The following is a 138,360-nucleotide window of genomic DNA, read 5'->3' on the forward strand; positions in this document are numbered from 1 at the left end:
ATGAAGCCTTTTGGCTTAAATTGGGCTTTGAATACTAATGGGTTTGAATGCCCTTTGAATGAATTGGGCTTAGTGGGTTTGTTAACAATAAAATGAACTGAGCTTGGGCTCAGTTATCTTTGAAGTGTAAATGGGCTTTGGCCTTACAGGGAACTGAACTTGGGCTCAGTTGGATGGGATCTTTACTTGGCTTCACTGAGTTGAACTTGGCTTGGCAGGAGAAGAAGTGGCAGCAGAACAAGTGAGCAGCAACAGCAGGGGAAAGCAATGTAGCAGTGCAGCAGTGGAGAAAATGCACAGCAGGAGAAAAGCAATGCAGCAACAGCACAAGTGCTGCACAGCAGCTGCAGGGCACAAGCAACAGCAACAGCAACAACAACAGCAGCAGCAGTGCAGCAGAGAAAGCAGCAGCAACAGAATGTACAAGATGACTGCACAAGCAATAGAATACAGCAAGAATAACAAGGCAGAGGCAAATGGTAGCAAAAAAAAAAGGCAACAGGAGAGTTGCAGGGCAGATGGGTTGCAGCAGCAGCTGCACTGCAGGGCAAAAGAAACAGCAACAGCAACTGCAGCAGAACAAGCCAAAGGAAAACAACACAGTGCAAAAACAAGAAACAAAGCAAATTGAACCAAGGCCTAAGGCCAAGGGCAGGGGTGATAAAGAAACTGAAAAGAAGCAATACTAAGGCAAGAATACAGGAGGTATACTAAAAGAATGGGAAGAGAACTAGCTTGCTTTGAGCACTAGTTTCTCCCAATACTCAATCACAGTGCAACCTAAGCATACACAAGGAATGGCAAGAAAATCAGCTTGCTATGAGCACTGATTTCTTCCATTGCACAATCAGCACATTGCTTCACAGATATCTAGCCTAACAATCCATCAAACTAACAGCAAGTTAAACACAACAATGAACATGTAACTGACAGTGAGCAACAACACATGTTAACAGGACAAATGTAACAGGAATGAATTGGGAATCAAAACATGAAATTAAACCTGCACATTAACAGGATACATTTAACAGGATATGAAAGTCTAACATGAACTTTAACAAAATTGAACTAACAGGAGACTAACACAACTGTGAACTGAAATTAAGCAGAAACTCAAAATTGTAATAGGAGACTAAGCAGGAGACTAACACAACTGAAATTAAACTGAAATTAAGCAGGAGACTAACACAACTGTGAACTGAATTAACAAGATATTATAACACTCAAAATTGAACTGTGGACTAAAGTTGAACTGAAATTAACAGGACATGAAAGTCCTGGATGTTGGCTACTCCAAGCATACTCTCTCACACACACCCATAGTCCCAATTTATACCCAATTACATCATTAGGGTTTTCCCCAATTTTCCCCCAAAATCAGTGAAATTAGGTTTTGCAAATTACCTAATTTTATGGCACAATTTCTCCCCCATGCGTCGACCCATTCTTCCTCTGACTCTCCTGCTCCATTCCCATGCTCTAATTGCAACTCTAGGTTACCTAATTTATCAGATTTTCACGCCTAGGGTTTCAGGCAGAGAAGCGTGAAAAAATGAGAAAATAGGGAACTAGAGGGCTAGGGGGGAGATGGGTTTTGGTTGTTGGGTGATAGGGTGATGATGGTGGAGGTGTGGTGGTGGCAGTGAGTTGGTGGCAGAGGTGGAGAAGATGGTGGTGTACGGTGGTTCTCTGCTGTGGAGATGATGGAGGAGAGGTCGACTGAGTTTGGGGTAGGGGGCGTGTTTGGTTAGCTGGTATAGGTTCGGTCGCTAGGGTGTGAGGCGGGTCCATCAAGAGATGATGTTTCGTGAGATGGGCCGTGGGATGTGGAGCTGGTAGGTAGATCGGACGGTGATGTGAAGTGAGGCTTGTAGCGACCGCTAGATTATATAATACAACAAAATCAACGATGCCAGATGGAGTTAGGTGTTATAGTGTAAGGCGGAGATATCAAACGTTGATGAACAGCAAGGGAGCGACCGTTGGATTCAACTACCATCTAATCTGAAGGCTTGGAATTTCAGCGCTGTGGTGCTTGGCAGAGACTTCAGATTTTGATGCTCTATGAAGGAGCGACCGTCGGATGCTTCTGAGAACTGATCTGATGGCTGAGAACGGAGGCGCTTTTGTGTGTAGAAAATGAGGTTGTGCGCACCATTCTTCGCGGCTTCCTTGCGTGATTTCTCCCGGCTTTTCACTACTTTTCTGCTCTTTTCGCTCCGCGACTCATCCGAACTTTATTTATTACCTAAAAATATAAAATTAAGTAAGAAAAATATTTATTCTTGAAAACAATGAAAATACAGAATATGGGATAAAATGTAGAATTATTGCACAAAAGATGAGTTAAATTGCCAACAAAAAGGGATAAATATATACAATATTTGGCACTCATCACATGGGATATTACCGCGCAATGGAGGAGCTGCGCGATGAGATGATGGCTGAGATCAGGAAGTTAAAAGCCGGACAAGGCGGAGGAAGGCTTGAAGAAGTGATGAAAGAAGCTAACTCCACGCCCCTAACTCATCGCCTGGAAAATACCCCCATTCCGTTAAAGTTCCATGTCCCAACTTTCTAATGTTATGACGGATCCAGCGATCCCGCGGCACACATCCGGTATTATAATCATATCTTAGCCCGATGGAGTCAAAACGACGCTGTCCTCTGTAGATATTTCCCATCAAGTCTGAAGGGATCGGCTTTGTCTTGGTTTGACAACCTGCCACCTGATTCCATCAACTCCTACGATCAACTCGCAGAGAAATTCTTGAGAACCTACATGTACAACAAAGTTGTCATAAACTTTTTTCTCTGGCAATTGGTTACAAGGAGAACACGAGGGAATACACCAACAGATGGAACAAGATCTGCCAAGCCATAGGGAGTGTGGATCCCGTAGTAAGCATCAACTGCTACAAGTGGGAATTAGATCGAATGAGTCCACTATTTGTTGAGATCCACGGAAGCGTACCTAAGACAGAAGGAGTTCTTCGAATAATCATTGAGAAGTATGCTCGTCTTGAAGAAATTCGGCGTGAGAACCCGAGGGCACAAACGCAGAGGTCTCACCGTACCAATTCCGCAGAACAAACCAGCGGGGCCAAAAGAAATAGCTCAGTGGAACGACCTCACGAAGATAGGAAGGAACGAAAGGATGAACGATGAAAAGACGATCAAAAATTCGAAGATCAGGTTTACACGAAGATCAATACTAGCTACGCTCGGATCTTGCGAGAGATCAAAGGAAGGGAAAATTTGGAGTGGTCGTGGTCTAAGGGAAAACATCCCCCAAGAACCGAGAAGTCTAAAGATTATTGTGAGTATCATTGCTTCAATGGACACCAGACCGAGAAATGCAAAAACCTCAAAATAATGATCCAAAAATTGATTGATGCTGGCGAACTCAAGCAATACATACGAAAGGAGATCACCGAGGACAGGTCCAAACGAACCAAGCAAGTCCAACTTCCAGAGGGAAACCGCACAATCAACACCATCTCGTGTTCCGAAGCCGCGGGGCCCTCACTTACAGCGCAGATAGGAAAGAGGCTACGGAAGCAATTCGAAGACCACTGCGAATTATATAAGATTGATGGCGTAGAGGTGGACGAGCACGAAGAGTGGATGGACGCACCTATCATCTTCGATACTGAAGATATCGAAGAAGATATGGAAGACCATAACGATCCCTTGGTCCTCACACTACCAGTGGCCGGATGTAACCTCAAAAAGATCCTCATCGACGGGGGAAGCTCAGTGAACGTTCTATTCTACGACGCCTTCAAACGGATGAAGCTCCATGATGAACAGTGATGACCTCTTATTACACCATCTACGGGTTCAACGGAGCGCCCACAAAGCCATTGGGAGACATCGTGTTGCAGGTGAACGCCGGGCCCATGAAAGTAGAAACACGATTCAGCGTGGTGACGCCCCATCCCCCTATAACGCCATTATTGGACGAAAGTGGGTACATAAACTCAAGGGAGTGGCAGCAACTTACTACCAATATCTCAGGTTCCCTACACCCGAGGGAGTGATGGAAATCAAGGGAGATCGGGTCTCTGCAAAAGAGTGCCAGCCACTCAGGATCGTATCAACAACGAACAGGAAGAGCAGCGAAAAACCCGAAGGATCAAAAATAAAGAAGCTGCGAAAGAAAAGGCCATAGACCTGTTCCTCAAGGAAACCACAGGAAGGGCTTGACAAAGATGATAATGTCCTTAACACAGAGGCAAGTACTTCAGCAGCCAACGAAGGACAGAAACATACCAAATAGCAATTAAAGAACGTCCCAGTCCTTGGGGACCCGAAGCCGGTGTTCACACCAGTGGAGCCCGTAAAAGAAATCAACATAGGAACGGAAGAAAACCCGAAGATGATCAAAGTAGGGACCATAATGGACGAAAAAGAGAAGATTCCTTAACCAAATTACTTAAAGAATACGCGGATGTATTCCTGGAAGTTAGGAGACATGCCGGGGATTGATCCGAAAATAATCCAACACGAGCTGCGCATCAAACCAGGCACGCCACCTTTCAGGCAGAAAATAAGAAAAGTTGCACCAGAGTATCATAAGGCAGTAGAAAAAGAACTTCGGAAACTACTAGAAGCAGGCTTCATCAAGGAAGTCAAATACCCTACATGGATCTCCAACATGGTCGTCGTTCCTAAGAAAAATGGAGGGGTTAGGATATGCATCGACTTTACTAACCTCAACAAGGCATGTCCAAAGGACAGCTATCCCCTGCCGAGCATAGATCAACTGGTTGAAGCAGTGGAAGGTACGAAGAGCTGTCATTCATGGACGGATATTCTGGTTACAACCAAGTAGCCCTGGCAGAAGAAGATCAACTACACACACATTCTACACCCCGCATGGCCTTTATTGCTACACTAGAATGCCCTTTGGACTTCGAAACGCAGGGGCAACGTACCAAAGAATGGTCGATGCTATCTTCAGGCCATGGATTGGTAGTACCCTAGAAGTCTACGTTGATGACATGCTCGTCAAAAGTAGGCTGCGCAAAGATCACCACCAGGACCTGAGAGATATTTTCGAAGCAATGAGGAAACATCACATGAAAGTAAATCCAGAAAAATGCACTTTCGGTGTCACCTCAGGGAAATTCCTCGGATATCTGGTAACAAAAAGGGGTATTGAGGTAGACCCCGCGAAGATTCAGGCCATAGTGGAAATGCCATCTCCGAAGAATTTAAAAGAAGTGCAAAAGCTCAATGGGTCCTTAGCAGCCTTGGGCAGATTTATTGCCCGATCCTCGGACAAATGCAAACATTTTTTCAATATTCTCAAAAAAGGGAGTAAGTTTGAATGGACCGCAGAATGCGAAGAAGCCTTCCAAAGAATCAAGGAACCTGGCTTCAATTCCAATCCTGCAGAAGCCTGATCCTGATGAGGTTTTGGCATTGTACATAGCAGCGACAGAAGACGCAGTTAGCGCAGTGTTGGTCAAAACCAATACGAAGATAGAACACCTATCTATTATGTCAGTAAGACCCTCAATTCTGCGGAAAGGAATTACACGAAGATCGAACAACTCATCCTGGCATTGGTATGGGCTACTCAAAAGCTGAGAACCTATTTCCTAACTCACTTCATCCGCGTCCCATGCAAAGCACCACTGGAAGCAGTCCTCAAAAGCGCGGGAAAAGTAGGTAGAATAGCCAAGTGGAACACCCACCTGGACCAATTCAACATCATTCATGAAATTCAACATTCCCAAAAATCCCAAGTTTTGGCGGATTTCTTAGCAGACCTCCCCCTGGACAACGATGAAGAGATTAGGGGAATACCAGAAGCCGACGAGGAAAGCAAGGATCCAGTTGATGTCCTCGAACCCGCGAGTCAAAGACAATGGGAAGTCTTCGTTGATGGTTCCAAAAATAAGGAAGGGGCAGGAATAGGCATTGTCATCACCACCCCAACTGGAGAAAGGATCGTACAGGCACTCAGGTTAGAATTCAAAGAGCATACTAACAACATCGTCGAATACGAGGCAGTCGTACATGCCCTCCGCTTAATAATAGAGATGGGGGTAACTGATGTAAGACTGACAAGTGATTCGCAGCTTGTCATACGGCAAATAGGGCTCGAATACAATGTGTACGACGACACCCTCTCAGCTTACATGGCCTTGGTCCAAACATTGGCATCACAAATTCCGAACATCAAGTTCCGGCACTTATGCAGAAGGGATCTCAGGCACGCGGATGCCCTAGCATATATCATCCATGCTGAAGGACAAGAGTATCGAAGCTATCAAAATAACAAGGGTATACGAGCCTTCGATTGCATCACAATTTTCCTTTGCTACAAATCAAGATACAGTGGAAGAAAATATCGAAGATCAGGTGGGAGAAGACATCCGTGACGATTTTGACGAAGAAGATATCCTGTCAAGAGCAAATCAAGACGAAGATTTCAACAACGAAGATGATTGGAGAATGATGATCCATGTGTTTCTCAAGGAGGGAACCTTACCCGCGTATCACAAACAAACCAGGAAAATACTCTCCAAAGTAGGAAGATATGATCTTCGGGATAGGATCATATACAAGAAATCTTTCCTCGGACTGTTACTACGTTGCTTATCCAGGAAAGAGGGGCATCGAATTCTAAACGACATCAATTATGGTGACGCATGGAATCATAGCGGCATGAGATCACTAGACGACAAATAAAAAATGCAAGGATATTACTGGCCCACAATGATACAAGATGCTGCAAGAATGTCCCGACGATGTGAAGAATGCCAGCGTTTCGCCAAAAAGATACACGCACCAGCAACAACGTTGAATTCCGTGGATAGTCCGTGGCCATTTGCAAAATGGGGCATAGATATCATTGGGCCTTTCATCGAAGGATCAGGGAAAAGACGATTTTTGATAGTATCCACGGACTACTTCAGTAAATGGGTGGAAGCCAAAGCCTTAGCCAGGATCAGAGACGTGGACGTGTTTACTTTCATATTCCAAAACATTATTTGCAGGTTCGGCATACCAGCGGAAATCGTGTCCGATAATGGTAAACAATTACAGGGAAAAACATATACATGCTCTTCGACACTTTCAAAATAAGGAAAAACAAGTCCACCCCCATATACCCTCAAAGCAAATGACAAGCGGAAGCTACTAACAAGACCCTCTCCCTTATCCTCAAAAAGCAATTAGACGAACACAAGGGGCGATGGTGTGAACAGCTACACAATGTATTATGGTCATACAGGACAACACGAAGATCTGCCACTGGAGAGTCCCCATTTCTCCTCACTTATGGAGCTGAAGCAGTCATCCCAACAGAGATCCTCATGCCAACCACAAAGACCGAAGCATGGGAGAAAAATCTCACAACAGACATGATGTTAGAAACACTGGACGACCTGGAAGGAAGGAGGGAAGCAGCATTGAAAAAGATGGAAAATTATCAACGGAGACTAGCGAGAGAGTACAACAAAAAGGTTAAGCTTCGAAATTTTGTAGAAGGGCAGTATGTGCTAAGAACAATCCTGCAGGTACAACGAGAGAAGAAATGGGGAAAGTTAGCACCTACATGGGGAGGACCTTTTATAATACACGACATTGCGGGAAACGGTTCCTACTATCTTCTCCATCTGAAAGGCGAGGTCCTCCGGCACCCTTGGAATGCTAAATGGCTCAAACCATACTACCCATAGGAACAACGCAGCTTTGCATATGCGTGAAGAATACTAGAAGAAGAAGGCAGCGTATCCGCTTTACATGTTTTTATCTCTGGACGAGGAGTAGCAGGCCTCAACCTATCAATCAAACAACCTTTTTTGGGAAATCTTCAAGCAAACGAAATGGTCAAAAGGCCCGCTGGATGAACGCATGTACATTACATAATAAATTAACAATATTGGGGAAAGTAGTTAATCTACAATCTCTCAGGGATCCCCTATCAGTTTCTATGAGTGTGAGACCAGGGGGAAAGCACCCAGCAAAAAGAGATACCCAACCAATTTTAAGACAACGGGTCGACGGAATGGGTGCATGTAAATATTGTCAAATAAGCATTCCATATCCTAGAACGCTGCCTCGGCCCCACCGTTTGGGAATCCTCTGGCCCAGGATTCGCCAGCGGGGTGACAGGTCTCAAGACGATCACGAAGGTATTTACCTTCGGTGTCGCACCCAAACACTCTCAGCTTTTTACAAAAAAAGTTATTTCTAGTTTAACACTTCACAATACTTAAAATAAAAAGATGAATTGATAAAACAGGTATGCCAAAAGGATGATCCATTTCATAAAGAGTTGATTACAAGATTCAGCAAATAAGATAAAGCAGGAAACACATCAAAAAATGATCCGAAATTATATAGGATCAACTTTCTATGACTAGTAAAAGAAATCTACTTGGACGATACAGCTCCATCAACAGGGTTGTCTCTGCGAGATGAAGGTACGCTACCACCTGAAGAGGGCCCAGAAGAACCAGGCAAGGGCGCGGGAAGGGGACGACGCGGATAATTCTTGACAAGACCATGTTAGACTTTAAGACCAAGTTCAATCTTATCTAGGACTTTGTTGGTCTCTTCAGCCAACTGACATCGAGCTTTATAAGTGATAACAGCGGTCCGCTGGTTGGCCTGAGACAACAATGCAGATAGGCGTTCCTCCTCTTTGGAGGCAATCTCCGCTGCTTCCTCACGAGATGCGGCCAACCCTTTGAAATAGTTGGTTTGTCCTTCCTGCTGCACTAAGGCAGATTGGTTTTTTTTAAGCTCATCATTTGCTGCGTGAAGCTGTCCCTCGAGTGCTGAAGACAAGAAATACCAAGGGGTAAAAACGAAAAAAATAACAGAATCACACTCGATAAAACGAGGTTATACCTTCGACATTAGCCGAAGCCTCTTCATACTCATTAACAACTGCGTCCCGAGCCTCATCAAGAAAGCCATATTCGTTGGATAGTTTCTTATAATCCGTTTGAAGGTTCGTAAGAGCAAATTGACTCGCGTCTAAGTCTACCTGCTTCATTGAATCCAAGTGACGAAGATGGTTGACTTCGTCATTCATCTCCCCCATCCTTTAATGGAGTCGATACACATTCACTTCAAGATCTATTTCAGACTCCACATGGCGAGCAACATCAGCTCGAGACGCTGCTAGGGGTTTACTAAGACCACCAACCTCGGCCCTAGCATTATCTCTTTCCTCGGAAAGACGCAGCATACTATCCCTAACCCCGGGGCCTAAGAAAGAACGATCCTGTTGTAACTCTCCTTCCAAAAAGCGCACTCTAGCCTCTAAATCCGAAGCATGTTCTCGAGCATCACGCAGGTTGTCACGCGTCCATAGCAACGTACCATTAAATAGACGACGGTCATGATTGTACTTATTTTGCATATCAACCATCAGTGTTCGCTCTTCACGCCACTCAGCTGTTAAGGCGTTGTGCTCATCAACACGAGCATTCCACTTTAAGGCTTCGCTTTTCAACTTACCCACCAACTCTGCAATGCGGGATTTCTGTCGTTCCCTTTCTTTCTGAAGCCATATCAGCTCGGGGACTCCACCCACTGAAGATAGGGTGGGGAGACTCAGACAGAACACCAAAATACAGATAGGGAATCACGAGGAGTGAAAGATCCGTAAAATACGAACCTGTGAAGGACGAGACATTTCTACGAGTCTGCTCCAATTCGTTGCGGACAATAGCAAATTCTTAACGAAGACTCTCCTCAGCGTTACCCAGTTGTTCCTTTTCTTTCAGACAACCCCTGAGTTCATTTATTTCCACTTCAGCCGCAGACAGTTCCTCTTCTCTATGACGAAGCTTGGCCTCCAACTTTAAAGACTTTGCTTTGAAGAATTGGTATTAAACATGGTTACAATGTTCGCTCCTCATCTTCTATGTCACAAACAACAAACATTATTATACCAAAAGGATCAGATATCACGAAGAATACAAGGTTCGGATATCATGAAGAAAAAAGTACAAGGATTTACCTCTAAGACACGCTGCTGGGGAAAACCGTATTGGTACCCATCAGCTATGGCCATCATATCAGCAACAGAGGATGGAGGGTCAACCACTAGGTTAGCTTCCGAAGCTCTCAGATTCTTCTCCCACATCTCAGCAACGCGGGCTTCAGAAGACAATTGCATCATCCGACGAGTATAAGCGTTGGAATTCTTCTCACCAGTGACCACTGGGGAAGGGTTAGGAACGAACATCAGGTTCTTGATGAGTGCCAAATATTGTATATATTTATCCCTTTTTGTTGGCATTTTAACTCATCTTTTATGCATTAATTCTAAATTTTATCCCATATCCTGTATTTTCATTGTTTTCAAGAATAAATATTTTTATTAATTAATTTTGCATTTTTAGGTAATAAATAAAGTTCGGATGAGTCGCGGAGCGAAAAGAGCAGAAAAGTAGTGAAAAGCCGGGAGAAATTACGCAAGGAAACCGCGAAGAATGGTGCGCACAACCTCATTTTCTACACACAAAAGCGCCTCCGTTCTCAGCCATCAGATCAGTTCTCAGAAGCATCCGACGGTCGCTCCTTCATAGAGCATCAAAATCTGATGTCTCTGCCGAGCACCACAGCGCTAAAATTCCAAGCCTTCAGATTAGATGGTAGTTGAATCCAACGGTCGCTCCCTTGCTGTTCATCAACGTTTGATATCTCCGCCTTACACTACAACACCTAACCCCATCTAGAGCCGTTAACTTCGTTGTATCAAAAAATCTGACGGTCGCTACAAGCTTCACTTCACATCACCGTCCGATCTACCTACCAGCTTCGCATCTCGCAGCTCAGAGTCAGAGAACATCAAGACTCGATGCATTCGCCTCACATCCTAGCACCCGAGCCCTACCACCTAACCAAACACGCCCCCTACCCCAAACTCAGTCGAGCCTCTCCTCCATCACCTCCACAGCAGAGAACCACCTTCTTCCCCTGCAACCGTACCACCACCTTCTTCACCTTCACTGCCACCACCACACCTCCACCAAAGCTCCTTACAAACGCAACCCACCTTCACCACCAACTATCATGATGATTTTCAATCCCTTCATCAACATCACACGACCTCAGTGACGTGTGGGATTGATGAGAGTGATTGTATGTCATCAATCAAGGACAACAAGGCTATGGAGAGGTAGAGAAAGAGAATTGGCATCATGGGTTGCGACTATCACGATGAATTAGGTAATTGAGACAACCTAATTTCTATTTTTTGTAATTTGGGGAAGAACAAACCCTAATTTTGGGGGAATTAGGTATTTAGGGAAATTGTGTCTGAGAACTATAAATATGTGGTGTGGGTGTGTTGTAGAAAGCATGTTTGGACTAGCCTACATCCAGGACTCTCATGTCCTGTTAAATTTCAGTTTACAACTCAATTTCAATTTCATGTTCAGTTCAATTTCCATGTTCTGTTAATGTTGATTTTTTAGTTCAATTTGTTGCTTTGTTTGATGTTCATTGCTCCATGTTTTAAATCATTGCCTGTTATATGTGTTCTGTTCACAGTTGTGTTGTTCTTGTTTATATGATAGACTCACTGTTTTGTCACTGTTAATGTCATGTTTAGCTTAGTGTCAAGTTTGTGATAACTGTGAAATAATGGAGTGTTAGACTAAACCTTTGCTGCATAGTGTTAATTGAGTAGTGGGGAGAAACTAGTGCTCACTAGTGACAATGAGCAAGCTAGCTCTCTTCCCACTCTAATAGAGTGCCTTAGTTTAGCTCCATGTTAGCTTAACCATCTTCCCCTGCCTTAGGCTAATTGCCTTTGTGTTATTTTCACTTTTCTCCTTTGTGTTTTGTTCACTGTTTGTTGCTGTTTTCATTTGCTTTGTTCCTTATTTTTGCCTCTGCCAAGCTGCTGCTGCTGTGCAGCATTTGTGTTGTTGCTGCAACTCTGTTGCATTTCTCTTCCACTGCAGTTGTCTGCAGCTGCTGCTGCAACTTTGTTGCTGCTGCTGTTTTCTTGTTACTTCTTTTGTCTTGCTTTCCTCTGTTGTTGTGCAGCTCTTTCTCCTGCTGCTGCATTGCTTCCCTGCTGCTGTGCAGCACTTGTGCAGTCTTACTACAGCTACTGTTGCTGCTGCTGCCACTTCCATTTCTCTGCTGCTGCTGCCTTTCTGCTACAACTCTGCTGCCACTTCTGCTGCACTGCTGCTGTAGCTGCTGTTGCTTGTTCTGCTGCAGTTGCTGTTGGCCTTGCTGTGCAGCTCTTGCTCCTGCTGCTGCCCTGCCACTTCTTCTCCAACTGAGTCCAAAGTCCAACTGAGCCCAATTCACTTCAGTGAAGCCTAAGGCCCAGTCCTCAGTAACCAAGCCCAGATTTGAACCAAAAGTTGAAGCCCAAGTTTATTAAAAGTCCAATCCAAGTAACTGTGGGCTTAATCAAAAGCCTAAGTTCAAAGGCCAAAGCCCATTTATACTTCAAAGAATTACTGAGCCCAAGGCTCAGTTCAAATTCAAAGGCCCAAGACCTAAAGTATTTCATTGTTAAAAACAAACCCATTAAGCCCAATAGTTCCAAAGGGGTATTCAAAGCCCAATAGCAAACTAGGAACCAAATTAGCTAGAAACATTCTAAAACACACCCGATCTCTGTGGATCGACCCGTACTTGCACGAGCTACAACCGACGACCGTGCACTTGCGGTATTACTGTAGGCCCGTTTTCATTGCATCATTTTTAGATACCCTTTCCGGGCCTGCCAGTTCTTCTTCTTAAGCCAATCCGAAATGACATCTTCACCTTCAGGCATTAGCGAGTAAGGGAAATCCTCTGAAGGAGACTCAACCGCAGACTTCGCCTTGGCGGTTATCTCCTCACCCGCGCAAGTCTCGACATTACCACCCTCAGCATGACCACCTGCGTTCTCAGCATGCTGATCAGTGGTACCCTCTTTTCCACGATTCCCAAGCACATCCCAATCATCGTTTGGGGAAAGCAAAGAGAAGTCTTCGGCAAGACTCATGGCAGCGTTCACATCAAAGGATTCCCCCGCGGAATATATCCTACCGAAATAAAATTCAGGGGAAATAACGGGTAGAGTACCCACACCAACAATGTCATCTCCAACAGGGGGAGATCCACCCCCGCTAGTACCACCAACGGTAGTATTACCCTCAGACCCACCATCACCACCCGCGGCAACTTCTTCTTCACCATTACCACCTTCGTCATCAGGATGAGAAGTGTCGGTACGCTCTTCTCCATCGGACATTTCTTTATCCTTACCATACCCTTCGTTCACAGGACTCGTAACCTCCTCATAAACCTCAGCCTCACCGGTAACCACAGTAGAAGATTGTTTGGGTCCAAGTTTCTTCTTCTTCGACACCTACAAACCAGTACACATCCCCACAAAGGTTCATTTTTTCCCTCACTTCAAAAATGAAAATTATTTCAAGCAAGGAAAAAAATGGCAAATAGAATAGAGAATATAAGAAGAAACTATACCTTGGCAGCAACAACACTCTTCGTTGGATGGGTAGCACCAGAGCCCTCCTCCTCATCCCCATCAACGACATCAAGAGCATAAGGAAAATTCATGCCCGCGAAATTCGGAAGCCAAGGACAGAAATCTCCATAACGAGCAGGAGGAGTTTCACGAGGCTTGCTATTTTCAGAAGGACGCCAACCGCGCGGACCCGGAATCCATCCATAAGCCCAAGGACCAACTACCTCAATAACAGTAGCATGCCATTCATAATCATGGTCACGTTTAATCCTTTCACGAGCAGGAAAGAGTTTCCGCTTAGCAGATCCCTTAGTACCAAGAACATACTACAGCTTGGCATCACTCACCTCACTCAAAAGACGAATTTCACCACGGGGAGCAGCAATATTACGAAGACTAACGCTCCACGGATTACGGTTTCTACTGTTGACATAATCCCTGAAAGAACTGTTAAAATTCTGAGGAGTGTACCACTCTCTCTCAGCAGGATTTGGAACATACCAGGTCATCATAGTCTCTCTCTTGCTTCGCAGGTAACATTCCTTCAGTGAACGAAGATAATTCCCAGATAATTGTGACACGAAACAATTATGAGTGTTCGTGGAAGAGCCTTCGCGACTAGCCAACACTTCATAATAAAAGGAGTCACCCGACTTATATAGGGGCAACATGAGACCCTCCTCGAAGGCCCCAACCGTAGTCAACAGATGAAACTCGTCAAACTGATACTTAGCAAGGAGCTCGTAAGTGATATCATCGTTAGGGGCATAAAAGCGAACCTCAAAAGCTTGAAGTTCATATTTTTCCTTGAACATCTCAAGGTTAATATGCTTAAAAGTGACCTTCTTCTTACCAACTAAAATGCTGCGTATCACGGGGACAGTTTCTTCTTCGTCTGCGGAATCAGAAGTAGGACTCAACTCCAAAGCTTTCCTTTTAGAAGGAATATTTTTAGACGGATCAGCTCTCGACATAGTACCCTTGGAGTACTTCCCTTTGAAAGAAACCACGGGAGGAGTCGGCAAAGATTTCTACGGAGGCACTGAAGGAGGAGCCATCGAACGAAGGGGCGGAACATCCACTATTTCAGTACGAGGAGGAGCAGCCCGCGTTGTCCTAGAGTCATCACGAGGATGAGCCTGCGTACTCCTAGAATCTTCACGAGGAAGAGAAGGTTAACAACATACCTAGATCCAGAAGAACCCTTCGGCACATCCCCTTTCCTAGTAGGCACAACCTTCGCATCGGAGGAAGATGAAACCCTATGACCCCGAGGATCTGATTGCGAAGACTTGTAAAGACCTTCCCCAAGTGGAGATCTGTCAGAATCTCGACGCGGAGGGGATCTTGGCGGACTAGACGGCGGGGTTTGGTAAGGAGCCCGCGGACGATCAGACATATCTACAAGGAAACACAAAAACAGTTTAGAAAGGAATACGAGGAGATCACTAAAGATCAAAAAACCCATAATTGATGGTTCATCCGAATAAACATTAAAAACCCTAAGAACTAAAAAGTACTCCATCCGACTCCAGGGATAATACTCAGATACAGACTCACAGACGTTGTAACAAAGAACAGGGGAAAGCATATATGCTTCGACATGTATGATCCTCATCACAAAACAAGAATACAGCAGCAGGAGACAAACGGGTAGATACATAGATAAATCAATGATGAACAGTTAATGAAAAACTCATACATGTATAGAAGAAGACGACAAGCACCAACCACAGTCGAAGAAAGGAGGATCGGAGATATCAAAAGATACAGGGGCAACAACGATCGAGAGCGAAAGAAACAGAAAATTGAATGTTGTTATCTTCCTCACAAGAATAATGATAATAAATGACTAAAGAACAAGAATAGAAAACAAGAAGAGAATGAACACTGACAAGAAGAGGATAAAAGTTTTTTTTTTTCACATTCTCTTTCCTATTTATGAAGCTAGAGAAGATAATAACTGCTCCTCGTACCAAGGAGCAGTTACGGGGAAAGTTAATGCAAAGGAGGAAACGTGTAGGACTACCTTTCTTCTTCAAAATTGCAAAATACGCCCAAGTTAGAAGAAGAGGGGCAAATTATATGTACACCTTTCATCATCCACCACGTGTACAGAAAGAGACACATGGAAGGCATGCAAAACAAGATATCAAAACATGATAGTAAGCATCTCATCAGAAGATGCCATCGGTCAGCAGATCTAACAGTCAGGGACAGAGGATCACAGAGGTATGATGGCTCAGAGGAGCACCAGATAATACCCCTTGGGTGTTATCACACCCAATCCCGAGGAAGATCCCAGATCAACGACCGAGAGGAAGTTTGGCTGACATAGATGTGACCAGACAAAGAGACACTTTTTTGACACGAGCAGACATCCATCTACTCGCATTAAATACCAAAGAGATATAAACGTGTCAATCAGCTCGTGGAAGAGGCGAGGATAACCCTTCGTATTCAAGCTCAGGCCGCGACATATGCCGAAGACCTTTGCATAATAGGCACAAAGCACAAGAAGATAAGATTACAACGACGCCTCAGAAATGGGACCCACTCCAACCCTATAAATACCCATCTCCACTAAGAGAGAAGGGGTCGACCAATTGAGAGAAATTATAGGAGAATATAGGAGAGAGAAATAGGAAGAGTAAGTAATCCCCCTACTTCCGCAGACCTATGTATACTCTAAAGTCATTCGACTATCTTTGTAACCATTCAAATACATAGTGAAACACCAACCACCTGGATGTAGGCCTTAGTGTCGAACCACGTAAATCTGTCTTATTTACATTTCAGCACCTTACATTCAGCGTTAAACTTCATATGCTTTACATTTATACTTGATTCTCGGTTTATTCCTTTATACGAATATTATTTATGATAATATTCGACTAGACAATGACAAGCCCGAAGGCTTCGAGTCGATGAATCGATATAATCATCTCCGTTACGCATACGACGTACAATTCTAGAATTAGGATGTATGCGAATATTGTTTGTGAACACGTGGATGGCTTCGTGATTTATGTGTTCACACAAATCTTATGGGATAGCGAAATCTTGTTGTATCGGGTGTGAAATGTCATATCTCCAATGGTAATTCTACAACAGCTATTTATTCTTTTTTTCCAACAAATTATCATGAAAAATTAATTAATTAATAATACGATTTCAGGTGAATTTCCTCGCGAAGATACTGTGATATTGGAAATACAACTGCAGTCTTCTTCTTCAGGAAGGATTTTGGAGATGTAGACAAATATATATAGTATCTCAGTTCTGATCTTAGTTTATTTATCTTTGCAACAATTTACTTCACAGCGCCAGGTGTCAACCCATTTTGCATATGAGAACATTACCTTGTTTGAACGACATATTTGTATATGTGTTATTAGAACCAGACTTACTTTTAGCTATTATAGACGTACCTAACTCCACTTTCCACCTGCATTAGGTTTGTACGAACGGCATATTTTCTCATAGCAATGAGATAACAAAATGGCTCATTATTTAAAGCAAGCTCACCAAACTTGTTGACGTCATGTGCACTCATATACAGAATACAACTCTTGCATGTTAATTGACTTCTTTTTAGCAATTGAAAGCTCACCAAACTTATTGATGTCATGTGCACTCATATACAGAATACGACTCTTGCATGTTAATTGACTTCATTTTTAGTAATTGAATATTTTTATTATCTATTTTTTTTTTTATTTTTTTTCATGCTTCAACTTTGAATTCCTAAAAATTTAGCGGCAGCAAAACATACTTTCTCTGCTAATAGGATCGTGCAACGCATGGACGTAAAAACTATTTTATTCATAATAAGAAAAAGAAAACAGAAATAATGGGGGACACAGCTCCATCGAAGAAAAGAAAAAAGTAGAAAAAAAATACATCAACAAGTTCATGAAAAGTGTTTCATCTGGAAAGAAAATATCTAGAGTTTTCATGTAAATTATCTGTTTTGGTTTCTTCTTTCGCAAAACAGGTTGAAGATTATCTGATGGAGGAGAAGTAGTATCTTCAATCACCATATTCTCTAGTACTGACGGTGATGAAAATATAGGATAGTTATTATATTTTTTATCATCTATATACATGGCTAGTGTCACACCTTCAAACACCCCAGATATTTTCTGCGAAAGTGTAACCCGGCAGTACATTGGTTCTGCGAAGAAAGCTTCCCTCACCTGCACTTCAGCCTTATAAGTTTGCACCAATGCAAACAGCCAACTCTTTAGTTCACTAGCGGAAGCCTTTACTCTTCTTTCTCTTTACCTAAACTTTTCAAATGCACCCCATAATGCATTCAATTCATGCCATACTTTGCTAACAACAATCAGCCAACCAAGAACACTTAGAACATGACACAATCATCTCATTTTATTGCATCAAAGGGAAGATATACAAAACTTTCCCACTTAGGGACTTGCACATACTTGTTCACCTTGCACCAAGCCTTAACCTTACGAAAACACTCTCAATTTGAGTCTCACACTCTCATGTGATAGCCTGCCGAATTTTGCCTTCCTTATGACTATTTATACAACAACTTTTATTAGCCAAACCGTGCACAACCGTTGAACACGCAAGGGACAGCCATCTGTCCCATGGAGCAGTTGCATAACCGCCAATAACTGTGCTAACTGGCCAGTTCTTCTCTAACCCGCGCCAATCATCCAACACCTGTTATTTTGCAGTTGAAAACCTTCTACCACGATCATAAACTTACTTTATAACCGATCTCACTTTGTCTCGCGTGTTTGGCATGCTTGTGAAGCTCTCAACCAACCCATAATCACTTGAGCTGTGTTGCACTACACTTTGCGCCACACCGGACTTTGGCCTCAATCTGATGCCAGCCAACTTGGCACTGCCAAATTCTTGCTTTAAGCTCATGCAGTACCATTCTTATGTTTTCACCATTAATGCCAACTCCTTAAATTCACTCTAGTTACTCTTGGCGTCATATGCTTCACTGTGCCAACTTGCATGAAAATGGTAACGCCACTCTTGCATTACCAACTTGTTTGCACTTGTTCAAGCTTTGGCCTGGCCTTGAACTAATGCATAGACTAACTCTTAGTATATTCTCCATGCTTGCATTATCCTTGAGTTTTGGCTAACCCAATTGCACGGACATGCAAACAAGCCAACTCGCATGTTGCATTTTGCAACTTTCTCCTAGTCTTGCCTTTGCCTTAATGAAGCTCCATTATGTCGGTCAATAGCTTCATTCCTTAGCCAAATGTTTTTACAATGTAGTGTTGCTCTTGCACTTCATTGGCCCTGCGGGGTTATGCCATTCTTGGCACTTGGCATCCTACGCAGTGTCGCGCCATTCTGGCTGCACACTGACTTGTCCTGCAACTCTGTAACGCGTAATCATTATGCGTCACTTGCAGCACCGTCATATACCTCCCCCACCTAATTCGTTCAACGCCCTCGTTGAACGCGACCAAGTATAAACACTATACTTGTCTCAACCTTTGCCGCATGCACTTTCAGAACGTTTTTTGAAATTCAGCAACCTTGCTAGCGTTTGCAATAAGCCTACACCAACTTATATGCTTTAGTATCAGCACCACTTAGCTTTACTGATTTGCCATTGATCCCATCTATTTTAGCCACACATTAGCGTTGTGTACTACTCTTCAGCTTCTACCCAAATCATGCACCAATACCCAAATGCAACCTGAAATTCTTCTTTTTCCAATTCCTCCAAATTTGGCTGAATTTCGCCTCGAATCATTCACCTAAGTGTACGCACAAAATGATTCTTCTCAACCTTATCACCATGATCATTGTCATAGCCTTTCGCTGCCCAACTTTGCCTTTTGCATCTAACATGACAAGGACTTATAAACGACTTGGCTTCATTTTCAGTCAGTTTTGCTGGCAACCCGCCTTTGGACTGTTGTCCTACATGCCTCTTCGTTAAACATGTCACAAAGTGCATAGGGGTTTCTCACGCACAGAATACCCAAATCTGCCACTTCATTCCTCGCCAAATTCTGTTCATGCCAGCAACATCCAAGAACTCATTTCTATGGATTTGGCCACTAAGTATATACTCCTTATACTTATGCCATATTGCATATCCGAACTAAAATTGCAAGTTTACTTTGCTTAACCCACTAAAGCAAAACTATTGAGTTGCACATCCCATCTATGCAACTGTGACTAACTATGATTTGGACATAACTTAACTAATGGTGGGCCCAAAGATATTATATTTAAATGCAAAATGGTCCCCGGCAACGGCGCCAAAAACTTGGTGGACCCGGGAAGGCGTGAAATGAAGCGTAATAAAAACGGGCCTACAGTAATACCGCAAGTGCACGGTTGTCAGTTGTAGCTCGTGCAAGTACGGGTCGATCCACAGAGACTGGGTGTGTTTTGTAGTGTTTAGCTATTTTGGGTTCTAGTTGGCTATTGGGCTTTAGGTATCAAAGGGTTGTGGTACCAATGGGTTATGAATACCCTTTGGAACTGTTGGGCTTTGAATACCCTTTGAGTAAATTGGGCTTAATGGGTTTGTTTTTAACAATGAAATGGCTTTGGTTTTGAATTAGGGCTTGGGCTTAGTGTAGTAAATGAGCCTTTGGTGGACTGAATTGGACTGGGCTTGTGATGTGATTTGAGCCTTGGGTTGAGCTGGGCTTTCACAGTGAATTGGGCCTTAGCCTTTTGGAGTGAACTGAGCTTTGGGCTCAGTTGGCTGGGCCTTTAGATTAGATAGGCTTTAGGTCTTAACCTGAACTGTGGTCTGGGCCTAGGAGAGGAAGCAGCAGTAGCAGTGGTGACTTCTGCAGCATCAGAAGCAGTGGTGCACAACAGCTTCACAAGCAGTGGAAGGGAGGCAGCAATCCAAGGGGAAGAAAACAGTGGGGCAATAATACAGAGGCAGTTAGCCTAAGTCAAAGACAATGACGAAAATTTACAATGGAAGCAACACAGGGCAACACAGGGCAAAAGAAACACAGGGCAAAAGGATGAAAATTTACAATGGCAAAAGCAAACAACACAAAAGCATTATGAGAAGGTGACAGAACACTGCAACTACAAGCAGAGAACAATAGAAGTAAACCAAGGCCTAAGCCAAGGGCAGGGGAGATGGTGAAGGTGAAATGGTGAAGGTGAGCCTAGGCATACTACTAGAGTGGGAAGAGAACTAGTTTGCTCACAGTCACTAGTGAACACTAGTTTCTCCCCAATGCTCAATCAACACAATGCTCTAAGGCTTCTAGCCTAGCATTAACACACAACAGTAAACTAATCCTAACATTTGAGAAGCTAACATTTGACAAAACAAGAGATCCTAGGCATACATCTAGAGTGGGAAGAGAACCAGTTTGCTCACAGTCACTAGTGAGCACTAGTTTCTCCCCACTGCTCAATCAATCCAATGCTTCAAAGCTAAACTTCTACCACTAACAGTGAACAAAACATGATTAAACACAAAACTAAACCTAAACAGTTGACACTAAAAGTGATTTAAACAAGCTTAAATACATTACACCACTAAAATTAACCTAACAATGATTCATACTAAAGCACTAACAGGGATTCACAGTTAAACATTGAAATAACACTAAACATGATCAATCAAAAATTAAATTGAAATTAAAAACAAACAGAAATTGAAATTGAACTTTAACAGAACTTCACAGTCCTGGACACTGGCTAGTCCAGCATAAGTTCACATCACACCCACAGTCCCAATTTATAGTTTACAAGAGAAGTCCCCAAAAGCCCCAAAACAGTGTAATTAGGGTTTGGTGAAAAATTGGAATTAGTTTTACCTAATCACTGATGATTTCTTCTGACTTCTACCCACGCCTCTAATTGTTCTCCTGATGTTATCCACGCCTCCAATTGCAACTCTATTTCACCTAATTTGTCAATTTCACCTCTAGGGTTCCTGACATGGGAGAGGCGTGAAATTGAGTGATTAGGAGGACATAGAGTTGGTGAAAGGGGAAGTAATGATGTGGGTTAGGGTTGTTGAGTGATTTGAGAGCTCTTATTGAGCTGGTGGTGGTGGCAGATGGAGTGGGTGGTGGTGATGGCGGACATGGGTTTTCTCTGCAGACGGTGAGGGAGGAGGTGAAGGAGAAGAGGTCGATGGATTTAGGTTTAGGGATCGTTTGTTTTGGGGTATAGATATTAGGTACTAGGGTGTTGTGCGAGATCATCAATTCGATGTCCAGCGACTCTGAGCTGCGGGATGCGAAGATGGTTGTAGATCTAACGGTGAGATGAGAGATGAATCGCTGCGGCCGTTGGATTTTGAAACACAACGAAGTCAACGGTGTTAGATGATGTTAGGTACTGTAGTGTAGATCGGGAGTATCTAATTTTGATGCACAGGCATAGAAGCGATCGTTGGATTCAACTACAATCTAATCTGATGGCTTGGAATTTAGGCACTATGGTGTTTGGCAGAGACTTCAGATTTTGATGCTCTATGAATGAGCGACCGTAGGATGATGAGTTGGATCCAATCTGATGGCTGAGAATGGAGGCGGTTTTGGTTATAGAAAATGGGTTTGGGTAAGGGTTTTGGGCCTTGGGTATGCCAAGCCCACATCTTCTTTAAGAGCAATTCTTCCTTCTTGAGCCCATTTCTAGTCTTTTGGGCTTATGCGCACCATTCTTTGCGGCTTCCTTGCGTAATTCCTCCCGGCTTTTCACTACTTTTCTGCTCCGCAAATCATCCAGACTTTATTTATTACCTAAAAATGCAAAATTAAGTAAGAAAAATATTTATTCTTGAAAACAATGAAAATACAGAATATGGGATAAAATGTAGAATTACTGCACAAAAGATGAGTTAAATGCCAACAAAAAGGGATAAATATATACAATATTTGGCACTCATCAAATACCCCCAAACCTGAATTTTACTTGTCCTCAAGTAAAACAAAACTAAGGAAATCCTAACTATACCACTGTCGCTGGTCTCTCGAATGCATTTAGCGTATGCACTAAGCCTTTTAAACCACTAAGTGTCCCTAGTGGACGAGTTAAGTCTCGTGAAGGTTTGCTTAGAACGTACCTACAAAGTTCTAGGTCAAAATATAAGCTCATATTCCATCAAATATGACATGTGCAAGACAGTTTAAGCTCACAGCAAAATGGAGATGTCAATCTAGATATCAAAGGCACAATCCTAGCACTGATAACAAAAAAAGACATGTGATAAGAGTGTAAAGTGTATCTACACATGTGTAAAGAAAGATCTGAAGTTATGACTACTAATCACCAAGAGATAGTTTCTCAGGCTAAGAACCAAGGTCGAAATCTAGCTGTCCGGACTTTACGAGAATTGTGAATGAGTTGGAGGTATTTCACAATTACTCGCGTTGTACATCAATGGCATACACCCTCCTTGCTTATTACAATGAAACAACAAAATGACTATTTACATGACTCTTATTTACATTGACTACTCTCTTTTATTTTTGGAACAAGAGAGGATGGAATTGATAAATACTTGATTTTTTTTTGTATTTTTCTGATATTTTTTTCTGAATATATACATCGTTTTTTTTTTTTTTTTTTTTTGTATTATTTTTTTTTTAACTGCATAAGGTAGCTCTTTTGATACATAACAAAAAGAAACAAAAAAATACATGACACTTTGCAAGAGGTAGCCCTTTTTGATGCACCCAGTTAAATTCGATGGTTGTTTTTCTTAATGTAACCTCCACCTTCTATCCCAACCAACCAAAGAACAAGCTAGTCAAGTTTCGTTCAGTATTCTAAGAGCAACCACAGTCATGAGACGGACCAAATACCAAAAGCCAGACTAAAAACCAAAAAAATTTGGTATTTTGGGTGACCCAAGCGCAGTGGGATAACACCAAATTTGGTGAAGCGTAACTTACACTAACGCCCGATGCCAGACGTAACTTATACTCACGTCTGTTGATGAAGCGGATTTTTATTATGCGTTTGAATGAAACGGAGGTATAATGCCCGCTTGATTGAGGCGCAGGTATAACTAACGCCGGATATGGGACGGCGATGGAAAGTGCGTCTACTGGGACGGAGATGAAAAGTGCGTATCACTCGTACGGAGATATAAAGTGCGTATGTTTCGGGCGTTAATGGATTATGCGTATGTTTCGGGCGTTAATGGATTATGCGTCTGGGTGAGACGTTTATAGAAGAAGCGTCTGAGTGGAGCGTGCATTTAAGAAGCGTCTGGTTGGGGAGTTTAAAGAAGGAGTGTCTGAGTGGGACGTTTGTAATACCTGCGTCTATGTGGGACGTTTGTAATACGTGCGTGTGAGAGGGACGGTTGTAATACGTGCGTCTGAATCAAGCGTTTGTAATACGTGCGTCTGAGTGAGGCGTGCACGGAAAATCCGTCTGGATATAGACGTGATTATCTCTTCTCCTCCTCCTCCTTTTACATAAACAGTTTTTACAGAAGAAAAAAAAAAGACGAAAACAGACGAAAAATCTAGGGCAAAACCTAAATCGAATGTGACGGAAATTTGATTGGGTGCGGGGAAACGAGTTCTTGCGAAAGAAACGAGTAATCTTATTCGTTAATTGGGTGCGGGGAAATTTGATTGAAGATTAAAGGTATGATTTGTTTTTGGGTAATTTGTTTTTGGTTGGATTGAAGATTAAAGGTATGATTAATTAGGCTGTTTTTGGGTGGAATGAGTGGATTGCATGTTGATTTCATTAAGCATAACCGTGTTTGTTTGATTTCATTAACCATATAACATGAGGTTACTGTTACTGTTCTTTGTTTGATTATGTTACTGTTACTGTTCTTTGTTTGGTTACTTTGGATACTTTTTAGCCTCCATTTTCAGACTCCATTTTCATTCTGACATGATTTCTTTTCAGCCTCCGTTTCGGTACTTGTACTTTTTAGCCTCCATTTTCAATCGGACCTATTGTCAGTGTCCCTTCTTTTTAGCTTTAGTCTTAGTCTTTGCAGTGTCAATTCTTTTCACTTGCATTTTCAATCTGCAATGTCATAAGTTTCTATCCTGTGTCTATAAAACCAATACTACATATCTCGGTGAATACAAACCAACACCGCAAATATTCTTCTTCTTCAAACTATCCCAATCACTTCTCAAACTATACATTCCAATGGAATACTGTGACAATAACGCTGAATCTTCTTCTTCTTCTTCGCCGGACTCCGAATTTTCTTCTTCTACTTCTTCTTCTGCGATCTCTGATAACAGCTTTTACTCATCAGATGAAGATGCGGTTGCATTGAGCCGAAATAACCTAGCAGTTAGTTTGGGAACTGCCATTACAAGTATGACATGGTCTCAAACTCGTATAAAAATACCAAGAAATCGTGAAGCCGGAGCTATACTTCTCTGGAATGACTACTTTTCTGACATTAATGTAATGAATCGTTCTTATATTTTTCGAAAACTTATCAACGGGAAAACGCCACCGGTGAACTTTGAAGTAAACTGGCATGCATATGATATGGGATATTATCTCGGTGATGGCAGTTATCCACAGATTGCTACTATTTTGATGGCCATTAAACAACCAGATACACCGAAAAAATATAAATTTTCATCGATGCAAGAGGGAGCACGGAAAGATGTAGAGCGTGGATTTGGTGTACTGCAACAACAATTTGCCATTGTCAAACAACCTGCACGAATGTGGAACCCGGATGTGCTTGCCTATATAATGAAAACGGTTATTATTTTACATAATATGATAGTGGAGGATGAGCGTCTTCCCGGTGATTGGCCACATGAATATGACTCACATAGCAGGTCGGCACCGGTGAATATATCGAGGGTAGGTACTGAGGAACTTTCCAGAATGAGAGTTGCACATCGGCGTCATGCTATACACAATAAAGAAACACATTTTCGCTTGCGTCAAGATTTAATCGAACACATATGGTCAAATTTTGGAGATAATTATTAAGTTGGGATGGAAATATGTTGTAGCGTATTTCTTCATCGGAAAATATGTTGTAACGTTGCTTACTAATGTACTATTTATCATATAAAAATTAAAATTTCACTAAAATTGACTAAAATTCACTAATTTTTTTATTAATGATAAATATTAAGGTTCAACTAATTCGGTCATGCTTTAAGATTGGTTTCTATTGCGTTGTAGTATTTCCATCTTTCGAAGTTCGAAGTACTCGCTTGTTACAGGGTCCAATGTAGAGACATCCTTCAACATTATGGCCAAGTCATCGTCCACTTCTTTCTTTAAATCGAGTTTTTCTTGCCTAGTTTGTTTCTCTAAATCGAGTTTTTCTTGCCTAGCTTGTTTCTTTAAATCGAGTTTTTCTTGCCTAGCTTGTTTCGCCGCAAACTTTGCCGCAGACTTAGCTTGTATTGCTTCAAACTCAGCTTGTCTCTGTCCCATCTTCATTAGTGATTGTGCTTTGTAATGTTCATTGAAACTTTGCTGCTCCTTAATTATATCCTCTAGCATTTCCTCCTGGGCATTGGATTTTGCTCTCCCTGTTTTCTTTAGTTGTCTCGATGCTTTCTTCCCCAACTGACGCTTACGTGTGTTCTTTATATCTCCAATATCTAGATCATCATTGGACTCGCCTGGAATTGTTTCCTCAATATCAGCATTTTCCTCACCACTCTGAGAATCTTCCATTTCTTGGGCTGAATCAAACACAAACGTCGACCGTCCTGAATATTTGATACTATCTTTTAGAATTTCGTAACACTCTTCGTGCTTAAATTTTTTGTTACCATTACTTTCTTTGAATCGCTTTCTTATCTCTTCAACCTGTTATTGTTTTGAATACTCATCAGTTAATTTACATGTATATAATAATTAAGGGTGCAAAAATTGACGATTACTTACCCTCAAGACTTCATTCCATCCGCTATGATATTCACCATCAACTTCCAACACTTTTGCAGAATAAAGTGAAACCTGTCTACTTATTCCCTGAAATCGACTCTGGATAGAAGTCCAAGTACGTTTCGGTTTACAAGGCAGGGCTTCTTCCAAATTATCTTTGATCCGACTCCATAATACTCTTTCTGGTTGATCGGTTCCGGTTGCAGAATCTTGAGATATGGCTAAATGGATTCTACATATCATTGTATCTTCTTCTGTTGTAAAATTGGGACCTCGTGGTGCCACATTTCTATATTTCTTGAAATAGAAATTATAAATGATAAGATTATGCAGAAATAAGTTTGTCAAATGCTATATATAGGTATACGAAAGAGCCGTTGCAATCTATCAAACGGTCGGAAAATCAGAAAACCAAAATCAGAATTCCAAAATATAACCGTTGGCGCACGTAATACATGCGCCTGGTAACAGACGCTCGTAATACATGCGCTCCGAACAAACGCTCATAATACGAGCGTCCGTCCCAGACGCTCGTAAAACATGCGCCCACTCCAGACGGTCCTAATATATGCGCCCATCCCAGACGCTTCTAAAACATGCGCCCACTCCAGACGGTCGTAATATATGCGCCTCACTCATACGCCCATAAAACATGCGTCTCACTCATACGCCCATAAAACATGCGCCTCACACAGACGTTAATAATACATCCGTCTCCCGCATACGGTCATAATACATGCGCCCGGACCAGGCGCTTTTAGTAACTGCGTCCAAACCAGGCGTTTTTAATAACTGCGTCTGCTATGGGGCGTAGGTTTTATCTACGTATGGCCCGGCGGTGTTTATAATAACGCCTAACTCAAACGCTCTATATACATACGCCCCATTATCATACGTTATTTATACGTACGCCCGATGTGGAGCGTCCACTATACTTCCGTCTGAAATCATACGCCCACTATACTTTCGTCCCACTATTAATCATTTTAGTCTGGGTTGGCGACCACATTTGGTCGCAAACCCTAATTAACTGGACTAAATATGGTTTTAGTCAGTACCACTGCGGCTGAATTTGGGACCAAATTTGGGTATAGTCCCCAAATTTGGTCATGACTGTGGTTGCTCTAAAGTGATTGGCAATCGTAACTTCCTATCAAACACCTTGAAGATCGAGGCCATACATGTATTGGTAGATCGTGCGCGTGCAAATTTCTTATCACTATGTGAATTGTGCTAGAATCAGGGTGCCTAAATATCTAGACTAAGACTCCTAATAATTACATATTTGCACAAGAGTCAACATTTCAAGGTAAATGAGCTCCATTTTTATGTTTTTTTTTTTTTTATTTTTTAATTTTTCATTTTTTATTTTGATTTTTCATTTTTTTTTGGAATTTTTCAATTTTTTCAAAAAGATGGAGTTTTGTTTTCAATTATGGCAAATTATCAAAGTATCTACTTTTCACCCCCAAACCTAAACTAAACATTGTCCTCAATGTTTCAAAATATGGAAAGAATTAAAAAACAATATATGAAGAGGAACATGCTGAGTAGAGTAAAAGGAGAGAGAATACCCGATTGTACGGCGAAAGCTCGATTAAAACTCCGTTATTCAAGGAAAAAAAATCCAACATATTTCAGCCGAGATCATATTGGATTAGCAAAATATATACAAAAGGAATTTTAACTAACACATTATCTACAAGAAAATTTGGTTTTTAATGGGACTAGACTTTTTGGGAAAAATTTGGTTTTGTCGGGAGACATTTGGCTTTGATGGAAAGAAAAAATTTGGTTTTTTAGGGAAACATTTGGAAAACTTTGGTTTTTATGGGAGAAATTTTTGGTTTTTGAAATTGGGAGCAAAAGAAAATTTTGGTTTTTTTTTTTTTTTTTTTTTTTTTTTTTTTTTTTTTTTAAGAACAATAAAATGAAGAAAATAAAATTTGGTTTTTGAAATGGGAGCACGCCCACTGTTGGTTTTGTGTTTGCTGTGGCTCAGCTGGTTGAAAACTTTTGGTGGAACTGAGTCCAAAATCTCGGCCTAGAATTTGGGTACTCGGCCCACTAACGAGTTCAACTAGCGTGATCGGTTACAAGCTCAGCTGGGTTTAAAAACCCAGAATACAAAATACAAGTCCAATTTAAACAAGCCCACAAAAATTAAATACAAGCCAACAATCAATGTAAACAAACAAGCCCACAAATAAATTATTACAAACCCAACAGAAAATAAAAAGCCCAAAAATTGGCTTTAATATTACAAGCCCACAATTAAAAACTGGAAGCCCACAATTCGGGTTCTCTTAAATGGGTTACCTTTTAAGCACAGCCCAGCTACTCTGACATTGTTGCAAAAACCCAGTTGGGCTTTGGTTCTTTTCCTTGGTGGTGTCCCAGCAGAGGAAAAACAGGTTCAGAACAGCAGGTCCAACAACAAAAGAAGCGAAGCAGATGCAGATGCAAGTGCTATGCAGTGAAATGCAAAAATAGCTAATAAAACTACTAGAGAAAACACAGCACCAGTCCCCGGCAGCGGCGCCAAAAAATTGGTGGGCCCAAAGATATTATATTTAAATGCAAAATGGTCCCCGGCAACGGCGCCAAAAACTTGGTGGACCCGGGAAGGCGTGAAATGAAGCGTAATAAAAACGGGCCTACAGTAATACCGCAAGTGCACGGTTGTCAGTTGTAGCTCGTGCAAGTACGGGTCGATCCACAGAGACTGGGTGTGTTTTGTAGTGTTTAGCTATTTTGGGTTCTAGTTGGCTATTGGGCTTTAGGTATCAAAGGGTTGTGGTACCAATGGGTTATGAATACCCTTTGGAACTGTTGGGCTTTGAATACCCTTTGAGTAAATTGGGCTTAATGGGTTTGTTTTTAACAATGAAATGGCTTTGGTTTTGAATTAGGGCTTGGGCTTAGTGTAGTAAATGAGCCTTTGGTGGACTGAATTGGACTGGGCTTGTGATGTGATTTGAGCCTTGGGTTGAGCTGGGCTTTCACAGTGAATTGGGCCTTAGCCTTTTGGAGTGAACTGAGCTTTGGGCTCAGTTGGATGGGCCTTTAGATTAGCTAGGCTTTAGGTCTTAACCTGAACTGTGGTCTGGGCCTAGGAGAGGAAGCAGCAACAGCAGTGGTGACTTCTGCAGCATCAGAAGCAGTGGTGCACAGCAGCTGCACAAGCAGTGGAAGGGAGCAGCAAGCCAAGGGGAAGAAAACAGTGGGGCAATAATACAGAGGCAGTTAGCCTAAGTCAAAGACAATGACGAAAATTTACAATGGAAGCAACACAGGGCAACACAGGGCAAAAGCAACACAGGGCAAAAGGATGAAAATTTACAATGGCAAAAGCAAACAGCACAAAAGCATTATGAGAAGGTGACAGAACACTGCAACTACAAGCAGAGAACAATAGAAGTAAACCAAGGCCTAAGCCAAGGGCAGGGGAGATGGTGAAGGTGAAATGGTGAAGGTGAGCCTATGCATACTACTAGAGTGGTAAGAGAACTAGTTTGCTCACAGTCACTAGTGAACACTAGTTTCTCCCCAATGCTCAATCAACACAATGCTCTAAGGCTTCTAGCCTAGCATTAACACACAACAGTAAACTAATCCTAACATTTGAGAAGCTAACATTTGACAAAACAAGAGATCCTAGGCATACATCTAGAGTGGGAAGAGAACCAGTTTGCTCACAGTCACTAGTGAGCACTAGTTTCTCCCCACTGCTCAATCAATCCAATGCTTCAAAGCTAAACTTCTACCATTAACAGTGAACAAAACATGATTAAACACAAAACTAAACCTAAACAGTTGACACTAAAAGTGATTTAAACAAGCTTAAATACATTACACCACTAAAATTAACCTAACAATGATTCATACTAAAGCACTAACAGGGATTCACAGTTAAACATTGAAATTGCACTAAACATGATCAATCAAAAATTAAATTGAAATTAAAAACAAACAGAAATTGAAATTGAACTTTAACAGAACTTCACAGTCCTGGACACTGGCTAGTCCAGCATAAGTTCACATCACACCCACAGTCCCAATTTATAGTTTACAAGAGAAGTCCCCAAAAGCCCCAAAACAGTGTAATTAGGGTTTGGTGAAAAATTGGAATTAGTTTTACCTAATCACTGATGATTGCTTCTGACTTCGACCCACGCCTCTAATTGTTCTCCTGATGTTATCCACGCCTCCAATTGCAACTCTATTTCACCTAATTTGTCAATTTCACCTCTAGGGTTCCTGACATGGGAGAGGCGTGAAATTGAGTGATTAGGAGGACATAGAGTTGGTGAAAGGGGAAGTAATGATGTGGGTTAGGGTTGTTGAGTGATTTGAGAGCTCGTATTGAGCTGGTGGTGGTGGCAGATGGAGTGGGTGGTGGTGATGGCGGACATGGGTTTTCTCTGCAGACGGTGAGGGAGGAGGTGGAGGAGAAGAGGTCGATGGATTTAGGTTTAGGGATCGTTTGTTTTGGGGTATAGATATTAGGTACTAGGGTGTTGTGCGGGATCATCAATTCGATGTCCAGCGACTCTGAGCTGCGGGATGCGAAGATGGTTGTAGATCTAACGGTGAGATGAGAGATGAATCGCTGCGGCCGTTGGATTTTGAAACACAACGAAGTCAACGGTGTTAGATGATGTTAGGTACTGTAGTGTAGATCGGGAGTATCTAATTTTGATGCACAGGCATAGAAGCGATCGTTGGATTCAACTACAATCTAATCTGATGGCTTGGAATTTAGGCACTATGGTGTTTGGCAGAGACTTCAGATTTTGATGCTCTATGAATGAGCGACCGTAGGATGATGAGTTGGATCCAATCTGATGGCTGAGAATGGAGGCGGTTTTGGTTATAGAAAATGGGTTTGGGTAAGGGTTTTGGGCCTTGGGTATGCCAAGCCCACATCTTCTTTAAGAGCAATTCTTCCTTCTTGAGCCCATTTCTAGTCTTTTGGGCTTATGCGCACCATTCTTTGCGGCTTCCTTGCGTAATTCCTCCCGGCTTTTCACTACTTTTCTGCTCCGCAAATCATCCATACTTTATTTATTACCTAAAAATGCAAAATTAAGTAAGAAAAATATTTATTCTTGAAAACAATGAAAATACAGAATATGGGATAAAATGTAGAATTACTGCACAAAAGATGAGTTAAATGCCAACAAAAAGGGATAAATATATACAATATTTGGCACTCATCAACTAACCCTTTAGCCGTCCATATGCATCGCCTTCAAAGCCAATAGGTCTGCAACTTTTTCTTTGAACTGCATTGCATGTTTCCTGGAAAGTGTGTGAATCTTCCTCTAGGCCATGAGTTCTCCCCAACTCATGCTTGCTGATAGAATGATTTCTGTCTTGTTGCATTGCTTGCACTGTCACCGCCCATCTGCCATCGTGCTATATTGCAATTCCCAAACAGCAACATCATATTCACATAAAATAGGACCCTTGTCCTATGCTTTTCTTATAAGCTCTCAACTTGTCTTGCTATTGCATACTTTAGGCTAAGTATGCTACTTGCAGCATCTCCCCATGAACTAGCTTTATTTCGTAAATAAAGAGGCATGACTTTATAAAAGAAAACACCATCATTCATTACTTCTCTTACATAACAAGACCATGTACCATTACATGATTGATCCATCGATCACTTTTGGAAAGATAAAACTTTATTAACAAAGCAACTTGGTTCCACCAAAGCAAAGTATATACAAACTTGAAAACTCAAATAAAAGTTTGTACAACCAAACTTTACACACAGAGTTTGCAACAACCAAAAAACTAAAGATGTGCCAAACAAGATCAGAAAATGCCACATTTTCTTCACTAGGTGTTGCCAAAGGAGACATCAAGGCACCTTCTTGTTTTTACTTATTTTCTACCTTTGTCGAAGTGCGAAACAACTTTGATGTGTGGTATGTTCCTTGAACCCTCAATTCGGCCTTCACGAGTCATGCTAGAATGACTCCCATAGTCATCCCCAACTGATGCATTGAGTTGAGACTTGAGTGGACAGCTTATTGCAAAATGCAAACCTTTGCAAATGAAACATCCCCAATACTTCCGGGCTGAAGGGAATAATTCATCTTCCTTCGGTTCATGCTTGCGCTTACTGCCAACAGATTTTTCCTTACCTTTGGCCTTACCTTCACAGCTTTGCACATCTTCAATCATTGTGCAACTAGTAAGATCTCTTACTTCCTGAATAGCCATCTAGATATTCTGAAGTTTGCGCCTCTTGAGCTCAACAATAACCTGCGAACTCGCGCCACTCAGAAATTGGAACATCTGATCATCTTCACTCATTCCACGTACTTCTTGCACCAATGCAAGGAAGTTTTCAGCATATGCATGTGGTGTACCCGTCATTTTTAGCCTTCACAAACTTTCTCTTGCATACCAAGAACCATTACATGGCCAGAACTGACATCTCAGTCCATCTTTCATGTCATTCCATGACATATGGTTGGTATAACCAGCAACTTCATCTTCTTGCAGCATAGTTCTCCACCAAACCTTTGCATCACCACCAAGGTAATTTCCTGCGGGAGTTACCTTTTGTCCTTCCCCAGTTCCATTCACATCAAAGTATGCCTGAGCGTCATACAATAAATTCTCAATTTCTCTAGCATTTTGGAACCAGCGTAAACTCTTGGCTCGGAGATCAGCGCTTTCTCCATGCACCTTCTCCCCTGCAAACATGCCATCACTGATTAACTTGTGAATATCTGCCATCTCGTCTGACATTTGCATCGCATGACTTGTTAGTATGGTCTTTATGTCACTAAATTTCTCCTTCTATTCAGTCACTTCAGCATCGTATCGCAATTCAACAGGGTTGCATCGGACACCTTGTCCTCGACTGCACCTACCCTTTCGTCAAACTCTTTGAACCAATCTGACGTTCTTCCTTCAAGTAAGTCTAATCTGCCACTATATTCTTCACCAATGTCAATGGTCATATTGCCAAGATCACCATAATCCTCTAGTTGATCAAACGAACCTGCTAGTTCTTCTTCAATCACCATGCCATTAGAACCCATTTCTAATGCAAACTTTCTGAACACAATGCAACAACTTACTTGCTCACAGGAGAATATCTTAAGAGAGAAAGAAATATCAGTTTATTATCCAACAAATACACTTGAACTGCGTACCAAACACAACTCTGATACCCGAATTCTCACACCTTCAAACACCCCAGATATTTTCTGCTAAAGTGTAACCCGGAAGTACAGTGGTTCTTCGAATAAAGCTTCGCCCACCTACATTTTAGCCTTATAAGTTTGCACCAATGCAAATAGCAAACTCTTCAGTTCACTAGAGGAAGCCTTTACTCTTCTTTCTCTTTACTGAAACTTCTCAAATGCACCCCATAATGCATTCAATTCATGCAACAACAATCATCCAATCAAGAACACTTTACACATGACACAATCATCTCATTTTATTGCATCAAAGGGAAGATATACAAAACTTTCCCACTTAGGGACTTGCACAGACTTGTTCACCTTGAACCAAGCCTTAACCTTACAAAAACACTCTCAATTTGAGTCTCACACTCTCATGTGCTAGCCTGCGAAATTTTGCCTGCCTTAGGACTATTTATACAACATATTTTCTTAGCGAAACCGTGCACAACCATTCCACACGCTAGGGATTGCCATCTGTCCCATGGAGCAGTTTCATAACCGCCATTAACTGTGTTAACTGGCCAGTTCTTCTCAAACTCGCGCCAATCATCCAACACATGTTCTTTTGCAGTTGGAAACCTTCTCCCACGATCATAAACTTCCATTATAACCGTTCTCACTTTGTCTCGCGTGTTTGTCATGCTTGTAAAGCTCCCAACAAACCCATAACCGTCACTTGAGCTGTGTTGCACTACACTTTGCGCCACACCAGACTTTGGCCTTAATCTGATGCCAGCCACCTTGGCACTGCCAAATTCTTGCTCTAATATCATGCACGTACCATTATTATGTTTTCACCATCAATGCCAACTCCTTAAACTCACTCTAGTTACTCTTGGCGTCATATGCTTCACTGTGCCAACTTGCATGACAATGGTAATTCCACTCTTGCATTACCAACTTGTTTGCACTTGTTCAAGCTTTGGCATGGCCTTGAACTAATGCATAGACTAACTCTTAGTCTATTCTCCATGCTTGCATTATCCTTGAGTTTGGGCTAACCCAATTCCACGGACATGCCAATATGCCAACATGCCAACTCGCATGTTGCATGTTGAATTTTGCAACTTTGGCCTAGTCTTTCCTTTGCCTTAATGAAGCTCCATTGTGTCGATCAATAGCTTCATTCCTTAGCCAAATGTCTTTACAATGTAGTGCTGATATTGCAATTCATTGGCCCTGCGGGGTTATGCCATTCTTGGCACTTGGCATCCTATGCAGTGTCGCGCCATTCTGTCTGCACACTGACTTGGCCTGAAACTCTGTAACGCGCAATCATTATGCGTCACTTGCATCACCTTCATAGATATCATATTAAATATTTTAGTATCTGCATTATACACCATGTTTAATTTCTGAGCAAAGACTCTCACTTTGTGAATAAACCTCACCTGCATCCTCGAATAAATTTGCTCAACGAGTTCTTTTCAAAAAGCTAGAAGTTATAATATCACCAACATTACTACTAGTATTAGTTGTAAAAAGGATATATTCCGTTAATAACCTTTGTCGCTAGTTCTTCTATGGATTAACTAGATTCTTGAAGAGTGATTTGTCCAACAAATGTAAGTTGAGTACTGTTGATATTGAAAGTACCGACTCTATGCATAGTTTCACTTCTTGGTGAAGAAAGAGAGATCTCGGTGTTCACCAAACTATTAGGAAATAATGAAATCGTATCGCGAATGTTAGAAGCTACCTGAACTTCAATGTTATTCATTTGTTGGACATCAACTGTGGAAGAACTATTTATTTTGTGTGCTCAACAATATTAACACCCGGTCATTCATGCTCTTTAGAAACAAAATCGACCTTACTATTACTTGTGTTATTATTTTCCTTATCGGCATACTTCGTGTTATTTTATTTTTCCTTACTAGTATCATTCTTGTTAGCATCATTAGAGGCGTTATCATCAGGTTTTATACGACCGTTTATAAGGTTTAGAAACATATTACATAACTATTTTTTAGGAAGAATTTCGGAAGTCTTTCGCTTGCACTCCCCTAGACCATGACCAAAATTTTTGTTTTATGCGTACAAGGGAAGAATTTTTCCATACATAACATCAATAATAATGATTGCACCCTCACGTTCTACCATGATCCTCTAAGGCAGAGACTTAGAGAGATATTTTTCTATGGGAACACGAGCAAATGGTACAAATCTATGTTTAGTTTTGCATCATCAACCAACAAAGGGGTGACAATCGCACATCTGATCTCAAAGAGAGTAATTCACCAATATTTTAAACCCAAATTCATATAACCACACCCAAACTTAAGGAAGTATATTTCTTTGAATGTTATGGTTAAAATATTTTTCCACATTTGTAATTGAATTAAACCAAGTTTTAGCTGGAAAATTCCCAACATACGAACACGAAAGGCATCCTCAGTAGAGGAGAACTTGAAACTGGAAAATACATATCCTAAGGAAACAATATTCCAGCGAACATCATAAGGACAAATAATCTTCAACTTTGCGTTTATGTCTTCCAACTTTAGTGGTGTAGATACCTTCGGAAGAACAAGCCTTCCAATAAAATAGTTTTGACAATTTAATATAGGGTTTTTCCAACTTGTTGATAGGAAAAACTATTCCCCTAACAATTTCAGCTAAACTAGGTGTAGGGTGTGAAGCATTCAGATTTGGATCAGGATCAAATAGAGCCTTATGTGACACCCCGTGTTTTTAGTATGGCGCATACTGAAAGATGCACCATGGCATGAGATGAAGCTTCATCCGAAATCTTAAGTTGCGTTAAAAGGCCTAGGCCAAAATGGCACATTACGGAGGTCATTGGCTTAGTGCCAATATTGCACAATCATTGTGCATCAGGACAGACAGGGCTGGCCGAAGGAGTGTTTCGCAATCATTAAGAGCAATCATTATGCGCAATCATTGTGCGCAATCATTGCACATGAATAGTGAAGCAAGCATGTCAATCTGCTCCCTAATTATAACCCGTAGAAATTGCAAGTTAACATATATAGGGAGGGGTAGTTGGTTGAAGGTGCACTTGCGTATCATGCACCAAGTAATCTTCATAGCTTAGCCGGAACGATGTAAATGATGCTTAGGCCTCATTTATAGTTGTGTGGCTTGCGAAGAGGGTAATTGATGCTTAAGCATCATTATGCCATGATGTTGGCCCGATAATGCACAACCTTTGTGCATTTTGACGAAACGACCTATACAGACTAGGTCATTACCATTTTTTTAGGCCACAACCTTGCAAATGAGTTTGCTTAAGTTTATGTCACTTCGAGGATGAACTACGGTCTGTGCTTGATCCCTTTAGAGTAGGGAAGGGTATGTAGGCAGCCACAAAGAGTTGCAGCATTGTCGGTCTAACACGTAGGCCCCTGATATCATCTAAGATCGGTAGCTCGATGCAAGAGATGATTGTGTCCAAGATTGATGAGGCTTAGTTGCATGCCAGCAAGTGGATGCTCATACTTCTTATCAAGATACGTAGAGTTATCAAGAGAAGTAAGGTAGGGAATGACTAAGGCTTAGAGCGGCCTATGCCCAAGTCCAAGGCTTATGCCTGGACAAGGCTCGACAAGGCTTATACCTTATGCGTGGACAAGTCTCGGAGCTACGATGGTTGATAATATAGATAGGAATTAAGTGATGAATTCCTTAAGTTGAGGCAGAACCAGTAATGCATGCAAGAATGCATTGGCCATGGCCTTATGGCTTTATACCCATTAGTGGACAAGGGTAAGTTGGAACGTTGTGGAAGCTAAGTTAAATGCATCATGTTCCACGAGCATGCTTGTAAAAGAAATTGGACCTGCATTTTACAATGTTATGGACCAGACTGTATCTTCATCATGGCACATCGGGGGAGTTATGGCATGCGTGTCCACGCGCGCCAGGCGTAATTTTCCGGTCCGTCACAGTTGGTATCAGAGCAAGTTCCGAGAAAACTCTCGGGACTGTAAGTAATGGACTTGTCAATCGAGTGTTTTCCTTAATGTAAACTTTGAAGTTGGAGAGTAGGCCAACTTTTGCGCGGAAAGAGTTAGTAACTAATATGCAAGTTACTTTGCGAATCGAGTTGAGCTAGTACAGGTATTGTGAGTTTTCCTGGCCTAAGTGGCATCCCACTTATGAGTGGATACCCGTAAGACCGTCTGGGACGGTGGGTAGACAATGGGACAGATCCTCACCACACGTTGCAACTGACCAATGGTGAGCATCCCACTTATGAATGACAACCTGGATGACCGTCAAGGATGGTGGGAAACTGGATTTTGTTCCACACAGTACTGCCGCTTGGCATTTCGATGACATTCTTCAACTTGTGAACTTTAGGGACTCTTGAGTGGTGTTATGTAACACCATTCATGATACGTTTTCGAGATATCCTTTTGGCGACTAGCCAATAGAGATTCTTGGTAATGTTTTGCGCACTTTTATATTCCTGGACAGGCGGTATGGGACGTTTGCTCAGATGGTCTAAATTGTGTTCATGACAACTTGAAGAAACCTGTGATTTCTGAGCATTTGGTATGGGACTTTTGTACATGAATCCAAACCAAAGAGATTGTCCACAATAGTTTTGTTTTGAATTTCGGGGAAGAAATTTTTTAAAGGGGTGAATAATGTGACACCCCGTGTTTTTAGCATGGCGCATGCTGAAAGATGCGCCATGGCATGAGATGAAGCTTCATCCAAAAGATTCAGTTGCGTTATGAGGCCTAGGCCTAAATGACGCCAAAATGGCTCAGTACGCAGGTCATAACCTAAAAAGACACAAATGTCATTCTTTTTCCCTAGTTTATTTTATTTCCGTTCTGAGAGAAGAACAAAACATGTTGAACCAAAAGCATGGAGTTCAGAGTAAGTTGGCTTCTTATTATATAAACACTCATATGGAGATATACCTCCTATAACCACATTAGGAATACAGTTAATGGTATAGACTGCAGTGAGAACAGATTCACCCCAAAAGTTTGAAGGGACAGAGTAGGACAATAACTGTGTTCTCGCTGTTTCGATAATATGACGGTGTTTCCGTTCTGCTACACCATTTTGTTCTGGAGTTTCAGTACAAGACAACTGAAGAAGAGTTCCTTTCTGATTTTAAGAAATCTTTGAAAGGCTTGGATATGTACTCTCCACCTTGATCTGCACAAAAAATTTTGATGGTTTTTCCAGATTGGGTTTTGATCATTCTAGAAAAATCTGTGTAAACTTTTTAGGAAATCTGATCTGGTGCTGAAAGATAAATCCAAGTATATCGAGTGTGATCATCAATGAATATAACATAGTACAAATCTCCCCCTTTTATTGCAAAAGGAGCTTTACCCCAAACATCAGAATGTATAAAATCAAAAGGAGCATTAGAAGAAATGATACTTTTATTAAATGGAAGAGAAGGGTTGTTTCCTATTTTACAGGCAATGCAATGAGGTTCCTTGTCTATAGATATCTTTCCTAATAACCCTTTATTAATCATGTAAGTAAGACGGGAGAAAGAGACGTGACCTAATTTAGAATGCCAAGAGATAAATGGTGATATTGTGGAAGGTAAAGTAGATGCAGAGGAAGCAACAATTTTGTTCTTGGATTGCTGAGGAATAACTAGAGACTCCAAGATGTATAGTCGACCAACTCTACGCCTATCCCAACAAGCTTCTTTGTCCTGGGATCATGTATATAACAACCAGAAGAAGTGAAATAGATGTTAAAACCCTGATTACAGAACTGTCCAATGGATATAAGATTCATTCTGATTTGAGCCACAAGAAGCACATCTTGTATATGTATGTTGTTAGAGATTTTAATGTGGCCAATATGACTAGATGTTATTTCTGTACCATCAGTAGTATGAATCTTAGGTGTAACAATAGGATGCTTTTTCTCAAACAAAGTTGAGTTGAAAGTCATGTGTTTGATGCCCCTGAGTCAAGGAACCATTCAGTCGAGTATATACCTGTTGGAATTGAAAAGGCAGATGCTTCTATGGAATTATTACTAATGGACAAAGCTTGTTTAAGCATTTCTTGAATTTCAGCCAAGTTGGGTGTTGTATATGGTGCAACTGCATCTTGCGATTTCTCCAAACCATATGAGATATTAGCTGGAGCTGCAGACAGATGTGCTGGAACAGTTCCATTGTATCTTCTTCTTTCTCTCATGTTTCTGGATGAAGGTGAAGTGCAATTCCCAACCAGACGCCCAAATGCCTTGCAATAATTGCATTGAGATGTCAGGCCTTGAGGAGTACTTGAGGATGTGGAAAACGTACAGTTCTTTGCAATATGACCAAAATTCTTGTAATTGTGACACTGGATTTGAGAAAAAAATCAAGTGAACCTCTTTGACTGTTGGACTGAGAGTTGTAACTTGATCGTTTTAGTACTGCAAGAACGGTGTGACTATCTAGTTTAACCCTTTTACGAGTCTCTTCAGTGATAAGCTCAGATAGAGCAGTTCTACAGTTGGGAGAGGAGAACGATGAAGGAGTGAAGCTCTGACAGTTTCAAACTCCTCTCTCAATGCCATCAATAATTGAACTAGTCTAGACTCTTCTCTATATTTCTGCCAGATCTCTGTATCAACAGTCCACTTAGGTTCCATGAGCTCCAGTTGATTCCATATGAGTGAAATCTCAGAATGGAAATCTGAAATGGACTGATCACTTTGTTTCTTCAGGGAACGTATATCCTGCTCAAGTTTATAACGTTGGGAAAAATTAATTTGAGGGTACCTTTTTGCAATGAAATCCCATGTATCCTTGGCTACTTCAAAACTTATGAGCTGCATACTTATGGATGTGACAACTGTATTCCCTATCCATGTAATAACCTTGTGATTATTAACTTCCCAGATTTCATTCGGATCTTGTGATGAAGAGTCTTTTGGTTCCTTATTTGTATCTTTGATAACAATGACAGAGCTTCTTGGTTTTGTTTCGGTGCCATCCACATATTTCCACATACCTTTTCCCTTAAGGAAACTTCTCATGAGATACGAACAGTGATTGTAGTTGGTTCCATCAAACTTGACTGTGATAGGTAAAAAATATTCTCGAGACATGATGAAATGATGTAACAGGAGATATAGGAGATAACTTAGATTTCTGATCTGATACTTAGGGTTTCAAGAACTAGATAATGACTCAGGAAGAAAGGAATGATTTTCACAGACGGTTTTGGATAAAAGGTTTTCTTCCTCAATTGATTATCTTTATCAAGGTTATAGCATCAACTTATACAGGACATATGACTATATACAAGGAAAGAAGATATTACAGATATTATCGAATGAATACAGAATATGATACAAAGAGAAACAGAATATAGGCAAATATATGAGAATAAATGCCATATATTTTAACAGATGGAAGTATTCATCCAGCGGAGAGAGAACTTCTGTAAACTTGTCGTCGTATCATGAAGGTGCAATACTCTATCCACAATATCCATGAACTCTTTGGTTTCCTCTTCTTTAGGCGTATCCCGATGACGGGGGTATAAGCTTAGAAAATCAAGGGTTGGGACACTAGTCCAGATGTACTTCCATCTTTTTGATAACACGCAAGTACGAGCAACATGCTTGATTTCAAGAAACGAAAGTATATGATGAATCAGTGAATCAGGTAAGTTGGTGATCCTATCAACTCCACCATGCATGCTGTTACGCAAATCCATGATAGCTAGATACTTCTAAATACAAAAGAAAATATGGACAAAGTTACTAGGGTTTCTGTATATGCTTAGCCGCTTAGGGCTCCTTATTCTTCTGTTTTTGAAGGGTTATTTGTATATAGAAAGGATCAGTTTGGCCATTAGGCCCCTAGTCAGGTTTAGGCCGCCTTTGGAAAAAGAAAACTGATTCCTCTAAATAACTGCCCTTACAGCAATTGGAGTTAGTGCGGCAGACATACCGAATCTAAAGAACGCTGAAGTTACTATGTGATTCAAATGGAAGTAGCTGAAGATTTACTTTGGTGATCTACCAAGAATCATGTTTCCTTGCAGAAATTAGATTTGTGGTAGTGACAGTAATGACATGTCATATTCAATGTCCAGTAATATTACTGCAAGATAAATTATGAACACCACAGTTATATTGTCCAGTAATATTACTTGATAAATTATACTGTACAGTTCAAGAAACCTCCACAGTTAGGGAGAAATTTGGAAACAAAAAAAAAAAAACAAAAAAATCACATAAATTGGGAGCTTGATATTATGACTACTGGATCTGCATTTTCATATTTGCTTACTCCAGGCATATAGTCGTCAGAGATTCAAAACCTCAAACATTTGTTATCTACTTGGTATCTGGCATCTGCCTAATCCAAAAATAGAACATCATCCTCCATGCAGTCTTTAATCTCAACCCTATTTATGTATCTATCCTCTCAAGCCACGACATTCGGCTATGAGAATCAGAAGGCAGAGAGAACAAAGGCAATTAAAGTCATCAAGAAAGAAAAAATTGAGTTAAAGCATACAAGAGAAAACCCATATATAACTCCAGTCTTTGTACAGTAGTTTTCTCCCCCTCTGGAAAATAACAGAACCTCTCTGTCACCACTAAGATCATGACAAAGAACTCATATGACAAGCAACAAAATTGATTCTTGCAGACACAACTTCATTGCACTCTACATCCCATGCAGTAAATGCAGTCTTGTATATAAACATAGTTTTATTAAAGATTAATACAACTAGATCATGACATACATTTTTTGTGTTGTTCATACATAAGAGGTGAGAAAATTTTCTTTTTGGATATAACAACACAAGAATGAATAAAAAGGGGGTCGGACTATCAATACTCTTAATATGTGAATTCAATTGAACTACTTACCGGTACCCAAATATTCAACTGAGCTTTAATTACCTTCATTAGTTCAGGAACCTCTAGTACATTTTTTTTTCCAAAGTTATCCGAAAAATACTCGTCCATTAACTCATATGAACTGCAGTTAGCAAGGCGAAAGCTTATGGACTGCACATTTGTTATTTCTAACCCGTATATGCTTTAGCTACATTGAACACCCCGGCAGTTTTGCACAATATATTATCAATTCAAGCATTTGCATTTTCAGAAGTAAAAGAAACATTTACAAAGACCTTATAACAACTATCATTATGACATTGGAGGGAGAAAGCATGCTTCATGATTTAGTGCTTGCTGCAACACCGAAAATATAGGGTGAATTTTTCATGATTTTATTGATTGGTTAATACTACAGAAAACAATGCATACATAGAATATGTAACTCTACAGGTTTCACTGCTGTAATTACGCAGTGCTTCTGTTATGATGTTTATGGGGTAACTTAAATGAATGTTAGACATGTAGATTGGATCTATTATACAATCAATATTATGTTATACAGTTTTCCTCTGATTCTAGTCCTACCTAATCCAAAGTTTCCTGCCATTTCAGTAATTTATCATAAAACAAGAATTTTGTGTGTCAAAATGCCTATTCACCTTAACCAGATGAAAAATCAAATACAACCTACAGCAGATTACAAATTTAGACTCAAAGCAAAAACTAGCATCTATTTTCTTGAAGCGGGACTAATTCTCCGGCATGAAAAATACAGATACTCCTTGACTCATTATTGATGGATTAGATTTTTAGTGTTGTTTCTTTTCGAATTTCCGTTCTTGTCAACTACCTTTTAAGGGGATCCAAGCTGCTTTGATTTTATAATTTATATGGATTATCAAGTAAAAACGGGAAAGACAATGTACACTATAATTTGAGAATGTAAATACTTACCATGTATTGATCTCATCAAATCCTCCAGTTCTGAAGTAAGCTTTGCTAATTGAGCTGACCTTGGAATACCTTCATTAGTTCAGGAACTTCTTGCTCGTACATCTTCAAAAAAAAATCTCCAGAGAAGGCTTGTCTGCCATTGGTGAAAGTGAACTTAAAAGAAATCATTTCCTTGACCAGACCATTGGAGACTCTTGATTAGTTCAAGAACTTCTTGCTCGTACATCTTCAAAAAATTTCTCCAAACAAAGGCTTGTCCACCATTTTTGAAAGTGAACTTGAAAGAAACCATTTCCTTGATCAGACCATTGGAGACTCTTGATAACAGAACACCTAGGAATTATCCTCACATTCCTTTGTAAACAAAATCAATGAATTAGATCAGAACAAAAATGCCAACGAAAGGCCTACTTGAGTAACCAAGGTAGAGACTTAACCAACTAATATGCACTGGGTCCCAATTAGCGCATTAAGTGAAGTATTAAAGGTCTATCGGCTCTTAGAGTCCCCAGAATTACTGAGTATGAACTCGGCAGAACTTCAAAATTGAACTACAGGACCTTACCTTTGATGGTGCCACGCTGAACGAGATTTTGCAGAGAATCACGTAATGCGGTCAAAACACGCCTTTCTTGCTCTGCGTATAAGCTTGTTGTCTCGGGTCCATATGCCAATGGAAGAGGTATACTGACACCATTGCCCAACCTTCCATTTGGTGATGCAGCTTCCATGAACATCGTATCTTGTTCATCACACATTAGTGATAGTGTTCCAGGGGACATTGGCCTTCCCTTCTGCAATTCAGAACCATCTGATCTGGGGTCGTCCATGCATATTTTTTCAGCCAGGTTTCCACTTGATGGACCATCTGCCGAAGCTTCTTGAATGCCAGCTTCAACGGACATACTTCGTCTAGATGATGGAGAAGCAATGCTTTCTGCATGCTCTTGGCTTCCTGATTGCTTGTTAACAGTAGCTTTCTTCTTACCTGTAAATTTTCAAATAGTTAGCCAAATTGCACAAAACTAAAGTTCACAGTAGACTGACTGTAGATATGTTTGAATATATATATGTCAATACATGATTTACATCTGCAAAAACTCTTAAAACTGAATATCAGTTGGCCAAAAATGAATGCACGCATTATAGTTAATGGTAGGACATGGTGATTGTCAAATACTCCAACAATAAACAACTTCAGTGTCACTATTCTATGAAGAATGTAAAAAGAGAAGGGGCAAATCCTATGTAGACCACCCACTAGGAGGTTCACTAACAATATCGAGCGGAAACAAAGACAAAGCAAACTGAGTTACAGCTTTTTAACAGTATACCAATATAAAGACCATATCAAAGGTAGGTAATCTACCTCCTAAAAAGTAAAAATAATGAGATTTAAGCTTCGCCCACCTGGCTTTATGACTTGTTATTGTGATTGACATAAGTTAGATTTAAACTGTTCCTTGTTCTTCTCGATACAAACTTTTATGGGTCACTATATAGTTTATTCAATCACCCTCCCTTTTGTCTTTTTTAAGAACATCTAACAATAGCAAAAAGAGGAGAAATAAATTGAATCTCATAACATCGACAAGTAAAATATACCAGTAGTACGTGATTTGGAGACTGCATTTGCTACTAGAACCATTATCCTGCAAAGGTCCTTAATTTGCTGTGGTTGAAGAACATCAGCTAATAGAGACCTTCATCAAAACCATTTGTTATGGTTAATTCTCATATTGAACATAGAAATCAAATGGGAATCTCATAGCAATAGTAGAAAACGAACAGAAAAAAAAAAGCTAAAAATAATGAAATATGTTTATAGCAGAAAAAGCTTCCAATAACCTTGCAGAGCAAAGAGATCTCCAAACAAGTGAAGATCACATACCGGTATGTGGGTTTCAATGATCCCGTTGGTGCAGGATTAACAGCAGGTACACCTGGACTTGAGGACGAGGAAGAAAAGGTTGAAGAAGGCCTTAGATGATTGGCCTGACTTGCATGAAAAACAGGTCAACTTCAGTCATCGCTACCAAGGTTTCTCGTAAGATACACTGAGAAATAGTCTTACTGAAGTAAGCTGCAAAATTTTAGAGTCCACTAGTCAAAAACATCAAAGGTATACACTGAGAAAAAAATATTCACTGGCACTATTAACAATTTAGAGCAAAAAGGTGTATACCCATAGAAAACTTGCTGTGATGAAAATATGGGTTGCTGATATTACACTCCATACATTTACAGTTCTCGGAACAGAGAATCTTGGCTTGGAAGCATTCACAATATATTTAAAGACATCCTGATTTCTTGCATTGGCATCCCTTCTTGTGCTTTACGGTCATTGAGATGTCACCCTTTCCCTCCTACATTGGGTTTAGACAGTCCATGTTTTGTCAAGTATATGAATAGTAAGTTCTAGTGTGATGTTCTTCATTTTAATATTTCATTTTTCTCAAGCCGTCTCTTTCTTAAACGATGAATTGTCAAATATAAACCTAACACAATACAGCACAGACATGGAAGTATAGGTAGCTTAGGTTTATATTAACACGTATGGTTGTCAATGAAAGACCCATTTTGAAGTAACAACGTGTTAGATCATATTGCAAGAAACAGCAAGTTCGATGACGAAACAGATTTGTTAATTCATGTGCAGGGGGAGACTGAACAGTAGCAACCCCATGCTCAAAAGTATCCATGGAGTAATTACCAAAGTTCTGCTTCAGCAGATCATGATGATAGACCAAAAATAATTAGGAAACAAAATGGTCACTACAGCAAGGTTCTCATCGATTCCGAACCAGCCATTAACATCTAAACGCATAATCAAAAAGTGATAACCATAAACACATTGTTTACAAACTCAATGAGTTCGACCACGTACCTTAGTGTCATGCATCTCATGAAGACTGCTAGCAATCTTTGGCTGGAATGCATTTGGATTACGCTTTAAAGTAGCTTCCACAGCCTCTTTCCTAGAGGACTCATTCTCAACATTGTTAGAACATTTTGTGCAGCTGCAGCCATCACAGTAAACTCCTGAAGCAAAGCACTTGCAATGCATGTAGAGTAAAATCACATTTCTTATACTATTCAGATCGGCAAAAAAATTTGCAAACACAACCTAAAGAAATGAATGTAGACATGACAGGACAAGAAACACGAAAAGGAACCCAAGCTTCATTTATCCCCACCAAATGTGTGATTACCTAGACTGGGATGAAACAAAATTCATGATAAAAATAATACTTCCCAGATTCAACTATTCAAGATACAACAGAGAAAGATCCAATATCAAAAACACATAGGATATTGCAGACGGCAATTCTATAAAAGTTTTGGACGATCATCAACCCGGTAAAATATATTGAGATTAAGAGAATTTATACTTACAACACCGTGAGAGTTTGCAATTGCATCGTTTTAGTTTCTTTCGAGTACCCTCTTTTACTTCAGCATTAGCCCATGGACGACCACTTGGGAATTCTGTGTCTCTGAAGAAATAAGTGGCACCGTTAGAATTGTTAATAACTGAAACTTGAAGGCTGTGAAGGAGGTTCATCTAATGCAAAACCAGTTTGCTATTAAGCATTCCCCAGTTCAAATTATTATGAGAAATAAACTATCCTGGAAAGATATGCCTCATTGCCTCTTAATGGTTTTGATCATCCGATAAACCCATCACATGTTAGAAGTTTAACATATAGACAAAACACTGAAACAGCAATATCTCGTGCCTTAAGGGTTCTAAATGTGAATCGTATGACCAGAGAACGAACAACGAGAATTAAGATTAGATGTAATTATGGATGCAGAATACAAATGATTACTCTACTTTGTACATCATATTTCATCATAAACATTAAACATCTTACAAAAAAAAAATGAAAAGAGGAAAGTCAGTAGCACTTCACGGGAGTTCATATGGATCTAAAAAGGATTAAGGCCACTGAATACGAGATGTACTGAATGTTGGAATTTCAGCTCCTTAACCATCGTACTTCAACACTAAACATGATAGTAATCGACCATATGCTGAAAACAGAACTTAACACTATTAGCATACTCAAGAACACACTAAAACAGCACCTTACATAGCAAGAATACTACATATAGTTCATACTAAATCAGATTGTATTACAAGGAAATAGAAACACTCAAGACACTTAACCTGCGTGACTTATTATAAACTTATATTTCCTCACATTACTTTTTGATGGATGAAATCAGATTTTCTTTTAAAGAAAACATGCGAGGCTAGAAAAGAGTCCTAGTCATGCTTGCCACATGTCACTCCAACCTTTCCATCATGAGTGGGATGACACCTCATGGCTACATTGCACACCTCATATGACATGTCATGCTAAGCTTTAACCTTACCTTATCTAGCATTAACCCTAAGCTAGTCTTTAATTGATGATTAAAATCATAACCATGCCTTAATGCAGATTACTACCAATCCGGCTTAACTTAATCTAAACAAGCATTATCATTGCCACATGAAGATTTGTGGCGCAAAACACAAAAATGCCAACACCGAACACTTAACACCAATTAAAAGGGTTCATGCAATGGAAGGATCAAATATTCACAATAAACACAACATTACAACACATTTTTGAAATGTTCTGCTCATTTTTCTCATTTGAGCTGTTAATAGCTGAACCATTTTTTGAAAAGCTCTGACAGAACTAAACATCCCTGTAGCAAACCCAGCAGTTACATATTATATCTTCTTTTTACTAGTAGGCAAGCACTTAAAGTAAAGTTTGTCACATTCTTTCCTATTCTGTAAACTTAAGCATACAAAGAGCAAAACTAAGACACACGAAGCATCGACGCTATAGAACACTCCAGCATTGAATCTACAAGAAGCTACCGAGAGATCTTATTGTTCATCAGTAAACAGAAGACAGCCAGTTTACGTGCAACAAACAAACTTTCGGATTACACTCTCAAACATCAAATTTATCAAAACCAAGATGGTTAAACAATTCATAAATAAAGGGATGCAAAATACCAGCTTAACAAAAAGACACCGCAAAAATTAGTATGTCTTCCCTGAAGCCTAGTTCATCCAATACTATCAGGTACTCCTAATTGAAAGTACTTCCAACACCTATCTTCTATAAAAGACAGGGAAATCTTAACAAAATCATGTAAACTATATGATCCAACAATTTTCAAAAACATCAGATAACTCAATAATTCAAATTTTCCGTAAATTAAAATCACATATGACCTACTTCACTTTTCTCAAATTGGGGAAAAATCATACAATAATCAATTTAAACTTAAATCAACAAAACATCTAAAATCCAGAAATTAGAAGAAAACTCACACTGGTGGTGCTGGAGGAACAACAAAAGCAGGAGAAGTAGACAGTGATGACATGGCCTGCGTTACTGGTATCGGCAGACCATTTGGTTTTGGAATCTGATTCTGTTGGTGTTGTTGTTTAGGAAAAATAACAAGAGGAGTAGTAGAAGTAAAATCAAGTTGTCTAGCAAGCTTGTTTTTCAGTGCCATTCAATTTACAGTATCACCTCCTCCTTCTGTTACTTGAAACGGCATTGATTTTTCCTAAACATCAAAATTTCAAAATACGACCTAAAAATCAAAACCCTCAAAAATAGATTTTATATTCTTTCTTTCTCTTCCGGTCTCTCTATGGTTTGAATAGAAATAGTTCTCATTTGGCGAATAATCCTAAGCAAAATAAGGTCACGGAGTAACGATTTCGATAACCCCTTATCCTATGTGGTTTCTGCAATAAAGCTTCTTTTTCTGCTTTTGATGTTCTTCCCTCTACGGCTGAAGCTGAAGCTAGAGCTGCAATACGGACTGTTCTCAAGAAAATTGTGGAGCCCATTTGCTCACTCTGGTGAGCTGTTATATCAAGCTGCACAAAAAAATAAATAAAAATTGCATGTTTCTTTATACGAACACAATGCGTAAGAGCATTGAAGAATTATTTGGTCTTAATTCCTAGTAATGTTTTCTCAATCTTATTTCTAGCTACAATTCTCAAATCAAATGAAAGGAATGTAATGTCATTTTACTATTACACCGTGTTCGTTTCAAAGTTTTAAAGTCTAAGGAATTCAATCACAAGGTAATTCAATTCCATTCCTTGATCAAAAAAATATTGTTTGGTTGAGATAATCGAATTCTTAGTAATCCAAATTAATCAAATCACCTTAAATGTCCCTGTTTCTTCAATCTCATCATCTCCATAATCACAATTACAATCAAATAATACATCAGAATGTAAAGAAGAAACTACTACCACCATCACCATTACCACCAGCAGCAACCACCACCATCACAACCAGCAGAAACCACTACCGTCGTCAATACCATTACCACCCCACCACCACCAACCACCAACATCACCACCTATAAGCAACATCACCGCCACCATCACCAACCTTGTTCAACTTCATCTCTTGTTATGAGTAAAAACTGTAATACATATCCGATCATTAAGGGATAATTTTGACATTTTACGTTGATTCCCTGGAGTTCGATTCTATTCCACCCATCTACTGATGCAATTGAAAACTAGGTTTTGGGGGTAATTCAATTCTCCAGGAATTGGATTCCTGGCTCCAAAACTGTGTTCGGTTCAGAGAATTGCGGTGATTACCTTGTAATCGGATTACTGAGCTCTCAATTCTCCCAACCGAACACGCTGTAAAGTGAGTGAATAATTGACAGTTTACCTTACAAGCCCACAGGCCCAAAATATATCAAGCCCAAGAACTAAATCACTTGGCTTCAAACCTGACAAGGAAAATCTGGAAACTTTAGCCAAAGTGGCAGAAGTAGGTCTCTCTCCAATCACCATTCTCTGCCCTCTTGATTATGAACAGCCCTCTTAGCAGAATAATCAGCAGTGAAATTTACTTCACCATAAACATGTTTAAAGAGAATAGAATTCATCCCATCACACATTGTTTGCCATCTTCCCACGGGAACCAAGGCAACTTATCATTTATAAGAGCTGTGATCCAAGGTTTAGAGCCTGTTTGGAATGGTTTGTCAGAGCCGGTTTGGAATGGTTTGCCAGAGCCAATTCCAAACTGTAGATGCTAGCCATGAAATCAGTAATGTAGTTAGTGGATACTCCAAGCTACAAAGTACTTTCACAAAAGAACATTATTCGTTTTGAAACACCAATGGAGCAAGCATTCCAAGCATTTTTTTTTTGTTTCAGAACCTCTTCATACTTAACATCATAACTAACAAGGAAAAAACAAAACCTTGAGTACTTGCCATCTCCTTAGCATCTGCATGATCCAAAAATGGACCACCTGCACTAAATCTTTCATCCCAAGAAACGACCACCTGCAAACAGAACCAGCTTTCTATATGTAGTTTCCTCTCAAGACATGACATTCGATAATGTGAATCGGAAGGCAGAGAAAGCAGAGGCTATTAAAGCAGCAAGTAAAAAATGAGTTCCAGCAGCATACAAGAGAAAAGACATATAAGTTGATACAGTAGTTTTAAATACAATCTGGATAGGTTTTCTCCTACCCACTCAGGAAAATAATAGAACAACTTTGCCATTACTAACCTCCCAAGACGAATAACTCATATGATAAGCAACCCACTTCATTTTAGGGGGAATCTTGATTCTTGACAAGCACATTGATTCCAGTCCAAAAAGTTCATTATTGACTAGTGCTGTTGATATAAGCCTACGAGCTTTCTGATGAAGAACTAACTGGTGCTCATATCAGCATCTACTTTTGATTCTTTGAATGAACATGACTGCAGTCTACATAATATGACAACAAATCACACATATACTGCCTAAAAGTTATACAATTCAGTCCGCGACCAAAATTCAGACATCCTATACTTCTAAATAAACTTACAGTCATGATAAATGCATAAAGGATAAAAACTATTACATCATGATACATATTTTTAGCTTATAGAGGAGGCACAATTTTAATTTCCGAAGTATCTGAGGATCAGTCTAGCATCTCCCGCATCATTACTTAACTTAGCAGCAGTGTCACGTAGGTAAAAAGACAAATTGCAGCATGATTCTTTGGATTTTATGCCAAACACAACAATCTATTGAGAGAAGCCTAAGAGCTTTCTGCAGAAGAACTCATCAGTATTCACATAAACAACTACTTTTGATTCTTCGGATTATCATGAATGCAGTCTATACAACAGTACGCATAAACGAGTTAACAACAAAAAATGTGCATATCCTACCCAAAGGATATATCAGATAAAGTTACCGTGATGACAAAAAAATATAAAAGATAAAAGTACTACTCCATATATGACATGTTTTTCACTTTGGTTGTACATTAAGAGGTGGCAAAATTTTCAAAATTTCCAAAATAACAAAACAAGCATAGACTTTAAAGATAAGCAGAAACTAAAATGAGTTCACAGAATCTACATACCGCTACCCACATGTTCATCTCAACAACTGCTTGAGTTCTGTAGTAGCTCTTGGTAATTCAACTGACCTTCGAATACCTTCATTAGTCCAGGAACCTGTAGCTCATATTTTTTCACAAATTTGTCCAAAAAAGATTCATCTACCAAGTTAGCAAGTGTACTTAGACAAATGTTTTCTTTAATCAAACCCCTTAAGACTAAAACCCTGATAACAGAAAACCTTGGGATAATCCTCTCCTTCAAGCTATAGAGAAAAACTATTGGGTGTTGAGCAACAACTGATGAATCATACTCCATTTCATTCACAAGGAAATTCATAATCGCCATAATCTTCTTTCCAGAGGTACTCATACATATAGGACTTTGAACTTGAACATCAGACCAACCCCATCTCTTGTAAACATCCATTTTTTTCCTCCAATTGACTTGGGTCATTGACCCCAATACTTGCACAGCCATAACAAATGTGATTTGTAAATGATTAAAACCCATTTCTTTAATCTTTTCTAGATTCTCTTTAAATCCATTGACCGTATATGCTCTTGGTTTGGTGGCTAAACCCTTACGAATATTAGTTTCAGGGACACCATGATTTCTCAAAAGCTCTACATTGACCATCACTCTTTTAACTCTATCAGAGACCATAATCCAAGAATTTCGTTGAATAACATTTTCATCAGACCGAACAAGGCTCCTAAGTGTATCGAAGGAAGGAATTAATTCTTTCTCTAATCCTCGAGTCAGTAATCTTGGGAACCTTGAGATGAAGTTGGCAAGGTCAATTTCAACAAGCCCTTTAGATTTGAAGAAATCTAGTTTGGGTTTAAGGGTTCTATATGGTTTTGATAACAAGAGTAATGGATCCTTATTGATCAGTTTGGAAATGGATCCTTAGCTGGTGGTGGTGCTAATGACGAAGAATAGGATTCTCCATTGATGATGGTTGTGTTCCTTTTCAGAGTTACTCCAAATTTATAGAGCAGAGACCGGAACATTTTTTCCTCATAACAAATGTTTTAGAAGGAGATGGTCGAAATTCCGAAATCTTATAAACCCTTCAGTCAAATGAGGCAAGTTGCCTAGAGATACGTATTAGTTATTCCCACCCACCCTATTTTACTAAGGGGTCGCATCCTTGTGGTAGCATTTTGTTCTTCGACCATAAAACACCCATGACGTTTACAACATACAGGAGCATTTAAGAGTTTTTTGATCTTACTTCCTAGTAATGTTTTCTCACTGTGTATACCAGACAATGGAACAACAAATGCGATTTAAAGTTGAAAATTTCTAGCTACAATTCTTAATAAAATTGGTGGGATGAATAATTGCAGTTTAACCTTACAAGCCCGCAGGCCCAAAATATAGCAAATCCAAGAACTAAATCACTAGGCATTAAGCAAACCTGAGAAGGGAAATCTGGAAACTCTAGCCTAGCCACAGTCACAGAACAAAACTAGGTCTCTTCCCAAACACCATTCTCTGCCCCGTGTAGTTGCAAGAAATCTCATAACCACACAAATATAAGAATCTACTAGTAATTAACCAGCCTCAAAGTAAATCATCTTTTTATTTATTAAAATCACAAGAACAATTACAAGGTAATGGGAAATTCAGGTTTATTTTTTCTCACTTTACAATCTTTGTCTCTCCTAATTTCTTGACCAAAGTCCCTCTAAAGAGCCCGCTCTCTCTATAGACCAACTACTCTTTATATAGGATATTACATAATGGATGACAGCTAAGAGATCCTTTATTTTCGGAATCCTTGTGCGATAATATCGCACACGTATATTGGTTATTTTCCCAGACCTTATAAACTTCTCACTGATCTTCACACTTTATTCATGATTAGGTCGGCATCATTCAATTCGTTATCACATCTAAGTGTATGCGACGCTCTTTGCACACATCTAATTATTCCTTACTCGCATATAATAAATGTGTGATATTCTATTCCTATATTTTTCCTCTTCTCGGTTCATTCTCAAATCCTACTTGACGAGCGAAATGAGAAATCTTCAATTTGTCTTATCGCACATGCTTATCTTTTCAAATTCCACTTTGCCGAAAAATATCAGATTCAACCCTTCCTTTTTACGCGTGTCTTCTCGACCACACACCATTTGACACGTCTTTCGAACCGCCCTTTTCTATCCAATCATTCCTTCGCATTAATGAGGTAAATTCCTCGATTTTCGAGAGTAATTTCTCTTTTTATCATTATTTACTTCGTCTTCTTCTCTTTTTAATTCTTTTTTCTTCTTCTGCTGCTACTTCTCTTTTTTCTACAATCCTTCATTAAAAATCTTTTCGTTATTAAAAATCTTTGTGTTTTCTCATTTTCCTTCTATATTATTTGATCTCATCTTTACCTGATCTCATCTTGATCATATTATATTCTCCTTCAAGCTCTTACCATTTCCATTCTTCTAATGGCACCAATTGCTAAGAAAAATGAAGCATCTTTTAAAATTTTGAAGGATCAACTCAGCGCAAGAGGCTATTCACTTTCTCTTCCTTATGGATCCAATTACTCATCCAAACTCACTCTTGATCTGATTAACTCCGAAAAATGGACAAATCAAAGAATTATCGTTTCTTTGGAACAACTTTTAATTGGTATTCCTGTCCCATTATATGATCCCACTATTCCTTTATTTTATGAAATTTTAGATGATAAACGATTCACATGGGGTATTTTTCAACTGAGCGGTGATGCTATTAGGATAATTCTTGAATTTGCTCGTCGCGCAACTGGTTTAGGAACTTCTTATGCCTATGAAGTACGAAATATACTGCATCGTGACAAACCGATTGACCCTGTTGAATATACTCTCGATAATTTCTTTAAGCACTATTATGTGGGTCTTATGAAGAAAGAATCTACTAGATGGGCTATTCGCATAAGAAGAAAAGATACTTATACTGAGAATGAGAAGATCATGCGAGATGTTGACTGGAATGACAATCCCAACCATACTGCTCGTAGATCTAATGATACTGTTTGGGTAATCTGTACTGTCATTTTAACGGGCCCTTACGTATCTGGTAGAGATGTTGATCATTCTGATCTCCCACTCTCTGAAGAATTTTCCAATTATCATCCTTGGGAGCTCATTTTATCCAAGGAAGAGAAACAGGTATATTATCTTCGCATGAATATCTTTTTCTTCACTTATATATATTTTTTTAGACCATTAAGGGAAAAATACCAGTTAAGCGAGCTAATAAATCAACTGATGAGACATCTTCGCAGAACGAAGAGGTGAGAAACATTCCCTCTCTTATTTTAACAATATATTGTTGCCTCTGTTGCTCATCTGTACCATTCGCGTAGATGGAGATTTCAAACGTTAAAGTCAAAGTTCGAACCAAAACCAAAGCTACCAGAACCCATAGTTCATCTTCCCCTTCCAATCTTTCCAAAAGACGTAAAAGATTTTATGATTCCGCTTCAAATTCTGAATCTGATGATGATGATGATGATTCTTCTCCTATCAAAGATTCAATTAATTCGTCTATGGTCATCTTTCTTCTCTTTTTGCCGATTCGATGACTACTATGGGTAATGACGAATTACGTCATAGCTTTGATATAGTTTCGAAGATTTGTGATGCTCCTTGTCTAGATGATCCATCAGTTAGCAGGGCTTCAACTTTATTGGATCCCAGTTTTCAATTTGCTTTGGGTTCTCTGGTAATTTTTGTCCCTTTGTAATTTTTCTAATAAAATTTTAATCTTCGCATCCTAACATGAACCCCAATTTTCGCAGATGTCTCGCATATCATACGTGGTATCTTCAGATTACGAAAGGAGACTCCAATCTCTTCAATCTAAACTTGAAACTGAAGTTTCTACGTCTGCGAATAAAATTTCAGAGCTTCGCAAAAGGAACGATCAGCTAGCTGGTATACCAATTTTTCTCTTATATATTTATGCTTTGCCTTATTCACTCTCCTTTTATTTTATTTTAATTATATATTCTTGCAGAAATCTATCGTCTTTCTGATGAAGCAGCTTCTCTGTTTCGCTCTGTCCATCATCCAATTGATGATGATACCCTCCTTAACTATCTCAATTCTTCCTTAAACAACCTTTCCGAAGATAGAATAAATTCCCTAACTCTTGAGAAACTCAGATCAGAATACCAGCTTCTTAGTATTGACCACAGAAATGTTTTGACCACTTGTAACGGTTATAAGCATCGTTTCCTAGATTCCAAATCTAAGATTAAAGTTTTAGAAGCAAAAGTTAATTCCCTTATTAATGAGAAAGATAAAGTCGTTCTCAAGGGTGCGAAAGCTTTGAAAGAATTCCAAGGAACTATTCTCCAAGTTCAAATAGATCGGGATCTTGCTATTAAAGAGAAGAATGAATTGATGGAGCGAGAAAAATTGATTCGATCTCAACTTCTTATAAAAAGCGATGTTGAATTTGATTGGGCTGCTAGAGTCTTAAGCAACGTAGAAAAGGTTTAGTTGTGAATATGAGCCTTGAATCCGAACATTCTGCCTTGATTAGAGATATTATGTCCAATAATGAAGGTCATTTGTTGCTCTTTTATACTTGTCCTTTCTGAATAGTATTATCCTCTTTTAACTCTAACTTATCTTTATATTTTGCATAGAAGGAGAAGAAACACCTTGGGGATATCGAAGAGTTAAAGAAACAACTTGAAGAATTGAATGCGAAGTTTACTGCCCGTGATTCCAAATATCGAAGGCTCAAGTGAAATTATATCATCACTATTTCAAACAATAATAAGGATGCTCTTCGCACTCGTGATGCTGCAGTCAAGATAGTCTGGGAAGAAAACAATATTCCTCTTTTGAAGTACGAATTCGCTGATGTTTCTCCCAACGAGGACATTCATGATATTACTGATAGTGAAGCAGAGTATGAAGAGTATGAAGAAGAAGAAGATGAAATCCATAACTCTGATGTTGAGCGAAGCAACAATGATGGTTCTAATGATAATCAGAACAACGAAGATAATCCACACAATGACTGATTACTTTTATCTATTGTAGATTCTTCTTCTTGTAAATCTTTATGTCTTCTTGAATAGTTTCCTTTTAGTGTTCTTCTTGAACATATGTTATACTTCTTAAATATATTAATCAATTTCTTCGCTTCATTTTTAGAATTGTACTTATTAGAATACCAATCTTTCTTATATGAGTTTATCATATGGGGCTAGTAACATTTTTTAATGTTTGCATTCCCATTCTTGCCTCTGTTAACTTGTTACCAAATGATATACTCATGATCAAATGCATTTCACTTGCCTCAGTCATTTACTTTACACATGCAATTAAGATCACAGTTATCCTTCTTCGCAACACTTTTCTGGAAATATGAGATCAGATGTGCGAAATTACTTTATTCTGCAAAACAAACATGTAATCAGAGAAATATATTGTCTTTATCTCTTGAGGTTTTATTGTGCCTTCCTAAGTAAAGGTCTTATTTTGCCTGTTACATTTTGTTGTGCGACGAAATTGCAGGACTTCTCTACATTTTACTATATCGACCCATTGATCTCGTCTTAACTTATTCTTGTATTATTACCTCTTCAGGTTTTCTCGTGCGTAAATGCGATAAGCCTTAATACTCCCGTGAATAGAAAGTCTCATGACATTTACGTCTTTGACATAATTCAGCTCCCTAATGGAGGGTGCCGTCCTTATCTTCCCTCTAGTTGCCCCTTCAAGGAGGCTTACCTCTACCGGGTTAAGATTGGCTCCTCCCATCCGGTAATACAACAACCAGTTGATTTCGCGGCCTCTTTTCCCTCCACCGATAAGGTTTATGGTTACAAGACTGCACCCTAAGTGGAGTATCTTCGGACCGAGTGCATCATAGCCAAGACTTGTCAAGAGTGATAAAGTAAGCTCCAACGCCCCTCCCGCTCTTGACTCAACCGTGTACCTCTGCGCCTTGGTCGAGTTCTGCACTCCTTGGGAGAGATCCTCAATCTTTCGACTTAGGCATCTCTCCCAGATGGGCTTTTTCGTTTTTCTCACCCCAATCAAACACTTCATTTTATATAAATTTGAGGCATCAAAACACTTCATTGTTGTAACTTGTAAGGATAATTGGTTTTCTACTACTATAAAGTAGTAGTCCTATCAGAACCCTGAATTTAGATATCACAGTTTACAAGCTGGATATATAAGAATGTCATTTCTTTTCACACAATACGTAAAAATCCACATATTCCTCAAAATTTTGTAAACCAGCATAATTGAGAAGTATTCAAAGTATAGAATGATATTTACTAAAAAAAATCAATCACTTTCGATTTCTTTCACGATTCACGCCACCGACGATGTCTTACAATAAGATGCCTGCTTCATTTATTATATTAAGGCTGGATGGTAGTGACTAGAGAGTATGAAGTTAAATTCAGCAAAAACACAACTGTAGGACAGGTTAAGAAAGCGGGAGAGATTTTTTTTCACAGACCTGTTTTTTGTGTTTTCTTTCCCTTTCTAATGGAGCATTAAGCTTGTCACCAGATGGATACAGTAAAGCAAGACCGCAACTTTCAAAGTAAAAATAATAAGACTAATACTTTCATTTCTAACTAATAACAGTGAGATGGCAAAACTATAGCATTCATATGAAATTCGAAATAACTAGTAGAGACGGAACATAAATTACTTTCAGGTACTGGTGCTAAGCAAAAGCTATGAACAGAGAGCGAACAAGAGATCATACGAGCCTCAACTAGGTAGAATTTGCTATTCTAATGTGCATTGAAACTTTGCCATCTTGCCCACAAGAACCAAGGCAACTTATGAGCTACTATACAAGCTTAGGGTCAGATTGGAGGATTACCTTGAACTTAAAACGCAGATGCTAGCCATGAACTCGCCAATGTAGTTAGTGGCAACCCCAAGCTATAAAGTACTTTCACAAATACATTACTCATTCTGAAACACCGATAGTGCAGGCTTTCCAGGCATCTTTTTGTTAAAAATTAGAATCCTCTTCATGCTTGACACCATAACTAACAAGGCAAAAACAAAACGTCGAGTACTTGATATCATCTGGCTTCTGCCTGATCCAGAAATGGACCATCTGCACTAGTCTTTAATTTCAAGAACAACCACCTGCACACAGAACCACCCCTCTATGTGAATTTTCCTCTCTAGAAATGATATTCAATAATGGGAGTCAAAACGCAGAGAGGGCAGAAGCTATTAAAGCCAGCAAACAAAAAAAAAGTTCCAGCATACAAGAGAAAAGGCATACAACTGGATACAGTAGTTTTAAATACAATCTGGATAGGTTTTCTCCTATCCATCCTGGAAAATAACAGAGCCGCTCTTTTCCATTACTTACCTCTCATAGCGAAGAACTCATATGACAAGCAACCCACTTCATTTTTTGGTTTATCTTGAATCTTCCCAACGAACCTTGACTGCACATTAAAAAGGTCCTTCTCATTTAACCTAGTTTGTCAATAAAAGCCTACAAGCTTTCTGACAAAGAACTCGCAAGTGCTCATACAAGCAACTACTTTTAATTCTTTGGATGAACCTGATTTCAATCTAGACAACAGTATAAATTTCCTAATACAACAACAAACCACACATATCCTGCCTCCTTCAGTTCGGAAACAAAACTCAGACATCCCGTACTTCTAGACAAACTTATGGTGATAAAAGTATAAAAGATAATACATATTTTAACCTTATTGTGCAGAAGAGGCGGCACAAATCTAAATAACCGAGGATCAGTCTAGCATCTTCCCCATCATCATCAAAATTAGCGACAAACTGTAGCATCCAGTAAGATTCTATCGGATTTTAAACCCTACACAACAGTCTGTTGACAGAACTAATAACTGTTCATATAAACAAAATCAACTACTTTTGACTCTTCGGATTATCATAAATGCAGTCTATACAACAATTCAAATCTCCTAATAAACAGGTTTACAACAAACCACACATATCCTTAACTTCACAACCAAAATTCAGGCATCCATACAGTTCAAGACAAACTTATCGGAATAAAAACGAAAAATTACTAATCCATGACATATTTTTCTCCTTGTTTATACATAAGAGGTGGCACAATTTTTATTTCTAAAATAACAAAGCAAGCATAGACATTAAAGATAAGCAGGAACTATAGTGAATCCAGAAAATCTACACACCACTTACCCACATATTCATCTCAACAACTCCTTCAGTTCTGTAGTAGGTCTTGGTAATTCAACTGACCTTGGAATACCTTCATTACTCCAGGAACTTGTTCCTCATACTTTTTAACAAACCTTTCCAAAAAAGACTTGTCTACCATTACTGAAAGTGAGCTTATAGGAATGTTTTCCTTAATCAGGCCTCTGAATACTAGAATCCTGATAACAGAACACCTTGGCATGACCCTCTGCTTCAAGCTATAATTCACAACTGCCGCGTATTCAGCAATACTTGATGAATCATAACCCATATCATTCACAAGGAAATTCATAACTGCCATAATCTTCTCTTCAGAGGCCCTCATACATGTAGGACTTTTCCTAAATGCTCTTTGAACTTGAACCTCAGACCAACCCCATCTCTTGTAAACATCCATTTTTTTCCTCCAATTGACTTCCGTCATCGATGACAATATATGCACAGCTACAAGAAATGTGGCTTGTAAATTATCAAAACCCATATCTTTAACCTTTTCTAGATTCTCTTTAAATCCATTGACCGTAAACGCTCTTGGTTGGGCGGTTAAACCCTTACGAATATTAGTTTCAGGGACGCCTTCATTTCTCAAAAGCTCTACATTAACCACCACTCTTTTAACTTGGTCGGTATTGATAATCCGAGGATTTCTTTTCATCATTTTAGTGACATTTTCATCAGACTGAACAACGCTCCTAAGTGTATCAAATGAAGGAACTATTTCTTTCTTCAAGCATCGCGTCAGTAATCTTGGGGACCTTGAGATGAAGCTGGTAAGGTCGTGTTCGAAAAGCCCCTTTGATTTGAAGAAATCTAGTTTGGGTTTAAGGGTTTTATCTGGCTTTGATAAGAGGATGCTTGGTTCCCTATTGATAATTTTAGAAATGTGGGATTCAGTAAATCCGTAAGTCTTAAGTAAAGTTAATACTGAATCGGGATTAGAAGTGGTTTTGAAATTGATTTTTTTAGAAGCGGTAATGGCTTCAGATTCAGATAATCCACATGAATTAATCAGATAAGAAACCCCAAATGATGAAGAATCAAAGGTATTGACATTACTAGTTGCTGTAGTAGAGAAGGAAGAAAAAGCGGAAGTAACCCTAGAATTTGAAATTACAAAAACATTTGGATCTTGTATTCTGAATAGAAAATACTTAGCTGTTGCTGGTGTTAATGATGAAGAAGAAGATTCTCCATTGATGATGGCAGTCGTCCTCTTCAGATTAACTCCCAATTTACACCACAAAAATCGATACATTATTATGCCTTTCACCAGACAAAAACAACAAGAAGAAAGAGATTCTGCGAGAAATCTTAAACTCTAGATTTCCACCCAAGATAGATGCGTACTAGATACTTCCACCCTATAATTTTACTAAGGGGTGGCATTCTTGTGGTAGGGCACGGGGGTGTGTAACCGTGAGCGTCTCCGATGTTAGAGCATGTCTGATGATGGAATCCAAACTATTTCAAGTGTGGAAAAATCACGGAATGTCAAGTACAGTGGCTTCCAAGTTGGGGTATTCCACGGAAAATCCAAATAAGGTTCCACTGTTTCGTGGAATCCATCTGAACGCCAATAAGAATAGCGTTAAACGCAATTAATAATGGAGCTAAAAAGACCCAATTAAGAATTGCGTTAATTTTATCCGTAGATTTAAAATGAGTTGTTGAAATCTAACGGCCGAAAAAAAAGCTTCATTATTAATTGCGTTTTTTTAGCTTCATTCTTAATTGCGTTTTTTTAGCTCCATTAAGAATAGCGTTTCTGTTATTCCACCATTACACTTGCGTTTCCATCCACAGTTCCAAGTGCTGAGGTGTCATGGAAGATGGATGGATTCCACCATAAGACTAGCTCTTAGACGGGATGTTATAATCTGATGCTCATGAATTTTGAACTTGGGCCATTTGTTTGGTTACCAGACTCCCCAAAACAAAACCGACTCTAACAAAGGCCCGCCCCGCTCCCGAGGCAAGGATCCACTTTAATATGTGCATCTGTTTGGTTTTGGGGGAGTTGAGTATTCTCGGTTCTTCAAATTGGATAATCCCAAGGAGTTTTTGCACAGTCCTATGTCAGAAAACATCATTGTTGTAGGTTTCCTACGACTATAACAGATATAGTAGTAGTCCCATCAGAATCTGGATATCCCACAGTTTACAAGTTGCATATATAAGAATGTCATTTCTTTTCACACAATTCTCAAAAATCTAATCAAAGGAATGTAATAGACATTCATTTTACTATTACTGTTTACTGAAAATCGGTGGGATCAATGAGTGAATAATCGGATTTTAACCTTACAGGCCCAAAATATATCAAACCCAAGAAAATCTGACCTTTCTTGACAAGGAAAATCTGGAAACCCTAACCTAGTTGCAGAACTTTCGTCAAAACAACTCCTTCAGTTCTGTAGTAGCACGAAGAACTCACGGGTGCTCATGTCAGCATCTACTTTTGATTTTTTGAATGAACATGACTGGCAGTCTACATAAGACGACAGCGAGTCACACATATCCTGCCTAAAAGTTATATATTTCAGTTCGCAACCAATGTGCAGACATCCTATACCCCTAGATAAACTTACAGTCATGGTAAATGCATAAAAGATAAAAATTATCACACCGTGATATATATTTTTAGCTTATAGAGGAGGCACAATTTTAATTTCCGAAGTAACCGAGGACCAGTCTAGCAGCTCCCGCATCATTATTTAACTTAGAGGTAAAAAAGACAAATTGAGGCATGATTCTTCGGATTTTATGTCTAACACAATAATTTATTGAGAAGCCTAAGAGCATTCTGCAGAAGTAATCATCAGTGTTCACATAACCAACTACTTCTATACAACAGTACGCATTTCCTAATAAAAAGAGTTCACAACATAAAATGCAGATCCTTCCCAAAGAATATATCCTTCAGTTGACAATCAAAATTCAAACATCCCGTACAGTAGTTCAAGATAAACTCACCGTGGACACCTTCAGTTCACAACTACTCCTTCAGTTCTGTAGTAGCTCTTGGAAATTCAGCTGACCTTTGAACACCTTCATTACTCCAGGAACTTCTTCCTTATACTTTTTCACAAATTTCTCCAAAAAAGACTCATCTACCATGGTTTTAAGTGTACTCAGGGAAATGTGTTTTTTAATCAAACCCCTTGAGACTAAAACCCTGATAACAGAACACCTTGGAATAATCCTCCCCTCCAAGCTACAAGTAAAAACTATAGGGTTTTCGGCAACACATGAAGAATTATAATCCATTTCATTCACAAGGAAATTCATAACCGCCATAATCTTCTTTTCAGAGGCCTTCATACATATAGGACTTTTCCTAAATGCTTTTCGAAACTGATCCTCAGACCAACCCCATCTCTTGTAAACATCCATCTTTTTCCTCCAATTGGATTCTGTCATTGATGCCAATGTTTTCACAGCTAAAAGAAATATGGTTTGTAAATGATTAAAACCCATATCTTTAACCTTTTCCACAATCTCTTTAAATCTATCTGCATCTCCACCTAAATGTTCTTGGCTGTTGGATTAGATAGTTAGAAATATTAGCTTGAGGGACACCATGATTTCCCAAAAGCTCTAAGTTGACCATCACTCTTTTAACTCCGTTTCTACTGAGAATCCAATGATTTCGTCTAAGCAATTTAATGACGTTTTCATCCGATTGAACAATGGTCTTACACGGACCTACATTAGGTTGACCATCACTCTTTTAGAGAGTTCTTGCACAGACCTACATTAGAAAACGTCATTGTTGTAATAATAATTGAATTAGCAGTAGACCCATCAGAACCCAGAATTTGGACATCCCACAGTTTACACTTTACACACAATTCATTAAAATCTATCTGTTCCTCAAAAATTTGTAAACCAACATAACTGAGAGGTATTCAAAGTAGAGAATGGTTTTTATTAAAAAGAATCGATCCCGTTCGATTTGTTTCACGACTTACACACCACCCGAGGATATTTATAATTAGGTTGGATGGTGGTGACTACCGAGTATAAAGTTGAAGTTAGCAAAAATGCAACTGGACTGGTCAAGAAAGCTGTAGATTTTTTTTTTGCAGACCTGATTTTTGTGTTTTCACCTTTTTATGGAGCATGAAGCTAGTGACCAGATGAAGCGCAATAAAGCAAGACCACAACTTTCAAAGTAAAAAAAAGAAATAAGACCACTAATTTCATTTCTAGCTAAAAAGTAAAAACAGTGAGATTGCAAAACTAAAGCTCCGTATGAATTTTGAAATAACTAGTAGAGAAGGAACAAAAACTACTTTCAGGTGCTGGTGCTAAGCAAAAGCTATGAAAAGAGAGCGAACGAGAGATCATATGAGCCTCAACAAGGTAGAACTTGCTATTATAATATGTACATTGAAACTGTAAGCGACCAACCACACCTTTAATGTTCGGTCTTCTGCAAGAACAATGAAATGAGGACCTGTCAAAAGAAAGAAAAAAAAAGATCAACATCAATGATGCATACATGGAACAATTTCAGTTCACTGTACCTATAAAGAGGTTGTTTTCCATCCAGAGTTACGGCAAGACAGTCTTCAACATTTTGAAACTACTGTAACATACACTCCTACACTTTATTTAGACTCGCTGAACAGGATGCAAATCATTGTTGCCTCTACTTTCTTAAGATAGATAAGGGTAAAGGACTGATTCAAAAGCCTTGTAGATTATAGAAATTAGTGTTTTGGTGGAAGCTCGTTCTCTATGCATGCCATACTGGGGCAGGTTTAGTCAACCTGTGCTTCTGCCCCTGCTGCAAGCCACGCTTCAGTGTTAGCTCCAATTTCCTCCTGCGCAACAACAGCCCTTAATCACAAAACTTTAAAGTATCAAACAAAAATAAAACAGAAACCCAACAACGGATTAAGGATGCTATCAACCAGCAAAGTAAGTATTACCCGAAGAACAGAACCTATCTTTGCGATTACTAAGATCCCATGGCGAAGAACTGATCATATCCCTGGGCACCCACTTCATTCTTTGGTTTATCTTGATTCTTGCCAAAGCACACTGAGCGCAGTCCAAAAAGTTCCCCAATTGACTTATTCTTTTGACAGATGCCTATGTGCTTTCTGAAAAAGAACTCACAAGTGCTCATTTAAGTAACTACTTTTGATTCTTTGGATAAACATGACTGCAGTCTCAAAAACAATATAGACTTCCTAATAGAACAACAGACCACACATATCTTGCTGAAAAGATATATCCTTACGTTCAACTCCATGACATAGATTTTTCACCTTAATTAACATAAGAGGAAGCACAATATTCAATTCCAAAATAAAATAAAAAAACATAGAGTAAAACATTAAAGATGGGAAGGAACTAAATTTAATTCAAATAATCTGCATACTACTTGTTATTGCAAACGGGAGCTCTACCAGATGGATGTTAAGAATGTGTTTCTTCATAGTGAACTTCAAGAAGAAGTTTATATGAGGCCACCACCTGGTTTGGATCATGCTCCAAATCAAGTCTGTAGGTTGCGCGAGGGTTTGTACGGGCTAAAACAAGCACCTCGTGTTTGGTTTGAAAAGTTTTCAACTGCGATCCTTAACTATGGATTCACTCAAAGTCCTTACGACTCTGCTATGTTTGTTCGATCAAATGGTAAGGGAATATTTCTCCTTTTGATTTATGTCTATGATATGGTCATCACAGGAAGTGATTTATAGAGGCGGAATTGATCTCTGTACCTTGGTGACTATTATTATAGAGGCGGAATTCAGAATAATGATTGACGAAAACTAGAAAACAGCACACACTAGAAACCATATCCGAAAAAATATATCTTCTCTAGATTATGAACAAGAAAACTATTAAAATTCTCTCTTTGTTACGCTCACAATCTCTCTAGGTAAATAACCTTAAACTATTTGCTAAGCTTGCTTTTATAATAATTAATTGACTCATAAACTTCTCTCTAGGTATGTGTGTTAAAACTCCTTTTCTAGGTGTCAAACCACATTCCCTAGAATTAGATATGTTTGTATCACAAATCACACCCTACATCTAAGTGTGTTTGTATCACAAACCACACTCCAGGTGTCTTAGCTATAAGTTAAACATCTGTATTTATAGCTTTAACGGTTTCCCAAACCTTCTACGAATCTAATTCCTTTTCTAAGAATAATTCCTTTTCTAGGTATATTTCCCTTTCTAGGAATATTACTTTTTCTAGGAAGTATTTCCTTATACAGACATACTTCCTTAATTTGTTTTATTTTCCCAAACCTCTTAGGGATCCGTTTTCCTTTTATAAGAATACTGCCTTAAATTAGTAAGTCCCTCCTAAATTACGATTATATCCTCAATCCATCTTGAGGATCACTAGTTCTCCGGGAGAGGAAGATACACATGTATCAAGTAAGCATCTGAAATTTTGCATCGTGACTGATTCTAAGATTGCAGACACAGCACTTGAATTGAATGTGAAGCTCAATCAAGTTGATGGAAAAGCTCTTCCTAATCCTACTCTATACAGACAACTAGTAGGAAGCCTAAAGTATCTGACCATTATCAGGCTAGACATTAGTTATGCAGTACATGTTGTGATTCAATTTATGGCTGCTCCACAATCACCACATTATGCTGTTGTTTTTCGGATCTTACGCTATATTAAGGGTACTTTGTATCAAAGATTACATTTCTCACATGCTTCTAATCTTTGTCTTCGTGCATACTCTGATTCAGATTGGGAAGGAGATGTCACTGACAGACAATTAACTACTGGGTACTGTATGTTTCTTGGAAACTCTCGTCTCCTGGCGTAGTAAGAAACAATCTGTTGTGTCACGATCCAGTGCTGAAGCTGAATATCGAGCTTTAGCTCATGCCACTTCTGACAATCTGTAGTGCCATCTTCATTGTTTTCTAGTGGTTCCTCAACTATCTCAGGCTCAGCAGTACCATACGTCCATTCTTAGTTTTCACCAATATCTCAGTGCCTATCCAACGCTGTTAAGTAACATATGGAGGCACATGCACTGACCCCTTCGATTCACTTGCGATTCCCTCACCTACAATGCAATTAGTGTTATCAAATTATACTGCCTTAATCCCTTTTCTCGATTTGAAAGAAACAGTATAAAACCATTATGTAATTGATACCTTACCTTCATGAATGGTTGCATATTCTTTGACGTCAACTCTGTGACAAAATGGCTTATGCATCTAAAAAACTGTGAACTTAACAGTTGGATGAATAGTAGGTAGACAATATGTATAGATAGAATCCTCCACGACGTTTAGCTCGTATATAAACTGGATGGAGATAGAGTGTGTCGATACGTCATAAGGATTATGTGTCTCATCTACTTTGATATCAATAAAAGAAGATGGTAATTCATGCCAAGCATGCCCGTTTGCGCAAATGCATAATTTCTTCTAATTTCCTTTTAAATCGATAAGCTACGATTAGATTAGCTAGGGTCACTCAGAGGGTAAAGACAGCAATATGGTGCATGTGAAATGACCTCTACTCTAGACAGCAATATGGTCATTCAAGACTTGGCATTCAACTTATGGGAGTTGGAAGGCAAAGAGAAAAGAGGCTATTAATGTCATCAGGTAAAATAAAAAAGCGAGTTCCAACATACAAGACAAAAAGACACAGTAACTCCGTAAAGTAGTTTAAAATACAATCTCGATCGGTTTTCTCCTACCAACTTTTTTCCATGACGACGAACGGAAGAACTCCCATGACAAGCAACCCACCGCACTCATTGATTTATCTTGATTTTAGCCAACGTACCTTGAATGCCATACAAAAAGTTCCTCTCACTAACTCTGTTGTCAGAAGCCTATGAGCTTTCTGACGAAGAACTCACGAGTGCTCATATAAGAAACTACTTTCTTTGGATTAACAAGATTACTGTCATGTAAAACTACAAACCCTACATCCCACCGAAAAGATATATCCTTCGGTTCACGACCAAAAATCAGGCAACCGATCGATGCAGTAGTTCTGGATAAACTTATAACCATGATAAAAGTATAAAAGATACTACTCTATGAAATATGATTAAATCTCGGATAACTTTCTAGTTCGAGTGCTTCATGATAGTTGGAGTGATCGATGTAGCGTCGATCTCCTGACATCCGAACTGATTGTTTGCGTATTTTGAAAGGATTGAAAGTGGCAAATTTTCAGACGTTTTAGACAAGTCAATTTCAGATTGGCTACTTGCTGAGGTTGAAGAAATAGCATGGATTGGGTTACAACACTATCCCTACCATATGGGGCAGAGAGAGACTCCACCAGAAAGTTATGCTCTGTCTACGGCACATACGAGAGAAAATTAAGAAACATAACTTATGATTATAAAAAGGAAAATGATTCATACACAACCTTGTGTGTACCGGGTGAGGGAGGGGTGGGATCTATTTCTGTCCACCCCTATCCCAATACAGAGAGGTTGATCTTTTTGCCGTAGGATTCCCACTCAGTACACACTACGTTATGTGTGTCGCAAAACCGTTATAAAAAACATAGATTATGCTGAATTTTAAGTACCAATTTTTTTCGTTTCTTTTTTAAAGCACGTACCAATCTTATATGTCTCATTTTAGTATGTTGAGTTTGTTGTCAACTCAAAAATAATAATAGTATACAAAGTAAAGAAAGAAAAGAAATGATAGTAAAATAAAACACACATATTTCTGATGCAATAAAATATATTGTCTACAAACTAGTTTAAAAAAAAAAACTTAGTACAATGTTTTTCTCCATAACCTACAATTAGTCTACGTTTTCGTGATTTCACTTGCAAGTGAATGTGATGACGATGTCGCACCAAAAACGCCTACTAACACAGCAATATAATAAGGGTTATAGTCAACACTAGGCGCTTTCTTGAAATCTGAGTCCAGAATATTTTTGTATAGAAAGCACAGGGAGATATAATGGATACCCCATACTAACAAATGAGCCAGTTAGCCCAAGGACTTGTTCAAAATATGGAACTGATGATCTCCATGACTTGCATTTTTCTTCGTCCATCCTATAAAACAAATTTCACCCAAATTATCAGTTTAAGAAATACATGCAAAGAAGAAGATTTACATAGGATCAGATGTCACTATGCGATCATTTCGGCGTATTAAGAAATCATAAAACTCCACTTACATTTTTTAGTTTTCACCGATATCTCAATGCCTATCCAACGGTGTTAAGTAACATGGAGGCATGACCCCTTCGATTCGCTTGCAATTTCCTCACCTAAACTGCAGTTAATTAGTGTTATCCAATTATACTTCCTTAATCCCTTTTCACGAGTTGAAAGAAACAATATAAAACCACGATATCTTACCTTCATGGATGATTGCATATCCTTTGACAACTCTGTGATAAAATGGCTTATGCATCTAAAAAAACTTCAATCTTAAATAGTTGGGTGAATAGCAGGTAGATGTTTTAGCTATAACTCTTATACAAACTGGATGGAGACGGAGTGTGTCTCTACGTCATACGAATTTAGTGACTCATCTACTTCGATATAAATAAAAGAAGATGGTAGTTCATGCCAAGCATGCCCGTTTGGAAGTAGATGGTAATTCATGCTAAGCATGCCCGTTTGCGCAAATACATAATGTCTTCTAATTTTCTTTTGATCGATAAGCTACGATTAGATTACCTAGGGTCATTCAGAGGGTAGAGACAGCAATATACTAAATGGTGCACGTGAAACGAGGTCTAGTCTAATTGTGTAGAGTCAGCAATGAACGATTTTACCGTCACCGAAACTATGCACCGTGATTTCTCCTCGGTATCGAGCAGAAACAATATGGCGTTCTGGGATAGGAAAAGGTCTCTGACATGGTGTGAATCTCAGTTTTTTATTTCGGTGAGTTAATCCAAAACCCATGGAGGACTATAGTATGATTGGATGGTGAGATTTAATCCACGGTCACTTTTAGCATTTACAAAGTTGGTTAAAAAGACCAAAATCAACAATTCCTGCATGAAAAGACATCTAAATTTTGATACTGTTTAAATAGATAAAAATGTAAAAATAGTCCGGATGTAAACAATTTCATCCTACATATTTTCAAATACTTTTTCTTATTTTTAATTTACATCAGGATGCATCCAGTTTCATCCTCGCTCTTTTTTAAGTTTAAGTCAAGATGAATACAGTTTCATCTTTGCTATTTTTTTGGTGTTCAATTCACCCATACTTATTGTTACTCGTTCATTAGAACTAAGTTTTAAAAGTATTTGGACAAACGATCCTTTTCCCGTTTAGCATTTTGTACGTAAATAAAGAAAAAAACTAATGAATTTAATAAATGTTTTCCGTTGTGGGGCGGCTGCTTCGGGTGTCCTTGTTGATCAACACTTTATCAAAGCCAACTTTCTAAACATGTCACGACATGCACACTACATAATTCATCCCATGACAGTTCGTGCTCTTTGTTTGCTGCAGAACCAAGAATGTAACAATTTTAGTGCCATCCCAAGCATGATCTAAAGTCAAAGTTTTATTAGATGCATCCACACTTGTTCTTTTTTTTTTCTTTTTTTTTTTTTTTTCTTCTTAAGCATAAATCACATTTGATAAATAAATAAATGAGCAGGGATTTTGTGAAATAAAAATACAAACATGTAAATTGAAAAGTTTCCTCTGATTATTTTGACTTTTCAAACCTGACTATTTTGGGACTTAGGTGAATTCTTTGGGGTGTATAGATTTCCTCACCTAATAAGGGAAGCATAAATTCCCATAAAATCCGATGTGTCAAGGGTTTTCTAATACGTGTAAAGTGATATGAGAATTTCAAGTCTTATGTAAGGAAAGATATTCTAGTTGACGATCGGAATACTAAAATCCGGTCGCTAAATCATGTACTCCGGTCGCTAAATCATCCACCGAGTAACTGCATTTTCTAACAGAAAATCATTTAAAAATGTTTAAATAATAGGAAAGGTGACACGTGGCTAAAGGAGTAAATGCTTTCCAGGTGCGTTGTTGTGAATTTGGAACCCCTTTACAAAAGATATTGTGTCTCACAAGGCAGCAACAAAACCTCGAGCCCGTGTCATCTTCTTGGCATCTGCCAGATCCAAAAACAGACCAATCTAAATCTCGCATCCTCCATTAGTCCTTAATCTCAAGAAACGACCACCTGCACACGAACATCTCTCTTTAAGACTTGCCATTCAACGAAGGGAGTCAGAAGGCAAAGAGAAAAGAGGCCATTAATGTCATCAAGTAAAACAAATTGAGTTCTAACCTACATGAGAAAAGACATATATCTCCATACGGTAATTTTACATACAATGATCACGATCGGTTTTCTCCTACCCACTCTTTGCCATTACTGAGCTCACATGACGAAAGGAAGAACTCATATGACAAGCAACCCACTGAACTTGTTATGTGCTTGAATGCATAACAGATCATGGATTTGATGATTCAGTGAAGATGAAACGGATAATAAAATGGTTTGTAGTAATGGTTTCGGTATCGTCAGAGGGACGCCGGACCTCTAGTTTCGTCAAAGGGACACTAATACCTCTGTTAGAAGACTAACAATTGTTTAACATAATAATTCTCTGTTTTTCTTCATTCATTAATCGCAATATATACACAGAGGGAGACGTTACATAACTTCCTACAACTGCAAAGGAACTGACTAACACAATGGTTATCTAAAGATAACCGTACACAAATTCTATTAACTTTAAACACAAAGAATTCCTACATTCTAGGACAAGTAAGATAGACTCTACTAGCACCAATAATATTAGAATTTAAATTACATTCAAACACTTATAAACACGACACCTTCTAATACGCACATAACAGAACTCATTGGTTTATCTTAGTTTGCCTGAATGCCCTCCAAAAAGTTCCTCACACTGACTAACTTAGTTAACAGAAACCTATGAGCTTTCTGACGAAGAACCCATAAGAGCTCATATAAGCAACTACTTTTGATTCTTTGAATTGTCATGATTGCAGTCTATATAACAGTATAAATTTCCTAATAACACAACAAACCACACATCCCACCAAAAAGATATATCCTTCGGTTCACAACAAAAAATCAGGCAACCGACGCAGTAGTTGTAGATAAACTTACAACCATGATAGAAGTATAAAAGATACTACTCCATTTCATCTCCAAATTAAAAAAACAAGCATGGAATGAAACGTTTAAGATACGCAAGATGTAAAGTGAATTCAAATAATCTACATACCGCCACCGACATATCAATCTCAGCAATTCCTTCAGTTCTGTAGCAGCTCTTGGTAATTCAACTTACGTTCGAATACCTTCATTAATCCAGGAACTTGTTGCTCATATTTATTCACAAATTTCTCCAAGAAAGACTCATCTTCACAAAGTGTAGTTAGAGAAATGTTTTCTTTAAGCAAACCCCTGGAGACCAAAACCCTGATAACAGAACACCTTGGGATAATTCTATCCTGCAAGCTGCAACAAAAAACTATTGGGTTCTCAACAACAATTGACGAATCATAACCCATTTCATGCACAAGGAAATTCACAACCGCCGTAATCTTGTTCTCAGAGGCCTTAAAACATTTAGGATCCTTCCTGAATGCTGATTGAATTTGATCCTCAGACCAACCCCCACATTTCTTGTAAACTTCCACTTTGTTTCTCCAACTGGCTTCACTCATTTCTGTCAGCATATACACAGCTTTAAAAAATTTGATTTCTAAATGCTTAAAACCCATTTCCTTAACCTTTCCTAGGATCTCCACAAATCTATTGGCCGTAAATACTTTTGGATGTAGGATTAGATACTTAATAATATTGGTTTCAGGAACACCTTCATTTCTCAAAAGCTCTACATTTATCATCACTCTATCAACTCGGTCCGCACTAATAATCCACGCATTTAATCATTTGATTGACCAGACTGAACAATGCTCTTAAGTGCATCGAATGAAGGAATTATTTCTTTATTTATGCTTCGCGTCAGTATTCCGGGGAAACTTGAGACCAAGTCGGCAAGGTCAAGTCCATCAATCCCTTTGGATATGAAGAAATCAATTTTTGGTTTAAGGGTTTCCTGAGGATTGGAATTGAGGATGGATGGATCCCTAATGATTAGTTTAGAAATGTGGGAATCAGTAAATCCGTAAGTTCTAAACTGAATCAGGTTTGGTTTTGGTTTTGAAATTGAGTTTTTTAGAAACAGGAATAGCTTGATTTTGTGATAATCCACATGAATTAATCAAATAAGAAACCACAAATGAATTCGAAGAAGTAACATTACCATCCCTAGCAGTAGCAGCAGTAGATAACGAAGAATAGATAAAATTAACCCTAGAATTTGAAATTACAACATTTTGATTTTGTGATTTAAAGAGACAATACTTAGCTGTCGATGCTAATGAAGAAGAAGAAGAAGAAGATTCTCCATTGATGAGCTGCTTTCTCAGAGTTCCACCCAATTTGTAAAACAGAGATGGAAACATTTCGCCTTTCAACAGAAACAGTGAAGAAGATCGAGAGTCAGAGAGAATCTCGTAAAACCCTAGAATTTCCCCATTTACGAATCAAGCGGCCTTTTCGTATTTGATCCGTTTTATCACGGACTTTTCTTCTTCTTTTTTGGCCGAGTCCAGAGTCCTCGGGGCAACCTGAGTCTTTAATCAGAAGCTTTAATCATGTTTTGTGTTTCGCAGACTAGGGGGCTGGATCTGACTCAGCATGAGTCAGATGCCAGACCGGTTATTTGAGGCATATTTCGCTCGTAAACCAATTTGAGTAGGGGAATATATACCCTGATTATAACCCATTTGAGTCGGGGAATATATACCCTGGCTCATAGACCAAGCTGTAATTCATATATTTCTAAGTCAGATTTGACTCGAAACATAGACATATTGAATCAGATCTAAATGAGTCAGACAATTTTAGTCAGATTCGTACAAACATGATGTTAATTTTACCAGTTAGGTTGATGGAATGTTTACCATGACTTTCAATGCCAAGATTTTAAGTACAAACGAGCTCCGAAGCAAACCTCTATATTGAAGACGATTACGGATAATCTGCGCAGTGGCTGGTTCCACGAGTTGCGCAATAATAACGAAATAAACAGAAGTAACATACACAAACCCTGACAGAAACAATTAGCTTAATCATTGTCAGGAGCCCTCGTCTCTTTCTACTTCAATCTCGTCGCTTGGTTTATGAGATCTCTCAAAAAATTGCTAAACCAAGATGCCAATTATCACTATGTTTTAAAATACATAACCTGAAAGAAAAAAAAATGTACAGCTTCTGTAAAGAGTTTGCTAATGTCTGTCAAAATGTTCCCTGCTGGAGGTTATATGAACCTCTCCCTTTTCTCTGCTATTTCTCCTCGGCAGCAGTTGATATGATTCCAAGTATAGACGTGGAGTAAAAGGATCTGTGTGGAGTTGAGGCAAGAGCAGAGAGAGAAAAGAACAATATCCGCTGAGCAAATAGAGGAAGCTTAAACCAACTTCCCTGCATCGAAAACCAGGTACAGGAGATGAGAGGGAATCAAACCCGGGAGTTAATTAGACCGTAGAAAAGGACACATACACAAAGACCTGAATCCCAAAACCAAAGTATATTCTGACCAAGCCCAATTCTCTGCAAGAGTTAAAACAGATCCATGTATGAGAAACTCGATATATAATGTAGCAAGATGCAGAAGGCACTTAGGTTATGCATATATGAAATGTACATTTCATTAATAAGGTATCAGCATGTAAGTATAACCAGCTAACTTTGATCCTTTGGATTAACATGATTGCAGTCTACATAACAGTATATATTTCATAATAAAACAACAAATCACACATCCTGCCAAATAGATATATCCTCCATTTCATAACCAAAAATCAGGCATCCAATACAGTAGTTCTATATCTACTTATAGGCATGACAAGAGTAGAGTATAAAAGATAAAGTTACTGCTCCGTGTAATATATTTTTCACCTTATATTTGTATACATAAAAAGATGCCAAATTTTCATTTCTGAAATAACAAAGCAAGCATAGAGTAAAACATTAAAAATACGCAAGAACAATCTACACACTGCTACCCACATAAAGTGAACTAAAGTGAATTCACATTGCAGACAAGGATGCATATCTGTAGCCAAGCAACAAGTGATGGGACAACATGAGGGAGGTGAGAAGGTGCCAAATTAGCATACCATATCGGAAGTTGATGATCTCTAATTGTGTGTCTTGAGAGGGTTCTCCTCCACTGGAAGAACCGGGTCCAGCCCACTATTAGATTTAATGTTTGAATGCTGGGACCTGACACTGCACTTGGTTTTAGATTCTTAATGTGCAGACAGAAGCCTAATGTGCAATCTGACAAAGAACTCACAAGTGCTCATACAAGCGGTTGCTCTCTAGTATAAATTTCCTGACAAAACAACAAACCAACATCCTCCTGAAAAGATACATCCTTTGGTTCACAACCAAAAATCAGGCATCCGATACAGTAGTTCTAGATAACTTATAGCCATAACGAAAGTATAAAAGATAAAATTACTACTCTATAAAATATATTTTTCATCTTATTTGTACATAAGAGGCAAACTTTTCATTTCCAAAACCCAGAACAAGCATAGAGTAAAACCTTAAAGATACGCAAAAATTAAAGTAAACTCAAATAATTCACATACCGCTGCCCAATATTAGCAGTTCCTTCACTTCTGCAGCAGCTTTTGGTAATTCAACTTCCCTTCGAATACCTTCATTAGTCCAGGAACCTCTTGCTCATATTTTGTCACAAATTTCTCCAAAAAAGATTCGTCTACCAAGGTAGCAAGTGTACCTAGAGAAATGTTTTCCTTAATCAAACCCCTGGAGACTAAAACCCTGATAACAGAACACCTTGGGATAATCTTATCCTCCAGGCTGCAACAAAAAACTATTGGGTTTTCAGCCACAATTGATGAATCATAACTCATCTCATTCACAAGAAAATCCATAACCGCCATAATCTTCTTCTCAGAGGCCTTCATACAACCAGGATCCTTCCTTAACGCTGATTGAATTTGATCCTCAGTCCAACCCCCACATGTCTTGTAAACATCCATTTTGTTTCTCCAACTGGCTTCGCTCATTATTGTCAGCATATGAACAGCTTTAAGAAATGTGCTCTCTAAATGATCGAAACCCATTCCTTTAACCTTTCTTAAGATCTCAACAAATCTATTGGCCGTAAATGATTTTGGATGTAGAATTAGATACTCAGAAATATTAGCTTCAGGGACACCTTCATTTCTGAAAAGCTCTACATTGACCATCACTCTTTTAACTCGGTCTGCACTGATAACCAAAGCATCTCGTTTAATCATTTTAACAACGTTTTCATCCGACTGAACAACACTCTTAAAAGTGTATCAAATGAAGGAATTATCTTTAGATTTAAGTCTCTCTTCAGTATTCCTGGGAAACTTGAGATGAAATTGGCAAGTTCAAGTCCAGAAAGACCTCTTGATTTGAAGAATTCAAAAGTGGGTTTAAGGGTTAAATGAGGATTGGACAAGAGGATGGATGGATACTTATTGACTAGTTTAGAAATGTGGGATTCAGTGAATCCGTATGATTTGAGTAAAGTTAAGACTGTATCAGGACTCTTTCTGGTTCTGAAATTGATTTTTTTAGAAGCAGTAATAGCTTGGGTTCGTGACAATCCACATGAATTTATCAAATAAGAAACTACAAACGAATAATCAGCAGCAGAAGAAGAAGAAGTAAGATTACCATTACTAGCAGCAGCAACAGCAGTAGAGAAGGAAGGGTAGATAGTAGTAACCCTAGAATTCTTAATTAGAACATTTTGATTTTGTGATGTAAAAAAATAATACTTAGCTGTTGATGCAAATGATGAAGAAGAAGATGATTCTCCATTGATGAGCTGCCTTTTCAGAGTTACTCCCAATTTATAGAACAGAGATCGAAACATTTCCCTCTGCCGGAAAAAGAGAAGAAGAAGAAGAAAGAGAGTCTGCGAGATCGAATTTCAGAGGGAAGTATGAAAGCTAAAATCTTGTAAAACCCTAGAGTTTACAGCTTCTGAAAATCAAGGGGCCTTTTCGTATTTAGTCCATTTTTTCGGCACTGTGGAAAAAAACAGATCTTATAAGGGATGGGCTTGCACGGCCAGGGCTGTGTCACGCGGTTCAGTGCAGCACGGCTGCTTTTAGTGAAGTTTCAAATAATTGAGGTGCAAAGTTTGAAGTAATTGAGATGCAACAATAGAAAAGATCTGTGGAGAAGCTTGTCCAGTTCCAATGCGTGGATTTAAGTACAAAAGAGCTCAGAATCAAAACCTTTTATACTGAAGATGATTACAAGTACTCTGTCCAGTGGTTGGTTCGAATCAACAAATTGTACAAACAAAAGTAACAATTAGCTTAATCGTCGTCAGAACCCCTTGTCTCTTGGTTTAAAAAGATCTCTCACTCAAAATATTGCCAATTACCAGTATATCAGAAAATACAAAGAAAAATGTACAACAGAGCTGGTACACATCTAAGTTTTCAGTATATGTATAGCTTCTGATAAGAAGTTTGCTAATGTTGTGAGAACGTTTCCTGCTGGATGTTAAATGAACATATCCCTTTCCTCTGCTATTTTCTCTCTATTCCTCTCAAAAGCAGTAGATATGATTCCAAGTATAGCCATGGACTTGGAGTGAAGGATCTCTGTATGGAGTTAAAGCAATAGCAGAGAGAAAAGAACAATATAGACCAAGCTCAAACCAACTTCCTTGCCTCGAAAACCAGGTAGAGGAAATGACTAATGAGAGGGAATCAAATTTGGTGGTTACTTTGACCGTGGAAAATGACAAATATAGAGACCATGGTAGATTCTAACCAGGCCCAATTCTCTGCAAGAATCAAAACAGATCCATGTATGAGAAACCCGAATGTAACAAGATGCAGAATTCACTTAGGCCATGCATCTATAGGGTGCACATTTCATTATTAAGGTTTATGTAACACATATTGGGAACATAATGACCATAGGCGTTTACAATAATTTAGCTGTAAATTACGTTTACGCCAGTAATTAGGCGTTGTTACCTAGGGTAGGTCCTAGATTAGAATACTTAAGGGGGTGGGCGGGGGATAACCTAGCTGTTGATTCTTTCATGTAATTTGCAGGAAAAAAATTGAACTTTACAATCACATTGCAGGCGAGAATGCATATCTGTAGCCAAGCAACAAGTGATGAGACAAACATGAGGGTGGTGAAAAGGTGCAAAATTAGCATACCATGTCGGATGTTCGATGATCTCTAAATGTGTGTCACCATAGCTTCTTGCGGATTTTGGGCTACTGAGAGGGTTCTCCTCCACTGGAAGTAATGGGTCCATCTCACCATCAGATATAATGTTCGAATGCTGAGACCTGACATTGCAATTGGTTTTAGAATCTTGCTGCTCCTTTTGAGCATGGTCAACCCATGTCACTCACATCCTGTCACTAAATCATGTCTCTTGAACACTACTTCCATCAATCACAAAAACAAAACAAATGAAAATATGGTGACTGTCGACCACGAATCAACCAGAAAGGGATGAACCAAGGATTGTGATAACCGAAATGAGGACTCATCAATTTACAATCGAAAACCAAGTCCCTAAGCCTACAAATCTACTCTGGGAAGTGAAATCCCATTCTTGTGTAGGATTGACCGAGAGCTTGTAATGTCAAACTGAACACTATGCATCAAACAAGCAACATAATTGCTCATAAATCTGATGATGCATGGCGTATATAGAATCAAAATTATTCCTTGTGTAATCAAGAGCTTGTAGGGTAAAACTAAAATTTATGCATCAAACAAGAAACAAATTTGGTAATGAATCAGATGATGTATGACATGGTGAAATGCTGTAACCGTGACAGCCACATTTCACATGTGGAAGAAAACTTGCACAAACCCAAGCATGTACCAACAAAGAGACAGATGACAGAATAGAGCATGAGACAGAAGCATATGAACAGACCAAAGCAGGATGAAGAAAAGAAACAAGAATAATTGCAGTCACTGCAGTAACAAGAGTTGGATTTCCCCCGAGTATCCTATCCTGACCGCCTGTTTTAAGGATGGAACGGATTAAACTTGGGAAGTTCAAGCTTCGACTACATAAATCATTTGAAATTCATGTGATAGCCAAATTAAACAAATCAATTTATAACTTCAAGATGGAAAAACGACCAATGTTCCACATTCTTGGTTAAACAATAGCCCATAGGAAGAAAGTAAACTAACTTTAAAACATAGATTTTATCCTTCCTACTCTGGGAAATAGCAGAACCTCTCTTTGCCCCATGACAAGAACTCAAACGACAAGCAAACAACTTGAATCTTGCCAACGCAACTTCATCACAGTCCACATTAGAAGATAAACTTCCTTACCAAACAATTAAACATGCATATCTTGTTCAAAACATACAATTTCGGTGGTGAAACCAAAATCCACAGTAGTTGCAGTCTTGTAGATTAACATAGTGATAAGAAAGAATAAAACAACTACTTTGTCACATTGTGTACACTGAAACATGTGAATTCAAATAATCTGCGTACCTGTACCCACACATTCATCTCATCAGATCCTTCACCTCTGAAGTAGGTCTTGGTATTTAAGCTGGCACTGGAACACCTTCATTATTTCAGGAACTTCTTCCTCGTACTTCTTGACAAATTTCTCCAGAAAAGACTTGTCAACCATTGTTGAAAGTGAATTAATACAATTTTTTTCCTGAATCAGACCCTTGGAGACTAAAATCCTGATAACTGAACACCTTGGGATAATCCTGTCCTTCAGGCTATAGCAAAAAACTACCGGGGTTGTGGAAATACTTAATGAATTATAACCCATTTCGTTCACAAGGAAATTCATAACCGCCATGATCTTTTTTTCAGAGACCGTCATACAATAAGGAAATTTCCTAAATGCTGTTTGAATGTGATCCTCAGACCAACCCCATCTCTTGTAAACATCTTTTTTTTCTCTCCAATTGGCTTCGGACATTGATGCAAGTCCTTGTATAGCTACGAGAAACATAGTATTAAAGGGATGAAAACCCATTTCTTTAGTCTTTTCAACAATCTTTCTAAATTTAGCGACATCTCCACTAAACGCTGTAGGTTGCCTGATTAGATAGATAGAAATATGAGGTTCAGGGACACCTTGATTTCTCAAAAGCTCTAGGTTGACCATCAATCTTTTAACATGGTTTGAACTGAGAATCCTATAATTACGTTTAATCATTTTAATGACGTTTTGGTCAGAATGAAGAATGCTCTTAAGGATATCGAAAGAAGGGATTATTTCATTATTAAAACCCCGTGCCAAGATCAAAGGTTCCTTAGATATGAAGTTTGTAAGATCAAATCCATAAAGTCCTTTGGATTTAAAAAAATCTAATTTTGGTTTTAGGGTTTTATGAGGATTAGATGAGAGGATGGATGGGTATCTAGGGATTAATTTAGAGATGTGGGATTCAGTAAATCCGTAAGTCTTAAGTAGGGATACCACTGAATTGGGTTTAGAAGTGGTTTTGAAATTGAGTTTCTTAGAAGCAGTAATAGCTTCAGATTCAGATAACCCACATGAATCAATCAGATAAGAAACCACAAATGAAGAATCAGAATCAGAACCAGAACCAGAACCGGCAGAAGTAACATTGATACTTCCATTACTAGTAGTAGTAGAGAAGGAATAAGAGACTGAAGTAACCCTAGATTTTGAAATTACAAAAACATTTCGATTTTGAAATGTAAAGGGAAAGTACTTAGCTGCTAATGATGATGAAGAAGAAGATTCTCCATTGATGATGGAAGTCGCCCTTTTCAGATTTCTCCCTGATTTACACAGAAAATATCGAAACATTGCACCCCAAAACCACCAGAAGAAGAAGGAAGATTGGTTTGGCTAGCAAATGGAATTAAAAAGGGTCTCAAAATGATATTTCCACCCCCACCATGGTCAAACTATAGGTTGACGGCTGAGGAGATGTGACTCTGGCATCCAACAGTAGATATGATGCTTAACTAATCAGCACAATAGTTATACTCGAATATTTTTGGATCTCTCTAAAACAAAATAAAAGTATTTTATTTTAAGGAACTCATAATTTGTGCAAAAAAAAAAGTTCACAATGGGGAAAATTTGTCGGGAACCAATATTTTTGAACTGCAACACGACTCAATCCTCCAAAATACACAGCCCCGTAGTTGCTTCCCATCATCTCTACAGTCACACACCAGTAAATAATCCGATCACCACGATCCAAATTAATCGTTTCCATCCTTATATGGTAGAACGACAAAGATGACAAGGGGCTGATATGGAAAGTTAAACTAAAAAAAGAAGAAAATAACAAGGGGAAAGCTTATTACTAAATCCACCCGATATTGACCCGAAATCAAGTATATCACCTACGAGCACAACAAACACATTGTCAAAAGGCTCATTGTTTGTAAACACATCTCCAAATCGCAGATTAATTTTTGCAAACATCTTTCTGCCAATCATACTGTATTCATCAATCACAATCAACTTGGTGTCTTGAAAATCCTTTTACATGCGTCTACACAGTTCATGGTCCAAATCTTTGTACGACTGATCTTTATCCACTGTTATTGCAAGTTCGTGGTGGATGGTTGCACCGCCAATGTTAAAAGCAGCTACACCAGTTGGTGCCATAATCTTAACAACTCTATTATTGTGGAACAATTGTCTTGTTGATTGTACAATAACATTGATAAGAGTGGATTTACCTGTGCCTGCTCCTCCACTAACAATCAAGCGTATGGTTAAACCTGCTTCCATAGAGTGTAGAACCATATCATGCGCTGCTTTTTGTTGTCGGGACAAAGAAATAAGAGGGACATCTAGATGGATAACTAAATACTCTTTGGCCTTCCTCTTGCTCATCTAGTCGAAATGTGTGAATAAATCTTCTATCATCATTTATGGATGGGTAACGATCGAAACCTTCAGACCATTTATGCATAATATCGTGAGTCCGTAACCCAAGTTCAACTTCACTTACCGGTGCAAAATTGGGAGCCAATATTGATGCAATCATCCAATCCTCAGGTGATTCATCCTCTTAATCACTGTAATCTTCAAATTCATCATCAACAGTGCCAATATGTAAAGGTTGAATTTCAGTACCAAACCTAAGATCATAATAACATTCAGACCAGAAATGGAAACCTCGTTGCGCCTCTTGGATACTTCTGTAACAGCTATTTAACAAGACTTGTAGCCGGCAAAATGATTCCCATTTTTCAGAATTCGGCATGATATTACAATCCAACTCAGGTAATATCCTGACTACAACCTCAACCCTAATTGTGGACCATCTATTACGACCATAGTAATGTTTCTTGTCCAACAAATTCTAAAATCTTCCTCCAACTTGTTAGAGCACTGCTCGGTTGAACCCACCAAACGTTGGTATGTCAAGTTTGGTTGTCATATTTTAGTGAATCAAAACTCATTTAAAGAGTCGCTTGATTATATACTAGAGTTAACTTCGTATTGGTTAGCTTGAAAGTATTAGGATTTGAGACTTACAAGTATTACTGAAGACTTGAAGACATGAAGAAGTATGGAGCTACAACGACAACAATCATCCTTTATCTTGAGGTTAGTAATATTTGACTTGAACTGTTTCATTCCCTAACGTATCTTTCAAGTCGTGCATATTGAAAATGAAACTGCGAAACTGTGTATGAACTATAGATATACATAGTATTACGGAATACGATATGAGGTTTATTGCTTAACTATTAAACTTTGTATATAAGACATCGACATAATCGTTTAAATGCTATTGTGATTATGTATTAGTGTGAGTGAAGATTTCATCCTAGGAAATAATGTTTACATTCGTTTAAAGTAAGTAAGTTCACAAACTCGTTTCTGGATCGAAAGGGAAATCTCTAAGCTTATTGGTAATGCTATTCATATTGCAAATCTATTGTGAACAAACCAATATGCGTGATGTGTATAACCCATCATAAACTTGTTTATGTGGTTGTTAAAACTATTCATGGATGCCTGTCTTAAGTTATTGGTATAACTTTTATTAGTAAAACAGATCTTAAGAAATCACTAAAGATGGTATAATCGATACCTTACAAAATAGTAATTATTATTAGTGAAAGGGGGACCGATCCTAGTAAGAGGTGCAACAAATTTTGTAATTAAAATGAATGAGTTACAAAGGACCAAATACATCACTATGTGTTCTAGACGGAAATGGTAAACTATGACTCTTAGCTACTTGACAATCATGACAGACAGTAGTGGATAAATGGTCATGAATGACATTGTCTACAGATGCTAATACATGCTTCAAGGTATTATAGGCTGGATGACCAAGTTTGTAGTGCCAGTTGGAAGTAGTAGTATCAGCAGTGAACTCCAAGTGATAAAGACCATCTTTAACAGGACCATGAAGAAGAACCTTGTGGGTAACCATATCCAAATATAGGAATACTTTGTAGATAACAAAACATGCATAAACAAAAAGGGACTACATACACTGTAAATATAGGAAATCAGATAATCTACGTAATGCAACTGACCTTGGAATACCTTCATCAGTTCAGGAACTTGTTGCTCATACTTTATTACAAATTTCTCCACAAAAGACTTGTCTACCATTGTCGAAATTGTGCTCATAGAAATTTTCTCCTTGATCAGACCTCTGGAGACTAAAATCCTGATAACAGAACACCTTGGGATAATCCTCTCCTTCAAACTACAAGTAAATACTCTTGGGTGTTGGGCAATACTCAATGACTGGTGTCCCATTTCATTCACAAAGAAATTCATAACCGCCATAATCTTCTTCTCGGAGGCCTTCATACAATGAGGATTATTCCTAAATGCTGTTTGAATTTGATCTTCAGACCAACCCCATCTCTTGTAAACATCCATTTTTTCTCTCCAACTGGCTTCGCTCATTGATGAAAATGCATGTATAGCTATAAGAAATGTAGTTTTGGAAGGATCAAAACCCGTATCTTTAACCTTGTCTACAATCTCTTTAAAACTATTGGCATCTAGCGCAAATGCTCTTGGTTTGCTGATTAGATACTTAGGAAAATTAGTTTCAGGAACACCTTCAGTTCTCAAAAGATCTAGGTTGACCATCAACTTATTAACTGTGTTTGTACTGAGAGTCCAATGATTTCGCTTCATTATTGTAATGACGTTTTTGTCAGAATGAACTATGGACTTAAGGATATCAAAGGAAGGGATTATTACTTTATCAAAACTGTACATGAGGATCGTTGGGTAAACTGAGATGAAGTTGACAAGTTGAAGTCCAGAAAGCCCTTTAGAATTGAGAAAATCAAATTTGGGCTTGAGGGTTTTATGAGGGTCAGATGAGAGGATGGCCGGAAATTTACTGATTAATTTAGAAATGTGAATTTCAGCATCCGTCCAACCAGAACATTCCTAAACAACTCCAAATCACCTATACGAATATGAGCAGCCTGAAAACCAGAACAAAATTGGAAGATCTCTTGTCAAAATCCTTGAATAATGTGTAACATTTAATGTGATGTTTTTCTACATGACCAGTAAAAGGGCTAAGACGGACAATAACTCAGCAGTCAGCACCCATCTAATTGAGTAAGATGACTTGATTTTACAAGTTCAATTGTACAACCATAATAACATATTAGCAGGTCACAGAAAACATACACATACGGAGAAAAAAACAAGCTGGGGTTTAACCACTACATACCGGTACTGCACATTCATCCCGTCAGTTCTGAAGTAGCTGATGGCAATTCAACTGACCTTTGAATACCTTCATCAGTCCGGGAACATGTTGCTCATACTTGGATACAAACTTCTCCAGAAATGCCTCGTCTACCATTGTTGAAAGTGCACATAATGGAATCATTCAAACCCTTGGAGACTAGAATCTTGATAACAGAACACCTAGGAATAATCCTCCTCTTCAAGCTACAATCTATAATTGATGGGCATTCAGCAGTACTGGATGAATCATAACCCATTTCGTTCACAAGGATACTCATAATTGCCATAATCTTTTTCTCAGAGGTCATCATACATTGAGGATTTTTCTTAAATGCGGTTTGAATTTGACCTTCAGACCAACCCCATCTCTTGTAAACATCCATCTTATTTCTCCAATTGATGCCAATGCATGTATAGCTCTGAGAAATATAGTAGTTAATGGATTAAAACCCATTTCTTTAGTCTTTTCTACAATCTTTCTAAACCTATTGGCATCTCCAGCAAAAACTCAAGGATAGTTGTTCAGAAAAACAGATAATTTAGTTTCAGGGACGCCTTCATTTCTCAAGATCTCTAGGTTGACCATCAATCTTTTAACAAGGTTTTTACCAAAAATCCAGTTATTTCGTTTAATCATTTGAATGACGTTTTGGTCAGTCTGAACAATGCTCTTAAGGATATCAAAGGAAGGGATAATTTCATTATTAAAACCCCGAGTCAAGATCAATGGTTCCTTTGGGATGAAGTTGGCAAGTTCAATTCCATAAAGCCCTTTGGATATGAAAAAATCGAATCTGGGCTTGAGGGTTTTATCTGGTTTTGATGAGAGGATGGATGGGTATCTAGGGATTAGTTTAGAAATGTGGAGTTCAGTGAATCCGTATGCTTTACCTTGTGATAATCCACATGAATTAATCAAATAAAAAACCACAAATGAATTAGAAGAATCGGAATCGGAAGTAGTAAGATCACTATTATTACTAGCAGCAGTAGAGGAGAAGGAATAGAAGAAGATTGAAGCAACCCTAGTTTCTGTAAAGTGAGTATACTTAGCTGCTGTTGGTACTGATAATAATCTTGAAGAAGACGCTTCCCCATTGATGACCGCCCTCTTCAGATTTGCACCTAATTTATACCCAGCTGATCGAAACATTTTGAGCTTAGAAAGAGAGATTTGAGACTGGTTTTAGTAGAAATGGATGTGGGAAGAAGAAAAAGAAAAGCAAAAACCTAAAATAATATATTACAGCATCTGTGCCGAGCCTGATATTTTTACAGCATGATTTTTACCTCCTAGTCTGGTAAATTTACCAAATTTGACTTTTTTACCATGTATAATCTAAATCTAGTGAAAATCTAAGCAGTCTCAATCCAAGAGAGGCACAAGACCCATCAGTTTCTCAACAAGGCAAAATCGGAAGTCAGAACCATCCTTATTTATGATCATCAGTTTATGTTTATAGATAGTAATAAATTGAAAAATGATTATATGGTCTTTATTTTCATTTAAAACCCACCAAGACCAGTTTTTACAGATAAGGTACTGTCTCGTTAACAAGTTGACAAAAGCAGGCAGGCAGGCAGGTGAGAATTAGACCTCATCATCGCCACTCTTGGCGGCAAATATGTATTGCAAGCCCCTGCAACTGCTCCTGTTTTGTTTTTTTTTTGAAGCAACAATTGCTCCTGTCTGCCTCCTTCAGGTTTCCCTTTTTATGTGATTTTGGAGGGAATCGCAGTGAGCGCACAGCCTCATCATATGTTGAGGCAGAAGGCATTCCTCGAATTTAAAGCAGCTTGAGGTTCGTTTGTGGAGTAAACATCCCCCAATCTCCTTCGGTACCACACAGCCATTTGCACTGTCCAGAGTTGCATCAATGGCACCATCTCAGATTACCTTGTTCTCAACATCCGCCACAGGGTTCGCTGAGTCCAACCTCAGTTTGTGAGCAACATCAACAGTGAAATGTGAGAATAAGAAAGAGATGCGTATATTGCAAAGCCCTGTCCTGATGACATTATGCTGCAACCTCACAATGAGTCCTGTCTGAGCTGAAAGTACTCCCAAACTTATCCGCAATACTCCTAAACAACTCCAAGTCACCTATGTTGGAATTTCAGCTCCATTAACACCACAATTAAGACCTAAACATTGTAGTAACTAACCTTAGGACACCTCATGGCTACATTGGACAGCTCATAGGACAAGAGTCATGTCATGTTAGTTTCAACCTTATCTAGCATTAACCTTGAACGACTTAAGTGCATGATTACACCATAAACATGCTTTAAGCAAAACAGGGATTAGCTTATACTAAACATGCATTAGCTTAGTCTAAGCATGATTTGTTGCGCAAACCCTAAAAGAGTAACAACCTATACGAACATCCTGAAAACCAAAATAAAATTTGAAGATCTCTTGTCAAAATCCTTAAAACAATGCGTAACATTTGTGATTTTTTCCTACATGACTAGTTAAAGGGCACATGGAACAAAAACTAAGCAGTCAGGAGCCATCTAATTGAGTCAAGTGACTTAATTTGACAAGTTCAAATGTTTTACCATATTGGCAGTACACAGAAAGCACACATATATACAAGATAAAAAGATACAGAGAAAAGAAAATGACAAAAACAAAGCTGGCGTCTAACCAATGTGAGCAGAAGAATAGGCAAGTTTGAAGAGTCAGACTCACTTTTGCAAGCTCAAATTATGGCCTCAAAACTGTTTTCATGCCTTCCTGCATGAAGACAGTTCTCTGTGGAATTTCCCCCAATAGCAATCTAACTATGATGGCCCATTTGTTGCATTGAACAAGGGCCAACTGGAGCTTTACGAGAAGCTTGCAGGAGGCTCTCTTTCGCATCAGTGTACTCCAACTGAACAGTACCAATCTTTCACAAGTAAAATAGGTATCGACCGAACTGCATAAAGAAAGTACAGTTAAATAACCAGACAACAAGTGCCTCACTAAACAAATCATTAGTATACAATAACTTACAAGCAGATTACCTAAGCTTCCTTTAATCATAACAACACAACCTCCCCCCGAAACGGCATATGCATTCCACATGTCTGAGACATTGATAACTTACCTGACTCGATTTATGTTTTATATTACAATACCAAGTACACAAAAACCATGAAATAGATTAAATTAAACTGTTACCTAAATTATCTAAATTATTCAACACCAGATCAATTTTAAATTAAACTGTAAACATTGGCAAACACTAGTCAATCAGATTCACAAGCACCAGCTAGGCACTTCCACAAACGCATTCATGAACAGAGGAAACACATAAAACCCAACTTAAATACTATTAAAACAAAGCTAATTCAAGTTAACAAAAGAAAAATTACTCAAGATACTCAAAGAAACTACACCAGTAAAGCAAACAATATGATGACCAGACTAGTGCTTTGACTGCCTTGGCAACTCTAGCAACAGCCTGTCCACGAAGACGCGCAGTTCTCCGAGCAGCAGTGACAAACATGTTGATGCTGCAGGAGGTGGACCTCTGGCTGATTGCAAATAGCTTAGTCGCAGTACGAAAGCTTATTGAGCGAAGGCCATTTAGTGATTGCCAGACCGTACACTGACAATGAAATAACAATCATAACTGAGCATACATCGAATCTTTGTGAAGCTTTCGTTTATCCCATTTCCTATCCTATCATGTTCCCACACAATACACAGAATCACTATATGCTTCCTTTATCTCTACTGAGGAATACCCAGCCCGAATTTGACACCCTTTAGTTTCCCAACCGAAATTCATGAACCCTGCGCAGCAGTCGTGGATAAACATGGCAGTAAGTAAGATTCATACAAGTACAGCATGATGACAGATATTCTTCATGCAGACATAAGAGGTGATGCAATTTTTACTATGGAAATAACAAAGCATGCGTAAAGCAGAAGGGACTATACGTGCTGTAAATATGTCAATTCGGATAGTCTACATACCGGTACTGCACATTCATCTCGTAAACAAATTTCAGCTCTGAAGTAGCTGATGGTAATTCAACTGACCTTGGAATACCTTCATCAGTCGGGGAACTTGGTGCTCATACTTTGATACAAACTTCTCCAGAAATGCCTCGTCTAGCATTGTTGAAACTGACCCTAATGGAATCGATTCCTTAATCAGACCTTTGGAGACTAGAATCCTGATAACAGAACACCTGGGAATAATCCTCCTCTTCAAGCTACGATCAAGAATTAATGGGCATTCAGCAACACTTGATGAATCATAACCCATTTCGTTCACAAGGAAATTGATAACCGCCATAATCTTCTTTCCAGAGGCCGTCATACAACAAGGATTCTTCCTAAATGCTAATTGAATTTGATCCTCAGACCAACCCAATCTCTTGTAAACATCCTTTTTCTTTTCCCAATTGGCTTCGGTCATTGATGTCTGTCCACGTATAGCCACAAGAAAAGTAGTTTTTAAGGGATTAAAACCCATTTCTTTAGTCTTTTCTACAATCTTTCTAAATTTATCGGCATCTTGAGTAAAAACTCTAGAATGCCAGATCAGATAATTAGATATTTTAGTTTCAGGGACGCCTTGATTTCTCAAAAGCTCTATATTGACCATCACATTCTCAACTCGGCATGTACTGAGAATCCAAGAATTTTGCTTAATCATTTGAATGACGTTTTCATCAGAGTCTAAAATGCTCTTAAAGATATCGAAAGAAGGGATTATTACTTTAATGAAACTGTTCATCAGGATCCTCGGGCCAATTGAGACGAAATCAGCCAGGTCAGTTCCATAGAGCCCTTTGGATTTGAAAAAATCCAATTTTGGTTTTAGGGTTTTATGAGGATCAGATGAGAGGATGGCTGGATGCTTAGTGATTAACTTAGAAATGTGGGATTCAGTAAACCCGTAAGTCTTAAGTAGGGTTAAGACTGAATCTGGTTTGGTCGTGGTTTTGAAATTGAGTTTTTTTGAGGTAGAAATTGCTTCAGATTCAGACAATCCACATGAATTAATCAAATAAGAAACCACAAATGATGAAGAATCACAAGTATTAGCGTTATTGCTAGCAGTAGTAGTAGAGAAGAAGATTGAAGTAACCCTAGTTTCTGTAAAGTGAGAAAACTTAGCTGCTGTTGGTGCTGATAATAATGTTGAAGAAGAAGCCGCCCTATTCAGTGTTCCACCTAATTTACACCAAACTGATCGAAACATTTCAGCTTCTCCACAGTAAGAAAAAAAAAAGAGAGAGAGCTTTGAGACTGGTTTACAGTAGAAACGGATGGGGAAGAAAGAGTAAAGCAAAAACCTAAAAGATTACATCATCTAAAAATCCGAGACTCATATTCTTACCCCGTGGTTATTTTTACCAATAGGTTGTGGTCAGAGGTCTGGTAAAAAATAATTACCGTGCAATCGAAGGACCGTAATCCACATTTTTATCTTTTGTCAGGCTCAAATTTTCCAGGCTAAATTGGATCCTATAACTATACGACAAAATACGGTTATTATTTTTCTAATGATTAATTTATCTCTGATTAATTAGTGTTGATCCGGATAATTAATAGATGTTTAGTCAAATTAATTCTAAAATCAACTAACGTTAGTGTATCATCAAAAACTGAAAAAAATTGACTTTTATTTGACGAAAATTTATCCAAAATCGGTATATGTTCACTAACTTGTATACTGCAACTAAGTGGGTTAAAGTTTCCCTTCCTAAAAACACAGCAAATCTTCAGCTTCTTCTTCTGCTCCTTTTTATTTCACAGCTTAGTAATAAGCGCGGATTGGATCAATTTCTTTGAATCCTAATCAAATTCGCCTATCATCAATATTTTAGGATTTTTGAGGGTAATGGAAACTTCTAGTAGCAGTACGGATTCGTATCGGAATTCGTCTAGCAGTGGCAATAATTCGAGAAGATTCGGGATGCAATTTTCTGCTGCGAAAATTGGGTGAGGGTAATTTGTATTGTAAATTCTTGATTTATTGGTTGTGAAGTTAAATTGAAGAGGCATTGATGATTGTTTGTTGTGATTTTGTCTGTCGGTATTTGGAAATCAATAGAAATCCTAGTAATTCAAGCTATTTCTATTTTTGAATTTGGATTATGGGATGTTGGAATTTTTTTTATGGTTTAACTACAACGATGGAAGGGGAGCTGCTCTGAATTTGGATAATGGGGTGCTAGAATTTTATAGATATCAATCGGCACATATAGATGTACATATAAGCCGATTCAAGCAATTTTAAAAAAAAATTTCTTGTCAAAATCGGAGTTTGTTCATGCCAATATAAACCGTTTGTGCGTAGAATGTTAAAATCGGCATTTGTTCATGTTAATATAAACCGATTGTTGGTAGAATAATTGACAAAAGAAATTAAATAAGAATCAGGAGTTGCATTGCGATGTATATACCGATTATGGGTTCTATATTCTTCATTTTTAAAACCCAAATCCAGAATTGGTATATGTAATGCAACATATCCCCCGATTCTGGTTTTTGTGTTGGTCAGTTTTGAAGAAATTTCTGTTTTTTTTCTTTTTTGATTAAGTTGTTAGTTCTATCCAATCTTATATCCAATTTGAGCTAGTGTTGGTATGCATAAGATGTTATGCAGTCAATATTGAATCTGCATAAGATGTTATGCAGTTAACTAAAACAGATTAAAGAAGAAACACAGTTTAACGTGGTTCGGCTATAGCCTACGTCCACGGGAGAAGAATGATTAGGGTTTCTTATTATCAATGGAGGTTTTACAAGAAATGTATATATATATCCTATACATGCCACATATTCGTATAGATAGCAACATATCTAGAGAATATTTTCTTGCAGTGTAAGCCAATCATAAATAGAGAAACCAAATATTCTCCTTTGTTCCAACACTCCCCCTCAAGTTGGTGCGAAGATATCAATGGAGCCCAACTTGGATAGAATTCCATTGAATTGCTTGACAGGTAAACCCTTAGTAAAAACATCTGCCAGTTGTTGATGACTACGAACGAAGGGAGTGCATATTACTTTGGCCAATACCTTCTCTCTAACAAAATGACAATCCACTTCTATGTGCTTTGTACGCTCATGAAAGGTGGGATTTGATGCGATTTGTATCGCTGCTTGATTGTCACAAAACATCTTAGCTGGCTGAGGTGACAGAAAACCCAAATCTTTAAGTAATGCTCGCAGCCAAACAATCTCACAAGTTGTTGAAGCCATGGCTCTGTATTCTGCTTCAGCACTTGATCGAGAAACAACATTTTGTTTCTTGCTTCTCCATGTAACCAGATTACCACCAAAGAATATGCAGTACCCTGTTGTTGATTTACGATCAACTGGACATCCAGCATAATTAGCATCTGAATATGTTGTTATACAGTAGCTAGAAATTGAATAGGCTTCATTCTTTGTCATCAAAACTCCTCTTCCTGGTGATCCTTTTAAATACTGTAGAATCCTAGTTACTGCATTTAGATGTTTAACACGAGGTGTATGCATATAACGACTGACTAAGTTTACTGCATGTGCTATGTCAGGTATGGTAATAGTGAGATAAATTAACTTGCCTACTAACCTTTGATATGACCCAATATCACGTAACACATCACCATCATTATCAAGTTTGTTGCCAATTTCTGTAGGAGTATCACAAGGCTTTACTCCCATTTTTCCTGTAGCCTTCAGCAGGTCCAACAAATATTTTCTTTGATTCAGAAAAATACCCTTCTTTGAGTAAGCAACTTCTAATCTCAGGAAATACTTCAGTATCCCTAAATCCTTGATGTCAAATCTGGAATGAAGCATTGCTTTAAGATTTCTAATTTCTTGTTGATTGTCTCCTGTAATCACAAGGTCATCAACATACACTAGAACTATAGTTATACCAAGATTACTTCTTTTAATAAACAAGGAAGAATCGGTAGAGCTCCTTTTGAACTTATTCTGGATGAGTACTGAACTTAGCTTTGCATACCATGCACGTGGTGATTGCTTTAAACCATATATTGCCTTCTTAAGTTTGCAAACCATATTGCTCTCTCCTTCTCGAGGGTGTCCAGGTGGTATACTCATATATTGATGAGTGCTAAAAAGAGCATATTTCTATATATTTTTCTTGGCATTTAACTCATCTTTTGTTCATTAATTCTACATTTTGTCCCATATTCTGTATTTTCATTGTTTTCAAGAATAAATATTTTTATTAATTAATTTTGCATTTTTAGGTTGTAAATAAAGTTTGGATGAATTACGGAGCAAAAAGAGCAGAAAAGTGGTGGAAGCCAAGAGGAATCACACAAGGAAGCCGCGAAGAATGTTGTGCGCAAGACCAAAAGGCTAGAATTGGGCTTGAAGAGGAAGAATTGTTCTTAAAGAAGATATGGGCTTGGCATACCCAAGGCCCAAACCCCTCACCCAAACCCGTTTCCAATATCCATACCCGCCTTCATCTTCAGCAGTCAGATTGGATCATCTCAGCATTCTACGGTCGCCTCATCGTCGTGCATCAAAATCTGAAGATCCTGCTTCACACTACATCACCTAACTCTAATCTGCGCCGTTAATTTTGATGTATTATACATCCAACGGTCGCTACAAGCTCCCTTCTATCTCGCCGTTAGATCAATTTATCATTTCCGCATCCCACGGCTCAGCTTCGCGAATCATCGAGACTTGATGCAACCGCTCAACACCCAAGCACCTAATACCTATACCCATCAACCAAACACTCCCCTCCTTCTTCTCCATCGACTTCACCTCCCTCACCTCCGTCTGCAACAGCCTCACCTTCACCACCAACTCCGCCAACTCCACTGCCTCAACCACCACAATCAACCACCAAAAGCCATGGCTATCCCTCACCGAAACCCATCATTCCTCTAAACTTCTAGCCATCTATTTCTCTCGATTTCTTTCCTGATTTCTCTCTGTAACCCTAGGTAAGAAATCAATAGAATAGGTCGAGTTAGAAAAGCAATTGGAAGGCATGGAGAGGAGCAGGAGAGTCAGAAGAAGAATGGGTCGACGTACAGAAGCCATTATCAAAGATTAGGTAAACTGAATTTCAATTTTCAGAAACCCTAATTTACTGTTTTGGGGGTTTTGCTTGTAAAGTGTAATTGAGTATAAATAGATGCTTTGGGATGTTGTAATGGGCATGCCTGGATTATCCAGAGCATCAATAGGAATAGTTTAGGTTTTATTTTGTAATTTACATTTCCATGAACTGTTAGTTTTAGGGTTTGTCAATCTTTCAGTTCCACAATTTTCAATTCAAATGCACTGTTAAATATTTGTTGTTCAGAACTCCAACATGTTTTGAATGTGATTGTGTGATTGTTACAATTTTCATTAAGCTCATGTTCATGTTATGTTCTTATGTTAGCATCAGTAGGATAGTTTTATACATTGTTGTCTGACAAACAACATGTTTAAGAACTTCATCATGTTTTAATTCTACTACTAAGGCAGAGATGAAACTCTAGATAAAGATAACCCTATTGTATGAGCACTTCTTTTCCATGACAGTTTGATGACAAGCATGTTTTAATTTCCGAAAAGGCTATATGAACTGAATGTATTATAATCTTAGATTGCTTGTACCTTAGAAAGACAAGTAATGCTAGGGGATTGACATATGATAGATGAGATTAAGGCATCGCTGTGATAGGAGAAGACTAGTATATCATCTTAGAGAATTATATGCATCTAGGGGTGGAATTGAAGCCTTAGTTCTCACCTTATCCCTTAGCTTCCATCACTTCCCTTGGCTCACAGCCTTGGTTTGTTTGTCTTTGTTTCACTATTTCTTTGTTCTCTGTCACTGTTACCTCATTGCTTTAGTTACTGCCTTGTTAATTTAGATAACTAGCTTAAAAACTTCAACTATACACCCTAGTCTCTGTGGATTCGACATGTTCTTGCACAAGCTACAACAACAACTCTGCACTTGCAATTAACTGTAGGCTTCTCCTCTTGCTCTTATTTTACACACATTCCCAAGCCTACCATATATACCTCTTCTTCTAGATCACCTTGTAAGAATGCATTCTTCACATCCATTTGAAACAATTTCCAATCTTTATTAACTGCAAGAGACATGAGAACACGAAAAGTATTCATCTTTGCAACTGGTGCAAAGATTTCTGTGTAGTCTTCTCCATATCTCTGAGTAAAACCTCTTTCCACTAATCTTGCCTTATAACGCTCAACAGTGCCATCACTTCTGTATTTAATTTTGTACACCCACCTACATCCAACAGTCTTCTTCCCGGGAGGCAACTTGACAATACTAAATGTATTATTTACATCTAAGGCCCGTAACTCATTCTCCATTGGTGTCCTCCATTTTGGATTAGACTTTGCTTCATTGTAGTTTCTAGGTTCTTGATGACTAGATATAGCACTTAGAAATGCAGAGTGTGAAGGACCTACATGATCATAAGTTAAATGTGCTTGTATAGGATACGCAGCGGAATGATATGTAAAGAAGTCTTTGTATTTCTCTGGAGCCTTCTTCTCACGACTTGAGGTTCTGACAATTGGTACCACTGGTTGATGATCTTGTGGAACCATAACCTCAGATTCTGGAACTTGATGCGGCACATCTTGTAATCCTGTATTATCATCAGTAACACTAACATTATTGTCTGAAGCTTCTTCATGAACTGCTTCATTATGCACATCCAACACTACATTAGGTAAGTCCACCAACTCTACACCACCACCATTATCTCTGTGGGAATATGTTGCAGTAGGTATCTCAGTAATAACTGGAAGTGGTGCAAAATCTGTGTAACAATCCCCCTGAGACAGACTGCCATAATCACATTGAAAGTAAGCCACTGCTTCATCAAATACAACATCACGAGAAATATGTAGCTTTCTAGTGGGTGGATGATAACAAATATAACCTTTCTTTGTAGATGAATAACCAAAGAACACACATTTAGTTGCCCGTGAATCCAGTTTATCACGATGCTTTGCCTGTAAATGTACGTAACATACACAACCGAAAACTCTGAGATGAGAAATGCCAGGCTGATGACGTTTCAAAACCTCTAATGGAGATTTGAACTCAAGCACACGACTAGGCAGACGATTGATCAAATAAGTGGCCGTCAGAGAACCATGAGACCAGAATTTATTTGGAACATGCATCTGAATCATAAGAGCACGAGTAGTTTCCAGAATATGACGTAGTTTCCGTTCAGCAACACCATTTTGCTGTGAAGTACCAACACAGCTAGTTTGATGGATAATACCATGACTACGCAAATAACCTGGAAGAGTGCCTTTGACAAACTCAGTTCCATTATCTGATCTAAAGATTTTAACCTGTGCATCAAATTGGTTGCGTATCATACAATGAAAATCCGCAAATACAGATGAAACTTCAGTTTTGGATTTGAGTAAATAGATCCATGTAGCACGTGACCAATCATCTATAAAGATAACAAAATACTTATGCCCATCATAAGCATCAATTGGAGCAGGGCCCCATAAATCAGAATGAATTAATTCAAAAGGAATTGTAGCACGAGTCACAGAATTAGGAAATGGAAAACGAGATTGTTTAGAAAACTGACAAACATCACAGACTTGAGTCTGGACAGAAAATGTGGGAAAAATCCTAGACAAAACACGACTATAAGGATGTCCAAGTCTTTTATGATAAAGGAACTGCGGAGTAGATCTTTGAATGAGACATGCCATGTCACTAGAACGTAACAGGTACAATCCATGAGAAAAGATGCCTCTACCAATCGTCTTCTTCGTCTTTCGATCCTGAAAGATGACCGAGGTAGGGGTAAATGTAACATCACAATTCAGAGAATTAGTGATTTGACCAACAGATAACAACTGAGTAGGAAACGATGGAACAACAAGTGCATTAGATGGCGGACAATCTGGAAAAAAATGCACTTTCCCACTGCCCATCACAGGAGCAGTAGAGCCATTAGCAACTGACACATTTTTATGAGAGCTGTGAATAAATGCATGAACTGACGAAGGATCATTTTTCATATGATCTGTAGCTCCTGAATCAATAATCCAAACTTGGCGGTTGGAAACAGGCGTAGTATGAAAGGCTAGTAGGTTACCTGAAGTATGGTTGGCCTTGCGCTCAGTCTTATTACCCAACTGGTTAAAGAAATCCTTCAATTGGTCTATGGTAAAGGATGAATTGTCAGCTACAGCAGCTCGAGCAAGCTTATTTTTGTCAAAAGTAGCTTTAAGATGAGGATAAATATCCCAACAGCGATCCTTGGTGTGACCAGTTTTATCACAATGAAAAACTTCTCTCTTACCCTTAGCACAAGAATTCTTGTCCTTATCAAATGGCATGGCTCGTCGTTTATCATCTTTGGAGCTCATAAGAGCACTTGATTCAGCTGCATCCATGTCTACAATACTTTTAGAATTAGGATTCATAACTTTCTTACGCGTCTCTTCACGCTGCACAGTCGCACAAACATTAGACAGACTTGGCAGTTCAGCACTCATGAGAATAGTGCTTCTAAGAGATTCATACTCTGGTTTGAGGCTACTGAGCACATCAAAGATTTTATCCTCCTCAACCCTCTTCAAGAGAATTTTGGCATAAGTTGTATGAGGACGATATGTATCCAGTTCATCCCACTTCTTTTTTAAATAACCAAAATGCTCAGTAAAACTTTTCGTACCTTGTTCAGCCTCAGCAATCTCACGTTTCAGCTCAAACACCCGAGCAACATTATTCCGTAATCCATACAGACTAGCAACAGACTTCCACAAATCCTTTGCAGATTCTGAGAACGAGAAGATTTCCGAAATATGTGGTTCCATCGACTGAAGAAGCCACGTGCGAACAAGTTGATCATCAGCAATCCAATCTTCATAGTTTGGATCCTTAGCATCTGGACAGGTATTATTCTCACCAATATACCCAGATTTTCTTTTACCCCCAAGAGCAAGAGCAGCATCCCTAGACCAGCTTACATAATTGACATCATTCAGCAAGACATAGGTTAAACGCAAACTAGTATTATGATCTGATTGTGTCATAGTAAACACACAGAGAAACAAAAAAAACTTGATTACAGAGAAACGGCCAGGATCGTTAACGATCCCCTGATACCATGTTGGTATGCATAAGATATTATGCAGTATGCATAAGATGTTATGCAGTCAATATTGAATCTGCATAAGATGTTATGCAGTTAACTAAAACAGATTAAAGAAGAAACACAGTTTAACGTAGTTCGGATATAGCCTACGTCCACGGGAGAAGAATGATTAGGGTTTCTTATTATCAATGGAGGTTTTACAAGAAGTGTATATATATATCCTATACATGCCACATATTCGTATAGATAGCAACATATCTGGAGAATATTTTCTTGCAGTGTAAGCCAATCATAAATAGAGAAACCAAATATTCTCCTTTGTTCCAACAACTAGTTCTCGAGTTTACTTTTGGAATAACCAATCTGAGATTGGGTTTTGGTTTTTCCTATAACCATTGATGATGTGATTCGATAATGGAGTTGGGCGTGAAGAATGGAGATAGTGGCGGTGGTGGTTATCAGTTTTCTGAAGGAGGCGGTTATGAATAAGTGAGTGAAACTAGATTTTAGTATTTTAGAGTAAGGGCTATTTAGTATTTTTCATCTAATTTTTAAACAGCCCCATCATTGTTTGAGGTGGAAACAATTAATGTACCTAGGCCCCAATTTAACCAGGTAAATTTTTCCTTAAAGGCTTGCTATGTGTCCACCATGTTTATCCCTTTGATTTTCGCTTAAAGGCTATACATAGACTCCGCCAGACTCGACCAAAGTCGATGAGTCCCTCAACTCTTGCAGAAATCTAAGCAGTCTATAATCATAAACTGGAAAGTGATTATATCATTTTTATTTTCATTTATCGAATCTATGGAGACCAGTTTTACAAACACAAGGTAAGGTATTGTCTAGGTAACAACTTGATAAAAGCAGGTGAGAATTAAAACTCATCTTCATCCTCCTCGGCAATATGCTTTGCAAGCTCCTCCTGCTGCTCCTGTTGGTGCGTCTCCTATTTTCTGCGCTTCCGTTTTCCTTATGTGAATTTTGAGGGAATCGCAGTGCGTGCATGTTGAGGCAGAAGGCATTCCTCGAGTTGAAAGCAGCTTGAGGTTCATTCGTGAAGTAAATATCCCTGGTCTCCTTTGATACCATCCACCCATTAGCATGGTCCAAAGTTGCATCAATGGCACCATCTTGGATTGTGTTGGCTACAGCATCCGCCACAGGGTTCGGTGAGTTCAACCTCAGTTTGTGAGCAACATCAACAAGCGAAATGTGAGAATAAGAGATGCTTATATTACGGAGCTCTGTCCTGATGACATTATGTTGCAACCTCAAAATCAGATTGGGAATCCTGTCTAAGCTGAAAGTACTTGCAAACTTATCTGCAACATTCCTAAACAACTCCGAATCACCTGTACGAACAGCCTGAAAACCAAAAGAAAATTTCAAGATCCCTTGACAAAATCCTAACCAATGCGTAACATTTAATGTGATCTTTTCCTACTTGACTAGTGAAGAGCTCACATGGAGTCAAGTGACTCAATGTTTCAAGTTCTAATGTATAACCATATTGGCAGGTCACAGAAAGCATACATATACACAAAATAAAAAAGATACAGAGAAAGAAAAACCGAAAATAAGGAAGCTGGCGTTTAACCAACTTGAGCCGAAGAATAGACAACACCTCATTTAGTTGCAAGCTCAAACTATGGCCTCAAAACTGTTATGAAAGGCATGAAGACAGCTCTCTCTGGTATTTCCCTGAATAGCAATTGAACTACGATGCCCATTTGTTGCATTGAACTCGGAAGCCAAGGGCTCCAACAGGAGCTTTAGGAGCAGCTATGCAAAAGACTCTCTTCGCATCAGTGTACTCCAACTGAATAGTCCCAATTTTTCACAAGGAAAAAAGGTATCGATGGAACTGCATAAAGAAAGTACAATTAAATAACCTGACAATGCAACCCGCCTCAGAAATGGCATATGCATTCAAAATTTCCACATATCCAATACACTGATGCACATCGCGCATAGGCTACGACAAAAAAATACCAAGCCCATCTTGGACGCATGTGGATCAAAGTTATCTAAATAATTCAACACCATATCATTCTTATATTGAACCACAAACATTCACAACCACCAGTTAAGCAAATTAACAAACACCTGTTAGGCACTTTCACCAATACATTCCTGAATAGAGGAAACACCAGTTAGGCATTTTCACAAGAACATTCATGAACAAAGGAAACACCAGTTAGGCACTTTCACAGAACATTCACGAACAGGTTAGCAACAGCCTGTCCACGAAGACACCCAGTTCTCCTAGCAGCAATGACAATTATGTTGATGATGCAGGGCCTGGAACTCTGGCTGATTGCAAATAGCTTACTGAGCTGGCCATTCAGGGATATCCAGACCGTACACTGATAATGAAATAAAAATCATAACAGCGCATGCAACGAATCTTTGTGAAGCTTTCATTCATCCAATCATGTTGCCACAAAATACGCAGAACCAATATATGCTTCAACTATCTCTATTCACTATTGAGAAACACCCTGCCTGAGTTTTACACCCTTTTAGTTTCCCAATCGAAATTCATGTATCCTACAAAGCAGTTGTAAATAAACATGGTAATAAAAACTACCATGACATATATTCAAACAAGTACGACTTGACATATATTCTTCATGCTGTTCATACATAAGAGGTGACACAATTGTTGTTTCGGGAATAACTAAAACGTGATTTGTATGCTGTAGATATGTGAATTCAGATAATGTACTTACGGGTACTGCACAGTCATCTCATGAGATCCTTCAGCCTGAAAACAAAATGAAATTTGAAGTTCTCTTGTCAAAATCCTTAAAACAATGCATAACCTTTGTGATTTTTCCTACATGACTAGTTAAAGGGATAACACGGAACAATAACTTAGCAGTCAGCAGCCATCTAATTGAGTCAAGTTACTTAATTTCACAAGTTCAAATGTATAACCATATTGACAGGTCACAGAGAAGAAAAAAATGACAAAAAGCAAACTGGCGTTTAAACAACGTCAGCAGAAAAAGGAAATACCTTGCAAGTTTGAAGAGTCGGACTCACTTTTGCAAGCTCAATTTATGGCCTCAAAACTGCTTCCATGCCTTTTTGCTTGAAGACAGTTTTCTCTAGTATTTCCCTCAATAGCAATCGAACTATGATGACACATTTGTGCGTTGAACTTCGAAGCCAAGGGCTCCAACAGGAGCTTTCTGAGCAGCTTGCAGAAGACTCTGTTTCGCATCAGTGTACTCCAACTGAACAGTCTTCCCCATAAAAAAGGTATAAATAGGACTGCATAAAGAAAATACAGTTGAATAACCTTACGACAAAACAAATCATTATTATACAGTAACTTACCAGCAGATTACCTAAGCTTCCTTTAGTCATAACAGCACAACCTCCTCAGAAATGGCATATGCATTCCACATGTCTGGGACATTGATACAGCAATACTTACCTAACTCGATTTATGTTTTATATTACAGCAATACCTAGAACACAAAAACCATGAAATAGATGAAGCCCCTCTTGGGTGCATGTGCGCCAAAGTTATCTAAATAATCCAACACCAGATCATTTTAAAATTAAACTATATCACTGGCAAACATCGGTTAGTCAAATTTACAAACACCAGTTAGGCACCTTCACAAAAACATCCATGAACAGAGGAAATACAAAAAATCTTCCCAACCCAACTTAGATCCTATTAAAACGAAGCTAATTTAAGTTGGCAAAAGAAAAATTACTCAAGATACTCAAACAAACTAAACCAGTAAAACTATGATGACCAGATTTCTGCTTGGTCTGCCTTGGCAAATCTAGCAACAGCCTGTCCACGATGACGCGCAGTTCTCCGAGCAGCAATGACAAATATGTTGATGTTGCAGGAGGTGGACCTCTGGCTGACGGCAAATAGCTTAGTCGCAGTACGAAAGCTTATTGAGCGAAGGCCATTCAGTGATTGCTAGACCATACACTGACAATGAAATAAAAATCATAACTGAGCATACAGCAAATCTTTGTGAATCTTTCGTTTATCCCATTTCCTATCCTATCATGTTCCTACACAAAACACAGAACCATTATATGCTTCTTTTATCTCTACTGAGGAATACCCAGCCCGAATTTGACACCCTTTAGTTTCCCAACCGAAATTCATGAACCCTGCGCAGCAGTCGTAGATACACATGGCAGTAAGTAAGATTCAAACAAGTACAGCATGATGACAGATATTCTTCATGCAGACATAACAGGTGATGTAATCTTTACTTTGGAAATAACAAAGCATGCATAAAGCAGAAGAGACTATGTGTGTTGTAAATATGTCAATTCGGAAGTCTACATACCGGTACAGCACATCCATCTCGTAAAAATCTTTCAGTTCTGAAGTAGCTGATGGTATTCGAACATCTTCAGCAGTCCGGGAACTTGGTGCTCATACTTGGATACAAACTTCTTCAGAAATGCCTCGTCTACCATTGCTGAAACTGAACTTAATGGAATCATTTCCTTAATCAGACCCTTGGAGACTAGAATCTTGATAACAGAACACCTTGGGATAATCCTCTCCTTTAAACTACAATTAAAAACTCCTGGGACTTGGGCAACACTTGATGAATCATAACCCATTTCGTTCACAAGGAAATTGATAACCGCCATAATCTTCTTTCCAGAGGCCGTCATACAACGAGGATTCTTCCTAAATGCTAATTGAATTTGATCCTCAGACCAACCCCATCTCTTGTAGACATCCTTTTTTTTTTCTCCAATTGGCTTCGGTCATTGATGTCAGTCCATGTATAGCCACAAGAAAGGTAGTTTTTAAGGGATTAAAACCCATTTCTTTAGTCCTTTCTACAATCTTCCTAAATTTATTGGCATCTTCAGTAAAAACTCTAGGTTGCCTGATCAGATAATCAGATATTTTAGTTTCAGGGACGCCTTGAGTTCTCAAATGCTCTAGATTGACCATCACTTTTTCAACTTGGTTTGTACTGAGAATCCAAGAATTTCGCTTCAACATTTTAACTACGTTTTGGTCAGACTGAACAATGCTCTTAAGTTTATCAAACGATTGGATTACTACTTTATTGAACCTGTACTTCAGGATCCTCGGGTCAATTGAGAAGAAGTTAGCGAGGTCAGATCCATAAAGTCCTTTGGATTTGAAAAAAATCTAGTTTTGGTTTAAGGGTTTTATGAGGATCGCATGAGAGGATGGATGGGCATCTAGGGATTAATTTAGAAATGTCGGGTTCAGTAAATCCATACGTTTTAAGTAGGGTTAATACTGAATCTGGTTTCCTTGTGGTTTTGAAATTGAGTTTCTTAGAAGCTTTAATAGCTTCAGTTTGTGACAATCCACATGAATTAATCAGATAAGAAACCACAAATGATGAATCAAATCAGAAGAAGTAAGATTACTGTTATTACTAGTAGCAGTTGAGAAGGAAGAGAGGATTGAAGTAACCCTAGTTTCCGTAAAGAGATAATGATACTTAGCTGTTGGTGCTGACAATGTTGAGGAAGAAGCCGCCCTATTCAGTGTTGCACCTAATCTACACCAAATTGATTGAAACATTTTGAGCTTCCCCGCAATAAGAAGCTCTGATCTGAGACTGGTTTTCAGTAGAAATGGATGGGGGAAGAAAAAGTGAAAACGAAAACCTAAAATAAAATATTACATCTAAAATATTTTTACCCCATGGTTTTTACTTTTAACTATGCGTAGTATTCTGGGTTGAATTTAACAAATTTGACTTTTTTACCGAGCAACAGAAGGACCATAATCCACATTCATGTCTTTTGACAAATTGACAAGGCTCATAAAATAAAAAACACTTCAATTTCCAGCTTGTTAGTTGTTATGCATGGGTGTTAAAATGCTATGTGTAGCCAAAAAAATGGATGAGGGGATTCAAGGTATATTAAAAAGTCAAAAACACCCTTACTTAAATTTCACTATCTATTAAAAAAAATAAAAATCATAAATTTATAATCTTCTTCTCCTTCTCCTCTCATTTACAAATCATGATGAAGATCATTAAAAAAAAACTAAATCTATTATCCTCTCCTCATCCTTCTTTTCTCATTCATAAATTGTGGTAAAGATGTTGATCATAGTTTCATCGCGATGAGAGCAATGATATTATCTTCTCTTTCTCCTTCCCATTCATAGATCATAATAAAGATGGTGATCATCATAAAAAAAAGAAACTAAGAAAACCCACCATTTATTTTTGCTTTTAAATGGTTAAAAAATATGATTCTATGAATTTCGGATAAAAAAAAGTTTCTAAAGGTATTTACGGCTGGGAGCTCTTAGATTTCCATCTGAAAGTATATATTTGGGCTTGGTTATCTAAACCGAAATTAGTTTTTTGATTTTTTGGGGTTTTCAGAATCAATCACGGCTGGGAAAAACCCAGCCAAAACTGTTGTTATGGCTAGGAAAACCCAATCGAAACTGTAGTTATGGCTGAGAAAACCCAGCCTTAACTGGTTCAAAAACAGAAAAATAATTTCGCTAGGAATTCTTTATTTCCCCGCCGTAACTAAAAAATACGGCTTGGAACACCATCATTTCCCAACCGTTTTTGCATTCTACGGTTAGGTCGACAAATTATCCCAGCCGTAACTGCACTTTCGGCTAGGTTATGAAATCGAAAGTCTTTCGGTTGGGAAAACCAAGCCGAAATATGGACTCTCGGTTGGGTCGACATACTATCCCAACCGTAATCTTGATTCACGGTTGGGAATTTAAGAACTCCCAGCCGTAAACATCACGGTTGGGAGTTTGAATTAGATTTTTTCAACCATTTAAACAAAAATAAATGATGAGTTTTCTTAGTTTTTTGTTTCTTTGATGGTCATCATTTTTATCATGATATTTGAATGAGAATGAGAGGGAGAAGAAAATAGGTTTGGGGTTTCTTTATGATCATCATTCTCATCTTGATGAAATTATGTTCATCGTAATTTATGAATGAGAAGAAAAGGATGGGAGAAGATAATTGATTTTTAATTTTTTGTTTATGATCTTCTTCATGATGAAATCATGATCATTATCTTCACCATGATTTGTCAATAAGAAGAGAAGGAGAAGGAAAGATTATATATTTATGATTTATTTTTTTTTTATGAATAGTGAAATTCAGGTAAGGGTATAATAGACACTAGAAATATAATGGGATAAGGGATAACTTCAATTGCTATTTCATGACCCTAAAAAGCCCCAAAAGACCATTGACTTTCAAAGCCCCAATAATAATAGAGTTCTTACTACATGACCTAACTCTTGCAGAAATCTAAGCAGTCTCAATCCAAGTGAGGCAAGACCCACCGGTCTCTCTCAAGATGCAACAAAATCAGAACCTTCTTTTAGTGCACCAAATTTCTATCTCACACCAACTCCAACAAAAACTTCTTGTTTTGTGAAATTTATGATTATCAGTTTATGTTACAGACAATCATAAACCAAAAAGTGATTATATCATTTTTATTTTCTTTTGAAACCTACCGAGACCAGTTTTACAAACAAACACAAGGAAAGGTACTGTCTAGTTAACAACTTGACAAACGCAGGTGAGCATTAAAACTCATCTTCATCCTCCTCGGCAATATGCTTTGCAAGCTTCTCCTGCTGCTCCTGTTGGTGCGTCTCCCTCCTATTTTCTGCACTTTCCTTTTCCTTCTTATGTGTATGTGGAGGAATCACAGTGCGCGCATGTTGAGGCAGAAGGCGTTCCTCGAGTTGAAAGGTGCTTGAGGTTCATTTGTGGAGTAAATATCCCCAGTCTCCTTTGATACCATCCACCCATTTGCATTGTCCAAAGTTGCATCAATGGCACCATCTGGTCAGTTAACAATTCACTAAGCATTCGAGTATTTACCAACTTATCTAATGTTTCCTCATCATCTTCCAATTAGTTCTGTGCATTTTTCCTTCCCCTACTAAGTCTTGCAACTCCTGTTAACTTGTTCTATCTAGGTGTGGTGTCACTGATCAATAAACTACCAAATTTCATTCATCTGGAAAAACCTGCACAATTCGAATAAATAGCTAGATGCATCAGTTGACTTCAGTTCATAAAGAAGCTATGCTTATGCATGAGATGAAGTAGAGAAGTTATCTAGAATGAACAATAGATCAAACATTGTTTGGAAACTTAATATAATCAGCGCACAAGTGAATACAAACCTTGAACTATTATCTTCGACGTTTAACACTTTTGAGAGCTCTTAGTAGGATGTACTCCATCACTTCCTTTAAGCTGGCCTGCCTTAACCAACTGGAGCAGAAGAATAGGCAATACCTCATTTAGTCCAGTTTGAAGGGTCAAACTCACATTTGCAAGCTCAAATTATGGCCTCAGAACTGTTGTGAAAGGCATGAAGACAGTTCTCTCTGGTACTTCCCTCAACAGCAATCAAACTACGGTGCCCATTTGTTGCATTGAACTCGGAAGCCAAGGGCTCCAATAGGAGCTTTACGAGCAGCTTGAAGGAGGCTCTCTTCACATCAGTGTACTCCAACTGAATAGTCCCAATTTTCACAAGTAAAAAAAGGTATGGACAGAACTCTGCATTAAGGAAGTACAGTTACTAACCCGACAACAAGTGCCTCACTAAACTAACCGTTATTATACAATAACTTACTAAGCTTCCTCTAATCACAACAACACAACCAGCCTCAGAAATGGCATATGCATTCCACATTACTGATACATTGATGCACATCGCGCATAGGCTAATACAAAAAAAAACATGAAATGGATAAGCCTATCTTGGGCAAATGTGGATCCATGTTATCAAAATAATTCAACACCAAATAAATTTTACATTGAACTACAAACAGTCACAAACAAGTTACGCAAATTTACAAACACCAGTTGTGCACTTTCACAAAAACATTCATGGATGGAGGAAACACCAGTTAGGCACTTCACAAAAAACATTCATGAACGGAGGAAACACCAGTTAGGCACTTTCACAAAAACATTCATGAACGGAGGAAACACCAGTTAGGCACTTTCACAAAAACATTCATGAACGGAGGAAACACCAGTTAGGCACTTTCACAAAAACATTCATGAACAGAGGAAACACCAGTTAGGCACTTTCACAAAAACATTTATGAACAGAGGAAACACCAGTTAGGCACTTTCACAAAAACATTCATGGACCAGCTAGCAACAGCCTGTCCATGAAAACACCCAGGTCACCTAGCAGTTATGACAATTATGTTGATGCTGCAGGACGTGGAACTCTAGCTGATTGCCAATCGCTTAGTCACAACACGAAAGCTTATGAGCGGGCCATTCAGTGATTTCCAGACCATACACTAATAATGAAATAATAACAAAGCATACAACAAATCTTTGTGACGCTTCCATTCATCCCATTTTCTATTCTATCATGTTGCCACACAATACACAGAACAAATATATCCTTTCATTATCTCTATTGACGATTGAGGAACACACTGCCTGAGTTTTACACCCTTTAGTTTCCCAATAGAAATTCATGTATCCTGTAAAGCAGTTGTAAATAAATTGGTAATAGCAGCTACCATAACATATATTCAAACAACTACAAACATGACATATATTCTTCATGCTGTTCATGCATATGAGGTGACACAATTGTTCCTTCGGGAATAATGAAACATGTATTAACTGTAGATATGTGAATTCAGATAATGTACTTACCAGTACTGCGCAGTCATCTCATGAAATCCTTCAGTTCTGAAGTAGCTGTTGCTAATTTAACTGATCTTGGAATACCTCCATTGGTTGAGAAACTTCTTGCTCATACTTAATTACAAACGTCTCCAAAAAAGACTTGTCTACCATAGTTGAAGAGATCTTTTCCTTAATCAGACCTTTGGAGACTAAAATCCTGATAATAGAGCACCTTGGGAAAATCCTCTCCTTCAAGCTATAACAAAAAACTATCAAGAATTCAGCAATACTTGATGAATCATGGTAATCCATTAACATTTCATTTCCAAGGAAACTCGGAACCGCCGTAATCTTCTTCAAAGACACCTTCATACATGTAGAATTCATCCAGAATGCTGATTGAATTTGATCCTCAGATCAACCCCCAATCTCTTGTAAACATCCATTTTTTTTCTCAAATTGTGTTCCCTCATTGATAACAATACAACTACCACATCCAAACATTCTCATTTGTTTGAGGGAAACAAACAAATGAAAATTTATTACAAAAGTTACAAAATTAAATGGAGCAAAATGTCTATGCTCAAAATGGAGCTTTGACAAAATAATGGTAATAAAACAACAAGATAACCTGGCAAAATAAAATCTCATAGTAAAAACTTATCTTTAAACCCTTCAAGAGACAAATTGGACATTTGAACAAAAAAAATTAAATTAGGACTAACTAACATCCTTGAAGAAATCTAAAGAACCATACCTGACTGGTGCCGCATTCGAAGAAATTTCCCACCTGTGATAATTAAATTGGTACTCTACATAAATTCAATTCAATTAAACTTGAATTATTAGGTTAGGGATGGGAGAATCAGACTGCTTTATGATAAAATCGGTACTCTACATCAATTCAATTAAACTACTTAGATAGAAATATTATTTTACAAATTAGAAAAATAAACACATTCCGATCGACTAATTCAAACACATTCCGATCGGACTAATTCAAGCTTTAGGGTTCTTCCGCAGCCAGTCGAACTCTCCTCCACGCGCCGCCATCTTGACATTCTTCCTAGCACAACTCATACAATCGACACCTCCGGCATCCAAAAGTACGAAGGATTGTGTAGAAACAATGCATCCGCAGTGCAGTCGTTTTCCACAAGATTCGCAGTTCCTCCAACCAGCAGCACTACTGTGAAACATATCGCAGAACCTCCCTGAGTCGTAAGCAGAAGCACATGTTTCGCAGAGTTGAGCAGAATCGCCGGTTCTTAGACGCCATCCTCTCCGGTAAGTTGTTGTTTCCGATTTAGTGTCTCTTTCACAGCTTGGATTAAAACACATCTTCATTGTCATCGGAGAAAGAGAAGACATCTCCAAAACCCTAGAAAATTCCACAGAAACCCTCATCACACTCTTTCTTTTATGGAGTGTTTGTAGTCAAAGTCAACAGTTTGACCTTGCAATAGGACTTTGCAAGTAGGACCCAAGAACCGGCGAATATTTTATTTATATATTTTATTTTAAGAAAAGACTTTATTACATTTTATTTTATTTTTTAAAAACATTTTCTTTTCTATTAAATCAATAATGAAAATAAATATCCAACAATCAAATATCAGAGACCAGGATAACCGTCCGAAACCGAGCAACAATCTGAGCTAGGTAAAATAATATTGTTACGAGAAGTTAGGTTTACAACGAAGTTAGCAATTCAATTATGCACCGTAAAGCAAAAATTCTTATTTACATTTAATATGCATCACAAATATAAATGTCGCATACAGAAATCGTTATGCATTGAATAGCATAATTAATATTATAGAATGAATTTCCGGCGTAGAGTTTAATGCAACGGAATTTAAAGTATCAATAATACTCCAAATGAGAAGTATATTATGTAACCACTATTATCTCGATAAGATGTGATTCGTAGATAGTGGTAAAAAGTGATTCGTTTCTCGGACTTGTTGAGACTGATTTCAGATTTGAAAATAGAAAACAATAAAAGTAAAGAAAATATATACACAAGGTTGTCACCAATATCGAGAGGTACTGAGACTCAAGATTCCACCAATTCTCATATTCATGTGGTTCAACTATCAATTCCAGACAATTATAGCTCGAACAATAATAAAATATTGACTCTATGTCCTTGCCAAGGTAGATTTTTAAAAGATTAATTGTAAATCACAAGCATGACGCATCAAAAGTACTAAAACTAAGCATACGTCATCAAATCAAATCACAACTAATTAGTGAAAATCATAAAACAATTAAATCAAGTGCAAGAAGTCATACAAGAAATAAATAGAATTACCACATGCATGAAATGTGGCTTCCTCCATCGTCACAGTGTTGGGGTTTAGCTCCTCATATCAAAAACAGGTTCAAAATAATAAATCATGGCTCAAAAGGTGTTTTTATTGGAGAAATAATATAACTCAGCGAATCTGCAACGATGTATTGGCGCTACAGAATCTATTGTTACAAGAGGTGTTGCTAACTGAAGATATGCGTGGCTAATGGACTATTACAGAACTGTTGATTATAAGACCTTGATTACGACTGTTCTGTGCAGCTTAATTTTCTTCAGATTAGGGTTCTTGAGAACGACACTTCTGCAGTGTCGTCTGCAACTCCTTTCCTTCTTCTACACCTACTGTTTCCTTAACTCCACCTGCAGCGTGGTTCTCTTCCTCCTACCCTCACTCCCGACTACCCTGTTATGACTCCTTCTCAACCTATATATAGGAAACAGGTCCAAAAATACTCGATAAAGTTTCCCCTGCTTTTCACCAAAAGTTACAGAGTTATCTTTATTTTATTTTCTGCCAAGTAACGATTATCTTTTCTCCTAATCCTGTTCACGTGTTTTTTGTAGAGTCCGAGATGGTCAAAACTCTTTCCAAAGATAGGATTAGATCAATAGGGAATATATCTTCGCTCACTCCTCAAGTTACTGCCGGAAATAGATCGCCTCCTCTGTTGTACCAAACTCGGTTTTATTCACTTACACGGCTGCTGAGTTGTCCAAAATCCTTCCAGATATGAAATAAAATCTAACAGAGGAAATATCTCGCCTAAATCCTCATGGAACTTATAAATTTAACAACAAAAATCTCTGAGAACACTTCTCTGCCCTGTTTACCGAGTACACGATGAAACCTGCCTTTTTAAACGTAACCAACTTCCTTACCAACTCTGATTTGTTGTGACAGGCTTATACAAATCCTAACCCATGATAATCTCCGAGAAATACTCGTGAAAATTAGTTGCAGAGAATTACGCACAAAACTCAACTTTCTTCCCGCCAAAAAATCAGTTTAAACGTGTGGAAGAAGCTATGCCCCCTATCCCAGCAGTGGGGTGCAGATAGCCATAGGGTGCCCCTTAGTAACTGGGTGCCCCTTATCCAAACTCGAGGGTCCGTATAGCAGGTTCCTCCGTGTGCTTTTATCAACTTTTCGAGCCAAATTTCTCCGCACAAGTGTATTTCTCCAAAAACACCTACAAAGACATAAAATAACCAAATAAGCACAAAATCGAGCATTAACAATATATACAATTGGGATCAAAATAGACACATAAATGCGTCTATCAAATACCCCCCAAACTTATTATTTGCTAGTCCTCGAGCAAATTAAATGAAATAAAATCCCAACTCACTGTCGCAGGCATCGTCGATTGCATTTAGCGTATGCAATAAGCCTTTAAACCCCTAGGAGTCCCTAGTTGGCGGAGTGTTGTCTCCGGAGGGCTTACCAGAGATATACCCACAAAACCTTTACTCTCCAGACCCTAGCTATCTACACATAACCTTGGAAGGCACTAAAGAATCTCCTTGGTTGGCATACTTATTGACTACAGAAGGAAGTACCCTGATGCGAAATTCCAATTGTTGTACACAAGTTTGCACTCAAGCATACTAAAATTCATATGAAGTGACAGAGCTCTACTCAGATATTCGCACTATGGACATCAATATCCGGAGTCAAAATTAATCACATGGATAGATCAAGAAGATGGATATAGAAAAACATAGATGATTTTGATGTTTACTAGGTGAACGGTGTTTCTCATATCTGTCTAAAGGCCTCCGCCATAATGAACCTATCCTAATGGACTGAGATACTAGTCTGACTAATATCAAACACACTGGCATATACAAGGGTACCATTGGTCGATAATCCTAACTCTAGGTCAACACAACTGGCATATACAAGGGTTCCAATGGTCGACTTTATTGAATTTATTCCAGTTGGTATGATGGTCTGGTCTCAATTTCTTTTTTCTTTTTTTTTTCTTTGTTTTTTTTTTATCTCAATCACTCTAATTCACCCTAGCATTGGTAACAACTTGAATCGTGAGCCCCACCTAATCACTTAGAGAAACATAGTTTAAAAACAAAACAAAATAAAAACATAAGTGAAAAGGACTCAACGAGATATGGTGAAACTATCATGTTATTTCTAACACCTGAGCTCTGTGCTTTTATGAATAGACTCTTTAGATGTTGCCATCTAGTCAGATTGGTTCCTCAACTCCTACAACCAAAATGCTTCCATCCACTTAGATTGGTTAGTGTCATCCTTAATAGGGATAAATTTCTAGGCTCTAGAGTTTAATTGTGCAACTAAAAAGTTTCTCCTATACTCTCAAACTTAAATCTAACATTGTCCTCAATGTTCTAAAGATCAAATTAAAAGCATGAACAAGGAGAAACTGTTACCATTTGAAGCAAAAGAGATAAGGAAAGATATTATCGTGTTGCATGAGAATGGGTTACCTCCCAAGAAGTGCTAAGTTTAACGTCTTCAGCCAGACTAAGAAAGGATTAGTCACCTCATAGAATCATAAAGTAATAGCCGAAATATTTGTGGGTCATCAAAACCAAATAGAGCTATCAAAAGTAAAAGGAATCTGCAACATGCCAAGAAAATGAACAAATAAACCACACCCTTGTGTAGTTTAATTTTTAAGACAACTACATCTAGTTGTGGTTCAGGTTCAGGATCTATAACTGGGTCTAAATAAAACATTTTCATGGGTTGCATTTCCTTATAGGTTAGATCCAAATGTTCAGGTTCTAGAGTCTGGAAAAACTCAAATAAAAACTTAGAAGCACATAATAATAACTGAATAATTGAGGATCCTCTAAGTCAATCAGATCTGACTTACACAGCTGACCACAATGAGAGTGGTGATCTTCCTTAAACAAGTATGTCGACCCTAATCTCCTAAAGTAATTAAGTTTAGTCTCAAAACTTAATATTCGACACATTTGAAAATCAAACATTCCCACATCTGGACGAAAAAATATTTGGTGGGAAAACAAAGTCAATCTGGGTATCATAGCCTGGGTAAACCACATCAACCAGAGGATGGGTTTCTAATAACTGAAATTTCTTGTGGACATCACTAGGTTCAGGAAAACGTGTATGAAGATAATCTTTTAAAATGGTTGAGGCACATATGTCAAGTCCCAAGTGAGGGATCTCTGTAAGAGTTAAAAGTAAGGCACAAGGAGAATGATATTCACCCCCAAACTTAGAGTTTTGGGTGTCTCTAGATAGACTAACTACAATTTCCCTAATTTCTAGATCATCAGAATCCTGAAAATGGTCAATTTCTTCGTGTAGATTATACTCAGGTGATGCATCCTCACTCATATTTAAAAGCTCTACGAGTTCATCTTCTTCGTCTAAGACTAATGTTTCTAAGTCCTGGGACTCTAAAACAGTATTCTCAGAATAAACTCGTTCCTCGAAACCATTATCGACTTCGTAAACAGGAAATACTACATCGTCTAAAACGGGGGTATCTCTAGTCAAATCCTCGTCCTTTTGAATAGGTGAATAATTATTAAAATTATTTGGATTTGAACTAGAAATAATATTATCATCGTAAAGCTTAATTGGAGTAACAAATTCCTGATCACTATGCCTACATATTTCAAATTCTTCATAAACATTATCCTCATCATAATCATCATTATAAGAACATGAAAATGGTTGAACCTCATCTAAACAAGTAGTGTAACCAATTTTATCCTCGTCATCCTGTTTATGCAAATAACTATCCTCATTTTCAAGGGTATTTTTGGAGACACTGTATTGAAAAGTAAGATTATTTTGAGCAATTCTTTCGTTCGTCTCAGCTATTAGCTTGAGGGATTCCTCTATAGAAAGTTTTCTTTCGTCATAAACTAAGTTATTCATCTCAGCTATCCTACGTGTCGACTCTTCTAATTTCCTGAGAGACTCTTCTAAAGGAGAAATATAAGAATTTTGCTCATATAACCGGTGCGAATGTGGATAGTAATTGGGCTCACCATGGTATGGACCATAATCTTCAAAAGGATGATGTTTCCAACCACTATTCACACTATGGTCAAAGTAGTAACGTCCATTTTGAAACTCAGTCGGATATTCGTTGTATTGGCTATTGTAATACCAGTTCGACATTCTACTGCAGGGGTGTGAGTTGTCACACAAAATAAAACCCACTGACAGGGGATTCGTGGGTGGATAGAGTCTTACCTCCCATACCGGACGGGCGATGAACCGTTGAAGTCGACTCAGGCCACCGACTCCGATGTCAGCGTGCGAACCCGAGGGGCCGAGACAGTATCGTAACTGTCGTCCTTCCCTGCAAACAGTTTATATTTAATTTTAACCCTTCCTTAGGGTTTAAAAATAAAAATGTCCAAGTCCAAAAATAAAAATGTCCAAAAAGGAAAAGAAAAATTACAAAAATAAAACCCTATTTACAGTTTCTAAAAATAAAACAAAATAACTATATACAAAATCTTCTTCTTCACTCCTTTCAGATTCCTCTTTTCTTTCCTTCTTTGGCGATGCTTTCCTTTTATAGCACTTTTTCTTTCCTTGTAGCTTCGCTCCAAATCTGAAAAGAATCGAAAAATACCAAAACGTGTAAAAAAGAACAAAAATAATAAAAAGAAACCTAAAACAAATCTAAATACAAGTCCGCGTTGGCGGCGCCAAAAATTGATGTGATTTGTAGGTAGTGGTAAAAAGTGATTCGTTTCTCGGACTTGTTGAGACTGATTTCAGATTTAAAAATAGAAAACAATAAAAGTAAAGAAAATATATACACAAGGTTGTCACAAATATCGAGAGGTACTGAGACTCAAGATTCCACCAATTCTCATGTTCATGTGATTCAACTATCAATTCCAGACAATTATAGCTCGAACAATAATAAAATATTGACTCTACGTCCTTGCCAAGGTAGATTTTTAAAAGATTAATTGTAAATCACAAGCATGACGCATCAAAAGTACTAAAATTAAGCATACGTCATCAAACGAAATCACAACTAATTAGTGAAAATCATAAAACAATTAAATCAAGTGCAAGAAGTCATACAAGAAATAAATAGAATTACCACATGCATGAAATATGGCTTCCTCCATCGTCCCAGTGTTGGGGTTTAGCTCCTCATATCAAAAACAGGTTCAAAATAATAAATCATGGCTCAAAAGGTGTTTTTATTGGAGAAATTATATAACTCAGCGAATCTGCAACGATGTATTGGCGCTACAGAATCCACTGTTACAAGAGGTGTTGCTAACTGAAGATATGCGTGGCTAATGGACTATTACAGAACTGTTGATTATAAGACCTTGATTACGACTGTTCTGTGCAGCTTAATTTTCTTCAGATTAGGGTTCTTGAGAACGACACTTCTGCAGTGTCGTCTGCAACTCCTTTCCTTCTTCTACACCTACTGTTTCCTTAACTCCACCTGCAGCGTGGTTCTCTTCCTCCTACCCCTCACTCCCGACTACCCTGTTATGACTCCTTCTCAACCTATATATATAGGAAACATGACCAAAAATACTCGATAAAGTCTCCCCTGCTTTTCACCAAAAGTTACAGAGTTATCTTTATTTTATTTTCTGCTGAGTAACGATTATCTTTTCTCCTAATCCTGTTCACGTGTTTTTTGTAGAGTCCAAGATGGTCAAAACTCTTTCCAAATATAGGATTAGATCAATAGGGAATATATCTTCGCTCATGATGAGTGCCAAATATTGTATATATTTATCCCTTTTTGTTGGCATTTTAACTCATCTTTTGCGCATTAATTCTACATTTTATCCCATATTCTGTATTTTCATTGTTTTCAAGAATAAATATTTTTATTAATTAATTTTGCATTTTTAGGTAATAAATAAAGTTCGGATGAGTCGTGGAGCGGAAAGAGCAGAAAAGTAGTGAAAAGCCGGGAGAAATTACGCAAGGAAGCCGCGAAGAATGGTGCGCACAACCTCATTTTCTACACACAAAAGCGCCTCCGTTCTCAGCCATCAGATCAGTTCTCGGGAGCATCCGACGGTCGCTCCTTCATAGATCATCAAAATCGGAAGTCTCTGCCAAGCACCACAGCGCTGAAATTCCAAGCCTTCAGATTAGATGGTAGTTGAATCCAACGGTCGCTCCTATGCCTGTGTATCAAATCCCGATGATTCCGCCTTACACTACAGTACCTAACTCCATCTGGTGCCGTTAACTTCGTTGCACCTCAGAATCCGACGGTCGCTTCACACATCCTTCCATCTATCCGTTCGATTCCACTTAGATCCAATGATCCAACATCTCAGATTCGCCAACATCTAAATTTGATATCCTGCCTCACACCATAGCAACACATACCCTATTCCCAACCAAACAACCCCTAATCCTAATCCCATCGAGCTCTTCCTTCTCATCTTCCCAAAACCAGTTCACCACAAACACCCGACAGTTGCAGAGCCTGCAACTCCACCACCTCCACTCTCTGCCGCTGTCGCTTACACCACCACCACACCACACCGTACATCACCACTCCATCCCAAGTCTCTCCCTTGTCTCGTTTCTAGCATCTAACTAGGTGCTACAAGCTAGAACAGTGAGAAGCTAGGGTTTCACCAACAGCGAGGAGAAGACACAATTGAGGGCTGGAAAAGCTTCAGAAGAGCAGAGGGGACATACCCAAAGCATGGGTCGAGTCTAATTGCATCAGAGGGTGAGTTAATTTCATTATTTCTCGAAACCCTAATTGTACTGTTGAGTGAAGATATTTGGGGAAAATGGGTGTAAACCCTAATTTGCTAATTTGGGTATAAAAGGGGATGTGTATGAGATGTTAAAACTTGTTCTTGGACTAGCCAAGTTTCCCCCTAATTGGGTTAGGTTTGATTTTATTTTCATTGTCAATTTTCATCATTTGCATATTTTTCTTCTTGTTCACTGTGTTGTGTTTGATGTTGTGTAATTGTTGATGTGTTGTTAGTTTAATGCTCCTGTTCATTTGTAATTGTTCCTGTTTAGTTCTAGGTGTTAGCATGTTCTAATTCACCACTAGGGTGAAGATGAAACCTTAATGCCACTGTGTAGGAGACTACAATTTTGGCCTCTCATCACTTTGCTCTCACATTGTATGTCAGGCATACATTGTAGTTAGGATACCCCTGTGATTGAAAGTGCAGCAGCCCATGTTAATTGATTATGGTCCAAACCTCAGACTAGTTATGCTCTAATCAGATAGCTAGTACCTTGGGAGGATAATTTGGTTGCAATTGGAATATCCGACTTAGTCTAGGTTAAGAGGTGGAATCAATGCCCTAGTTTGCCATCAACCTTCATTCTCATCCACAATTCCATCTTCTACTGTTTAACTTTGCTTTCTTGTTTTCTTTCATTTGTTTTACTTTCACTTCTCATTTGCTTTACCTGCACTGCTGCATTACTACTTGCATTTCTGTTTTGCACTTTCTTTACTACTTGTTTGACCTGCAACTCTGTTGCATTTCTGCTTTGCATTTACTGCACTGCTGCTACAGCTCTGTTGCTACTGCACTGCTGTGCATTTTCTGTTGCTGCTGTAGCTTCTTCAGCTGCTGCTGCCTCTCTTGCACTCCTGCTGCTTGCTTTGCTCTCCAAGGCTCACTTCACTCCTGAGCCCAAGTCCAATTCAGTGAAACCAAAGGCTAAAGGCCCAACCAACTGAGCCCAAAGCTCAGTTCACTCCCAAAAGCCTCTGAAGCCCAGTTAAGGCCAAAGCCTAGTTCACTACTAAGCCCAACTCACAAGTGAATTGTTAAGCCCAACGCTCAAACCAGTTTCCAGAACCAAAGCCCATTTGCACTTCAAAGATAAATGAGCCCAAGCTCAGTTCATTTTATTTTTAACAAACCCACTAAGCCCAATTCATTCAAAGGGCATTCAAACCCATTAGTACTCAAGCCCAATTTAAGCCAAAAGGCTTCTAAGCCCAAAGCAAATCTAGGAACCCAATTAGCTAAACACTCCAAAACACACCCGATCTCTGTGGATCGACCCGTACTTGCACGAGCTACAACCGACGACCGTGCACTTGCGGTATTACTGTAGGCCACCATTTTATTGTGCTTCATTTCTATACACCTGTCTAGGCCTGCCAAGTTTTTGGCGCCGCTGCCGGGGATTCGGGTTGTTTTCTCTGTGTTTTTTTTTATTAGCTATTTTTGCATTTCACTGCATAGCATTTGCATCTGCATCTGCTTCATTTCATTTGCTGTTGGACCTGCTGATTCTGAACCTGTTTTTCCTCTGCTGGGACGCCACCAAGGAAAAGAACCAAAACCCAACTGGGTTTTTGCAACAATATCAGAGCAGCTGGGCTGTGCTAAAAAGGTAAGCCTAAACCCATTCATTGAGAGAACCCAACCTGTGGGCTTCCAAATTTCTTTAATTGTGGGCTTGTAATAATTAACCCAATTTTTTTGGGCTTTTTATTTTCCTATTGTGGGTTTGTAATAATTTATTTTTGGGCTTGTTTGTTTAATTTGTGGGCTTGTATTTATTTTGTGTGGGCTTGTTTAAATTCTTCCATTGGACTTGTATTTCGGACTCTGGGTTTAAACCCAGCTGAGCTAATAACTGATTGTGGACTTGTAAGTGGACCTCGAAACCAAAGTTTTAAAACAAACATCGGGCCTTAACCAACTGGGCCAAATTAAACTTTCAAAATTAAAACTTGGATTTTCTTGGGCCGCAGCCTTCCTTTCATTTCATTAGAGGCTTGCACAGTGGGCTTGCTCCCATTTCAAAAAACCAAATTTTATTTTCTTAATTTTATTTTCTTTTCTTAAAAAAAAAAAAAAAAAAAAAAAATTTTTTTGCTCCCATTTTAAACCAAACTTTTCTTTTATAGCCCATCAAAACCAAAACTTTCCCATAAACCAAATTTTTAAATTTTCCCATTTAAAACCAAATAGTGGGCTTTGTGTCATTTCAAAATGGACCAACCTCATGCTCTCCATGAATACATGTATCCGTCAATAAAAATTACATTATCATGTATTGTATTACCTCAAACCAATAACCCTTTTAAAATAAATGCAAGCATGATACAAATACTTCCTATATTTCGAGGGTTCGATTCTGAGAACCCCTATACTCATGTAAGAGAGTTTGAACAAATTTGTCGGACTATGCAACCTGATCATATGTCCGAAGACTCTCTGAAATTGCGTTTGTTTACATTTTCTTTAAAGGAAAGGGCCAAAACATGGTTTTACGGTTTGAGACCACAATCAATCACCACTTGGGAACAACTCACTAATCAATTTTTCCAAAATTTTTTTCCACATCATAGGACCATCGCTATTCGTCAAAGTATCAATTGTTTTGTCCAATTGGATGAGGAAACTGTTTTTCACTATTTTGAACGTTTTAATGATTTGTTGAGTGAATGTCCGCACCATGGAATTGAGAAGTGGAGACTTGTCGTCATCCTCTATGAGGGACTAGACTTTAAATATCGAACCATGGTAGAGTCTATGTGTAATGGTGAGTTTATTGATAAATCTGTGGATGATGCATGGAATTTTTTAGCCGAGATTGCAGAAAAAACCCATCAATGGGAATCCGTTAGGGAAACAGGAACAACACCACATGATATGAGTCACCCTCATGAATTAGAGTTTTATTCTTGTAATAGCTCCGACCTTAGGATTGAAAATTATCCTAGATTGCAAAATGCCTATCATGATGATGATGATGATTATAATGTTATGTTAGAAGAACATGTCTATACTGAAAATGTTATGGAACCTTTGGGTTCAAATACATTAGGCTTCTCTGCCCCGACCTTAATGCATGATATTTCTTCTAGTATTCCATGTGATGTTTCTCCTGATGTGCCGATGCATGAGAATAAATTTGTTGATGATGTTGATGATTCTGAGTGTGAACTTGCTAAACTGATTGATGATTGTGAGCATGATGTGACATGTGTAGATGATTTAGGAGATTTTGATTTGATTAATAATGACGCACCTATTCTCCTACATGAGTCACAATCTGTTGGCCTTCCACCCAACCTAGATTTGGTTTGTACCGATATTGTAAAACCAATTTTTCTGAAAATTCCTAATCTAGGATTGGAACTGTGTGCTTCCCAAGTCCTCTTGGACTATTTTTCATCCAAATATAATACATTTGAGGAACCTGTTGTGATTTTGAGATGCACACAATATACTTGCAAGTATACAAGGTCAAGATTTGTAATAAAAGGGTGAGTAGGGGTTTGTCCACAGGGAGAGGAGCATATAAGAAGTTTTCCTAGGCTAATAAGAGTGGCAATGCACTATGGCAGTGATCTAAAGGCAAACAAGGTTTCAGGCATACAAACAAGAACACAAGGTAAAGCAATAGAGAAACAGGCTAAGAACCACAGCTTGGAAAGATAAGCAAAGAACCAAAAATGCAGGGTAAAGCAATAAAGAAGCAGTTAAGAAAAGCAGCAAACAACCAAGGCTTGGCAGCCAAGGGCAAGAGGCAGGATTGTGCACTGACTTCAGTGCACAGTAGCTACAAGGTGCAAGAAAATAAAAAGCAAGAAAATATAACTGAAATTGCGAACACACAGGACTTGAAATTATAATTGACTGAAAGAGAAGTGGTGGGTAAGCCAAGGCATATGATCCACCTTGTATCCTAATCAAGTGACATGGTCTAGGTTATGTTCATTCCTAAGCATACAACTAGAAATGAAAGAACACCAACTTGCTCACTAGTCTACCCCTAGCATTGGCTGTCTTTTGACAGTACAGCCAATCACAGGCTCTATGAGCATTGGCATCTCTCCTTTGCACAATCAAAGCACAGCAACAGGAAGTAACTATCCTAGCTCATTCACACTTGACAGTGCACAAGGCTTCACTGAGCCTTGGCCTGAGGCTGATTAGCTCATGCTAACCATGTTATGGCAACATACATACATCATATGAGATAATTTAAACAATTGCAACATATCAGATAACTACAACAGAAGCAATTGCAACTGTAACAACAACTGAAATTTGAAGTTCATAAAATTTGCTCAATTCTCTACTGGCTAGTCCAGAGAGGTATAAGTGTCTCTACACTTCACCAACACCAATTTATACCCATACACATAATTTTGGTTTTCCCCCAATTTTCCCCAAAGTCAGTAGAACTAGGGTTTGGTGAAATTGATTTACCTACTGTTGATGAGATACTCGCTCCATCTCGTCGACCCAATCTTCTCCTGCTTCTTCTCGTTCCTCTCGAGCTCCAATTGATGCTTTAATCATCATTATATCCCAATTTCTCACCTAGGGTTTCAGGCAGAGAGATGAGAAATTGAGGTTGTATGATGTAAAAGATGGTACGTGATGGGTTTAGGTAGAATAGAGTTGGGGAGAAATAGTGGAGTGATTTGGGGTGAGGTGGTGGTGATGGAGACGGACATGGTGGTGGTACGGGGCATGGTGGTTCTGCAGAGGGGGTGATGGAGGAGATGGTTCGATGGAGAAAGGGAAGGGTGCGTTTGTTTGAGGTGTAGGTGCTCGGTCGCTAGGGTGTGAGGCGAGTGTATCGAGTTTGATGATCTGCGACGCTGAGCCGTGGGATAGGGAGATGAAAGATCAATCGGACGGTGAGATGAAGTGAAGCTTGTAGCGACCGCTGGATTTTTAATACAACAAAATCAACGACGCCAGATGGAGTTAGGTGTTGTAGTGTAAGGCGGAGATATCAAACGTTGATGAACAGCAAGGGAGCGACCGTTGGATTCAACTACCATCTAATCTGAAGGCTTGGAATTTCAGCGCTGTGGTGCTTGGCAGAGACTTCAGATTTTGATGCTCTATGAAGGAGCGACCATCGGATGCTTCTGGAACTGATCTGACGGCTGAGAACGGAGGCGCTTTTGTGTGTAGAAAATGAGGTTGTGCGCACCATTCTTCGCGGCTTCCTTGCGTAATTTCTCCCGGCTTTTCACTTTTCTGCTCTTTTCGCTCCGCGACTCATCCGAACTTTATTTATTACCTAAAAATGCAAAATTAATTAAAAAAATATTTATTCTTGAAAACAATGAAAATACAGAATATGGGATAAAATGTAGAATTAATGCATAAAAGATGAGTTAAATGCCAACAAAAAGGGATAAATATATACTATTTGCCCCACACTCATCCCCCCAAACCTGAATTTTACTTGTCCTCAAGTAAAACAAAACTAAGGAAATCCTAACTATACCACTGTCGCTGGTCTCTCGAATGCATTTAGCGTATGCACTAAGCCTTTTAAACCACTAAGTGTCCCTAGTGGACGAGTTGAAGTCTCGTGAAGGTTTGCTTAGAACGTACCTACAAAGTTCTAGGTCAAAATATAAGCTCAGATTCCATCAAATGTGACATGTGCAAAACAGTTTAAGCTCACAGCAAAATGGAGATGTCAATCTAGCTATCGAAGGCACAATCCTAGCACTGATAACAAAAAAAGACATGTGATAAGAGTGTAAAGTGTATCTACACATGTGTAAAGAAAGATCTGAAGTTATGACTACTAATCACCAAGAGATAGTTTCTCAGGCTAAGAACTGAGGTCGAAATCTAGCTAGCTGTCCGGACTTTACGAGAATTGTGAATGAGTTGGAGGTATTTCACAATTACTCGCGTTGTACATCAATGGCATACACCCTCCTTGCTTAACAAAAACACAAAAATGACTTACATGACTCTTATTTACATTGACTTCTCTTTTATTTTTGGAACAAGAGATGGAATTGATAAATGATTTGTTTTTTTTTTTGTTTTTTTTTTTTTTTTCTTTTTTTTTTTCTGAATATATACATCGTTTTTTTTTTTTTTTTTTTTTTTTTTTTTTTTTTTTTTTTGAAGGAAACACTTTTGATACATAACAAAAGGAAACAAAAGATTACATGACACTTTGCAAGAGGTAGCCCTTTTTGATGCACCCAGTTAAATTCGATGGTTGTCTTTCTTAATGTAACCTCCACCTTCTATCCCAACCAACCAAAGAACAAGCTAGTCAAGTTTCGTTCAGTATTCTAAAGTGATTGGCAATCGTAACTTCCTATCAAACACCTTGAAGATCGAGGCCATACATGTATTGGTAGATCGTGCGCGTGCAAATTTCTTATCACTATGTGAATTGTGCTAGAATCAGGGTGCCTAAATATCTAGACTAAGACTCCTAATAAAAATACATTTGCACAAGAGTCAACATTTCAAGGTAAATGAGCTCCATTTTTATGATTTTTTTTATTTTTTAATTTTTTTTAATTTTGATTTTTCAATTTTTTTGGAATTTTTCAATTTTTTCAAAAAGAAAAGGAGTTCGTTTTCAATTATGGCAAATTATCATGGTATCTACTCTATACCCCCAAACCTAAACTAAACATTGTCCTCAATGTTTCAAAATATGGAAAGAATTATAAAACAATATATGAAGAGGAACATGCTGAGTAGAGTAAAAGGAGAGAGAATACCCGATTGTACGGTGGCAGCTCGATTAAAACTCCGTTATTCAAGGCAAAAATCCATCATATTAGTCACAATGGATGAGCACAAAATATACAAAAGGAAATTTAACTAACACATTATCTACAAGAAAATTTGGTTTTTAATGGGATTGGACTTTTTGGAAAAAATTTGGTTTTGTTGGGAACATTTGGTTTTGATGGGAAAACGAAAAATTTTGGTTTTTAGGGAAACATTTGGAAAACTTTTTGGTTATTTAGGGAAAGAGTGGACCAGTTTAGTCCACATAGACTGGGTCCTCCAGGTTGGTTGTTTCAATGTCGGGTGGAAATGGCTCAAGGAATGGCTTTAATCTCTGCCCGTTGACTTTGAAAACGTTCTTGTTGGAGACATCCTCCAGCTCTACAGCTCCATGAGGAAAAACTGTGCGTACTAGGTACGGACCCTTCCATCTGGAACGCAGTTTTCCTGGAAAAAGATGTAATCGGGAGTCATACAGCAAGACTTTCTGACCAGGAGTGAAGGATTTGCGCAGAATACGCTTGTCATGAAATATCTTCATCTTCTGCTTGTACAGCTTGGCACTGTCATAAGCCTCATTTCTCAATTCTTCCAACTCGTTGAGTTGAAGTTTCCTTTGAATTCCAGCTTCGTCCAGAGAAAAGTTCAGCTCTTTGATTGCCCAGTAGGCACGATGTTCTAATTCCACAGGTAGATGGCACGGCTTTCCATACACTAGACGATAGGGGGACATGCCAATTGGTGTCTTATAAGCTGTTCTATAGGCCCAAAAGCATCATTCAATCTCAATGACCAATCTTTCCTGGACGGGTTGACCGTCTTCTCCAGAATGTGCTTAATTTCCCTATTAGACACTTCCACTTGTCCACTAGTCTGAGGGTGGTACGGAGTAGCAACCTTGTGAGTTATGCCATACTTGCGTACTAAAGACTCAAAGTACTTGTTACGAAAATGTGAACCGCCGTCACTGATGATAGCTCTAGGGGTACCAAAACGTGAAATATGTTCTCCTTTAGAAATGAAAGTACCACCTTGTGGTCATTTGTTCTGGTTGCTATGGCTTCTACCCACTTAGAAACGTAATCAACTGCGACTAGGATGTACAACTTGCTGTCAGACATGGGAAATGGACCCATGAAGTCTATCCCCCAAACATCAAAAATCTCCACAATCAAAATGGGGTTCAATGGCATCATGTTTCTCCTCGAAATGCTTCCTAGCTTTTGACAGCGTTCACAAGCAACACAATAATCATGGCAATCCTTGAACAATGATGGCCAATAGAATCCACACTGCAAGATCTTTGCAGCGTTTTCTTGGCACTGAAATGGCCTCCACATGCTTGGTCATGACAGAAAGATATCACATCTTTCTGTTCAGTGTTGGGGACACATCTCCTAATGATTTGGTCTGGACAGTACTTAAACAAATATGGGTCATCCCAAAGGAAATGTTTGACTTCAGCCAGGAATTTAGAGCGGTCTTGTCTCGACCAACGTGAGGGCATCCTACCTGTAGCGAGGTAGTTAACAATATCAGCAAACCAAGGAAGGTCTGAGATAGACATCAGCTGTTCATCTGGGAATGATTCTCTAATCAGCTCATTCATCAATAGACTCTAAAGTTAATCTAGACAAATGATCAGCAACCACATTCTCACAACCTTTCTTATCACGGATTTCGAGATCGAATTCCTGTAATAAGAGTATCCATCGAATAAGGCGAGCTTTAGCATCCTTCTTGGAAAGAAGATACTTCAAAGCCGCATGGTCTGTGTATATGATGATCTTAGACCCTATCAGATAAGATCTAAACTTGTCTAATGCGAAAACGACGGCAAGCAATTCCTTCTCGGTAGTTGAATAATTGAGTTGGGCATCATTAAGGGTTTTGCTAGCATAGTATATCACATTGGTAGTCTATCAACTCGCTGTCCTAAAACAGCACCAACAGCATAATCAGAGGCATCACACATAAGTTCGAACGGAAGCTTCCAATCGGGTGGTCGGACTATAGGAGCGGTGGTGAGAAGGGTTTTTAATTCCTCCCATGCCTTCACACAGGCAGCATCGAAATTGAAGGCAACATCTTTGGAGAGAAGACTGCACAGAGGTCTGGAGATTTTGCTGAAATCTTTGATGAATCGCCGGTAAAAACCAGCATGACCTAGAAATGATCTGATCTCCTTCACAGAGCAAGGTTGTGGTAGATGTTGAATGAGGTCAACTTTAGCTTTATCCACTTCAATTCCTTTTCTGAGATGATGTGTCCTAGAACTATTCCTGAATTCACCATAAAATGGCATTTTTCCCAATTTAGAACAAGGTTCTTTTCTTTACATCTGGATATCACGAGGGCAAGATGCTTCAAACATTCGTCAAACGAGGAACCAAAAACAGAGAAATCATCCATAAAGATCTCGAGAAAACTATCTATCATGTCAGAAAAAATGCTCATCATGCAACGCTGAAAAGTAGCAGGTGCATTACACAACCCGAAGGGCATACGTCTATAAGCAAACGTCCCAAATGGACACGTGAATGTAGTTTTTTCCTGATCTTCCGGAGCAATGTGAATTTGGTTATAACCGGAAAAGCCATCTAGAAAACAGTAGTGACTGTGTCCAGACACACGTTCTAGCATTTGGTCAATGAAAGGGAGCGGGAAGTGATCCTTCCTTGTTACTGTGTTCAACTTCCTGTAGTCGATGCATACTCGCCATCCTGTGGTTGTACGAGTAGGGACTAATTCATTCTTGTCGTTCTGAACAACAGTAATGCCTGACTTCTTAGGCACAACTTGAATGGGACTAACCCATTTGCTATCGGGAATTGGGTATATGATACCCGCATCAAGTAGTTTCAGGATCTCTCCTTTGACTACATCTCTCATGTTAGGATTAAGTCTCCTTTGCATTTCCCTCGATGGTTTGGCATTCTCTTCAAGGTTAATGTGGTGCATGCAAATGGTGGGACTAATTCCTTTGAGATCTGAGATGGTCCATCCTAAGGCCTCTTTGTGTTCCTTAAGTACTTCTAAAAGCTTACTTTCCTGTTCCGTGTCTAAACATGATGAAATAATGACAGGTAAAGTATCAGAAGAACCTAGGAATGCGTACTTCAACGTACTAGGCAATGGTTTCAATTCAAGCTTGGGTGGCTCAACAATGGATGGAATAAGCTTGGAATCAGAGAATAGGGGTTGTTCCACTTCATATTTCCTTTCAGTGACGTCCATTTGAGGTACAGATTCGAGCAGAGATAGGACGTCACTACAGTATGCATCATCATAGAAATCAGGGTTAAAGTTCTCCATACATGCTTGAAAGGGGTCAACGGATAGAATGTTAGTCAACGAATCTTGCATTAATCCTTCAATCATATTAACTTCATGCACATCATCATCATCAAGATTCACAGGTTGTTGACTAATATCGAACACATTCAATTCTACCGTCATGTTACCAAAAGACAGTTTAACACTCCATTCCGACAGTTGATGATCGCGTTGGACGTAGCCAAGAAAGGACGTCCTAAGATGACAGGAATGTGACAGTCTGGGTTTTGTACAGGTTGAGTGTCTAAGACAATGAAGTCTACGGGAAAATAGAATTTGTCAACCTTGATCAAAACATCTTCCACCACTCCACGAGGAATCTTGACAGATCGGTCTGCCAGTTGTAGAGTGATAGATGTTGGTTTCAACTCCCCAAGACCTAACTGCTCATAAACAGAATATGGCAGTAGGTTAACACTTGCACCTAGGTCTAATAACGCTTTATTGACCGTGTGTTCTCCTATAGTGCAAGAAATTGTTGGACATCCTGGATCCCTAAACTTGGGTGGAGTTTTGTTCAGAATGATGGAACTCATGCTCAGCTAAGAAAGCACGTTTTTGCACATTGAGCTTGCGCTTTTGAGTGCACAAGTCTTTGAGGAATTTGGCATAAGCAGGGATTTGCTTGATTGCTTCAAGAAAAGGAATGTTGATGTTGACTCTCTTGAACAGATCTAACATCTCATTGTAATGGGTACTTTTCTGTTGATAGATCAATCTTTGAGGAAATGGAGCAACAGGAAGATGAGTTGGCAAAGGGACATTCACAGCAGTAGAATTGTCAGATTTTCCAACTTGCTCAGATTCTTTGGTTTTCTGGGGTTGTGGAGACAACGTGGAATTTGTATCAGACTCATTAGGTTCGCCTACGTTGTTCTCGATGACTTTACCACTTCGGAGGGTGGTAATGGCATGGATTTGATCAGGTGAGGTTTCAGTGCAGGATGTTGTGCCTGTTTGAAATATCCTCTTTGGATTTTGTTGGGGTTGGCTCGGAAGTTTACCCTTTTCTCTCTCACATATTTGATCCATCTTTTGATCTAGATTTTTCTGACTTTGCATCAAACTCTGGAACATTTCCTCTAAGGTGGATAATCTCTTGTCGGTATTGTGTGAGGATATGATTGTTGTTGAGAGTTTGATTGTTGTTGAGGGTTTCTCGGGTGTTGATAACCTTGATTGTTCTGATATCCCTGATTGTTTTGATAGCTCTGATTGGGTTGAGATGGTCCTCCTTGAGTGGGTCCTTTTGACCATGAAAAGTTAGGGTGGTTTCTCCATCCTGGATTGTAGGTCTGTGAATAAGGGTTATGCTCTGGTTTCTGAAACATGGCATGTGCCTGTTCAAGCCTAGACTCCTGGACTGCAAGCAAATCTGGACAATTTTGGAATTGATGGTTGGGGTCGTTACAAGCAGCACAAACAGATGAAGCGACATGTTCTCGGAGAGTAGTGGTGGAAGGTTTTGAATTTTTATGTAGTTCTAACTCTTCTAATCTCCTAACTATTGATGCCATGTTTGCTCTACCCTCAAAATCCGCTTCAATCCTAAAAGCCTTTGCTTCGGATGTAGTCTTTCTGGTTTCACGGATGGATTCCCACTGTTGCGTCTTTTCAGCTACTTCAATCAAGAAGTCCCAAGACGCGTCAGCAGTTTTATCTACGAATAGACCATTACACATCGACTCAACCGTTGTTCGGGTGGACACATCTAGACCTTCATACAAAATTTGCACAAGTCTCCATTTTTCAAAACCATGATGGGGACATTGGAGCAATAATTCATTGAATCTCTCCAGGTATCTAGCTAAGGTCTCACCTTCTAATTGCACAAAGCTATTCAGACTTTGACGAATTGTCGCAGTCTTGTGGTTCGGGAAAAACTTTTTGAAAAACTCCTTTATGAGGTCATCCCATGTCATGATGGATTGAGGCTGTAAAGCATAGAGCCAGGCCTTTGCCTTATCTTTCAGGGAAAAAGGAAAAAGCCTTAACTTCAGGGTTTCGTCGGTCATTTGAGTGAAACGCAGAGTTCCACAAATTTCCTCGAATTCTCTCACGTGGTGGTAGGGTTTTCATTCTCAACACCTCTAAAAATAGGAAGCATCTGTATTGTGCTAGATTTCAGCTCATAATGGCCATTAGCCTCGGGCAGCAAAATACAAGAAGGTTGACTGGCTCTAGTTGGGTACATATAATCCTTGAGGGTACGTGGTTCTCCCATTGTTTCTGGTTGATCTGGACTGTCTCCCTCAGAACTTAGAATTTCGATAGGTTCGTCTGGGTTAATTCTAACAAGTCTGTTTGTCTGGTCTCTGTAGGTCACAATCATGTCCTAGTAGGTACCTTAACTAACATGTTGGTCAGACAGAGCAATCGGAAACAATTTGGCCCAAGGGTTATGAAGATTTGGTTTTTGAATGGGTTTTGGTTTAAAGAAGGGGTTTTGTTTTTGGTTTAAAAATTTTGGGTTTTTGAAAATTTTTGAACTAAACCTAGCATAAATTATCACAACTCATAAAAGAAAATAAAAACAATAATAATAATTAAAACAAACCCATAAAGAAAAAAGAAAAATAAAAGAAAAATAAAGAAAAACAAAAAAGAAAATAAAAAAATTATTACAATCCCAAATAAAAAAAAGAAAAAGAAAATAAAAATTATTACAATCCCAAAATAAATAATTAAATAAATTATTACAAGCCCAAATTTGAATTTAAATGAGGCCCAAGTGGGTTAACTCATGGGTTAGGCTTACTTGTTTTTGGAGGGAAGCCCAAAAATAGGCTTTTAGTCCCCTTTTAGTTGCAAGGCCCAGTTGGGCTTTAGGATCGTCCTAGCAGCTCACGTCCAAGCCCAGCAGCAGCAGGTGTAGCAGAGCCCAGCAGCAGCAGCAACGGAGCCCAGCTGAAGTTGCAAGCCCAAGAAGAAGTTGCAAGCCCAGAGAAGTTGAGGTTACTGAGCCCAGCTCAGTTGGTTCAAGCCCAGTTCAGGATTGTTGCACAAGCCCAGCAGAAGGGTTGGCAGCAGGCCTGGCAGCAGTTGGCACAGCAGCACAGCAACAGCACAGCAACAGCACCAGCAGCAGCACAGCAGCAGAAGCAGCAGCAGCAGCACCAGAGCAGAAGAGGCAGCTTCAGTTGGCAACAGCAACAGCAACAGCAGCATTGGCAGCAAGCAACACAACAGCAGCTGCACAACAGCACCAGCAACACTTGCAGCAGCACTTGAAAACTTCAAAAAGATGGCAGCCAGCTCCCCGGCAGCGGCGCCAAAAACTTGTGTGATTTAAGATGCACACAATACACTTGCAAGTATACAAGGTCAAGATTTGTAATAAAAGGGTGAGTAGGGGTTTGTCCACAGGGAGAGGAGCATATAAGAAGTTTTCCTAGGCAAAGAGTGGCAATGCACTATGGCAGTGAGCTAAAGGCAAAAGGTTTCAGGCATACAAACAAGAACACAAGGTAAAGCAATAGAGAAACAGGCTAAGAACCACAGCGGAAAGATAAGCAAAGAACCAAAAATGCAGGGTAAAGCAATAAAGAAGCAGTTAAGAAAAGCACAAACAACCAAGGCTTGGCAGCCAAGGGCAAGAGGCAGGATTGTGCACTGACTTCAGTGCACAGTAGCTACAAGTGCAAGAAAAAAAAGCAAGAAAAATAACTGAAATGCAAACACACAGGACTGAAATTAAATTGACTGAAAGAGAAGTGGTGGGTAAGCCAAGGCATATGATCCACCTTGTATCCTAATCAAGTGACATGGTCTAGGTTATGTTCATTCCTAAGCATACAACTAGAAATGAAAGAACACCAACTTGCTCACTAGTCTACCCCTAGCATTGGCTGTCTTTTGACAGTACAGCCAATCACAGGCTCTATGAGCATTGGCATCTCTCTTTGCACAATCAAACACAGCAACAGGAAGTAACTATCCTAGCTCATTCACACTTGACAGTGCACAAGGCTTCACTGAGCCTTGGCCTGACTGATTAGCTCATGCTAACCATGTTTGGCAACAACATACATCATATGAGATAATTAACACAAATTGCAACATATCAGATAACTACAACATAAGCAATTGCAACTTAACAGACAAGCACTGAAATTTGAAGTTCATAAAATTTTCTCAATTCTCTACTGGCTAGTCCAGAGAGGTAAATGTCTTCTACACACTTCCCCAACCCATTTATACCCATTACACATAATTGGTTTTCCCCCAATTTTCCCCAAAGTCAGTAGAACTAGGTTTGGTGAAATTGATTTACCTACTGTTGATGAGATACTCGCTCCATCTCGTCGACCCAATCTTCTCCTGCTTCTCGTCTCTCCGCTCCAATTGTGCTTAATCACATATATCTTCAATTTCTCACCTAGGGTTTCAGGCAGAGAGATGAGAAATTGAGTTGTAATGATGATTAAAAGATGGTAGTGATGGGTTAGGTAGATAGAGTTGGGGAGAAATAGTGGAGTGATTTGGGGTGAGGTGGTGGTGATGGAGACGGACATGGTGGTGGTGGTACGGGTATGGGGTTCTGCAGAGGGGGTGATGGAGGAGATGGTTCGATGGGAAAGGGAAGGGTGCGTTTGTTTGAGGTGTAGGTGCTCGGTCGCTAGGGTGTGAGGCGAGTGTATCGAGTTTGATGATCTGCGACGCTGAGCCGTGGGATAGGGAGATGAAAGATCAATCGGACGGTGAGATGAAGTGAAGCTTGTAGCGACCGCTGGATTATATACAACAAAATCAACGACGCCAGATGGAGTTAGGTGTTGTAGTGTAGGCGGAGATATCAAACGTTGATGAACAGCAAGGGAGCGACCGTTGGATTCAACTACCATCTAATCTGAAGGCTTGGAATTTCAGCGCTGTGGTGCTTGGCAGAGACTTCAGATTTTGATGCTCTATGAAGGAGCGACCATCGGATGCTTCTGGAACTGATCTGATGGCTGAGAACGGAGGCGCTTTTGTGTGTAGAAAATGAGGTTGTGCGCACCATTCTTCGCGGCTTCCTTGCGTAATTTCTCCCGGCTTTTCACTACTTTTCTGCTTTTTCGCTCCGCGACTCATCCGAACTTTATTTATTACCTAAAAATGCAAAAATTAATAAAAAATATTTATTCTTGAAAACAATGAAAATACAGAATATGGGATAAAATGTAGAATTAATGCATAAAAGATGAGTTAAATGCCAACAAAAAGGGATAAATATATACATATTTGGCATCATCAAAAACCACAGTTGGAAATAGCATGTTTGCCCGTCCCTAGCACAGTTCATTTCGAGCTAGACCTTTTGCATGATGAACCCCCGAAACTGCGCGATTTTGTTTTCAAAATTATATCTTCTGTAAAATCCAGGTTTGGGGGTAGCTCATTTTGTTTCACAGCTTCACTTGCATGCCTATCATATTATTATTGTGTGAAGCTGCTGTGAAACCATCTACACTTTGTCTTTGGGTTGATCCTCAACTCTTTAGATTGTTAGTGTATGGTGGAATTTTTGTATATAATCCAGTAGATAAAATTTCTTAAACAAACCCCTTTTGTTCGTTTGTATATATTTGCTAATCCAATATGATCTCGGCTGAAATATGTTGGATTTTTGCCTTGAATAACGGAGTTTTAATTTGCTTTCGCCGAAAATCGGGTATTCTCTCTCCTTTACTCTACTCAGCAGTCCCTTTCCATATGTTGCAATTTTAATTTTTCCATATTTTGAAACATTGATTGGGGGTGACAATGTTTAGTTAGGTTTGGGGGTATAGAGTAGATACCACGATAATTTGCCATAATTGAAAAACAAAACTCCTTCTTCTTTTTGAAAAAATTGAAAAATTCCAAAAAAATTAAAAAAATCAAAATTCAATAAAAAAATTAAAAAATGAAAAATCATAAAAAAATGGAGCTCATTTACCTTGAAATGTTGACTCTTGTGCAAATATGTATTTTATTAGGAGTCTTAGTCTAGATATTTAGGCACCCTGATTCTAGCACAATTCACATAGTGATAAGAAATTTGCACGCGCACGATCTACCAATACATGTATGGCCTCGATCTTCAAGGTGTTGGATAGGAAGTTACGATTGCCAATCACTTTAGAATACTGAACGAAACTTGACTAGCTTGTTCCTTGGTTGGTTGGGATAGAAGAGGAGGTTACATTAAGAAAGACAACCATCGAATTTAACTGGGTGCATCAAAAAGGGCTACCTCTTGCAAAGTGTCATGTAATTTTTTATTTCCTTTTGTATTTTTATCAAGATGTTTCCTTATACAGTTCAAAAAAAAAAAAAAAAAAAAATCGATGTATATATTCAGAAAAAAATATCAGAAAAATCCAAAAAAATCAAGTATTTATCAATTCCATCATCTCTGTTCCAAAATAAAAAGAGATTTGTCAATGTAAATAAGAGTCATGTAAAGAGTTCTTTTGTGTTCGTTGTATAAGCAAGGAGGGTATGCCATTGATGTACAACGCGAGCAATTGTGAAATACCTCCAACTCATTCACAATTCTCGTAAAGTCCGGACAGCTAGCTAGATTTCGACCTCAGTTCTTAGCCTGAGAAACTATCTCTTGGTGATTAGTAGTCATGACTTCAGATCTTCTTTACACATGTGTAGATACACTTTACACTCTTATCACATGTCCTTATTTGTTATCAGTGCTAGGATTGTGCCTTGATAGCTAGATTGACATCTCCATTTGCTGTGTGAGCTTCTACTGTTTTGCACATGTCACGTTTGACGGAATATGAGCTTATATTTTGTCCTTAGGTTTTGTAGGCACACCTCTGGTAAACCTTCACGAGACTTCAACTCGTCCACTAGGGACACTTAGTGGTTTAAAAGGCTTAGTGCATACGCTAAATGCATTCGAGAGACCAGCGACAGTGGTATAGTTAGGATTTCCTTAGTTCTGTTTTACTTGAGGACAAGTAAAATTCAGGTTTGGGGGTATTTGATGAGTGCCAAATATTGTATATATTTATCCCTTTTTGTTGGCATTTTAACTCATCTTTTGCGCATTAATTCTACATTTTATCCCATATTCTGTATTTTCATTGTTTTCAAGAATAAATATTTTTATTAATTAATTTTGCATTTTTAGGTAATAAATAAAGTTCGGATGAGTCGTGGAGCGGAAAGAGCAGAAAAGTAGTGAAAAGCCGGGAGAAATTACGCAAGGAAGCCGCGAAGAATGGTGCGCACAACCTCATTTTCTACACACAAAAGCGCCTCCTTTCTCAGCCATCAAATCAGTTCTCAGAAGCATCCGATGGTCGCTCCTTCATAGAGCATCAAAATCTGAAGTCTCTGCCATGCACCACAGCGCTGAAATTCCAAGCCTTCAGATTAGATGGTAGTTGAATCCAACGGTCGCTCCTATGCCTGTGCATCAAATCCCGATGGTTCCGCCTTTCACTACAGTACCTAACTCCATCTGGTGCCGTTAACTTCGTTGCACCTCAGAATCCGACGGTCGCTTCACACATCCTTCCATCTGTCCGTTCGATTCCACTTAGATCCAATGATCCAACATCTCAGATTCGCCAACTTCTAAATTTGATATCCTGCCTCACACCATAGCAACACATACCCTATTCCCAACCAAACAACCCCTAATCCTAATCCCATCGAGCTTTCCTTCTCATCTTCCCAAAACCAGTTCACCACAAACACCGACAGTTGCAGAGCCTGCAAACTCCACCACCTCCACTCTCTGCCGCTGTCGCTTACACCACCACCACACCACACCGTACATCACCACTCCATCCCAAGTCTCTCCCTTGTCTCGTTTCTAGCATCTAACTAGGTGCTACAAGCTAGAACAGTGAGAAGCTAGGGTTTCACCAACAGCGAGGAGAAGACACAATTGAGGGCTGGAAAAGCTTCAGAAGAGCAGAGGGGACATACCCAAAGCATGGGTCGAGTCTAATTGCATCAGAGGGTGAGTTAATTTCATTATTTCTCGAAACCCTAATTGTACTGTTGAGTGAAGAAGATATTGGGGAAATGGGTGTAAACCCTAATTTGCTAATTTGGGTATAAAAGGGGATGTGTATGAGATGTTAAAACTTGTTCTTGGACTAGCCAAGTTTCCCCCTAATTGGGTTAGGTTTGATTTTAATTTCATTGTCAATTTTCATCATTTGCATATTTTTCTTCTTGTTCACTGGTTGTGTTTGATGTTGTGTAATTGTTGATGTGTTAGTTTAATGCTCCTGTCATTTGTAATTGTTCCTGTTTAGTTCTAGGTGTTAGCATGTTCTAATTCACCACTAGGGTGAAGATGAAACCTTAATGCCACTGTGTAGGAGACTACAATTTTGGCCTCTCATCACTTTGCTCTCACATTGTATGTCAGGCATACATTGTAGTTAGGATACCCCTGTGATTGAAAGTGCAGCAGCCCATGTTAATTGATTATGGTCCAAACCTCAGACTTTAGCTCTAATCAGATAGCTAGTACCTTGGGAGGATAATTTGGTTGCAATTGGAATATCCGACTTAGTCTAGGTTAAGAGGTGGAATCAATGCCCTAGTTTGCCATCAACCTTCATTCTCATCCACAATTCCATCTTCTACTGTTTAACTTTGCTTTCTTGTTTTCTTTCATTTGTTTTACTTTCACTTCTCATTTGCTTTACCTGCACTGCTGCATTACTACTTGCATTTCTGTTTTGCACTTTCTTTACTACTTGTTTGACCTGCAACTCTGTTGCATTTCTGCTTTGCATTTACTGCACTGCTGCTACAGCTCTGTTGCTACTGCACTGCTGTGCATTTTCTGTTGCTGCTGTAGCTTCTTCAGCTGCTGCTGCCTCTCTTGCACTCCTGCTGCTTGCTTTGCTCTCCAAGGCTCACTTCACTCCTGAGCCCAAGTCCAATTCAGTGAAACCAAAGGCTAAAGGCCCAACCAACTGAGCCCAAAGCTCAGTTCACTCCCAAAAGCCTCTGAAGCCCAGTTAAGGCCAAAGCCTAGTTCACTACTAAGCCCAAATCATAAGTGAATTGTTAAGCCCAACGCTCAAACCAGTTTCCAGAACCAAAGCCCATTTGCACTTCAAAGATAACTGAGCCCAAGCTCAGTTCATTTTATTTTTAACAAACCCACTAAGCCCAATTCATTCAAAGGGCATTCAAACCCATTAGTACTCAAGCCCAATTTAAGCCAAAAGGCTTCTAAGCCCAAAGCAAATCTAGGAACCCAATTAGCTAAACACTCCAAAACACACCCGATCTCTGTGGATCGACCCGTACTTGCACGAGCTATAACCGACGACCGTGCACTTGCGGTATTACTGTAGGCCACCATTTTATTGTGCTTCATTTCTATACACCTGTCTAGGCCTGCCAGCTCACTCCTCAAGTTACTGCCGGAAATAGATCGCCTCCTCTGTTGTACCAAACTCGGTTTTCTTCACTTACACGGCTGCTGAGTTGTCCAAAATCCTTCCAGATATCAAATAAAATCTAACAGAGGAATATCTCGCCTAAATCCTCATGGAACTTCTAAATTTAACAACAAAAATCTCCGAGAACACTTCTCTGCCCTGTTTACCGAGTACACGATGAAATCTGCCTTTTTAAACGTAACCAACTTCCTTACCAACTATGATTTGTTGTAACAGGCTTATACGAATCCTAACCCATGATAATCTCCGAGAAATACTCGAGAAAATTAGTTGCAGAGAATTACGCACAAAACTCAACTTTCTTCCCGCCAAAAAATCAGTTTAAACGTGTGGAAGAAGCTTTCCCCCTATCCCAGCAGTGGGGTGCAGATAGCCATAGGGAGCCCCTTAGTAACCGGATGCCCCTTATCCAAACTCAAGGGTCCGTATAGCAGGTTCCTCCGGGTGCTTTTATCAACTTTTCGAGCCAAATTTCTCCGCACAAGTGTATTTTTACAAAAACACCTACAAAGACATAAAATAACCAAAAAAGCACAAAATCGAGCACTAACAATATATACAATTGGGATCAAAATAGACACATAAATGCTCTATCAGCTAGGTAAAATAATATTGTTATGAGAAGTTAGTTTGATAACGAAGTTAGCAATTCGATTATGCACCGTAAAGCAAAAATTCTTATTTACATTTAATATGCATCAGAAATATAAATGTCGCATACAAAAACCTTTATGCATTAAATAACATAATTAGTATTATAGAATGAATTTCCGGCGTAGAGTTTAATGCAACGGAATTTAAAGTATCAACAATACTCCAAATGAGAAGTATATTATGTAACTAGGGTTGCACAGGAACCTTCCCGTCCCAGGGAACCGTACCGGAACCGCAGGAACCGCGGTCAGATGGGACAGGTACAAGTACCAAAAACTGGTACCGTGTCTAGAGTAGGTACAAGTAACGGTTCTAGGCTATTCCGGTCTCGTCCCGTCCCATAGTACCTAGGATTTTTATTCATACTTCCTTTAGGTGCAACACTATTTTTGGACTGTTTTGGGAGCTTCATATACCTTTCCTTCATGGAAGATGAACAACGCAGGCTACAAATTATGATCCTTCTGTATGAACTTTGGTGTAGTATATATGCATGTCTTCTGGTTAATTAAACTTTTCTTGTACTGATTGATATTCAAGATCATGTCTCAGGTAACGCACAAAACTTTCCTCCTCACTCACGTTTGCTTCTTGTTTTACCATGTGGTGTCAATTATGACGCTTCGCCGACTACGACATTCTATTGCTGACCTACCATACTCAATTCGACAGGTTACTGAGCCTGTTTGGATTCTAACTCTTTCTTATTTCATAGCATATCTCGAGACTGTAGCCATCGCCAGTGTACGTGGTTGCTTAAGTATCCATTTACCGTTGTTACTTTGTTTCTTGTGAATATTAGTATTTTGTTAATGTAGCTTTGCAATGCCTTCGTTGTCTCCAGCTAACTAATTTTAGTATTTCTTTTCCAAAATATGTGCAGTTCCCGTACTATGAGTTTGTTGACCGGGCGTCAATGTACAAAGTGGGATGCTTGTCTTACGCAATTTATTTCCTTGCAAGCTTTCCAATGTTTTTGAGGTAAAATGTGAATTCAAATTCTTACAATGCGTTCAATACCTAGCTTATTAGGAAAAAGTGGATTTTTTTTTAACATATGGTACAGGTAAAGAACCGGTCCCATCCCGTACCGTACTGAGTTAAACAGGTACAAGACTCGTCCCGTCCCGTACTACATGGGTACAGGTACAAGTACAAGGTACAGGTACCGGCCATAGGAAGGTACAGGTACTGAGCTAGGAAAAAACCCGTACCGTCCCGTCCCATGTGCAGCACTATATGTAACCACTATTATCTCGATAAGATTTGACTTAGCTAGAATTGAACGTGCAATTAGGGATATGGAAACTAATCGGGAGATATGAATTAATATGAAACATGGATGGTTAACTTTTCTGAAAGCCAAGTAAGGTATCCGTAAAAATTTCCGAAGTTTGACATTTTCCGGAATCCATATTCAATATTTGAAAATTCCATCCATTATAGAAAATTCTAAATCTATAGTAATTTCCATTAGTCACTGGCAATTTGTCACTGTATCACGTTCAATTTAAGTGGCAGTCCAATGAAATGAAAACCATTGTTTTATAAGGTAATTTTT

The 138,360-nt window shown here is 38.8% G+C and overlaps 9 protein-coding genes, 2 long non-coding RNA genes and 1 pseudogene across 16 annotated transcripts; all 12 read right to left on the reverse strand.

Moving 5' to 3' along the window:
- Positions 1 to 41,763: 41,763 nt before the first annotated feature.
- Positions 41,764 to 47,033, reverse strand: LOC113320970 (protein tesmin/TSO1-like CXC 5). 2 transcript variants are annotated; one of them, XM_026568866.1, is made up of 6 exons: positions 46,211 to 47,033; positions 45,509 to 45,689; positions 45,215 to 45,406; positions 44,929 to 45,026; positions 43,889 to 44,311; positions 41,764 to 43,677 (listed from the first exon to the last, which is right to left on the reverse strand). In XM_026568866.1, exons 4-6 carry the CDS (start codon positions 44,969 to 44,971, stop codon positions 43,670 to 43,672), a joined length of 474 nt encoding a protein of 157 aa, XP_026424651.1. In that variant the 5' UTR covers positions 44,972 to 45,026; positions 45,215 to 45,406; positions 45,509 to 45,689; positions 46,211 to 47,033; the 3' UTR covers positions 41,764 to 43,669. The 2 variants fall into 2 exon arrangements, with proteins under 2 accessions (XP_026424651.1, XP_026424652.1); XM_026568867.1 differs by lacking the exons at positions 45,509 to 45,689; positions 46,211 to 47,033 and having other exon boundaries at positions 45,172 to 45,231.
- Positions 47,034 to 51,780: 4,747 nt separating this feature from the next.
- Positions 51,781 to 52,404, reverse strand: LOC113322355. Its single transcript, XM_026570429.1, has one exon. The coding sequence runs from the start codon at positions 52,402 to 52,404 to the stop codon at positions 51,781 to 51,783; it is 624 nt and encodes a 207-aa protein (XP_026426214.1).
- Positions 52,405 to 58,318: 5,914 nt separating this feature from the next.
- On the reverse strand, positions 58,319 to 61,238 carry LOC113323441. The gene is made up of 2 exons (XM_026571759.1): positions 59,940 to 61,238; positions 58,319 to 58,880 (listed from the first exon to the last, which is right to left on the reverse strand). The coding sequence occupies exon 1, from the start codon at positions 61,210 to 61,212 to the stop codon at positions 59,965 to 59,967; it is 1,248 nt and encodes a 415-aa protein (XP_026427544.1). The 5' UTR covers positions 61,213 to 61,238; the 3' UTR covers positions 58,319 to 58,880; positions 59,940 to 59,964.
- Positions 61,239 to 71,271: 10,033 nt separating this feature from the next.
- On the reverse strand, positions 71,272 to 72,978 carry LOC113321246. The gene has a single exon (XM_026569150.1). It carries the CDS (start codon positions 72,827 to 72,829, stop codon positions 72,233 to 72,235), a length of 597 nt encoding a protein of 198 aa, XP_026424935.1. The 5' UTR covers positions 72,830 to 72,978; the 3' UTR covers positions 71,272 to 72,232.
- Positions 72,979 to 74,018: 1,040 nt separating this feature from the next.
- Positions 74,019 to 77,159, reverse strand: LOC113321654. Its single transcript, XM_026569563.1, has 3 exons — positions 76,737 to 77,159; positions 75,650 to 76,293; positions 74,019 to 74,600 (listed from the first exon to the last, which is right to left on the reverse strand). The coding sequence occupies exons 1-2, from the start codon at positions 76,936 to 76,938 to the stop codon at positions 75,674 to 75,676; spliced, it is 822 nt and encodes a 273-aa protein (XP_026425348.1). The 5' UTR covers positions 76,939 to 77,159; the 3' UTR covers positions 74,019 to 74,600; positions 75,650 to 75,673.
- Positions 77,160 to 77,275: 116 nt separating this feature from the next.
- Positions 77,276 to 80,899, reverse strand: LOC113323641. Of its 3 annotated transcripts, none has more exons than XR_003347745.1 (3): positions 79,572 to 80,899; positions 78,254 to 78,388; positions 77,276 to 77,865 (listed from the first exon to the last, which is right to left on the reverse strand). XR_003347745.1 is itself a non-coding variant. In XM_026571974.1 (2 exons), the coding sequence occupies exon 1, from the start codon at positions 80,878 to 80,880 to the stop codon at positions 79,603 to 79,605; it is 1,278 nt and encodes a 425-aa protein (XP_026427759.1). In that variant the 5' UTR covers positions 80,881 to 80,899; the 3' UTR covers positions 78,491 to 79,079; positions 79,572 to 79,602. The 3 variants fall into 3 exon arrangements, 1 of the variants encoding a protein (XP_026427759.1); XR_003347746.1 differs by having other exon boundaries at positions 78,254 to 78,484; XM_026571974.1 differs by lacking the exons at positions 77,276 to 77,865; positions 78,254 to 78,388 and adding an exon at positions 78,491 to 79,079.
- Positions 80,900 to 83,177: 2,278 nt separating this feature from the next.
- LOC113321663 lies at positions 83,178 to 84,898 on the reverse strand. The gene is made up of 2 exons (XM_026569574.1): positions 84,764 to 84,898; positions 83,178 to 84,509 (listed from the first exon to the last, which is right to left on the reverse strand). The coding sequence occupies exon 2, from the start codon at positions 84,292 to 84,294 to the stop codon at positions 83,359 to 83,361; it is 936 nt and encodes a 311-aa protein (XP_026425359.1). The 5' UTR covers positions 84,295 to 84,509; positions 84,764 to 84,898; the 3' UTR covers positions 83,178 to 83,358.
- A 393-nt stretch (positions 84,899 to 85,291) lies between these two features.
- Positions 85,292 to 85,936, reverse strand: LOC113322356. The gene has a single exon (XM_026570430.1). The coding sequence runs from the start codon at positions 85,934 to 85,936 to the stop codon at positions 85,292 to 85,294; it is 645 nt and encodes a 214-aa protein (XP_026426215.1).
- Positions 85,937 to 86,253: 317 nt separating this feature from the next.
- Positions 86,254 to 90,085, reverse strand: LOC113322843. 3 transcript variants are annotated; one of them, XR_003347309.1, is made up of 4 exons: positions 88,754 to 90,085; positions 87,796 to 88,570; positions 87,479 to 87,707; positions 86,254 to 86,887 (listed from the first exon to the last, which is right to left on the reverse strand). XR_003347309.1 is itself a non-coding variant. In XM_026571008.1 (2 exons), exon 1 carries the CDS (start codon positions 89,988 to 89,990, stop codon positions 88,785 to 88,787), a length of 1,206 nt encoding a protein of 401 aa, XP_026426793.1. In that variant the 5' UTR covers positions 89,991 to 90,085; the 3' UTR covers positions 87,305 to 88,570; positions 88,754 to 88,784. The 3 variants fall into 3 exon arrangements, 1 of the variants encoding a protein (XP_026426793.1); XR_003347308.1 differs by having other exon boundaries at positions 87,479 to 88,570; XM_026571008.1 differs by lacking the exon at positions 86,254 to 86,887 and having other exon boundaries at positions 87,305 to 88,570.
- Positions 90,086 to 98,662: 8,577 nt separating this feature from the next.
- On the reverse strand, positions 98,663 to 99,620 carry LOC113322357 (annotated as a pseudogene).
- A 140-nt stretch (positions 99,621 to 99,760) lies between these two features.
- Positions 99,761 to 103,515, reverse strand: LOC113323058. The gene is made up of 4 exons (XR_003347408.1): positions 102,225 to 103,515; positions 101,247 to 102,042; positions 100,912 to 101,169; positions 99,761 to 100,657 (listed from the first exon to the last, which is right to left on the reverse strand). It is a non-coding gene; the product is annotated as an uncharacterized LOC113323058 (long non-coding RNA).
- A 1,865-nt stretch (positions 103,516 to 105,380) lies between these two features.
- Positions 105,381 to 108,956, reverse strand: LOC113321405. Its single transcript, XR_003346640.1, has 3 exons — positions 107,589 to 108,956; positions 106,079 to 106,460; positions 105,381 to 105,919 (listed from the first exon to the last, which is right to left on the reverse strand). It is a non-coding gene; the product is annotated as an uncharacterized LOC113321405 (long non-coding RNA).
- Positions 108,957 to 138,360: the final 29,404 nt, after the last annotated feature.

The sequence above is a fragment of the Papaver somniferum genome, chromosome 11, assembly GCF_003573695.1.
Source record: "Papaver somniferum cultivar HN1 chromosome 11, ASM357369v1, whole genome shotgun sequence".
NCBI lineage: Eukaryota > Viridiplantae > Streptophyta > Magnoliopsida > Ranunculales > Papaveraceae > Papaver > Papaver somniferum.

Bases quoted from the DNA above. Each gene is read 5' to 3' on its own strand.
- LOC113322356 (XM_026570430.1), bottom strand. From the start codon at position 85,936: ATGTTTCGATCAGCTGGGTATAAATTAGGTGCAAATCTGAAGAGGGCG.
- LOC113323441 (XM_026571759.1), bottom strand. From the start codon at position 61,212: ATGTATCGATTTTTGTGGTGTAAATTGGGAGTTAATCTGAAGAGGACG.
- LOC113321246 (XM_026569150.1), bottom strand. From the start codon at position 72,829: ATGATAAATGTAGAGCTTTTGAGAAATGAAGGTGTTCCTGAAACCAAT.
- LOC113321663 (XM_026569574.1), bottom strand. From the start codon at position 84,294: ATGTACAGTTTTGATAAAGTAATAATCCCTTCCTTTGATATCCTTAAG.
- LOC113320970 (XM_026568866.1), bottom strand. From the start codon at position 44,971: ATGGTTCTAGTAGCAAATGCAGTCTCCAAATCACGTACTACTG. The intron at 44,312-44,928 runs GTATATTTTACT...GAAAATTTACAG, and splicing joins CTCCAAATCACGTACTACTG to GTAAGAAGAAAGCTACTGTT.
- LOC113322355 (XM_026570429.1), bottom strand. From the start codon at position 52,404: ATGGTCTCTGATAGAGTTAAAAGAGTGATGGTCAATGTAGAGCTTTTG.
- LOC113323641 (XM_026571974.1), bottom strand. From the start codon at position 80,880: ATGTTTCGATATTTTCTGTGTAAATCAGGGAGAAATCTGAAAAGGGCG.
- LOC113322843 (XM_026571008.1), bottom strand. From the start codon at position 89,990: ATGTTTCGATCAGTTTGGTGTAAATTAGGTGGAACACTGAATAGGGCG.
- LOC113321654 (XM_026569563.1), bottom strand. From the start codon at position 76,938: ATGTTTCGATCTCTGTTCTATAAATTGGGAGTAACTCTGAAAAGGCAG. The intron at 76,294-76,736 runs GTAATCTTACTT...TTATCAGTGCAG, and splicing joins TGTTGCTGCTGCTAGTAATG to ACCGAGTTAAAAGAGTGATG.